Source organism: Haliotis rubra, unplaced genomic scaffold, assembly GCF_003918875.1.
Source record: "Haliotis rubra isolate DU_JTF1 unplaced genomic scaffold, ASM391887v1 Scf459, whole genome shotgun sequence".
NCBI classification, from domain to species: Eukaryota; Metazoa; Mollusca; class Gastropoda; order Lepetellida; family Haliotidae; genus Haliotis; species Haliotis rubra.
Genome location: NW_025767145.1, coordinates 270,617 through 410,944, shown reverse-complemented (window position 1 = coordinate 410,944; position 140,328 = coordinate 270,617). Strand labels below are relative to the sequence as shown.

Below are 140,328 nucleotides of genomic sequence, written 5' to 3'. Positions count from 1 at the left end.
CATTTAATTGTCATTTACAGATGATCTATATCCCAAACGCAAATCAGTGGACTTGTGTTCTCTGAATTGTGGGCAATGAGAGGTCTGTCTGTCTGTAACCAGTTCTCCCTAGCTATTGCATTAAAATTAGATCTTAATCTCTCTGCATTATGATCTGAACCAGTTAGTGAACCCTGATTAAACTCTGTCCAGTCAAAATGCAGATTCATGGGTTCTGGAGCCAAAGAAACGGTGCTTCCTTCTGGATGCAGGTACCAGGATGCCAGAAACGACAAGTGTAATATATGGTATCTACTACTTTATTATACAACAGCTTTTTTTTATCTCCATTTGGAACTTGTTGTTTTAGTTCATTTTTGAGATTCAGAAATGAGATATCCCGGTCTGGATGATTTGCTGACATACAATGCAAATTTAGGAACCACGACACTGATTGACAGATCAGAAAGTTCACTTGGTGTAGTGTCCTGTGGAAATGTTCTCCAATCTTCATGCAGGGAGGTGTTGTGTCTGATTTTAAATACATTGCAATCCGTTCGGTCCTGTCTATGGTATTCAGGAACTTTTACTAGATTCCTCTATTGCTAATTTCATATATCTAGATGTACAAGTTTATCCTTGTGTTAAAGTGCAGCTTAACTTTGTCATGTTTAAGTACTAGCTATTTGTCTCATGGTCATTATTTGATGAGACCTTGAATTATTGTGTATTTATGCATACAGTAATCGGTCTTTGGTAATATTTTATTTGTTAACCCACTTTTGGGTGTGCTGTTTGTTTTTGGATGGTTTTGGTGCAGCAAAATATATAGAGTCAGACTAATTTTATCTTGTTTTATAGATTCCCTCATCACCAAAATATCACTGGGTTGTATACCCTATGTTATTCCGTACCTGTGAATACCTACACGTTGACCTGTGTTCTGTGTTTGCCCAGTGAATGGATGAGCAAATAAAGTAATTGAATGCCTTAAAACTTCCACTGCATATCTATGTCCTGTTTACAGACGGTGCCAGGTGGGGTAGCCTAGTGGTGAAAGTGTTCACTAGTCTTGCTGAAGACCTGGGTTCAATTCTCCACATGTGTACAATGTGTGAAGCTGATTTCTGGTGTCCCCCACTGTGATGTTTCTGGAATATTGCTAATAGAGGAATAAAATATTATTCACTTATTCACTCAGAACAGTCATTGCATGTCACATGTAAATTGTTGATTGTAGAGTTTCTAAGTGGAAACATGTGATCAAAACATAGTTTCTCTTATACAGGCAAGACATAACATATGCTTACAGTTACTTGATTCTGCATTGTGTCAAGCTGAACTGTAGTTGATGGACACTGGAATATCTGCTGACCAAAATTTTCGGACCTGACAATCATCTTAAAAATAAGATCCTTCTAGAGAGCGACATTTGACTGGTGAATATGTTAGTTCAGTCAGGCCATGTTTTACTAATTTACTGTTTTAAAACGTGAATGAGACCTGGTCTGTGCTTGAATTTTGTGCAAACCTCACCATTGCTGAATCACGAATTGATGATGGAGGAAATTTTTGCAAGGCACATGTTACACAAGAAATAATGCCCTGTGTGTGATGTAACCTGAATGCTCATTGGTCAGAGCACTCGTTAGTTTCTGTGCTGCAGAAAACAGAGAGGAGATTCATTCATTGGTTAAAAATAGCAACTACCCTGAAAATGTCCTGTATGTATTCTCTGGTAATGGAAGTGTATATGAACCTTCGTTGTTGATGATGTATGACTTGTTTTCAAATAGATGAATTAAAATTTAATGATTTTTATGTTGTTTAGAATTTTGGTCTGTGAAAACAATTGGCGAAAGGAAGGAATATTGTTTTGCCTTGAAAGTATGTGAATCGTTTATTTAGTAAATTATTGAGTTTGTTGGTTCAAAACAAACCAGGAAACAAAAGGTGAATGAATACTCAGATATGCTTTGATAGGATTTTTACTAATGTAGCATTTTTCTATCTAATTTGGAAGACTTTAAAATAATTAGTTTGATAGATTTAGCGTATTGACAGTGTTTATTCTACAATTGCTCAGCGAGATTAAAAGAGTTATGTCTGCCCTGTGAAAATCTTAGTGGTCACTGTTGACAAATAGCCAGTATATCATGTTGACCATTGACAAATAAAATGAGGAATATTTGTAAATATGTGATTGTGAATTTTTATTTTTGCTCATATGTCTCAAGAACGATGTCCAGGGTTTGCGCAGGCTGGAAATGGCCTGACATTTGGACAATTTACCCTAAAAAGGCCTTAAATTCGTTTCAGCCTTGAAAGGACCCTGTAATCTCTATATATTGTTCGTGAATCGCCCTTTCCTGATTTATTTCAAAACCACACCCTCCAGTAAAAGAGCATTTTTAAAATAAAATATCTACATATATGTACAAATAGATGATGGTAGATCTTCATTAATTATGATGTACAGTGTTTTGTTGATAGAAATGAGAAGAGAGTGTTTTGTTGATAGAAATGAGAAGAATCCAATTAATGTAAAACGTAGTAGTAAATCACACAGGTATATATTTAAATACTTTTTGTTAAATTGTTGTTCATTGGAAATACATGAAACCTGTAAAAACATTTCAGTTGCTACTGACATTAGATCTCCTCAGACCGAACTGTCCAATTATATTGGACTTAAAGACGTCACTGATGTTACCCTCATGTTTAAGACAAATGGTGCCATGATTTACCATGTATCTGTTGCACTGACTGGCAATGGTATTCATGTTGACTAACATCTCGTCTCTGAAATGAACATATGTTACAGAAAAATTGGTTCCCAAACTAGATTTATAATATAATTAGAACGGCACCGAGAGACTTTTCTTCACTTCAGTCGGAAACTGTGGTAATAAAGGTTTTGTCATATATTCTAGACTTTCAAGAGCAGTATTGGGTGTTGGTTAAAGTAGTCATGTAAAGCTAGTGAAATGCCACCTACAATAAGAAGTCAGTCGCGGAAAGTCGCGGGTTTGATCCCCGGCCGCGTCATACCAAAACACGTTAAATATGGTACTTGTTGGTCCCTGCCTGGCGCTCGGCATTAATCTGTACAACAACGACTGGTCGGCTCGGAGTCCGTATAATGTGTCTGAGTGGGGTATTCATGCTTAACTGCGGCGTGGTATCTCAGTGAACTAGCACTATAAAACCAGCTTAAGTCTGGGCTAGTACAACCAGCCACACATACACACGCATGCACGTCATCATATGAGCGAAGTATTCTTAAGTACGACCTTAAACCCCATTTCACCTCGCCTATAAACGCTACGTCTCGTAGCTGACAAGTTACTGAAACGGTAATAAAATATCCTTACACAAACTGCCTCAAACCATTTGACCAACCGTATTTTATGTTTTTTCATCTCCCTGAAAAAAAACAACAAAAGAATAAAAACGAAATACACCCCTCTACCCCCATGAAATATGTGGACAAGGTGTTCTGGGATCAAGGTAGATGGACAACATAAAGAATTTTCTGGATTTTCTGGTACAGAAATATGCGGTCATGATAAAACGTGATAAAACGCCATGCGTTATTTCGTTCAGTTAGCCCACATCTGAGCTGGTCTGCTCGAGTTGACGTCATCTTGTCAATATTATGAATCTCTCCGATGACGGTGCGTATTTACATCCAGGAATGGCAAGGGTTAATATATAACAAACAGAACCCTTTTCACATCCAAATTCATATTCTATACTATATCGTATGAATAAATCTACAAAATCCCTAAAACCAAACAAAAACACGGCAATGACGGTGGTAGAGAATTGGCCCAGCTCTTTTTGGTTGAACGATAACCAAATATAATAAAAATTACCTTTGTTGCAATATTCGTAATTAACCTGCGTTTGGCAATATCATATTCCAGCAACATCACGGCGGGGACACCAGAAATGGGCTTCAATCAGTACATGGGGATTGTCTTCGGCGTGACGAGCCAATGCTTTAACCAAAGGCTACCCAAAGCATTCGACGTATTCAAAATGGTGAAAGAACGTCAAAACCGGATTGCCGGAACACTGCTCACTCAAGGGAATACTGATTGGAAAAGCCAAAAAGAAACTCTGAATCTTTATGCGGAGATCTAAATATGAAACAGATCATGTGGTCTCATTGATCTATATTTCTGTTCAATTGGGGAAAAGTGGTGAGAATTGGCCATTTGGTTGATAACTCCTTAGGCATGATAAGTAACGTCATGTTGTGAAAACCAAATTTTCGTATTGAAAATATTTAACAAATTTCACTCAGATTGAAGCAAAAGAAAACTGAAAATTGGTACATTTATGACAACGTGCATACGTGTGTATGTGGTATGTACTAGCCCAGACTGAAGCTGGTTTTATAGTGCTAGCCCACTGAGATACAATGCCACACTGAGACACATTATATTGACTCCGAGCCGACCAGTCCTTGTTGAACCCATTAATGCCGAGCGCCAGGCAGGGACCAACAAGTACCATATTCTAACGTCTTTTGGTATGACGCGGTCGGGGATCGAACCCGCGACCTTCCGCTCTCCGGGCGGACGCTCTAACCACTACACCACGGACCATCTCGCAATCTGTGAGGATAACGCAAAAACGTGAATACCAGCAGTGCCGGAAATATGAAATTTGGTAACACGGCACTTGCATTCTGTGGTGAATACAGAATAATTTGATCATCACCAGTTCCGGTAATTTTGGTCACCATGAGTACGCCATCAATCTGATTGTGGCACACTTCTCAGATACTGATTGTTGTGATTGTATGTAGCACCACTGGTGAGCACATCATCACCTGGTAGGCCTCCCCTCGCACGGACAACATCTACCAGTCTCATCCTCATACGGCCACTCAAGCGTCGAATTCTCAGCATCGGAATCCTCTGCCATTCCTCGTAGACTCCCTGCGTCAATTCCTGTAGATTAGAACTAGAGGATCACCATCTCGAACTGGATGTCGAAATTGCCCCAAAGATGGTCGATGAGGTTCATAAAGGGGCTTCGTGCAGGCCATGGTCATGTTTCAATGGTGTTGTTCTGGAAATGATCGATGGCGGCTCGAAACGGTGAGGTTGTCATCCATGAATATTTAACGACTGCCGAAGGGATGGTTACCAAGATGTGGCACAACGACGGTATCCAGTACTTCAGACGGTGTCGGCCGCTATGCGCATCTATGTAAATATACTGCACAAAAGAAGTTAAAGAACGCCCTAGTCTTTCCCATTAGTAAGTTCGATGCCCTAGTCTTCCCTTTAGTAAGTTCGATGCCCTAGTCTTTCCCATTACTAAGTTCGATGCCCTAGTCTTCCCATTACTAAGTTCGATGCCCTAGTCTTTCCCATTACTAAGTTCGATGCCCTAGTCTTTCCCATTACTACGTTCGATGCCCTAGTCTTTCCCATTACTAAGTTCGATGCCCTAGTCTTTCCCATTACTAAGTTCGATCAAGGTTACAACATTCAAGGCCTCAGTAAACTTTCAAAGGTTTTTATGGTAGACATGTGAAGGTAATTTCAAAATTTGACAAGTGACAAAAATCATGTCACACGCAATTTAGCTTGCACATTACGTACCTTATTTTTTTCGACGAACGATCGTCTAACTTTTTGCTGTGTTTATGCCATCGGTAGGGGAGGACACACTCACTCTTTTGCGAAGTGATTCATAAACACATACTCATGCTATAGTCACAATTGTACAATCGATTCTGTTTTTAGCAGAGATTTCTTATGGATGTGGAAATGGTTCTGTCGATTTTATTTATAAATAGACAATCTTTTGAGAAGCGTATATATCAATGTGTTTCCATGCATCTCAGTTGCAAGAGACCCGTGCAGATCCGGGGTAGAATAGGTCTTCAGCAACCCATACTTGCCACAAAAGGCGACTGACTGTGCTTGTCGTAAGATGCGACTGACGGGATCGGGTGGTCAGGCTCGCTGACTTGGTTGACACATGTCATCGGTTCCCAATTGCGCAGATCGATGCTCATGCTGTTGATCACTGGATTGTCTGGTCCAGACTCGATTATTTACAGACCGCCGCCATACAGCTGGAATATTGCTGAGTGCGGCGTAAGACTAAACTCACTCACTTACTCACTCACTCAGTTGCAAGATACATGCTTAAGGCGCATTCTCACGGTGCGACTTGTTGTAACTACTTGTAGCGTACGACGTGTACAACAAAAATCGTATTGACTCTGTTATTTATGTACTTATGAAGTCGTATACAACTCGTATCTCGAGAGATTCACACGTATGACTCGGCGTCATGGATTCGTCGAGTGAAGAAGACACCCTAACGTTAATGCCAGTCTACATATCTCAGTCAAAGGAAGAAGAGAATGCCTAAATCGGTGTGGGTCGGCAACTGGACACATATATAAGCGATTTGATTGGTGGAGAGCTTGCCACTTGTAGTAGGAATTAGTACAAATCCTATGTCTTACAACTCGGCTGCGACTAGTTGTATGCGATTTCAAATCGTTGCGATTTGGGTGTTCTCACGTTGCATCTGTGTTGCAAGCTATAAGTTGTTACTACTAGTCGCTAAATGAGAAGGCACCTATAGGTAACATTGTGTTGCGATTGTTTGTTTAGTACAGATTCTATACAAGGTAATAAGCAACATGGCAATGAAAGACCATGGATACTGAAAACAAATGAAGACACCGGGTGTTGGAGGGAAATGGTAATCCTGGCCTCCTGCTCCCGCCATTCACATAATTTTAATTCATATTTAATCACTGTTACGTCTGGAGAGTAACATATGCATGTGAAGGTCATTGTACATTTATAAATAAATTATACAAAGTCATTATCTAGAGGACATACGAAAATATTCCCACCTTTGATCTTGGTCGTGATATCTTCGTTAGGATTGTTCATAATGAAATCTGGCCTTCGAGGCCAAGGTATTTGCCAAAAATGTACTTTTAAAAAGATAGATATATCAAAGCCTGTTGATAGTATTTACAGGACTCATGTCATTCTCAGTGTGTTTTAATGCGTGAGATAAGACAGAGCTCGTAGGATAGGCACAGATGACATCTGGAACTAGCACACACGCCTTTCTTGCATACGTCTTATGTAACTCTACATACGAGTCGACCTTCAAACGGTGTTTATATCTGGCATAACACGAAACGGCATCACTACACGAAAGGACCGTATTTCCCAAATGTATGGACCCTAGGAAATAAGCCTCCACAAGGTCCATAAGTCAAACATTTGAAATGCACGTTTCGTTTGGCCGCCAAATTTGTATTTTTAAATCAGGTGTAAAACACAAGAGCTTTCTAATGGCTATAAACAAATATGACAGGGGTGAAAATATGGTCATTGGTTTTTTATATTTCCTCATTTGATAATATATTGTCAATGTTCTTCGATGGCCCCGATTGAAATATAGTCCAGTCATCCTGGTAAGATTCTGACCTAACCCACCACAAATTGCAACAGAAATGATATCAACTGTTTTAAGACCCTGGACCATTCCTTTATAACATATAAAAAGTCTAGGAAAATCTCAGTGGTGGAACAAGGTCAAATTCAACCCTAAAGGTCATAGGGGTCATCTTCGCTTTCGAAATCTTAGATGGAAATGCAAACTTTTTTGTAATCTACTCAATTGTGTCATGTTATATATCAAATAAAAGCTCTGTTTACAGGCTTTTCAAAGATATATGGTTTAATAGGTATTAGCCTTATCATATTTGTTTTATTTTAAAAAAAACGTTCAGATCGATTTCAGACATCTACATGTATGTGTATGCTACGATTATGTAAAAATAATATCTGCTAAAAACAATGTTTTATTAATTTTAAAACATTGTACTTTTATATCTTTAAAAATAAAAACAAACATTTAAAAATGCAGCTGAGGGTCTTTAAATGTTAATTGACTAACATTTGTCGTCCTGCCAATGATTGACATGAGCCCAAGTGACTTGTCACCACAGAAGCCATGGAAAACAATGTCACACCAATCGTCACTTTTGATCAGCCTCTCTGGCAGAAAGCTTGAATGAAAATTTCCAGTGAGCCTTCATCAAGGGATTTGAAGAACACTGCCTTTTGGGATGGATTCGAAATATCATGTCTGGATAGGGTCTATTTGAACTTCTAATAGTGATATATGCCAGTAACACAATTAGTTACATACTAACAGGGAAAGCTGTTGCCAGAACAATTCGAGCTCACTATCCTGTAGCCACAGCTCTCAGTGCACTGTTGGTATCAAGAGCTTTTAACGTGAACCTTCCTAGGTTTTGTAAGCCTTCTGATGAAGCTGACCTTGCCACTCCCCTTCAAAACAGTGATGATGAGGATCTCAACATGGCAGAAGTGCTGTACGATAGCTGATAAGGGAATCCTAGACTGTTGGTGAAGTATCTTCTTCAAACACATAAAGAACATTCACCATCAGTTAAACCCAGAAAAAGATGCACTAAGCAATATGAGGACAGCAAAACTTTGGATCCAGTATATGAACATGGTACATGTAGATATCTTGCGGAATTTCATTAAAGCTGAAACATTAGGAAATTGGAAGATGCACCTAAAGTCTATTGTCATAACTTGTATACCAAATCAGTTCAGTTGTACGTTCAGTTGATGACTTCCTGCAAGGGACACATCCCAAGACCTTAAAACTCTTCAACTCAGGTCATCATGTTATACGCCGTTCCGATCCCTATTGGGGAGGACTTTCAACAGATCTTGTGATTGAACAGGGGTTCATGCGGAGCATTAAGACAAATGGAGGACTTACAAGGGGGACAGTCATGTCTGAAACGCAGAGGCTTATGTCAATGCCATCATGCATGGAAGTCAGCAATGCCATGAGTGATCTTACAAGTAGTGGAAACAGAAACTCTGAACTACACAAGGACATGTCCAATGCAAGACAGGAGAGAGACAAGAATGTGGGCATGAAATTACTCCATTTCCTTCAAGACAGAGACCCATTCAAACAAGATCCTGGCCTCAGAAACATTGCAAACAGAGTGCAACTGTGAATGCAGATGATGCATGTTTTGTTGGTAGCTCAATTTTAGACTCTATGACAAACACTACCACTGGCGATTTCAAATTCAAAAAGGAGTGAGTGAGTTTAGTTTTAGTCCGCACTCAAACCTTCACGTGTCTCAAAAAGGAAGATCAAGTTGTCAAGAAAGAAGATCAAGTTGTACAAATGAATGAGAAATAATAATCAGAAATCTGCAACATTGGTCCAGTTTTAGTGTTTCAACGGTTTCTGATTGCCGCTAGGAAGCAAACAAACCTGCCCTGGCTTCATTCATATCAACATTGGATGGTGGTTTTTCCCCTGGTCCAGCTTCTGATGCTGTTTTTGTTCTCGGTGGAAGGGCTTTGCTTCATCCTCTACCTTGGCTACGTGGAGAATCTTATACTGAGTTGTGCATCATGTACTGCACATATGTGAAAATACACAATGACAGAGCTACTGTTGTGTTCGATGGATACTCAAGTTCTTGGACAAAGTATACAACACACCTGAGATGGACTTGTCAGACCAACAGTTAAATTTGTTGACAGTCTGATCTTTCAATCAAAGAAAGAGTCATGCTCGCCACTGTTCAGAACAAAGAACAGTTCGTCATGACGTGTTCCTATCACCAAGCTGAAGGATGTGACACGGTTCAGGCCACTGGTGATGCTGATGTTGTGATAAATCAAACAGCAGTTGGCATGCCATCAACAGTTGTCAAAGGGGAGGACACGGATCTGCCGGTCCTCCCTGTGCCATCACACAAATCTGGAATTGCATGGTATCTTCGTGCTGTCAACCCCTAAGAAAAGTTCTTTGAAAAGAATTCCAGTTTGGAATATCAGTGAAACCAAGAAGAAGCTTGGAGAAGACGCTTGTCAGAACTTGTTGATACATGCTGTCTTAGGCTGTGATACGACATAATGAATCCATGGAATTGGAAAAATCTGTTGCCATTAAAAAGTTTCAGGACGATCTATGTTTCAGAGATTGGCTTGTTAATGTGCAGCAATGCGCTAGTGACGTAATTTCGTGAGTAGTAACATATGACATAGGGATTCATCTTACCACAGACCGCTGAAGTTTCCGATGCACGGTCAGTATTTGTGAATCTTGACTTCATCAAAGCACTTAATTCAATTGTCGTCGTTTTTAAATTAAACAACTGAGTGAATGAGTGAGTGAGTTCACTCTCAGCCATATTCCAGCTATATGCCGGCGGTCTGTAAATAATCGAGTGTGGACCTGACAATTCAGTGATCAACACCATGGGTATCAATTTACGCAATTGGGTTGAGTGACTGAGTGCTTTTAGCAATATTCCAGCAATGTCACGGCGGGGGACACCAGATTATGCAACTGGAATACGATGACATATGTCAACCAAGTCAGCGAGCCTGACCACCCGATCCCGTTGGTCGCCTTTTACCATAAGCATGGGTTACTGAAGATCAATTCTAACTCGGATCTTAACAGGCCCATATCACAATTGGGATAACAGTGTAAAAGATTGTAAAACTATGTGCAAGACAGTTATACTTTGAACCATTTTATATAATCTAATGACTACACAAGTTCTTTGAGAGGCATTTTAGAAGTTGTATAGATGGAGGAAAAGCAATTTCTATGGATAGTCAACTTCTTTATTGCAATGAGTGCTTGTTTTTTTTAGATAATAACGTATTAACGAATTTGCAGTCAGGATTCATGCCTGGAGATGGAACTGTATACCAACTGACATACTTGTATGATTTTATACTACATGCATTAGACAATGGCAAAGAAGTCAGGGCAGTTTTCTGTGACATAAGCAAGGCTTTTGACAAGGTTTGGCATAAGGGAATCATAGCGAAATAAGAAGCTTATGGTATTAAGGGTAAGTTACTTGATTGGTTTTCCAGTTATCTTGACAATAGATTCCAGAGAGTAGTTATAGACAATTCCAATTCAGATCTAAAGAAAGTCACTGCTGGGGTGCCACAATGATCTGTCCTTGGGCCATTACTGTTTTTAGTTTACATAAATGATATCATTGAGGGTATCAGTAGTAACATTCGTCTTTTTGCCGATGATACTTCGGTATATGTTATTGTTGATAATCATGTTGTTACTGCCGCTTCCTTAAATAATGACCTAAACTGGATCTCTCACTGGGCTGAAATATGGCAGGTTAGCTTTAATCCTGGTAAGACTGAAGCTGTTCTACTTAAATGCACGGAGTAGACATTACTGAAGTCGGCTACCATAAACACCTAGGAGTAACCTTGCAATCAGACTGCAAATCGAACTCCCACATTGGGGAATTAGTTAAAAAAGGTTCGTCCATTGGTAAATTGTCTACGTAGTTTAAATATAGATTATCCAGAAATCATGAGAGCAAATGTACAAGTCATATATATTACCAACGTTCGATTACTGTTCGCACCTTTAGGATAACTGTACTAAAGAACAAGAAAAACTTGTCGAAAATCTACATTTAGACGCACTGCGGACGATTTGCGGGGCAGTTAGAGGAACAAGTCATGTTTTAATATATAAGGAAACTAACTCTATGCCCCTAGTTGACCGTAGACAAATTAGCAAGTTATCATTATTTTACAAAATGGTTCATCATATGACACCAGTTTATTTAATTGATCTACTGCCCGAAAAAGTATCACAGTTTAGTGACCATAGATTAAGAAACAGTAATAACATTCAAACTATAAGATGTCGTAGTGATTTGTATAGCAACTCGTTACCTGATACAATACGACAATGGAATGATTTGCCTGAGAATATGTACGATATTGAAACCATAGGCCAATTCAAAAATATCATCAAAACCACCCAATTTTAATATATTTGATAAAAACTTTGGTACACGTTTTTGCCAAATTATCCGCTCACGCCTCAGACTTGGGTGCAGCAATTTGAAAGCGCACGTGTTTGAACGGCACATTTCAGTTGATCCATTCTGTTCCTGTGGTCACCCCTATGAAGATACTTTATATTACTTCTTTCCTTGTCCTAATTATTCTAACATCAGACATCGCATGTATTTTTATGAACATGGATATAATTTAAATTCTGTCCTAAATGGTAATCCAAGCAAAAATGTACCTGTAAATTCTTTCATACTACAATCTGTTATCAATGAAATGGACAGGTATTCAAATAAGCCATTACGGCTTGGTTACCAATCCTAGTTCAATGTATTTTGAATAAAATATGTTTACACTAATGAGTGCTACGTTTCGGTGTAGGTATTAACACCGTTATCAAGCAAGTGGTACAAAGAGTTGTAACATGGAAAATATATACATAGCTGCATAGTGTGTATATACAATTGACTAGTTTGATATACACTCATACTGACCAATATCTCCACTTCACCTGCAGGTTAAGAAATGCATAATTTCCACCCTTAACCGAAGAGCCAAGAACATCTGCTCGACAACAGAAGCCCTAGAAATCGAACTAAACCACCTCCGCCATGTCTTCATCCATTATAACCAGTACCCCCAGAAGTTAGTCAACAACCTCATCACATCCACCCTCAACCCAAGAGATAAATCAACCCGTCGGCAATCAGCTCCCTTCGTAATAAGTATCCCGTCTGTCCCAGCAGTCAGCCACCAGATAAGACGACTACTTCAGCAGCAAGCAGGTATAGACGTTCTGTTCCAGAAAGGCAAGTCCATCCAAAACCTCCTCCAAGCCACAGGCAAACCCCCATCAACACCTAAAGAAGACCCCACAGGAGTAGTCTACCAGATCAATTGCTAATATGGAGACTCTTATATAGGTACAACGTCCCGCCCTCCCCCACTACGAATTAAAGAACACAAAACTTCAGTCAGGGAAAAAAGACTCCAAATCCGCCATAGCCGACCACACCCAAGCCAACTTTGACTATGCCATCCTTGGGAACAACATCCACATCCTGGAAACCAACCGATCAGACTACAGGATTAGGAAACTCCTTGAAGCCATAAAAATCCAACGTTTCAACCCCAGCATGAACCGGGATCAAGGTTATTTTATCTCCTCAGCCTATCACCACATAATTAAAGATCACCAGTAATCCACCCATACCTCGTCAAGTGGCTTCTATGCCCCCCTTTTGTGTATTGTAATCACAACCAATCAATGTGTACATCAACCTACTCTCTTTAACTCACCATTACCATCTCAGTGTACATCAACTCATCTATTGTATAAACTATATCTGCATTTGTCTGAATCACTATCACTCTGTACATCAACCTACTCTGCTCAAATCACTAATTAACAATCCAATGTATATCAACCTTGTCAATTGTATATACACACTATGCAGCTATGTATATATTCTCCATGTTACAACTCTTTGCATCACTTGCTTGATAACGGTGTTAGTGCCTACACCGAAACGTCGCACTCATTGCAATAAAGAAGTTGACTAATGACTACACAGTTGAACAAATAAGATTAACATATTTCCATCAACATACAAACAACCCTAGTGCTGACATCCTCCTCCCTCAGTGTATTTAATAGTTAACCAAGTGCATTCAGGCTTATCACTTTATGTATATATTAAATGTAATAAGTCCTACTTTGTATTGACATAGGAAATACATACTCATTCACAATCTGCGGACTTTAGTAAGTCGTGGATACAATATTATACATGATGTTTAAAGGTTAAGGGATATTTATAATTTCTTTATGTGTGAACATGAGTCCTCATATTCAACTGAATGCTAAAACAATCGCTTTCCTTCTTTTCCAGTTTCTACAGAATAACAACTTTCTGACATTTGCAAATCAGAAACCCTCACATAAATTGTGGCATCCTGGGGTATTCACTGTGAGAAAGAGTGTTTCAATCTATTCTTCTGGGTCAAAATATTACAAGAATGCATTTGTCTTTTCAGATTCATCGTCAGACTCAGCTGTGTACGATTCAGGATCTTATTCAAAAGTGTATGTGCCAAGAATTATTCCAGCTGATTATGGCACATAAGAAGACTTACAATTTACAAATGTTTTCTCGCATAAGAAAAATAATCATATTTCAAATCCTTGTAAACTTTGAAAGTATTTAGAAAGTTCATCACTTATTGCAATTAAAACGAATGTATCGGAAACATTCAATGAGGTCTGAAATATTAATTAATATGTCGCAGTCAACATGATGAAGGTGCTTGTGCACTCGGCAATATAGGTTGAGCGAATCTTTCAATGGTACAGGTTCATTTGAAATGAAAGCACATAGTAGGTGAATTTCGAGAAACGTGCCTAGATGCGGTAATGGGATGTATTTCCTATTGTATTTGGATAGTTTCAGTTGTGTAAAATCCAGCTTTTGGTTACGTGATTCACAAGGACTCTACGAGGCTTGTAATAATAATGAAATTCAAAACAGACCTGATTCTGTCCTTGAAGACAAATCCAATGAATTTATTTATGGTATCAAATTTTATTGTCCTTGTGACAGCAGTCTTTTCATTATTGTCAGAGCGAATTCAGGCATACTAAGTTCTTTAAATTAATACAAAGCAACATAAAGGCATCTACGAGGCTTGTAACATAATAGATCGAATGTTAACGAGGCGTACTAAGTAAAAGGTTAAGAGGCGTATTGTTTTAGGTATGAATTTGAAGTGTATTGCCTTTAAGTCAGTGCTAAAATACGTAAATAAATCATGAAGTCCAAAGGTGATGGGGAAATTCTCCACAGGTAAATTATTTTCGGGGGAGAAGGAGAGAGGGGGCTGAATTCAGCCACGCCTACCGTTGATGTCCCGAATACAGCGGCTTGACAGGGTATTATGGTTATCAAATAAAAGCGACAGAACCCTTTCCATCACAATAAATCTTTGCTGGAAAAAGAGACCGTTCTATACAATGATTCCGATTATAACATTATTATATGATTATGAATCATTATCAAATAGTGATGATGCCAGTCATTTATGAGACAATGAGCATATCTGCCGCAGCTGTGGCACCTGTCAGTAACACACGCACAGGCAAATCAACATTTCACCTAGAAATACCACCTAAACATATTGCACAAAAGAAGAGACATTTGGGCATTGGGCATCATTATTTATGCAGGGTTTGATTCCAGTTACTGCAAACTAATGATTCCAGTTATAACAATCTAATGATTCCAGTGATAGCAATCTAATGTCTCCAGTTATAGCAATCTAATGATTCCAGTTATTGCAATCTAATGATTCCAGTTATTGCAATCTAATGTCTCCAGTTATAGCAATCTAATGTCTCCAGTTATTGCAAACTAATGATTCCAGTTATTGCAATCTAATGACTCCAGTTATTGCAATCTAATGTCTCCAGTTATTGCAAACTAATGATTCCAGTTATTGCAATCTAATGTCTCCAGTTATTGCAATCTAATGTCTCCAGTTATTGCAATCTAATGATTCCCGTTATTGCAATCTAATGATTCCAGTTATAGCAATCTAATGTCTCCAGTTATTGCAATCTAATGATTCCAGTTATTGCAATCTAATGTCTCCAGTTATTGCAATCTAATGAGTCCCGTTATTGCAATCTAATGTCTCCAGTTATTGCAATCTAATGTCTCCAGTTATTGAAATCTTATGATTCCAGTTATTGCAATCTAATGATTCCAGTTATTGCAATCTAATGATTCCAGTTATAGCAATCTAATGATTCCAGTTATTGCAATCTAATGATTCCAGTTATTGCAATCTAATGTCTCCAGTTATTGCAATCTAATGAGTCCCGTTATTGCAATCTAATGTCTCCAGTTATTGCAATCTTATGTCTCCAGTTATTGAAATCTTATGATTCCAGTTATTGCAATCTAATGATTCCAGTTATAGCAATCTAATGATTCCCGTTATTGCAATCTAATGATTCCCGTTATTGCAATCTTATAGCAATCCCTAATGATTCCAGTTATTGCAATCTAATGTCTCCAGTTATTGCAATCTAATGATTCCAGTTATTGCCTAAGTTATTGCAATCTAATGATTCCAGTTATAGCAATCTAATGATTCCCGTTATTGCAATCTAATGATTCCCGTTATTGCAATCTTATGATTCCAGTTATAGCAATCTAATGATTCCAGTTATTGCAATCTAGGCAAGACAGCTGCCTTTATTAGTTTCTGTTGTCTCTCAGATATATGCAATAGGATCATCACGAGGCATTAGCTGTTCCAGGACCTGGTGTTTGAGACTATTCTCTCATAGGCCACTGTACTGAAACTCGAACTGATATCTCCACTTGAAACCTTCACTCTTAATGGAGCAAGCACAACAATGAATTAATTCTCATATCCCTCCCTTATCTGGCACAGACAGTGTCTACTGATAACGTCACGGACTCTACATAAAGCTGTGATTTCTGGACACTCGTCACAAATCGCAATGTTGTTCCTGTTGTGTAGTGTTGTGTTTCTTGGGACAGTCCTTGGTCAGTACCCGGACGGGGAAGTCTGTGTCTCGGGGGGAGGCATTGAAATCAGAGTCAAGGGTAGGTGGATGTTGATTTATTTCAATTACTAATATCTGGAAGTTGTTTGACTAACATCTAGTCTCTGAAATAAACATATTTATCAGAAAAAGGTTCATAAATGATAATAATAAAATGTAATTCCTGAAACTGGAAATCCCGACCTGCCACATATACTAGACGTGCATGGGCTTTCTTGGATATATTTGTTACAGGGTCTGCATGACAGACCAGGAGTATGTTTGAACAATGACTTTCTTAGCGCAGACGTGGGAAGCCTGTTAAAGGCGCCTGTTAAAGGCGATCCGACTTAGAATTGATCTTCAGCAACCCATGCTTGTAAGAGGAGACTTACGGGATTGGGTGGTCAGGCTCGCTGACTTAGTTGACACATGTCATCGTATCCCAATTGCGTAGATCGATGCTCATGCTGTTAATCACTGGATTATCTGGTCCAGACTTGATTAGTTACAGACTGCCGCCATATAGCTGGACTATTGCTGAGTGCGGCGTTAAACAACTAATAAACCACTCTACTATACTCATCTGTACTTTACTCGAACCTACTCTCCCCAGATTTCAGCGGTCTACAAGAGGTGGGGGTTCATTATGACGTCAACAAGCCCCTAGCCGGTGCAGGAGGAGCTGACAGTAATTATGAGGTTACCAGCAAGCAAGGTAAGGGGTGTACGTAAGCTTAGAGACAATTAGTTGATCTATACCCTATCACTTTAAGGCACAGGATGACGTTATGTAAGCACACAACAGGTTGTCATGTGTCCTGTGCTTGAGAGTAGTTCCAGTATGGATTCCTCTAACTGTAAACCGGGATGTGTTATAAAAGTGAAGAGATCCGAATGTTGAAAGGTAGAAAGCTGTATTTTTATGATTTAAAAAAATAATTAAAAAATACTTTCCACCATGTAGGTTCATACTGGGTGCACAAGAACCCGAACGTCCAAGTGAAGGTCGGGGACACCGTCAACTACTGGTTGTACTTCAAGGTCAACGGACAAGGTCATACCAAGACAGACTTGCACGCCACAGTTGGTATGTTGCAAAGTTCGTTGCTTGTGGATAGAATGGTAAAATATAATTAATACATTTCTAAGTACAGGGGTAATCTGTTATTAATGAGGTTCTCATGTTGTTGTTATATTGTGAATATAAGATATATTTATTCATCACGGTGTCGTAACTGTTGATTTCTGAATACTGTGGGATATGTTTGCAAAAAATCATAAAATGCTTAAATGAGATCCTTATATTTGTCAGGATTAAGTTGGCGAAATATGAAACGAATGAGCATGTTTTGTAGCTAGGCGACACGGTTGACAGGATCCGTTGTGGTTCTATTCCCAGATTCAAGGATTATGATCGTTGAGATGCTGACACTTTCACCAACATATCAAACTTTAAATATATTTCGATTTGCGCTTTCCATCAAAGAACGGTGGTTTAAATGAAATACTGAAGAAAGAGGCTCACTCTCTCACTCACTCCAACAGGAAGCTCCTGTAGCGGCGGAGGTAACTCGGGCACTCAAACGGGCACAGGCTCACACACAGGCACAGGCACAGGCTCCCACACAGGCACTCATTCAGGGACAGGATCTGGTAACCTCGGTAACATGAAACTCATCTTCAGTGACGACTTCAGTTCCGGCACCATCGACAACAGCAAGTGGAAGCACGAGGTGTCCGCGTTCGGTGGAGGGTAGGTCACGCAGTAGTAATCGGTATTTCATCTTCAGAGCCATGTCTAAAAACAGTAACAGTTGTCCGTTGAGTATACTATATTCTATTTATATATGAGTCCTTCTTAGAAAGCTGCATGAAAGTTACCTCTGATGTAACGTATAACCTATGTGATCCATGAACAGTCTGTGTCACTGAACGAACCTTTGTCACTGAACGAACCTGGGTCACTGAACGAACCTGGGTCACTGAACGAATCTGTGCCACTGAACGAACCTTTGTCACCGAACGAATCTGTGTCAGTGAACGAACTTTTGTTACTGAGCGAACCTTTATGACTGAACGAACCTTTGTCACTACACGAACCTTTGTTACTGAACGAATCTGTGTCACTGAACGAACCTTTGTCACTGAACGAACGTGGGTCACTGAACGAACCTTTGTTACTGTCTTAATGAACCTGTCATATTGTACGAATCGATGTGCCTGTATGAACCTGATATGCTGTACGAACCATTGCTACTGGACGAATCTGTTACAGTACGAACGTGTATCGCTGTCCGAGCCATTGCAACTGTATCAATCTGTGTTACTTTATGAGAGTGTTGTATTGTACGAACCTGTGTTACTGTACGTAACTGTGTAGTCTCTCGTACAGACCCTGAAGCAAATATATCCAAGAAAGCCCACACAAGTCTGAAAATGTTAGTCTAGATTTCCTCGAAGAAAGTCTCAGGGCTCCTTTTCATTATATATATTTTTTTTTTACTATGAACATTTTTCAGTAAAATATGTTCATTTCAGAGACTAGTTGTTAGTCTACTGTGTCACATATGAACTGTGTTACGAGTCATAACATTATGCAACAACTAGAAGTTTCAATTCCAGCCTTCAACATTACGACCTTAATTTGCCTAAAACCACTCACTGATAACTCACAAAGACTAGCCTACATGTCTAACTGTTGTCTTGTTTCGCCAGAACTGGGAGTTCAGATCTACACGCCAGATAAGGAGAACAGCTACATCAAGAACGGCGTCCTCTACTTGAAGCCTGTAAGTCATCGACAACTTGCGGACCTCAGCATCAAATATTTATAGAGGAAACCATCAAGCGATACTTAAAGGCTGGAAGACCTGAAGCAGCACATGACCTTATTCCCACTGAAATTATTTTTCTGTTCAGGGCTCAGATGTCAGAATTAACATTTAGGATTTAGATGTATAAAAGTCAGTGTGTATAGGAACAGCATGATAATGTTCCTTGTTCATTGAATAAGCAGCGCTTAGAATGAACGTTCGATGATTACCAATGTTGATTATATTAGTAATCTGAGCTACAAAGGTCTTTCTCTGTTTTCATTTTGTTTTGTTAAGATATCACAACAGAATAAAGATGAACAAAAAGAAACTATTTTCAGTGTAAGATGCCCACCACATTGGCATTTTAAAGTTAAACGTAGCTATGAAGTGATGTCGTCGGATTTTACCCTGTGTGTGTAATGCATTGTGTTATTTGTATATTTCTCATAATATGTTACAGAGATCACTGGTGACATTTCTGATGACACAATCTGTTATTGATCTATATATGTATTATCCGCGTTTTCATTAGAACTAATTCACAATTCCTTCCGAACCGCCTCCGTGGTGTAGTGGTTAGAGCGTCCGCCCGGAGAGCGGAAGGTCGCGGGCCGAGACGACCAGTCCTTGTTGTACCCATTAATGCTGAGCGCCAGGCAGGACCAACAAGTACCATATTTTAACGTCTTTTAGTATGACGCGGTCGGGGATCGAACCCGCGACCTTCTGCTCTCCCCGGGTCGCTCTAACCACTACACCATGGAGGCGGTCGCATGTAATTAAGTGATTTCAGGGTTATGTTGTTCTCGAAGGTTCCTATAAATGATTCTGTATATCTCACCTTTACACATAATTACATTTCGGTGACTATACGTCCACCCATGTTTCAGACGCTGACGGCAGATAAGTTTGGCAACGACTTCCTCTACCACGGTGTACTGGACGTCCAGAGTGAGTTTCAGAGTCACAGAGTCTTACATGATAACCATAGGGTAATGTGAACATAGCAAGTGAGTGAGTGAGTTGGTTTTTACGCCGCTTTTATAAATATTCCAGCAATATCACGGCGGGGGACACCGGAATTGGGCTTCACACATTGTGGCCATTAGGGGAGTCGAACCCGGGCCTTCGGCGTGACGAGCGAACGCTTTAACCACTAGGCTACCCCACCGACCGAACATAGCAAGAATTGGTGCCATTGCACAGAGCGATCTTAGCGTTAACGTGATCGTAATGGTGTTTACAAATTAACATAGACTGTCGTAGTTCTCAGGTTGATATTTACAGCTCCCTTCTGAGATGTATTACATATCAGTCTTTCGATCTTCATTGTCCAGGCTCCAAGACACCAAAGCTAGGACCTTTATCATGACCCGGCTTCAGTGTATTGTGGCTTATATAAGTTAAACCTATCATGACAAAAGAAGCTGTGTGTTATAAAAATGGAGAGTTATTCAACAAAACCCGTTGTTTGGCGCATATACGAAAGAAGCAGCGGTTGATAACTCACAGCAGCTTACTTGCAACGGCCAAATCAAGCTGTAAAACTGTATGGAATCAGGGTGCCGTGTTTCTAAAGAATCTTAACGCTACGGCATTCGTAAGTCATCTTAAGGTATGGGAGTTACGATATCCAAAGGTCTCTTTGTACAACGGCACCCAAGTATATCGAACTACGAAAACATGATAATATTTGACGGATACATTTCATGTTGTATTTCGTCTGATCTGTGTTACAGAACAATGGGGAACCTGTACTGACTCACGATGGTACGGCTGCAAACGGGACGCCAAGGATTCCCTCATCCCTCCTATCCTCTCAGCCAAGCTCATCTCGCTAGTGGACTTCAAGTACGGCCGTATCGAGATGGTAGCCAAGTTGCCAGAAGGAGACTGGATCTGGCCAGGTAGGCAGCGTGAAGGAGTTATTTTTATTTTTATGTATTTTACCACCTTATTGATGTGCTTGATGACATCCCTATTGATGTGCTTCAAGACGTGACGATGGATGTGCTTAAGACTTCATCATTAACACTTCATTATGGATTTGCTCGAATATGTCGCTATGGATGTGCTTGATGATGTCCCTATGGATGTGCTTAATTACGTCACTATGGATGTGCTTAAATGAGACCAATCTCTGCTACTATAATTACCTACGATGATGTTGATATTGAGATCATTGAGAGTACATTGACTCCATTCCATTAGATAATGATTGCTTTCAGCTTTCTAAATGACAACCTTAAAAAAGGAACTTTAAGTGGATTGGTTAAAAAACAATCATATGTTAGACATGGTGGGAACAATATGTGTTTTGAAAATGGCCCTACATGGTTTTTACAACTGAGCAAATACACATTGATATAGGGCGCACTCTCTGCTTACACAACTAAACTAATTACAATGCACTCCCTGCATTAGTAGGTCTAAATATAGATTAATTGACTTTGCCAATATTGCAAACTTGTGAAGACGCACGCGCTCTCCATGTAACATGGCAGTGTGGGTATACAAGCAAGGTGGACTTACTGCCAAGTCAATGTTACCATACCAATACCTTACGAACCTATTTTGCAGCTATCTGGTTGATGCCTAAGTCCTTTGTGTATGGCGGATGGCCAGCTTCCGGTGAAATAGACATGGTGGAAGCAAGATGTAAGTGATGCAATAATATTACATAATAAGTAAGTTTCTCAACGTCAAATGTCAATTGTTATGTGAAAACCTGTATAAATTCTAATCTGTATACAAATATAACAAATGATAAACTCTGAAAACGTGCACCTACTAAATATAGCCCAAATTGGTTAATATAATAGTTAAATACCAAGTGATTCCATGACTTTTTCGCCGTTGTTTTCCAAAACCCTTAAAAAGGTAGGCCACACACACTAGAGGACTGATCTCCTGATAGTAGAAGGGGTTGGGTCTGTCTTGTATTGTTTCGCAAATCGATATGTTAGCTCATTTCGTATTTTAGTCTGCATGTTTTTATTCTAATGATTAATTAAGCTGATCGTAAAGTTATTGGTGTTGACAAATATTGTTTATTATATGATATAATTTTATTTTGTGAAAAAATAAGAAACTGATGTGCAAACCTTTCGTAAGCTAACGCGAAAAGCCAGTGCAATGGACAAAATCGACAAAATAATTATCAATAATAAATTCGTATTTATACTGTATGTGGGATTAGCTGAATGGCCTTACTTGACAACATTATAAACATCTGTACCAAAATGCCGCCTTTTACAGTACAATACAGTACAATAAAAGTGAGTGAGTGAGGTTTTACGCCGCTTTTAGCAATTATCCAGCAATATTACGACGGGTGACTCCAGTAATGGGCTTCACACATTGTACCCATGTGGAAAATCGAACCCAGGTCTTTGGAGGATGAGGCGTGATGAGCGAACACTTAGTACAATAACCAGTCAAAACTTTTGAGACCAATTAATTTAACTGGATACATAAATATTAATCAGTATTATTTGATACATCTAAGCACTCGTATATTGCAACACTACGCCCCTTATAATCCTTGTAAACATGTCGTGCAGCAGTCGTACAGCGAGCACTGACAAACAGAAACCTGGTAATCGTGGAAATCTCTATCAAACTATTGAAAGGTTAACATTGTTGTTTAGCGATAAAACAAGGAATTTGAATTTAGTGTAACCATAGTTGTTTGTGATGTCTATTTTCACTTTCACAGAAGAAAATTAGGATCATTTTGAATAGAAGGTCTTTGTCTGAATAGGTTAATGATAAATATGGATGACGAAGCATGAATTATTTCACATAAATATAACAGGTAACCTTCATTACATTACGGAAACATCGGTATTCAAAGAATAATGTCAACACTACACTGGGGGCCCAATCCAGGAAGTGACAGCTGGCCAAAGACCACTCAGGGAAAGTAGGTGAATCGGGGCTCATACTTTCAACTACTTGTTCTGGTAACATGTTGATGATTTTTGTCTTGTTAACCCAACAATCGGAATTTCCTGTTTTGTCCCTTATCGGAAAATGTGACGAGAACTAACACACGTAAATAGTTTCTTCAATTCAAGGCTAAAGAATAATATATTCACAAATTATATTGAAATATTATTTTATTACTCATCCCCATCCCTGCAGACCCTGTGGTGTTCTTGTCCAAAATATCTTGTAAATATAGTGAGTGAGTGAGTATGGTTTTACGCCGCTTTTAGCAATATTCCAGCAATATCACGGCGGGACACCAAACATGTGCTTCACATATTGTACCCATGTTGGGAATCGAACTCTGGTTTTCGGCGTGACGAACGCTTCAACCACTAGGCTACCTACTCATGTATCGTGAACGTTGTTAGGTGTGACCATGAATCAAGGGAGATAACTGTTTTCAGATTCGCATCCGGAGGCACCTGGGCTGACGACTTCCACACCTACACCATGGACTGGGATGCAAGTGGCATTGTGTAGGTTTGCGGCCAGTTAACACGGTTATATTTTATAATAGCTTAACACCGTATCAGACAAACAAACTTCAAAACAATAAAAAACAGATGATGGACGGATGGACGCCACTGTACGTCTACGGTCTACGGTACTTCACGTGGTGTATGCCCTAACGCTGGTTCTTGTAAACACTGCAGCATCTCCGTTGACGGTGACGTCATCCTGAACCGGCCCACTCCCTCAAACGGATACTTTTCATTCGGAGGCTTCAGCGGCATCAACCCATGGGCTGGACACGGCAAGGACGCCCCCTTTGACCAGGAGGTGAGGACTGGGATATGTTCCGCATACTCCGTAGACTGGTTTGTTTGCCAAAGAGCTCTCCACGCCGCTTTTCACTTCTACATCCGTTAGGAGGTGAAGCACAGGGTACACAAAGAGTTGAGGTTAAAGTGTGGGATGTGGTATAGAACTTACATGGCCTATCCTCTATTCCCTCAGACAGATTAATTTTGTCTTGAATGGAAGTCCCAATGAAATACGTGTTCACTGTATTGTATCGAATCTCAGGAACCCCTGAATTCTGAGTTTTACGACTATGAATATCGTATTCTGTAGATTTTGAGTTCTCATGAACTGGACAGCCAGTCCAGTGGTCATGCTATCATCATACGAGGTCCAAAACTATGAATGATTACATAACGAATATGGGTCACCTATATGTCGCAGCTGTTTGAATACACATGCAAAAACATACTTCAGATAACGTTTGTCTACATTGAGGTCAGTCCCAAAGTACAGTGCTACAGAACTAGAAATGAATGAAACTGTATAAAAATGTATGTTCAACACTTTTCTGGATTATCAGCTATCACATGCCTGACTTAAAATATTCTAACTCACATTCTTTAAGTGAGTGAGTGAGTTCAAGTTTTAGCAATATTTCAGCAATATCGCGGCGGGGGACACCAGAATGTGGAGACAATGTGGGAATATCTCCATGTGGAGAATCGAATCTTCTGTCTTCGGCGTGACGAGCGAAAGTTTTAATCACTAGGCTACCCTACCGACCCACATTCTTTAAGCATTCGTCACACACGCCTAAATTGATTCTAATACCTAAATTATAGTTCTCAGGTTTGTAATCTTTACTTTATGTCTGAAAAACGAGACTTGTGATAAGTTTTCCTTGATTTTGTCAGATTTGTTAAACCAGTTATGAACAGTGCTCGGGAGAACTTTAAAGTTATCAGATTCCATTGCACCAGCCTTATGTACACAATGTTTGTGAATGTGATCTACAATCAAAACACTTTTGGAAATATTTACATTTTTAAAACATAATTCCAAAACTTCAAGGAGCATTATACAAAGCGATCTTAGCGTTCGCTGGTCACACCGAAGACCCGTGTTTGATTCCCCACATGGATGCAGTGTGTGAAACCCATGTCCACCGCTGTGATTCTGCTGGAATATAGCTAAAAGCGGCGTAAAACTATACTCACTTACTCACTCAAATACCATCGCATGACCACTGTTTGTTTAACTGCTCTGTTTCAGTTCCATTTCCAATTCAACGTCGCTGTCGGCGGCACCCTCGGCTACTTCCCCGACAACGTCCAGAACTTCCCCTACCCCAAACCCTGGTGTAACACGTGTCCAACAGCTGGCCAGTCGGACAAAACATTCTGGGAGGCCAAAGACAAGTGGTACCCGACCTGGAAGGGCGAGAAGGCAGCAATGGCGGTCAAGTCCGTCAAAATCTGGAGTTACTAAACAACACAAATATTTTAGGTTTGATAATCAAGACAACGCTCGTGTGAATAAAGAGAGACATAAACTCTTGAATTATGTTATTGTCAAGAACACTTTCTCATATATTCTACAATTCGATCCTGTTCCAAATACTTGTAATAGACAGGTATTCACATAAGGCAGGTTGACTCCTGAGAGTTTCTAGGACATTCAGGTCTGTCCTGCCCCGATTATTGCGAAACAACAAAGTACACACATGACTCATGTGGTTTCATCTTAATGAAGGGCCTGTTCGATTATTATAGAGAAAACTGGGTTTTGGTTTCTGAAACTGGTTTCTCCTGTTATAAACGAGTGTCCAGTTTCCCACAAACCGAAAGCAGAAACCCGTCTCGGAGATGGTTTCGAAGTTTCAGAACCAGTTTTAGGTTTCGACATAATCGAGTGCATGGTTTACTCACCGGTTTAGCATAATCGAATAGGCCCTTAGTGAGCAACGGGATCGGGTTGTCAGACTCGCTGACTTGGTTGACACATGTCATCGGTTCCCAATTGCGTGGATCGATGCTCATTTTCTTGATTACGGGATTGTCTGGTCCAGACTCGATTATTTACACTCCGCCGCTATAATATTGCTGAGTGTGGCGTTAAACAACAAACAAACAAACAAACAAACAAACTACTGTGCTCAACTGTACTCTACACTAAGCTACTCTCCCCAGATTTCAACGGTCCGGCTCGCAGACTTTGTTGTCGCATGTCATCACAGCCCAATTGATATATAGATCGATGCTCATGATGTTGATCACCGGATTATCTGGTCCAGACACAATTATTTACCTTTCGCTCACCAACCTTCATTTTTTAAGTAATTTTGATCATTTCTGTCGCTCATATCTGCAACGGGGCTTTGAGGTAGCCAAGAAGTTAAAGTGTTCAGCTGAAGAGTTTAACGCTGTTGTTTGCCAGCAATATCACGGCGGGGCACACCGGAAACGGGTTAACACACTGTACCCATTTGGGGAATCAATCCCGGTTTTTTCGAGCGAACGCTTTAACCAGTAGGCTAACCTACCGCCCCATGGTGACGTTGAAGTAATTATTATTCACATCAGCAGATACATTTCAAAGTATAATCAATAGAAGACGACCCTGAACATTTACTCTGAAGTGGCGTCTTACGAAGATTTATTGCTGATAACTTCTGTCAAAGTTTGCGAAAACAAGTTCGAAAAGTTCATAATTATGACATATGCAACTGATATTTTACCCGTTAAGGTCTGGGTTTGAGTTGTCTTCGGTAACCCATGCTTGTCGTAAGAGAATCTTGTGGTCAGACTCTCTGACCTGGTTGACACATGTCATTGTATCCCAATTGATCGATGCTCATGATGTTGATCACTGAATTGTCTGGTCCAGATTATTTACAGACCGCCGCCACATAGCTGGAATACTGCTGAGTGCGGCCTTGAGCAAGAAACAACGAACAACTGATATTTTCAAATATTTGCTTGAAGGAATTTTATACAAATGTTTGTCATACATCTGATCTTACACAGAGAACGTATAATCAAACTGCACCAGTCAAGACAGGTAGGCCAGCGTGGAGTTTGATCAGTGCACCACACTCCAGTTAATGCTTCACTTAAAGACCATGGGTTAAGCCAAGGAGTCTATATATAGAGCCACTATGTAATTTAATTCGTTGTGCATGCAAGGAATGCGACCTGCATGTTATCAACGCAGTGGATGCATGTAATTGTTCAGAAAACCGTGATGTGGCAGCCTTGATGCATACATAGATTCAGGGTGTGACTCAATAGAGTGTTTGTACAAGCGATCCACTTAAAGCTTAAAGCTTCTACAAGTTTGTGTTGGTGTTAAAAATACCCGATATGCGTTCAGACTCTTTTACATGTAAACCCACTCCACCCCACCCAACCACCACCACCCCCCAACCCCAATTTATGTGTGCAAACGTCACGTTGACAAAATCTGTAGAAAAGCAGTTATTTCTGATGTTGTGTATGTTATTAGGTTGTCGATAACTCATGTCAATCACTCGTGTTCCACAACATTTAGAGTGGTGTGTTTCTTTGTTTGTTTGTTTGTGTCTTTGTTTGTTGTTTAAAGCCGCACTTAGTAATATCCCATCGATATGTCGGCGCTCTGTAAAAAATCGAGATGGAGCAGACAATCCAGTGATCAACAGCATGAGCATCGATCTACACAATTGGGATACGGTGATGTGTTTCAACCATGTCAGCGGACCAGACCACCTCATCCCGTTAGTGGGGCGGTGGGGTAGCCTAGTGGTTAAAGCGTTGGTTCGTCACGCCGAAGACCCGGGTTCGAATCTCCACATGGGTACAATGTGTGAAGCCCATTTCTGGTGTCCCCCGCCGTGATGTTGCTGGAATGTTGCTAAAAGCGGCGTAAAACCAAACCAGTCAGTCAGTCATCCCGTTATTGGCCTTTTGCATGGGTTGCTGGCATAAAGAATGGTATTCAGGGGATCGTTCGTATTTTGTACATGTTTTGCACTGACACGTTTACACTGTTTACAAAATGTTCAAAACGGTATTGCAGGTGAGTGAGTGAATAATCGAGTCTAGACCAGACAATCCACTGATCAACAGCATAGATCATCGATCTACGCAACTGGGAAACGATGACATGATTGTGTCTGACCACCCGATCCCGTTTGTCGCCTCTTGCGACAAGCATTGGTTACGGAAGACCAGTTCTAACACGGATATTCACGGGTTGAGTCTAGGTAACATAAACCCAAGGCTGATATCATGAGCATCTGTCCACGACGCCGGGATACAATGGGCAGTCAACCAAGCCAGCGAACCACCAGGTTAAGTCGCCTCTTCTACGGTATAGGTTGCTCAGGATATATTTTAATCCGGAAGTGATACTGTTTTATCGTCGCAATAGGGAACTAGGTAAAGTTATGATTGTCGCTGTTGCAACATGTGCTGGCAACAGAAGTGAACATTTATTCATATCCACACGTCAAGGAAGTTTGAAATGGGTAAAAATATAACTTTGAGTAAACAGACCGTAACAACAACTATGTGCTTTCTTTCGAGGAACTAAACGAAATGACTTGTGTATATTTTTGAATGTAAACATAAAACACGTGACAAACCATACATACATGTATATATAACAGAGTTTGAATCTATAATGCCATGACATGAGGAGTTGTTGGTAGCTTTCTGAGCTGATGCGGATGGTATCAGGTAAGATGACCCATAATCTTGCACTCTGTTTATGAAGACATAGTTCTAGGGGCTGTGGGGTAGCCTAGTGGTTAAAGCGTTCGTTCGTAACGCCGAAGACCCGGGTTCGATTCCCTACATGGGTACAGTGTGTGAAGCCCATTTCTGGTGTCCCCCGCCTTGATATTACTGGAATATTGCTAAAAGCGGTGTAAAACCAAAATCATTCACTCACTCTTTTAGTTATACATTCATTATCACTGTATTGGTATTTAGACACATGTAATGTGAATGTTTGTTTTCATGTCAGTAAATTCAAGTACAGGATTCAAAGTACATTCAGTTCTGGAATAACGAATGCGCTCGAACAATTAGAAATCGAAAACTGTCAAACAACGTTGATGTATCGAACCCACGGTTGTCACGAATTTAAAACTTGGTCACTGTCAATCCCTATTTTTCGGTTGTCTCGAACCTTGAATAACTCAAAGTATATACGTAGATCCCTTCAACTTCGATATAACAGTGTTTCACTACACCTATAATTAGAGAGTATTACTTTGTCGTCTATCACTCTGGTTTCGCTTTGCAGAATTTATTTCAAGTCTTACTTGAAAAATGTTCATAGATTCTTATTATTTACCAATATATTAGTTTGTATTTTGATGGGTTAAATGTCCAGTGTATTCAATGATTTCAATTTTTGTTCGCAATTTTTCAGAAGAAAATTCACCATGGGTATATTATTCCGGAAACATAGTTCCACGTACACCACAACGCCGCATGGACACAGAGTAGCCATAATTGACAAAAGAGGAAGTGACGTATCAAAAGAAACAGGAGCGATAACTCTAGCGGGCGAGCTGTATAGTACGTTACGATCAGGCGACACCGTGGCTGTCAACTTTCCGCTATCAAGGCCTTGTACCTCCAAAAACCCATGGCAAAGTAACCTGAAAAGGTACGAGCAATTACGAATGGTAACTGAATATATGAGAACAGCGTACAAGAATGGTATGTTCCCCATATCAGTCAGTTCGCCTATGGTAGCACGGATGAAGAGAGCAACGTCATGGTTGATGAAGACAGTCGGCCGGGAAGTGAGAGAGGGAGAGATGGTTTTAATTGAGGAGGTGTTGGGTGAAGAAAGTATATTTGTGGACAGCGTGGGTAGGAACGTAAAAGACTGCAAGGCTTTGGATGAACTGATACACTTCTCATATCACGAGTCGCACGGGGAGCTTGTCATCTGTGGGCTGAAAGGGATGGTAGGACCTGATAGTATGTTCCATCTTGGAGAACCTACTGTTCATTCTGTTTCTCGGACGTACGGAGATAGCGACAAAGGTGTTGACGGGATCAAGGTGGTTTTGAAAGAACACAGGTGTACGGACAGGTGTAGAAACTTGCGTCCGATTCCCGTAGATGGTGTGACAGAGCGATGTGTACCATCAGCTCCACCTATTCACGAATCCTTCCCAACTTCAGAATCTTCATCTCCCTGTGACATCATTTCTACCCAGTCCCTATCTAGCATCAACCCTCACCCACCACCGTATGACGTCATCTGTGACGTCATCACTGACCCTCCTCCATCTTACTCTGAACTGTTTCCCAGCGCTTCTCATTCATCTTCTTACCTGCGCTTGAAGCATGGGTAGGGGTGTTACCAGAGGCTTTCATGATTCTTTTACATGTGACTTAAAGACAAGTACAAAGTTTGATGCCTTATATACTGAGGGAAAAAAATAAGGGAACACATTAAAGCACTAATGTTCCGTTATTCTTTTCCAGGTTTCTGATCAAGCTTTGTATCGCACTGTTGGTGAGAATCTGAGAATAAATAGAGGAAAAGTGCGATGAAGTGGTGTTCCCTTATTCCTTTCCCTCAGTATACTATTTTGCTATTGGTTCAGTTACATCATGACTTGTTCAACAAAAAAGACTTTAGTGAGGAAATCGTTATGTTTAGCGCTTTGGTGAAACCTATTAACACCGTTACGGTGTTGAAAAATGTGATGCCACAAGGGCAGATCCTGGCACAGTAAAGGGATGCGACTCTTCACAGCAAAATGTGCGTTAGACGGCTGGGCTCGAGTGCCCCTGCTAATTTAGAAACGCTTTACAATCGCGTGTTAGAATTGTACCTAATGATGATGTGTCCTGATCATGCTCCATTGCGATATTTGTAATTCATGCAATCATGGGTTTGCCTGGTCCAAAGTCTCTTACTGGATAGGCTGGCAAGGATTCTGTTTCATATTGATGCAAATACCCTCTGTAAGTACATGTTTCAAAATATACGACACGTGTAAATATAGTGCATATAAAGTAAATGACACTGAAAGATGCTGCTTTTGTTTTTGTGTGTTATGTTACGTATAACAACGCCAGAGTGAGTGAGTATGGTTTTGCGCCGCTTTTAGCAATATTCCAGCAATATCATGGCGAGGGACACCAGAACTGGGCTTCACACATTGTACCCATGTGTGGGAATCGAACCCGGGTCTTCGGCGTGACGAGCGGACGCTTTAACCACTTACGCCAAGATCAAGCCTCGCTTAGACCATTGAACTGCACCCACACTACTTGTGCCAAGTATATGACAATATATGAATATTAACGTAGTGATGGAATTGTTTCACCGTTGTCTGTATGTTTGTAAACCTGCTATGTGCATATGCACAGTTCGAAATTCACATGCATTCAAGTCACAATATATATTGTGACTTTTTTTGCGTCACCTCGTTGTTAATGTCGCAGACCAAATGAGAATGTTTGGTTATCTATAAATAGTGAGTGAGTGAGTGGATTTAGTTTTACGCCGCTTTTAGCTATATTCCCGCAATATCACGGCGGGGAACAACCAGAAATGGGCTTCACACATTGTACCCATGTGGGGAATCGAACCCGGGTGTTCGGCGTGACGAGACATCACTTTAACCACTAGGCTACCCCACCGCCCCTAATCTATAAATAGAGTACAGCCATGCAAAAACCCCTTTCTGTTTTCAGCTCATGCTCCGATCTGCATGCTACGGAAGCCTATTAGGGCCACGCTACGCTATTATTCAGCATCTTGTATCTTGAAAATTCAACTTGCTATCTTGAACATTCAACTTGTTATCTTGAAAATTCAACTTAGTATCTTGAAAATTCAACTTAGTATCTTGAAAATTCAACTTACTATCTTGAAAATTCAACTTAGTATCTTGAAAATTCAACTTACTATCTTGAAAATTCAACTTGCTATCTTGAAAATTCAACTTGTTATCTTGAAAATTCAACTTAGTATCTTGAAAATTCAACTTGCTATCTTGAAATTTCAACTTAGTATCTTGAAAATTCAACATCCTATCTTGAAAATTCAAGAAAATTAGTACTTAAATGAAATGTTCTTCGTTCATTATGCGCTTTTCCAAATTCTCTGTACACGAACTGTGTATGACATATGACAATGGAGCAAAGCAGAGACAATATAATCTCTATGTATTTTTCCTTAGGATTATCTAACGCCGAAATTCACAATATGCACAATATCATGGCATGATTATAAGTGTAAGGACACTGAAAAGGGTTTTGTCCAAATGCAAACTTCACAGGAGAAAAGGCCATTCTGATATGGAAGTGGCTTTGTTCATTTTGCAACAGTGTGACACATCGGGTAATTGTAATGGTTACAGGTGGATGCATCGTAAATGTCAGGAGAGCGGACTCATAGTTTCAAAAGAAACTATTTTGATACTTATGAATCTAATTGACCCAGAAGGAGTAAGGAATCGCAAGAAATGCCGCCTTGCATGCCGCAGTTATATTTCAACCGGCCCAAATGCACTTTGGCACATGGACGGATATGATAAATTGAAACCTTATGGCATATGTATTCACGGATGTGTGGACGGATTTTCTAGATGTGTTTTGTGGATGGATGCATGGACGACAAACAACGATCCCAAAGTAGTAGCTGGATATTATCTTGACACTGTAGAACGACTGCATGGATGCCCAGAAAGAATCAGATCAGATGCTGGTGGTGAAAATAGGCATGTAGAGCAGATGCAGCTGTTGCTTAGACATGACCACAACGACAGATTTGCTGGAAGTGAAAGCTTTCTTTATGGCTCAAGTGTCCACAACCAACGTATTGAGTTTTGGTGGGGTATATTGAGAAAGCAGTGTGTGCAATACTGGATGGACATGTTCAAGCACCTGAAAAATGAAGACTTATTTTGTGGAGACTACCTTGACAAGAGCCTGGTGCAGTTCTGTTTCCTTGATGTCATTCAGGTATGGTGTTATATTTTCATATGTTCATATAAAGCAAATAAGACATTTACATGAATTAAAATATGTTTTCAAAGTAAATGTATGCATGCATGGACACTTTACAATAAAATCTGTCAATGTGTTATGTCATCACACCTATGTTGTACTTGATGTCATATCAGTAACCCGTGAAGGTCCGGGTTAGAATTGGCCTTCAGTAACCTATGCTTGTCGTAAGAGGCGACTAACGGGATCGGGTGGTCAGGCTCGCTGGCTTGGTTGACACATGTCGTCGGTTCCCCATTGCGAAGATCGATGTTCATGCTGTTAATCACTGGATTGTCTTTTCCAGATACGAATATTTATCAGTAAATAGTAACATATACTCATCCCTTTCATTTCAGAAGGAAATCAAAGATGTTGCACAAACATGGAACTTTCATCAGATACGAGCAAACAAAAACTCCGACAATCCTAGTGGAAAACCATCTGTTCTATTCTCCCTTCCCCAACTTTATGGAGCTGAAGATCATTTGAAGCCTGTGTGTCCAGCCTCTCTGGAACTCTGTAGACAGGAGAGTACCCCGAGAGGTGAGGTGAACTGTGACCCAACAGTGCATGAACTGTGTACTTTGATCATGGAGGACATGCAATGGCAGTTTCCCGATGACAAGAAGAATTTGACTTTTGCATTCAAGAAGTGAGATCAGAAAAGAGCTTTGATGTACGAAACTGTCTGAAAATCAACCTTTGCTCCTCAGATGAACATAGCAGATACATACATGAGAAATGGAAGAAATGTTTCATGAATAAAGCCATTGTATAGTCATCTCAGTCTTTTTCGTTCAGAGAAAATAAGAGATTTTTCACATTTGCTTTCAATCCATTGACTGCAGTTCGTAGAACTGGTACTTGTTATATATTATAGTATTATTTGAGCAGCGAAATATGCAAAATATGTAAACAATTTCAAATATTGAAAATGATATAGCAGCATGTCTGTTTGTAGTTGGGTTGGTATGAAAAACAGTTTAAGCTGAAATCTTACAAGTGCAAGGGAACAGGATTGCTAATCCGGTTAAATCTGGTATAAGAAATTAAATGAAATTTAATATTGAGTTGGGGTTTTATGCCGCTTTCAAGAGTATTGCTCTTAATATGACAGTGGCTAGTATTTGTGTCGTAAGGAAGGATGGTCAACCAATGTACCGTTGTGTTAACTGCTATGACACCTGCCAGCAGCGACTGGAGCTAGCGATCCATGCATAGGCGTTACTGTTCTGCACTCAGTTAGGTTTAAGTTTCAGGGCCCAGATTTTCGAAGCTCTCTTAGCACCAAGATAGGTGTCGCCAAATCTTAGCAGTAAGTCAGCATCGAAAATCCATGTCCCGAAGCTCTGTGTATATTTGCTGAGTGTAGAACAGTTCCCGACTTTAGATAAGGGGAGACTCATGATAGCACATGTCACAGTGGTTAGCGCGAAACATAGAACCAAGAGGTTCGGTGAGTCTTTGCATTGGAGAACTGTATTCTGCAGACAGTGAAGTTTGAGTACTAGTAGTATTGAGATTCAGTGTAGTACCACCCTTGGTTCTTTGATTCCAACCAATCATTGCTCTCTTCCTGCAATAATACCAGCCGTCGTGATAAAAATGTTTAACACTGCATTCAAGAATATTTCACTTTATATCGGCTGTTGTATTGTTGCAGGAAGAATGCTCGCACCCCCAATTTGTTTTGTGTAACATTGCATCCAAACCTGACTGCGTGTAGAACAGTTCTCAATATTGCAGACTAAGTTGTTGTGCCCTTGGTGGAATTCGAACCTGGAACCTCTTGAACCAAAGCCAAACAGCTAACCGCTGTGCTTGTTAAAACCCACTTCAATCACTCCATTGCAACCTCCTATTTCAAAGCTAAGCTCTCAAATTAATAGTGGTCAAAGATAACCAAGACACAAAATGAGATGTTTTATTTTTTCACTCTTTCTTCATAGTGACAATCTCAACTGGAACAGTGAACAGTAATCATTAGCAACAATTGCCTGCATGAAGTAACACATAAATTTTTCAACATAATTTTACACTTTTTAAAATGATATAAAAATATCAATATAGAATGAGATCTTTCATTTTGTACAGTAACCCCTTTGAAGGAAACTTGAAATGAAACTATATTCTAAAATGAAAATACTGTATACGAACATCTTCTATGTTGGGAGGGATTATGATAAAAACACTTGTGTATCACACAACAAGAACAAAGGTGAACAATAAAGTCACTTCCAGAAAGTTCACATAAACTCAGATTAAAGAGGTGTTAAAAGTCAAAGTGGCAGGCTGGATTAAATCACACAAAGTCCATTATCCAAATGTCACTTCTGAGCAGTGAGTTGAATTCGGCCCTGAATTCAATGTAACTGTCATACTGTTCAGGTACGTCCAGTACCTGTCCACAAGTATGGCCGACAGGTCTTCTTGATAACCCTGACAGGGTGTTGAACCTGACAAATATTGGCTTGTTTTCTCCATTGCCAGTTGTGAGAAGCAAGTCAGAACCAGTACAAAAACGTAGAAACTTTGATAAGTCATCAGAATTTAGTTCCCGGATGTACTTTGTTAAGAAGCCAGATGTCGCACTCTGAACAGGACTCATTTCGTCTGGAAAAGATAAAATCTTGATCACTTTGCGGGGATTTGGCTTTGCAGACACATACAGTGTTTCCAAACTGGTGTTCAGATCGAAACCAAGAGCTGTTAACTGGTTGAACCCGCAGTCTTTTACATACATGGGCTGCTGGATCACTTCCTTGTGGGCGATTTCCCCCAGGATCTTCTCCAGATTTTCCTTGGTTGGAACCACACGACATTCGTGCGACCCGAGAATGTCCATGACTTCCTCCTGGTCAAAATCATCCTTTAGTGCTGCAGAAAGGATTCTTGATTCACCTTCCGGCAAAAACGAGAGAAAATCCGAAATCATGTTTTTTTTGTTCTCTGAAAAGATGTCCATTCCATAGATTGCACAGGACATGAAAGCTTTTGATAAACAAATAGGGAAGTACCGCTGTGTAGACCAGCCGAAGAAAATCACTGTTGCAATTGACTTCCAATCAGCATCTGAATAATCATGCCTCAGAAAAGGTACTTTGCAATCATTGCCAAGCGTACATTTATCACAGAAAGACTTCCAAAATTCTGTAAGTGCATCTCGTACAACACCCCCGTTATCCTCAGCAATTTCAGTCTCGCCATTTGGTAGCACCATTTCCAATGTAAAGAGATCTTTTGAAAAATTGAAAGATTCGTCTCGGAATTTTGCCATCAACTCCTCATAGACATGTCCTCTGTGAAGGCGAATGGTATGTTTTTTCACCATGTTGTGTGCATTTTCAAACTCACTGAATAGCATATCAATATCAATGCTAGATTCTGTAGGTTCCGTTATAGTGGGATCCTGAGGTACCTCAGCTGTGAAGGATTGTACTGGAGGAAAGGAGTCAATCAATAAGACATCAGCCATACTGGATTCTGTGACATGCTCCCCTGTCACGTTGCCAGCCAGCGGTGTTAGTTATTGACGTTAGAGAAGGAAGAGAATCATTAGATGATGTGTCAGTTCCATGCAATGGGATGTCGTTCTTGGAAGTTGTTTTGTAACATGTTGTTTTATCTTCATACTCAGACGAGGATGTGATAGTGGATGTTTTGGCTCCAGTTCCTGGTGATATTGGTTTACTAGGCCCTGGAGTTTCATCAGGTAACTCACTCAGATCTTTGTCTTTGATGATGAGGTAGAACCGAAGATTTTTCATCTTGGTTATTTCACTTATTTGCTGTATTGTGAACTGCTCCTCTAATTTAACAAACTGGTAATCCATGACATCAAAGTCAAACTGCGTTTCTTCTCCAAGTTTTACTGAGGTTCCGTTGGGAAAGAATATGGTCTTAGCTGAGGTCAGAATGTCCAGTTTTGTTGAGGTCTTTGGCAATGATGTGCTACGTGTACCACCACCAGAGTTTGTCCGAACTTGTCGAAAAACTTCTTCTTCCTGTCGAATTTCATCAACCCAATGCCCACCGTTTTGCTTTCCTTCATTGCATTTTTGGCTTGGGCATATTTCTGTTCGCATTGGTTGTCTTTGCTTGGAGATGAGCCTTTCTTCAGTTTCATGCGCAGTCTTTCAAATAAGCTTTGTTTTCTCTCATCATGTTTCCTCTTCACAGGTTTAACAAATCCTCTCAGCGCTAATCTGTCCCCAAATGCGGGAATATACTGCGAGAGCTGTTCATCAGTCATCAGGTCTATACATGGACCATCAATCTAAAACGTAAAGTTTTGATTATATCTTTGAAACGAACTGCTGGCAATGAAATAAACTTCAAAATGTAATGATTTCAGATTTGTTTTGGAACATTTCAGAATTTTCAGGACATTTTTTTTGAATGAAGCATACTGCATAGAAAATGCTAAATTGGCGACATCAAAATATGCTATATTTGACCATGCCTGCATTATATATGAGTGAGTTAGTTTAGATTTACACCACACTCAGCAATATTGCAGCTATATGGCGCTCTGTGAATAATCGTATCTGGACCAGACAATCCAGTGATCAACAGCATGAACATCGATCTACACAATCAATTGGGAACCGATGACATGTGTCAACCAAGTCAGCGAGCCTGACCATTTGATTCCGTTAGTCGCCTCTTTCGACATGCGTGGGTTACTGAAAATCAATTCTAACCCGGATATTCACGAGTCACATTATATATGACAATATATGTTAATGTAAACGACTATATCTCAGATTCAAAGAAGCATTAATCTCAATAAAACACATTAAACATACCTTATCAGTGTGCATCTTGTCAATATTCTCTTGCTCTATCCCCCGAGATTTGAGGAAATTGTCCAAAGACATCATGTCTGAATCCTCAATCAAACCTGTACTCTAAATGAAATAATACAATGCAATGTCACGTGAAATATCTTGAATTTTCAAGATACCAAGTTGAACATTCAAGAAAGGATGTTGAATTTTCAAGATAGCAAGTTGAATTTTCAAGATAATAAGTTGAACTTTCAAGATACTAAGTTGAATTTTCAAGATACTAATTTGAATTTTCAAGATAACAAGTTGAATATTCAAGATACTCACTTGAATATTCAACAAAGTTCAGTTGAATTTTCAAGATAGGATGTTGAATTTTCAAGGTACTAAGTTGAATTTTCAAGATAGCAAGTTGAATTTTCAAGACACTATGTTGAATTTTCAAGATAGGATGTTGAATTTTCAAGACACTAAGTTGAATTTTCAAGATAGGATGTTGAATTTTCAAGATAGCAAGTTGAATTTTCAAGATACTAAGTTGAATTTTCAAGATACTAAGTTGATACTAAGTTGAATTTTCAAGATACTAAGTTGAATTTTCAAGATACTAAGTTGAATTTTCAAGACACTAAGTTGAATTTTCAAGATAACAAGTTGAATTTTCAAGAAAGGATGTTGAATTTTCAAGATAGCAAGTTGAATTTTCAAGATACAAGATGCTGAATAATAGCGTAGCGTGGCCCTAATAGGCTTCCGTAGCATGCACGTTACTGATTTAAGACGATAGAATTACGACTTAGTGCTGCTGTTGTCTCTATATTTGTAAACTAGCTTTGCACGTACGCACGGCTCGAAGATCATGTGCACACAACACACGCTATTACTCATTGATATAAATAGTGCTTCAGTTACATTTCCTTAACTACACAGTGCTGTATGAAGGTTTGACTACGTATGGCTCACTCCAGTCAAATATCTTTCAGAAGGATATGTCGAATATCCCTCTGTCTCGAATTCACATTCCGGTTTCTGCAGATTCTTGCTATATTGAAATGCAGTTCTCGCTCCAGCTGAAATGCAGTTTTCAAATGCCTCGAACCACTTGTGAGTCCAAAGTATCCAGATTTAGAAAATATCCAACTACAAGTTCCATGTAATTACACTGACTAACTGAGTTTGGTTTTACGCCGCTTTTAGCAATATTCCAGCAACATCACGGCAGGGGACACCAGAAATGGGCTTCACTCATTGTACCCATGTGAGGATTCGAACCCGGGTCTTCGACGTGACGAGCCAATGCTTTAACCACTAGACTACCCCACCGCCCCTCCATGTAATTACAAATATAATTCAAAATAACACATAAAAGAAGAAAAACAAACAAACGGATATTTACTACCACCCGAAGAATCCCTTTATAGTCAACAATTCCGTAATGCAAATGGACGTAACAAAAGAACATACAGAAACAACAGTTTACCAAGCTGAGTGCACCAAATGGAACAACGTTGATATCAATACCCGGGCTATCTAAACACGTTCAACAACAAATATACGTTAGTGCGTAGAAACAGTCAAAACATATACTTTCATTTTCGAAATGTAAATAAAGTCCGGGTTGACCTGGGATTTCTCAAATACGTTTTGGTTTATTCTTGAACCCAGCAGGTATAAGTTTCTGCATGGTTACACGCCTTGTTAGCTGATCTAGTTTGTGCCTTTTCCAGGTATTGAATTAGATGCAATCTGGGACAGATATATTTACACACAATACAGTCGTGGTTTTGACACGTCCACGCTATTCCGAGTGCGCTGGTTCAGGGAAATATACTCTCCCAAATAAGAAACGCATCATGAAAATAGCAATTTCATGTAGCAATGAATTAAAACGTGATTCATTTTACAAAAGGTTTTACTCTGTTTAGGAGTCCTATTGAGTTTATGTTTTGAAACATCACAACAAAACGCACCCTCCGTAAAATACCCGTATTTAACAGCATGATTTTCAATTTCGGGGTGTAGTGTCACAGAATACACAATTCACATGCAATGCACGTGAAAGTTGGGGATCAGATAGTCTCAATGATGGGTATAAAAGGTTGATTGCTGTCTGTCGATTATTCACTGTATTTGGAATATTGTTGACGAACGCAAAATGCCACGTCTAAGTGAAGCCAACCGTCATATCGCCATTGGTTTGCTTAAAGCTGGCCAGTCTCAACGCGCAGCTGCCCGACGCATGAATGTTCACCAAAGCACCACTTCACGGCTCTGTGAGAGATATCGCCGGCAGAATGCGGTAGCAGATGCCCCTCGTAGTGGGCGACCTCGAGCGACCACTGCGGCGCAGGATCGCTACATCAGGGTACATCACCTGCGTCATCGAACAGCTACGGCGACCAGTACCGCTCGACAAATACCCGGATTGAGAAGACTTTCTGCACAGACCGTCATGAACAGGTTGAGAGAGGCTGGTTTACGTGCCAGAAGACCTAATTTTGGCCCTGTGCTTTTGACAACAACATCGTCGACATCGAGTTCGATGGTGCACCAACGTTCAGGCCTGGAACCTACCGAATTGGCGTAGAATCTGGTTCAGTGATGAATCACGATTTCTATTGGAACGACGCGATAGAAGAATGCGGGTGAACAGACGTCGACGTAAACTTTTCGCCGACGCTTGCGTTCCCCAGGTGGACAGATTCGGCCGGGAAAGTGTTATGATGTGGGGGAGCGATCACCTGCCGTAGGAGAAGTGATTTGGTGATGATCCTGGGCAACCTGACAGCTCAACGGTACTGTGACGAAATCCTACGCCCACACCTCCTTCCAATCATTGATCGCCATAGGGAGTTGTTTCAACAGGACAATGCCAGGCCCCACACAGCACGTCACACTAGAGACTTCCTCCAGAACCACAACATCAATGTGCTCCCCTGGCCCTCAAGATCACCGGACTTAAACCCGATCGAACATCTGTGGGATGCCCTGGACAGACGGGTGCGACGCCGTAACCCTTAGCCCCAGACACTTCAGCAACTCGCACAGGCACTACAGGCAGAGTGGGCTGCGATTGGGCAACACGAGATTCTGAGACTTATTCGTTCGATGCCGAGGCGATGCCGTGCAGTTCTGGATGCCCACGGTGGTCACACGAGGTATTGACTTCAGCGCCACCACACGTCTCCATGTGACACTCAAACTGGCTTTCCTCGAGTTGGTGCCAAAGACGGATAAGTCTGCATTCCCAGTGTGCAATTTCGCTATATTTCATTGACTCATAAAGCCTACAAGATGTTTCAAAATAAACATAAAAATACAGTTAAAATTCCTTTATGCGTTTCTTTTTTGGGAGAGTATATTTAGAAACGTAAACGTGGTAAAATCTGTCTGTCTCACAACCATATAATGTTCTCTTCCGCCCAGCCATTTCTGCAAGACAAAAGCCTTAGATGAAGCAATCTAGAGTAGAATCCCTCGACGTCCTGCTTTGATAGTACCCTGCATTTACCTGAGCAGATTAGTACAACTTAGACCATTGATGGTGTCACCTTTTGAGATATTGTCCATTAATAGGATGTCTTTGTAGTCAAGTCAAAATGATGCCAGATGACGCACGCTGCTTTTACTTTGCGATTGATTGCCATTGATCGTAGATCCAACCATTCCTCCCAAATCTGGATCCAATTCCACAATCTGAAAAACTCTCGTATGTGTACCAACTAAATCGTTATGATAGAGTGGTGTCTTGTTCTCGTCAGGTTTTGCCCAACTCCAAGTTCTTATAAACCGTTAACAGGGAGACAACGGTAAATCCATGCAGGCCTTTCTACTTACATTACCTCATAACGTCTCTAATTACTACATCAGTTCTTACTTGTGGCACGAGTGAGTGAGTTTAGTTTTACGCCGCTTTTAGCAATATTCCATCAATATCACGGCGGGGGACACCAGAAATGGGCTTCACACATTGTACCCATGTGGGGAATCGAGCCTGGGTCTTCAGCAGGACGAGCGAACGCTTTAACCACTCGGCTACCCCACTTCCCCACTTGTGACACGAGCACCTGAATACATTTGATGATACCTCCACGTAACATCACAAAAAAAATAAAATTCTACATTAGTGCCGAACACCCGCCCCATAATAAACACACTGATAGACAGATTAATATTTTTGTCAAACATTGCTGATAACGACAGTCACAAATCGTTACCGATAATTGGTAACCATGACAAACTGCAAGTAATCACCTCCATACGATAAGTTTGCCTTGATCTTTATGAAATCAGAATCGATCTGCAAATACAACTGGGTCTGCCTGTTCAGTTTCCACTAACAGGTAATTTGCCGAGTCGTTCTGAAACACAGTCTACATGTTATAACTCTTTTGATGAATCATCGTACACGTGTGTAATGTGAGCTGTGCAGACAGAGGAGTGGCATTTGCTGGTAAACTATATGCTGGAAAGTCACAGGGTGAAAGCGCTGCCCACACGAAATGTGGAGTTGCCCCCAAAAGCAACTCCATTTCCTCGCTGGACAGTGAAAGAAGAACACGTGGCGCAAGAGTTATGGTAAGTTTTCCCCTCGCATTTGCATAACTGTGCATGTATATCAGGTTTTGCCTTGGTATGGTCATTGGCATTAATTGTTATGGTAATGACACAATAACGGCAGTGACAATTTTAATAGTAGCCAGTTTTATATGTTTACTTTAAAAGATGATTTAATGAAATCTGTCAGTCAAATATTTCAGAATGTTTAAAGAATATGTAATAGGCAAAAGACTGCATGTTGCGGCAGTGACACTGTGGCGGTATATAATGTCATCACCGTAACGGCCCTATCACAGTCGTGTTGATCTACACCATACTCTACAGAAGGCAGTACAGAGTGACAGAGTTATGACTGTCAAATGTGAAATCTTGGACACTATAGGACGCAAGTTCTATAAATGTTCTACATAGACTGTTATATGTAACTAGAAAAGATATGTATTTTGTTAATAACCCTGCCTTAATAAAATATATAATTTATTACTAAGTAATTGTTGTATTCATCACTGATTAATGGATTAAACGATTACAGACTGGGGAAGTCAATATGCTAAAGTGTGTGCAGTCAACCAGAAATGTTGTTGTTACAAGCTGTGGAAGTTTTGGGATGTGGAAGTTTTGGGAGGATACCGCAGCGCCCACGGTTATCTCCCAATTGACAGACACCCATTTGACAGACACCCAATTGGCAGACACTGAACTAGAAGGTTAATTAGGGTGACACCTACGGGTAAAATGGAACAGTCCACTGTCTAGTCATAGATCGTAGTTAAGTGCACTTGTCCTATATCTTAATATTGTGTGCAAAACATATAACTTCTTTATTCCATATGAAAAACATTTGGGTTCATATTTGTCTTTATTTGATTTATACGATACAACAGTGTCGCAATTTCTAATAGCTAAGTTAATGTTTTCAATATGATGATGCCGACTCCCGTTAGACAAGAAGGTTAAACCGAAATGTTTATGAAAATAAACTGTGTTTATATTGCAGCATTAAAAATTCAAATTACTGTCTTTTCGTCCATCTTTCAAAATAAATAATAAAGCTTCAGATAGTTTCTGTGTTTTTATTTGGACTATTCCATAATAATGTGTAGGTAACAGGTAGTAGATAATCTGTTCACTGAACCGTAAATGTTGTTGTTTTAAGGTGTCTGCGAATTGGCTGTCTGCGTAATGGGAGGATACCGCGACGCCCACTGTTTATCGAGCTGACATGGACCTCAGCTGCCAGGTTAGCTCACGACAGACACTCGTCTAAATCTGAGGCCTCAGATAGCATAGTGTAAATTGCGAAACTTTCGTTACATATCATGCGTAATTCACACGTCGACACGTGAGGGTATCAGTGAGTAACTGTAAAAGCAAACATAACATTGTAAAGCATGGACAATATAAACAACCTTGACCTTGCTTTGAGTCAGCGCGACTGCGCTGAGCTGTAAGTGGGAGCGTCTCGGATGTTTTCAGGCGTTGTTCGTGAAGCTACTTATAGTCAAGGTTGCGCAAGACTACATCCAGATACGATACTGACCTATATAACGTAAGTTACACTGTCTCTGTACATAGCCACTGTATACTTACCATCAAAGGATTTAACACTTCACATATTCAGTAAGTCTTTCATTACGTTCATTTTGATTTGATAAATGTGAGCATCCCTTGCGATATGCGGTACTAACAGCGAAACGATATATGTGTCTGTTTATGTGTTTCTAAAGTGTGTCTAATAGTGACAGGAGAGAAATTATGATGCTACTGTGATAACGTTGTAGGAAAAAAACATTATTTTTTGTATAATAATTACATTTTAAATGTTCACTAATAATGTAACTGATATGAGATACGTAATTAACCCGGAAATATTGCTGCATGTAATTACTATGTGGTGAAAAGGTCACTATACGCAAGATACAAAGATTTCAGTACTTCATGTTAAATTGTATGTGACATGTTCATTGTTAATGACATTATTCATGATGGTTTTACAAATTATCAGCCCAAGCTGAAAATAGGATATGGAGGAGGAGAGCCCCCCGTCGTACACCGACACAATGGCCGCCATTGCTGAGGGGATGCGACACCAAGGGATACAGACGCCGTCCAGCCTCAACCCCGAGGATTTATCCGGAGATTCCTTTGTTGTTATATTTCCTCCATCATCGACCAGCAGGTAAGCAGGGAACAGGTGTGATGATGAGGCGAGCAAAGTTGGGGAAGGGAGGTAACTCCGTGAACTTTCACTATGGGGAATTAGTTTGATGGTAGAGTGACCTGCACGTTTGTTCGTTGTTTGTTTGTTGTTTAATGCCGTTCTCAGCAATATTACACTTAAATTGCGACGGTCTGTAAATCGGTCATGAGCAACGATCTATGCAGTTGGGAGCCTGACTACCCGATCTCGTTTGTCGCCTCTTACGACAAGTATTGGTTACTGAAGACTAATTCTAACCCGGATCGTCACGGGTACCCTCCACGGTGAATAGTTTATTATATTATATATTTTCATGGCTTCAGTACATATCTGGACAAAGCTTCATTAATGATACAAAGACTGTTCCTTAGTAATATTGTTTACATAACTTCTCGTCGGATGAATAAAACAAAACAATTCACTCATAAAACCTAAATGGATAAAGTAACAAAAGTCCACTATGGAAGCCGTCAGTAAAGTCACACTACTACTACTACTACTACTACTACTACTACTACTACTACTACTACTACTACTATAATATTGATCGAAGTGTCCTTGATTTCAATGGTCGGTTTCTAGATGAGTGGATGTTACTCGATTTAGTAACCTTATATGGTTGTCATACGTTGTTGGCGAGCATTAGAACGATGTTTTTCCGTTGTGTTATTATGTTAGGTGTGTGATACTAGTTTCGACCCGTGAAAAATAGAATTGGTCTTCGGAAAGTCATGTTTGTCGTTAGAGGCGACTAACGGGATCTGGTGGTCAGGCTCGCTGACTTGGTTGATTGCGTGGATCGATGTTCATGATGTGAATCACTGGATTGTCTGGTCCAGACTCAATCATTTACAGACCGCCGTCATATAGCTGGAATATTGCTGATAGCGTCGTTAAACAATCGACCAACAATAATGCTTGTTTCATACATTTTGAGACCCGTAAAGGTCCAGGTTAGAATATTGATCTTCAGTAACCCATGCTTGTCGTAAGAGGCGACTAACGGGATCAGGTGGTAAGGCTCGATGACTTGGTTGACACATGTCATCGGTTCCCAATTCCGCAGATCCATGGTCATGTTGTTGATCACTGGATTGTCTGGTCCAGACTCGATTACTTACAGACCGCCGCCATATAGCTGGAATATTGCTGAGTGCGGCGTAAAACTAAACTCACTCACTCATACATTGCGATTTTTATTATACGTACGTTCACTTAACTATCAACTTCTCTTTAAGCTACAGAAGCTTCAGAAGTGGATCATCCATTCAGTCAGTTGATACAAACATACAAGGGCCTCCACCTGCTTACCCAGAGCATACATCTCGAGGAACTCGCAGAACATCAGCAGAACCAGTTTCACATAATACAGAGCCCAGTTTCAGTTTCATTGGTGACCAGCGAACTTCATCACTTGATGCTGATGTTGAGAAAGTGTCTGTTCCAGTATCTCTTCAAGATGCCACCCAGTCACACAGAATGGTTCCACTGCCACAGACCGGAGCCCAGTCAGACCGGAAGTACTTTCCAGGTTTTCCACGCCCATCACCAGCGGCCTCAAACATTCGTGACGACGCCATTTTGTCAGATGGGGCGTCATGGAAACCATTGAAGCACAACCCGTCGTTACCGGGAAGAATCGTTATAGAACAATATGAGCACGTCATCTCAAGTTCCTCCCCCGCTGCCATGGAGATCAGATGGCGTGTTCCTGAAAACGCGACCCACTTCACTGGTTTGATTTACGTGGTTGAGACAAACTGGTCGTCCCACCCACTCCTTTCAGTCACACCGATAACCAAACCGATCGATCGGGAAACAGATGACGACCATTGGGTAGAAATAATAGACACTGCCAAGCCGTTTATTCGCTTGTTTCGAACTCAGTCGATGCTTACGATTGGACATGCCAAATGGGCTCTCAACCAATCAAGTGCAACACACGGTCTGAAAATGTGGTTCCGCGTTCGAGCTGTCGATGGGTACAACAGGCTGCCATCTTGCAAGAAGGGTCCTTGGAGTGAGGAGTTTAAGGTCCACTTCATTGAAACGTAAGTTTGATTATTGCAATATTTCAGCTGTATTAAAGATATTTAATTAGTCGAATCTGGACAAGATGATTGATTGATATTAGCGTTGTAAATGAAGTGTTTGGTCCTTTTTATAGTGAGTGACTGACTGACTGACTGAGTTTGGTTTTACGCCGCTTTTAGCAATATTCCAGCAATATCACGGCGGGGGACACCAGAAATGGGCTTCACTCATTGTACCCATGTGGGGATTCGAACCCGGGTCTTCGGCGTGACGAGCCAACGCTTTAACCACTAGACTACCCCACCGCCCCCCTTTTTATAGTGTGTGAATGTGTGGGTTTGTGCGTGAGTATACCATTTGGGTTTACGCAATATTCCAGCAATATCACCTTAACACCAGAAATGGGCTTCACATATTGTACCATGTGGGGATTCGAACACGCGTGACGAGTGAACGCTTCAGCCAGCTGCAGAAGGCTACCATCTGCTTCACGTTGGTTGGTTGGTTGGTTGGTTTGTTGCTTAACGCCGCACTCAGCAAAATTCCAGCTATATGGCGGCGGTCTGTAAATAATCGAGTCTGAACCAGACAATCCAGTGATCAACAGCATAAGCATCGATAAAGGCAATTGGGATACGATGACATGTGTCAACTAAGTCAGCGAGCCTGACCACCCGATCCCGTTAGCCGCCTCCGGATCTTAACGGGTCTGCCCCACGTCCTGTATGCATACATGAATATTTTATTCCAGTGATTATGAAAGTGTTGTTCCGAACAGGATGCATATTTGTCTTTGGTGTACTAAATGCAGGTTTGTAACCTAACGTTACAACACATTCCCTACGTGTCCCGTATTTTCGTGACTATGACCCATTTTCCGTGTCGTACGTAAGTGGAATCAACTTCCCGTATAATACGTGTCTGATCAACGTAACGCAATACAAGTGACCGTTATCAACTTTAAGGAGTGTTCGTGACTCTGAATAACGTCTGATACGTGTTTGATCATTTGATCGAAGATATATTTACTGTTATCCCAGTAACATAGGGGTTAATTTCATACATTGTGTGTAGCTGATAAAGTTATCGCAGTTAAAATTACTGTTATCCCTTTTACGTACTGTACGTGACTTGGGATTTTATACCTGGTATGTACCTGATAACCTTATTGCCGTTAAAGTTACTGTTATGACAGTTACGTAGTGTACCTAAGTGGGATAAACATTACGCAAGTTACGTAGTTTAAGGCAATTAAACTTTATGTTGCAGGGGCGGCATCACGAAGTCTCAAGAAAACGCATGGAAAAAATCCCAAGAAGCTGCGATGGGAACAAGTGACATATCTAAACAAGACAAAGATGCTGAACCCCTGACATTCGCACTATCCGCATTTTACGCAAAAAACGCACCATCCGCAACAACCGCATCTTCCGCAAAAACCGCACCATCCGCAACAGCCGCATCTTCCAGCTTGTCCACAGATGCGGTTAATATTCACAAGTTAGAGTATTACATACACTCCGATTCACCAACCGAGACGCGAATAACATGGGAAAGACCTTCAAATTCGGGGAAGTTCAGGCGAATGTTTTACGAAATACAATCCATGCAAGAACCACCGCAAAACAAGGGACCTAACGCCACTCGATTTAAACAGTGTGTCTTATCGGAATCATGGAAAACAATAGCAGATACACAGTCGTCTCCCCTTAGACTGTACAAATTCCCGAAGCACGTCTCCATCGGCCGGACAAGATGGGACTTTTCTCCGCACATGGCGCCATATACGTTGTTACTGAGGATCCGTCTTGTCGGGATGATGCGAGATTTTGATGGGGTGAGTGAGGGGCCGTGGTCGGATACCGTGCGTATTCATGTTCAAGCGGAGAAGCCAGTCTCGACTCAATAATGGGGCGTGTTAAAGAACAATGCTATCCCAGCTAACAATTTCATGTTGTCACAACGTTATTCTGTGGACTCCCATTTACGTTGGTCACAACGTTGTGGCCTGACGTTGTGGTACGTCATTTTTACGTCGCCACAAGGTTAAAGTTAGTTCATGCTAACGTATTTAACGTTGTCTTAACGATCTATTTAACGTTAACAGTTTAATAGTTTTCCCAGTAGTGAACAGAACATACGAAACAAAGCAGAGATTCACTTCACTGTTTATTCGTCAATTTGCATGTTGTTTTGGTTCTGTTCTGAAGCTGTAGTTGAACAGTGAAGAAAGAATCTCAAAGTGAAAAAAGTTTTACAGACTATCGTGGCCCAAAGTTATAAGAAACGTTGTTATAACGTTGTGAGGAGCCCAAAGCATCACTTTTCCTGGACGTAAATTTGCAACGTTGTTACTACGTTGTGACATAACGTTATAAAATGACGTAACACTAACGTTGTGTCGTGACGGTACATATCTAAACCTCCCCACAGCGTAGCGAAAACCTGTAGCTGGAATATCAACTGTATAACAAATGCTGATCTCCGCTCATGGGAAGAAAATGTTGCATGTTGGTATGTGTTTGGATCTCCGATGAAAGAGATTACGTACTTGGGCTACAGGGTACATCGTCCACACGGAGAGTAGGTTGTGAACCAAAAGACGTTGAAAGATGATTGGAACCTGATCACGAGCATACTCGCCTTAACATGGCTGAAGTAACTGAAACGCACATAAAATATTCCAGAACGTTCTCCATGACAACATAATTCGCGATTCTACTCATTAGAGTGAGTGTGTGAGTAAGTTAAAATTTGACGTCATATCGGCAATATTTCAGCCAGATTGTGATGTAATCATTAGGAGAGTGGTGATGTCACTGAGAATCACACGGGTCGGAGTTCGAATCTCAAAAGGAATTATTTACGTATTCTCTTGATTTAGATGAGTTAGATGGAAACAGATGCGTTTGTTTTGAGTCTTAACGTATTTACATGGCCAGGACTAAAACCCTCCAAGTATCAAATATAGAATATATTCATTGTATCTCTGAGTTGAATTAAACTATGTTTCTGTTTTACTTGTAATTACCTCAAAATAACTGTCCGTTTTAACTGAAACGATACAGGTATTTGATTATTTTATGTTTTTGTATGTAATTTGTTTTCCTTGATCTTTCATTCTACACACTATATATCTGTTATAAAGCCAAATATTTGTTTTATTTATGTCATTGTTTTGATATTCCAACGAGGGGAGGATCTCATAAGTGAGTGTGTATGGTTTTACACCGCTTTTAGCAATATCCCAGCAATATCACGCCGGGGGACACCCGAAATGGGCTTCAGACATTGTACCCATGTTGGAATCGAACCCGGGTCTTCGGCGTTACGAACGAACGCTTAAAACCCCGCCGTGATGTTGCTGGAATTGTTGCTTAACACGGCGTAAAACCTCACTCACACACTCACTCTATCCAATTCAGGGGCAGGGGTGGTCCTGTCGTCACCTCAGTTTTCTCAGTTGCGTCCCTTTGATGCACCAGAAACCTATGATGGTGGGTTCCCGGTTTCCCCCCATTATGATTTAGTTTCTTCAACACCATACCCGTGTTTGTTGGTTTCACCGAAGTGGTGAACGACTGAGACCTGAATCACATCGGACGTTCATCTCCCATTTAACCGATACGCCGTGACACCTAAAGCCTGTAGTCAAATGAAAGATCGTTATTTGATCAGTTGTAAAAATATTCCAAAACCACATCATGCAAATCGGAAGATATCTGTTTGGTAGTATATTATACAGGCATATGCAACCTCTATATAATCTTAACAACAAAGAAATATTTATGAGGGTATACATGCAGTGGTGTTAAGGTGTGGTGTGGTGAGGTGAAATTGGGTTTAACGTCGTGCTTGGAAATATTTCGCTCATATGACGACGTGCATGCGTGTGTATGTGTATGTGCGGCTGCTTGTACTAGACCAGACTGAACTGGTTTTATAGTGCTAGCCAACTGAGATACCATGCCGCAGTGAAGAGGGTGGAGTGAATACCCCACTCAGACACATTATACTGACTCCGAGCCGACCAGTCCTTGTTGCGCCAGGCAGGGACCAACAAGTACCATATTTTAACGTCTTTAGGTATGACGCGGTCGGGGATTGAACCCGCGACCTTCCGCTCTCCGGGCCGACGTTCTAACCACTACACCACGGAGGCAGTCGCAATGGTGTTGAGAGACACCGCGGTGTCATGGTGAATGCCCTGAGATAGGCTGTTTACCAGACAGACTTCCAATAAGTAGCGTCCTGGCTCAGTCATGGCCATCTCTTCAAAAAATGACCTGAAAATATTAGGGGAGATGTCTCGTGCTCGAGGGTACTAGTTTCAGACTGGTGGGTACCATTCCAGACGTCTCTATGTAAATATTTTGAAAAGTTTAAAAACTGACCAAAAGGATCATCTTGATGTCTCATAGATGAAATTGTTTAACTATCTATAGGGTATAGATAAAATCTTCCGTTCAAATGTTTTTCCCATTGAAGCTAGGGACGGGTAGGCCAGTGGCTAGAGTGTTCGCAGTCTATCTGTCGCTGTAAAAGCCCCGTGTTAACCTTTTCGAGGCTGCACGATTACCTGTTCTGGTAAGCGACCCTCTGATTGGTCGGGTGAAAGGTCTTTCTGATGTGTCCTGTTATAGATTGCCCTCAGATCTTTATTTAGCCGGCATCGAGAACTATATATGATCTGATTTTAATGAGATTGCCAGTACTACTGCCACTACGATTACCACTTCCACCACCTGCTCCTGCTACTACTACTACTAGTTTTACAACTACTCCTTCTCCTCCTCCTGCTACTGCTACTGCTACTGCTACTGCTACTGCTACTACTACTACTACTGCTACTACTACTACTGCTACTGCTACTGCTACTGCTACTGCTACTGCTACTGCTAGTGCTACTGCTACTGCTACTGCTACTGCTACTGCTACTGCCACTACTACTACTGCTACTAGTACTACTACTACTACTACTACTACTACTACTGCTGCTGCTACTGCTGCTGCTGCTGCTGCTGCTGCTACTACTACTACTACTGCCACTGCTGCTACTGCTGCTGCTACTACTGCTGCTGCTACTGCTACTACTGCTGCTGCTGCTACTGCTACTGCTACTGCTGCTACTGCTACTGCTGCTACTGCTACTGCTGCTGCCTGCCACTGCTACTACTGCTGCTGCTGCTGCTGCTGCTGCTACTACTGCTGCTGCTGCTACTGCTGCTGCTGCTGCTACTACTGCTGCTACTGCTGCTGCTACTGCCACTGCACACTACCACTGCTGCCACTGCTACTACTACTACACTGCTACTGCTACTGCTGCTACTGCTGCTACTGCTGCTGCTGCTGCTACTGCTACTGCTACTGCTACTGCCACTGCCTACTACTGCTAATAGTACTACTACTGCTGCTACCACTGCTACTGCTGCTACTGCCTACTGCTACTGCTACTGCCACTACTACTACTACTACGGGACCGTTCATAATTTATGGCTAGGGGTGGGTCTGGTGGCGATGATTTTAAGGGATGGATGTGTTACCCATTTTGTTCTAGGTGGGGTGTAGGGGTGTGTGTGTGATAAATTTTGTACATGACATGCGGGGATGGATGTGGTATTGCTGTTTTTGTTGCTGGTGCTACTACTACTACTGTAACATTGTTACTACTACCACCGCGACCGCTGCTACTGCTGCTACTGCTACTGCTACTACTACTACTACTACTGCTACTACTACTACTACTACTACCAACACTGTCGCCGCTGCCACTACCAGTACTGCAATAATGCTGTAACTGCTACCACCGCGACCGCTGCTACCGCTGCTGCTGCTACTACTACTTCTACTGCTACTACTACTACTGCTACTGCTACTGCTACTGCTACTACTACTACTACTACTACTGCTACTACTACTACTACTACTACTGCTACTACTACTACTATCACTGCTACTACTACTACTACTACTACTGCTGCTACTACTACTACTACTGCTACTACTACTACTACTACTACTACTGCTACCACCGCCTGTAGTTACTAAGAAGAAAGACCAGTGTAGACCCTTTCTAAAACAAATATGTTCAAATCAGTTTAAGATGATAGGATTATCTTTGATTCACATAATGTTCGGATTCATTTTGCTAACTTCTTCAAAAGGATTTTTCTAGTTACATAGTTATATATGCATAAGATGTAACGGCAGGTGAAGCGCATTTCAGAACGCTGAGATAATAAACTAAACAATTACTAAGAATTCGATTAACTTTACACACATATGTATTGTGCTCTTCAAACATTCTAAATGTTCAACAAACGAAAACCAAACATGCTTCCCCCAAACAAATTAAAACCTGCAACCTCACTGTAAACTTCTGTACCGACCTCTGTTGATAATCATGATAAACCTACGCGAATTGTACACGTTTTAGACACTTTAAGATTTAGAATAGCCAGCCTGCTATTACTGCTGACACACAGACCATCTTTAAATTAACTTCATTGAATTCTCTGGAATGCGCCGAGTCTCACAATAGCGACTAACACGCCCGGCGTCAAGAATTCATTCCGTCAACAAAACTGGATACTTTAACTGCTTCAATTGCTTTACAAGGGATCGTAAATTAGGAAAAAGGTCTTAAGGGTTGATAAGAGTTCCGTAATTTATAGCTCCGTAGTTCATATCGATAAAGAGCCATTCACAAGGCCACGCCCACGTAGTATAAACATGGCCCCGTTAATGTGTCCGAGCAAAGAGCAGATTGTTACTGAATCTATAAGTGTGTTTATACACTAGATAAATACATGCAGCTGTATGATTGGTTAACATGGACATGGATTACTTACAAGGATGAGTATGTATATACAAAGGGGATTAATGGATAAGGTGGACGGCGATATATCATTCGTTTAGTCAAGTGGTGTTTTTTCCTCTAGATTGGTGTGGTCGATAATCGCGACGGTCGGGTGTGTGAGTATGGTTTTACGTCGCAATACTTTAGCAATATCACGACGGGGGACATCAGATATAGGCTTAACACATTGTACCCATGCGGGGAATCGAACCCGGGTCTAAAGCGAACACTTTAACCACTAGGCTACCGTACCGCCCCCGCGGCGTTCGAACTACGGTGAGTCCTATGTCTCGCGTTACAAGGATTCATAAAGTTTCTTTACTCATGTGACTATTTGTTAGGGGTAGAAATGAGACTTGAATGCAAATCGAGTGCACACTGATCCATTAACAGCGATAATGATGTAGCGCTTTGACCATGAGTTTCATCATCATCATCACCATCATCATCATTACCATCACCAACATGATGATGATCATTATCATCATTACCACCACCACCACCGTCGGCGTCGTCGTCATCATCATCATCATTATCATCATCATCATCATCATCATTACCACCAGCACCACCGTCGTCGTCGTCAACATCATACTTGTTTGTGAATTATTTTGTAATTATTGTCAATCTGGGGCTTTTGGTTATCTTTGAAACTTTTAAAGAATATTGTGTTGTTGCTTTTACTCCACTGTAATATTCAGGGCATTGATCGAATTCCACATTCATTATTAAACCACAGGGACATTACTGAACGTATTGTATTGAATTAATTGAATGAATTGAATTTATTAAATGTAAAACCGTCTATAGTATATATCAAAATTACCGGGAATGTATTAAGAACATTGCTTAATTGTGATATTTATCTCAAAGCAATATTTGTAAGTGTTTGATTGTATACCATACGGGATATAAGTTAATATTTCATTACAATGTAAGTAATTTCCGATTGTATACGTTCTTAAGGATGTTTGAGTCAACACAACATCTTCTATGGTTTTGTCAAACGGAAAATGATTTGTTTCTTTGAAATATTTGCTGTCATGTACGAGTTTTAGATATTGCTAAAATTACCAAAACAATACAATGGAAATATGTCAAGTATATCGGGGGTTATCGTCACCAAATTAGGTTCTATACGAGAATAGATCCTCTTCTTTGCGTTCCTGTAGTTACTCTTCCTGGATACTGTACATGTGCATTTTAAATACACCTACACACTATGTTTAAAGTTCAAATCCATTAAAGACACATTATTAATGCAATGTGCGTATATCGCTATACATTTAACGAAAAGTCTGATATTTCAACTCCGTGCGTACGGGATTACATTAACGAAAGTATGGAAAGGTGTACATGACAAAACTGGTGAAACGTAAGTTCCTTTGTAAGTTCAATGAAAGCGAAGGCGTATTAGTAGAATAGGTCCCAATTAACCAACGCTGGGTCCGGTTTAACAAAGCGATCGTAGCGCTAAAATGATCGTTACTGCGTATACGTAAAAACAAGTTTACGACAGTCGTAGCGTTACGGTAGCTTTGTGAAACCGGCCCCTGGTCGTATCCATTGACTAAATGGATCGGGTGGCGAGTGAGTGAGTGAGTGAGTTTAGTTTTACGCCGCACTCAGCAATATTCCAGCTATATGGCGGCGGTCTGTAAATAATCGAGCCTGGACCAGACAATCCAGTGATCAACAGCATGAGCATCGATCTGCGCAATTGGGAACCGATGACATGTGTCAACCAAGTCATCGAGCCTGACCACCCGATCCCGATAGTCGCCTTTTACGACAAGCATAGTCGCCTTTTATGACAAGAATGGGTTGCGGAAGACCAGTTCTACCCCGGATCTTCACGGGTCGATCGGGTGGCGAAGCTCGGGGACTTGGTTCAATGCGTGTTGTGGTACCACCGTTCGTGTACTCTTGATATCAATTACTGGTAGTCTGGTCGGAGAGTCGTTGCATTCCGAGCAGCCATTATATAATTTGATGAATGCGGGGCTAAACTAAACAAAAGCCCAAGGTGAGGTGAGGTGAAATTGGGTTTAACGTCGTGCTTGAGAATATTTCGCTCATATGACGACGTGCATGCGTGTGTATGTGTATGTGCGGCTGCTTGTACTAGCCCAGACGTAAGCTGGGTTTATAGTGCTAGCTCACTGAGATACCATGCCGCAGTGAAGCATGAATACCCCACTCAGACACATTATACTGACTCCGAGCCGACCAGCCCTTGTTGTACCCATTAATGCCGAGCGCCAGGCAGGGACCAACAAGTACCATAGTTTAACGTCTGTAGGTATGACGCGGTCGGGGATCGAACCCGCGACCTTCCGCTCTCTGGGCGGACGCTCTAACCACTACACCACGGAGGCGGTCAAACAAAAGCCCAAACACACAGTTATAATATCGAAGGGATTTTATGATTTTGTGAAAAATGAATGTTTACATGTGGTTTTGAGCCTCTTTTAGCAAAATGGGCTTGAGACATGTAACCATTATCAGAATCGAACTCGGTTGTCCGACTACCAGGGTTAAGTAGATGAAACAGGAATTGATCTTCAGAAGTGAAATTTTGATTAGATAAAGATTCATGTTCATAGATAAATGTTCATGGAACATATTCAGTGAGTGAATGAGTGAGTGACTTTACGCAGCTTTTAGCAACATTCCAGCAACATCAAGGCAGGGGACACCAGAAATGGGCTTCACACATTGCACCAATCTGGGGAAACGAACCCGTATCTTCGGCGTGACGAGTGAACGCTTTAACCATGCACTACGCAACTGCCCCGGATCATATTTGAAAAATGAGATCGTAATTGTATGACATGATAAAAAAAACTGTTACATGAAAAGAAAAGAAAAAAAGAAACGATTTGTTTATATGTACACAACAGGTATGCAAAGACCTCAACCACGTTCCAACGACGTTTAGACACGACGTTAATAAACGCTGTACCAGCATGTCGCGGTTGACGTTTTTTGATGACGTTGCAGCACGTCTGTCACCATAGAGAGATCGAACAGACTCTTTCCAAACATGTTTAACCTGAAGTAAGACGTAGCTGATTGTCAAATCGTGGTGGTCGTTTAAAGTTCACCAAGTCCATCCCGCAGACCGACTATTTAACGAGTTAACGAAGCAGCTGCCTGGCTGTGTATATGAACTAGGCTCATGTTTTCTTGCTGTCCGTGAAACCAAACTATTTACTCCAGTAAGCCTTTTCTAAATAGTAATAAGCTGACCCTTGGTCACGTACAGATACAATTGGTACGGTCATTGTGTGGAGCTAATGCTATGGGGATGGATCAAAGTGGGTATTGGTGTATTGAAGTGCCGGTGTATGTCAAACAAATATACGGAAACGACGGCCGATTTAGTTTTTCAATTGTGTTGCAAATATGCAGAATGTTCCAAACCGACAAGAAGGCGACTACGACAGGATTCCGTATTAGAAAGGTGCACATTAACCAGTGCTACTCGTTAAAGTATATAATATGATCAATATGTAATGACGACATAGCTCCATCAGTAAAGACAACAAAGCCCTTACCCCCAAAAATGCCTTTTTTAAAGCTTCGGGTTCTTAGACTAATAAGGTGTTTTATTTGTTTGTTTGTTGTTTTACGCCGCACTCAGCAATATTCCAGCAATATGGCGACGGTCTGTAAATAATCGAGTCTGAACCAGACAATCCAGTGATCAACAGCATAAGCATCGATCTAGGCAATTTGGATACGATGACATGTGTCAAACAAGTCAGCGAGTCAATATTGCGCCTACATGGCAGCGGTCTGTAAATAATCGAGTCTGGACCTTACAATCCAGTGACTGACATCGTGAACATCGATCTGCGCAGTTGGGATGTCATGTGTCAAATACGCCAGCGAGCCTGACCACCCGATCCCGTTAGTCACCTCTTACGACAAGCATGGGTGGCTGGAGATAAGTTCTAACCCGGGTCTTAACGGGTCGAATAAATTAAAGGAGACAAACGACTTTATCACTTACATACTGCGGATTGTCTTCGACGTGTGAGGGCAACTGCAAATATATGAGTATTTCTTGTACCAGGATGACTTATTGTCCCAGAAATATTTGTTCAATTGACAACGATCCTCAAATCCAGTACCTATAGCATCGCACCTTTTCCGTACCGTGACAATCCTCATCTCTCAAACACTGCGGTTTTCCTAAACCTTCAGATCTTTAGAAATAGGTGCGTAACTTCTCTCATCCTGCTAGATTAAAGAAGAAAGGGATGACGAATGCACTGTGAAGATGCTGACCCAGGAAATATTAGCCTCATCTCGATTGGTCCCGTTGTGAACTGGGATGTATGCTTAACAAAACAAATTCACCACAGCTTAGTGTAGGTTCAAATATTGTCAACATAATGAACTACATATTGGGGTATATGGACCGCGGGGTGTTCAAATGGCTGACAACTGTCCTTTAGGCATTATCACGTACTTACATATAAGTAGAGCTTAATATAAAAAGTGTTTAAATTTAAAAAAATCTCTTACTATGAGAGGTGACTTGAGTGAACGTTTTACCATATATTAATCCCTGTGTTAAATAATTATGAATACATATAAGCCAAAGAGTGAGTGAGTTAACACTTACGACGCTTTTAGCAATACTCCAGCAACATCACGACGGGGGACACCAGAAATGGGCTTCACACATTGTACCCATGTGGGGAACGAACCCGGTTCTTCAGCGACTCCTAGGCTACCCCACCGCCCCAAAACCCAAAGAACTGTCTCCACGGTTATAAGACATATTTTGCGGGTACAATACGACTTACATAACCATGTGATAATGAATCAGTATGGAAACATGATGACACCATGTATTCGTCAAACGGTGAGCGTATCCTTCCCTACCGGTGATACTCGCCACAAACGCATGCAAGGGCAAGTCAGTTGTTTATCTGTAAAACTTAAAACAAATGGCACAAAAAAAAAAATAGGGAACTACATCAGATGTTTGTGTACTGATGCGTCACGTGTTTTTTGAATGCCCTTAGGTGAATGAGTGAGCGTGATTTTATGCCGCTTTTAGCAATGTTCCCTCAATATCACGGCGGGGGACACCACAAACGATCTTCACACATTGTACCCATGTTGGGAATTCGGCGTGACGAGCAAACGCTTTAACCTCTAGGCTGCTCCATCCTTATGTCCTCTTTAAATATTAGAACAATGAAACCTCTAAAATGTTTCTGTTACAAATTAGAATCTTACTTATTCATTTGTGTTAGTTTTATACACAAAACACATTCAGATGTTGAAGAGAGCAAAGTCGTATAACAGCTATGTGATCACTTCTGACAATTTCTAAAACCTGTTATCATTTCTTAAACTATATCGGATGCTGCATATTAAAAATGGTCCTTGTGCTCATTCTATCTTTACTCTTGAGAGGGGTGGTATTGTGCTCAACTTTCACACCTTCAAAAGCAGCCAAATATTACTAGGTAATGTTATTTTTCAATAAAGGCAATTGGTTAGCTCAGTGGTTATGGCGTTGACTGCTGTCACAAATGGCCAGAGGTCGATTCCCCAGTGGATGTTTGACTCGGCCAACGCCGAAAACCAGAGTTCGATTCCCTATTGGGTGCACTCCATTATTGATGTGGATGGGCAGTGGTATAGCCCAGTGGTTGAACCGTTCGCTCGTCACACTGGATCCGGACATGGATACAAAGTGTGAAGCTGATGTCTCCCGCGAGATATTGCTGGAATATTACTAAATGGGGCGTAAAATCATATTTACTCACTTACTCATTCTGATGGGTGAGGTGAGGTGAAATTGGGTTTTACGTCGTACATGAGAATATTTCGCTCATATGACGACGTGCATGCGTGTGTATGTGTATGTGCGGCTGCTTGTACTAGCCCAGACTGAAGCTGGTTTTATAGTGCTAGCCCACTGAGATATCATGCCGCAGTGAAACATGAATACCCCACTCAGACACATTATACTGACTCCGAGCCGACCAGTCCTTGTTGTACCCATTAATGCCGAGCGCCAGGCAGGGACCAACAAGTACCATATTTTGTTGTCTTTTGGTATGACGCGGTCGGGGATCGAACCCACGACCTTCCGCTCTCCGGGCGGACGCTCTAACCACTACACCAAAGAGGCGGTCCATTCTGATGGGGCATATTACTGGAGTGTTGCTTACTGATTCATCCTATTTCACTTTTGAAGGACAAATATATAATAAACTACACACAAATTGTGAACTGAGCGAGACAAAATGTCTCTAAAATAAGCGAAATAACCACCAATACAGGAACTATTACTTGCCACATTCTTCAAGCTGTGTAAAACTGACCAACAGTTTACTGACCGCAAAATTGGTACCTAGAAATTCGTGGTTTAAAAAACGCAACAGATTTTTTTTTTGCCCGAACATCAACTCTCGCCTGTTGAACAACAAGAAACCATGGCATTGACTCACATCTGAGTCAATAAAGTCTGGTCTCCTTGATCCGAGCAAATACGATCAAATCTCTCGCAAGCAGTCCACATCATCACAAATATTGACTGCGGATTGTGACTTGGGTTTATAACGTGATTTGGACGGGGCTCACGCTTCTCGCTTGTTTCCGCATACACTACAGCGATCAGTGTATTGTATTTTGTGGACGGCACGGGATTTAGATGAAACGGGAAGTGAGACTACTGAGGCGAGAATGTTGGTTAATTAATTAGCCTTACCTTTAATTCTTTCAATTTGTCGTGAAGGATTGTTAAGTCTGGGTATTTTGACAGTCTTTGTCGTTTGTTGTCTGGACATCTCGCATTGGTTCAGATTAGATTTCTGTCATCAGTTATGTGTAATTAATAGTTACATATATGGTGGTGTGTGGCCCTGTGCATAGAGCCCAGTCACAGGTCAGTTGAAGTTAAGCAACGTTGATCGCGGATAATCCTTGGAGGGGTGACCGTCTTTGGCAGCTTGACTCCTGTGAGATTCTAGGACTTCTGTCCTGCCCTACAACGAAGGTACACACCACACAAAGTCGACGAAGGCACACACCATGCCGTGATACTAAGGCACCACATAATTCGGGCACACACACCACACCGTGACACCAGGACAACACATACTCGGGACACACCACACCGTGACACTAATACACCACATACTCGGGACACACCACACCGTGACACTAATACACCACATACTCGGGCACACACCACACCGTGACACTAATACACCACATACTCGGGCACACACCACACCGTGACACCAGGACACCACATACTCGAGCACACACCACACCGTGACACCAGGACAACACATACTCGGTGACACAGCACACCGTGACACTAATACACCACAAACACGGGCACCCATCACGTCGTCACAACAGGGCAACACATACTCGGGCACACACCACACCGTGACACCAGGACACCACATACTCGAGGACACACCACACCGTGACACTAATACACCACAAACACGGGCACCCATCACGTCGTCACAACAGGGCAACACATACTCGGGCACACACCACACCGTGACACCAGGACACCACGTACTCGAGGACACATCACACCATGACACCAGGACGCCACATACTCGGCCACACAGCACACCGTGACACCAGGACACCACATACTCGAGGACACACCACACCGTGACACTAGGACACTACATACTCGGCCGAACACCACACCGTGACACCAGGACACCACATACTCGGTAACATATCGTGTAACTAGAACACCACATACAAGGGCACACACCACACCGTGTCACTAAGACTGCATATACTCGGGGACACACCACACCGTGACACCAGGACACTACATACTCGGGCACACACACCACACCGTGACACTAGGACGCCACATACTCGGGCACACACCACACCGTGTCACTAAGACAGGATATACTTCGGACACACACCACACCGTGACACCAGACACTTACATACTCCGGATACTCACACCACACCGTGACACTAGGACGCCACATACTCGCACACCCACACCACACCGTGTCACTAAGACACTGGGATACATCACTCGAACCACCGTGACACCAGGACACCACATACTCGAGCACACACCACACCGCGACACCAGGACAACACATACTCGGTGACACACCACACCGTGACACAAGGACACCACATACTTGGGGACACACCACACCATGACACCACATACTCGGGCACACACCACACCGTGACACCATGACACCATAATACTCGGGCACACACCACACCGTGACACTAGGACACCACATGCTCGGGACACACGACACCGTGACACCAGGGACACCATAATACTCGAACACACCACACCGTGACACTAGGGACACCACATGCTCGAGCACACACCACACCGTGACACCAGGACACCACATACTCGGGCACACACCACACCGTGACACCAGGACACCATAATATCGGGCACACACCACACCGTGACACTGGGACACCACATACTCGAGCACACACCACACCGTGACACCAGGACACCACATGCTCGAACACACCACACCGTGACACCAGGACACCACATACGAGGACCACCACACCATGACACCACATACTCGGGCACACACCACACCGTGACACCAGGACACCACATACTCGGGCACACACCACACCGTGACACCAGGACACCATAATACTCGGGCACACACCACACCGTGACACTAGGACACCACATACACGGGCACACACCACACCCTGTCACCACGACACTACATACTCGGGCACACACCACACCGTGACACCACGACACCACATACACGTGCACACACGACACCCTGTCACCACGCCATTACATACTCGGGCACACACGACTCCGTGTCACTAGGACACCATATACTCAGGCACGCACCACACCGTGTCACTAGGACACCACATGCTCGGGCATTACCACACCGTGTCACTTAGGGACACCCATACTCAGGCATTCACACCACACCGTGTCACTAGGACACTACATATACTCGGGGACTCACCGCACCGTGACACCAGGACACCACATACTGGGGAAACACTACACCGTGACACCAGGACACCACATACTCAGGCACACACCACACCATGACACCAGGACACCACATACTCTCGAGTTATCGCACGACACCCTGCCACCACGGCACTAGATACTCGGGCACACACGACACCGTGACACCAGGACACCACATACTCAGGCACACACCACACCGTCACACTAAGACACCACATATTCGGGGAAACACCACACCGTGACACCAGGACACCACATACTCAGGCACACACCACACCGTGAAAACCAGGACACCACATACTCGGGACACACCACACCGTGACACTAATACACCACATACTCGGGACACACCACACCGTGACACTAATACACCACATACTCGGGCACACACCACACCGTGACACTAATACACCACATACTCGGGCACACACCACACCGTGACACCAGGACACCACATACTCGAGCACACACCACACCGTGACACCAGGACAACACATACTCGGTGACACAGCACACCGTGACACCAGGACACCACATACTCGGGAACACGACATATCGTGTAACTAGAACACCACATACTCGGGCACACACCACACCGTGACACCAGGACACCACATACTCGAGGACACACCACACGCTGACACTAATACACCACAAACACGGCACCCATCACGTCGTCACAACAGGGCAACACATACTCGGGCACACACCACACCGCGGACACCAGGACACCACGATACTCGAGGGACACATCACACCATGACACCAGGACGCCACATGCTGGCCCACAGCACACCGTGACACCAGGACACCACATACTCGAGGACACACCACACCGTGACGCTAGGGACACTCGCATACTGGCCGAACACCACACCGTGACACCAGGACACCACATACTCGGTAACATATCGTGTAACTAGAACACCACATACAAGGGCACACACCACACCGTGTCACTAAGACTGCATATACTCGGGGACACACCACACCGTGACACCAGGACACTACATACTCGGGCACACACACCACACCGTGACACTAGGACGCCACATACTCGGGCACACACCACACCGTGTCACTAAGACAGGATATACTCGGACACACACCACACCGTGACACCAGGACACTACATACTCGGGACACACCACACCGTGACACTAGGACGCCACATACTCGGGCACACACCCACACCACACCGTGTCACTAAGACAGGATATACTCGGGCACACACCACACCGTGACACCAGGACACCACATACTCGAGCACACACCACACCGTGACACCAGGACAACACATACTCGGTGACACACCACACCGTGACACCAGGACACCACATACTTGAGGACACACCACACCATGACACCACATACTCGGGCACACACCACACCGTGACACCATGACACCATAATACTCGGGCACACACCACACCGTGACACTAGGACACCACATACTCGGGCACACACGACACCGTGACACCAGGACACCATAATACTCGGGCACACACCACACCGTGACACTAGGACACCACATACTCGAGCACACACCACACCGTGACACCAGGACACCACATACTCGGGCACACACCACACCGTGACACCAGGACACCATAATACTCGGCACACCACCACACCGTGACACTCAGGGACACCACATACCTCGAGCACACACCACACCGTGACACCAGGACACCACATACTCGAGCACACACCACACCGTGACACCAGGACACCACATGCTTGAGGACACACCACACCATGACACCACATACTCGGGCACACACCACACCGTGACACCAGGACACCACATGCTCGGCACACACCACCACCGTGACACCGCAGGACACCATCAATGCTCGGGCACACACCACACCGTGACGCTAGGGACACCACATACACGGGCACACACCACACCCTGTCACCACGACACTACATACTCGGGCACACACCACACCGTGACACCACGACACCACATACACGTGCACACACGACACCCTGTCACCACGACATTACATACTCGGGCACACACGACTCCGTGTCACTAGGACACCATATACTCAGGCACGCACCACACCGTGTCACTAGGACACCACATGCTCGGGCACACACCACACCGTGTCACTAGGACACCACATACTCAGGCACACACCACACCGTGTCACTAGGACACTACATACTCGGGGACTCACCGCACCGTGACACCAGGACACCACATACTCGGGGAAACACCACACCGTGACACCAGGACACCACATACTCAGGCACACACCACACCATGACACCAGGACACCACATACTCGGGCACACACGACACCCTGCCACCACGGCACTAGATACTCGGGCACACACGACACCGTGACACCAGGACACCACATACTCAGGCACACACCACACCGTCACACTAAGACACCACATATTCGGGGAAACACCACACCGTGACACCAGGACACCACATACTCAGGCACACACCACACCGTGAAAACCAGGACACCACATACTCGGGCACACACCACACCGTGACACTAGGACACCACATACTCGGGCACACACCACACCGTGACACTAGGACACCACATACTCCTGGAAACACCACACCATGACACTAGGACACCACATACTCCTGGAAACACCACACCGTGACACTAGGACACCACATACTCCTGGAAACACCACACCGTGACACCAGGACACCACATACTCGGGGACTCACCGCACCGTGACACCAGGACACCACATACTCAGGCACACACCACACCGTGACACCAGGACACCACATACTTGAGGACACACCACACCGTGACACTAGGACGCCACATACTCAGGCACACACCACACCGTGACACCAGGACACCACATACTCGGGCACACACCACACCGTGACACTAGGACACCACATACTCCTGGAAACACCACACCGTGACACTAGGACACCACATACTCCTGGAAAAACCACACCGTGACACTAGGACACCACATACTCGGGGACACACACCACACCGTGACACCAGGACACCGCATTGTCGGGGAAACAACACACCGTGACACCAGGACACCACATACTCGAGGACACACCACACCGTGACACTACATATTGACATTAACACTGGACATACTGGACACACGCTATATCATTTTCAACTCACACCTGTAACCGACACCCTGGTTGTAGGCTTTAGATATGGATCCGCACCAAACTCGGAGAAAATGCAGCGTAATGAGTTCATAATTTCAAGCCCTCAATCAAGGGAAGTGAAAATACATTAATTTATTTATTCAGTGTATATCTACAAAACCCGTATCCCATGTTGTATCCAACCACCAACGTAATATAAAAGGTCCAGACCTGCAACAAACACCCCTACATCTCCACACTCTCGGCAGTTTTTAAAATATTTTTATTTTGACCAACACCGGACACAAATAACCCCAAATCGATCCCCTCCACGATACTAACACACACTAACGTCTGAACCAATATTTACACAGCTTACGTATGAATCAACATAAATTAACGCACCCTTTAACCCGTCTGTGTTTAAACGTCTAACAACACTCTGCTTTAATAAACCTGCAAGTGATGATTTGTGAAGTAAAAAACTATGACTTGTATTTAAAAAGATGCAACGTTTTCCGATTCCCGCACCCAGACATCTTAAGTTCAGACATCATATATTGACACGGCGCTATCAAATTATACAACACGTACCCAACATGTCTATACACCACCTCCATCACTTTCGTCATGTTCAATATTTAATCCCATTTTCCCAAACTTCAAGTAGACATACTGAATGCTTGTAACGGCGCACAACAAAGGCCAATAAATCTTGACAAGGTCTTTCCTGCTTTGGAGTGGAAAGTAAATCTCTTCCATTGCTAAGTGCCTGTGACCCCTGTACGAGGTGTATTTAACTTCTAATTTACCTAATTTATGGCTTCGACTGAGCCAACTGGTGTAAATCCGCCATGCTTCCATTCAAATACAATGGTGTCAAGGGCCTATCAACGGAGCTGCGAGCGATCCGTTTCGCTGTCATAGTCAAGTTGTGACTAAAGAATTCTCGACAAATTAATTGCTCGTACCAGACTAACACTTGTGTTTTATTCTTTATTGGGGGCTTTTGCTATCTAGAAAGAATTAATTTTGTTTAGGATGGGAATCGTGACATTATGCATTATTTACGTGGGGTGGCTGTGTAACCTCCACTGGGAGATATCAGTGACCTTGGCTTGTATTCACAAATGTTGTTTATAAGGGTACAAGCTGTTAGATCCTGTCCGTAGTTCTCGGACATTGTCCACTGGACAAAGGGGGTTGAAATTGGATTTGAGGGCTGATAGAAACAAATGCGTAGGTGTGAGAGAGGGCGTGGTCAAGATCGCTGACTTGTTAGACACATGTCATTGTATCCCAGTTACGCTTAGGATGTTGATCACTGGGTTGCCTGGACTCGAACCCCCCAACCCCTCTTTTACTTTCATAACTTTTCATCTCGCTCCTACCAGACTGCTGGTAGATATATACCATAGATCATAGACCGTTCCTCCACAATCAGGATCGAGTTGCTCGACCTGGACATCTCTCGGATGTGTACCAAGCATTTCCAACTTAGTGCTTTAGTGATATCGTGTGTCTCCCGTACAAACACAGTGTGTACCTAACACTTGCATGTTTGTGATTATTTCCCCGTCAACTGTCAACACACACGATAACGATTAAAAGATTCATTGCATTTCCCGCCAGAGAGCACTGACTATGTACCCCCAGAACGTACATGCAAGATTAGCACAGGCTGATTTTGCAGCCCAGGATTATATTCTTTGCATTGAATAAATGTTTGTAAAAATAAAATTTACTGCAGTAAATTCATAAACTGATCAAACCCTCAGGGTGGTAGTGAGATGGATGGGGTGGTGTCGAGTGGGTAGGAGAGGGGTACTTCCAGGAACTATCTTTTAAGCAAGTCATATTATTTCGCGTATCGATTAACAGAATACGACGCCAATTGAAGCCATCATCTTAGATCATTCGCTTTATTTGAAATTCTTTGATGTGATTTTAATGTCAGTTAAAGATTTAGGGGCGTAACATTTTACGGTATATCAATACCGTCATTACCCGAAATTGGGTACGTGTTGTCAAAGGCAAGGGAGGAAGTAGAAGTTAGGACAATTTGGGTGAAATAAATACAAAACTGTTTTGTTTATATATCCCGACACATGCAGATAATCACATATTGGCGCCACTTTAGTTTAATGAAATTAGAGAGAGCTGTAGAGAGTAGATTTAAATAGGAGTAGATCACTGGTATCTAAATGAGATGACGTTATGATAATTCGTCGTGCGCAATAACTATGGAATAAATGTATTTTATGACCCCAAAACCAATCAATAAAATGTCGATCTGGCTCTATTGGCAGCTTTCCCGTTCCCCTGACAGATTAAATACTTCCAATCATCATGCTTCTTCAGAAGGTTTTGTCTGCGCCGTATATGCACTACAGTTTGTACATGGCTGAGACCTACAGCTCTTCAGGCTTTTTCAACGTTGTCGGTGGCGTTAAAACAAACACTACTACTACTACTACTACTACTACTACTACACTACTCACTACTACTGCTACTACTACTACTACTACTCACTTATACTGCCACTACTACTACTCTTATAATTGCGCACCTACTACTCACTACTACCACTGCTACTACCACTACCACCACTACTACTGCACTGCTACTACTACTACTACTACACTACCACTACTCACTGCTACCACTACTACTCACTCACTACCACTACTAATTTATAACTGCTACTACTACTACTACCACTACTACTACTTACTGTCTCTACCACTACTCTTCACTACTACCACTGCACTGCCACTCACTACTACTCACTACTATACTGCTACTACTACTTACCATCACAGCTACTCACTACTCACTACCACTTATAATTGCCACTACTACTCACTACTACCACTACCACTGCCACCTCACACTACCACTTACTACTCTTACACTGCCACTAATACTACCACTACCACTTCATGAACTGCTACCACTTCTCTCACTACCATTTATAATTGCCACCACTACTACCACTACCACTACTACACTTATAATTGCCATTTCACTACCAATACTCACTACTCACTGCTACTCACTACTACTACTACTACTTGTACTGCTAGCACCAATACTACCACTACTACTCACTACTTATACTCAGCTGCTACTACCACTACTCACTTTATACTCAAGCTACCACTACTACTACTGCTGCCACAACCACTACTGCCACTATTACTACTACTACTACTCACTGCAACTACCACTACTCACTACCACTGCAACCACCACGACTAACTCCCACTGCTACCACATCACTGCCACTTATAATTGCCACTACTACTACCACATTACTACCACTGCCACTGCTACCACCACTACCACTTATACTGCCACCACTACCACTAACTACCACTTATAACTGCAACAACCACTCTACTCACCACTTATAACTGCTACCACTACTACCACTACTACTACCACTACCATACTGCCACTACTACTTCACTACCACTCACTGCCACTACTACCACCACCTCACCACCATTACTACTACCACTGCCACTACTAACTACTACCACCACTCTATACTGCCACTACCACTACTACTACTTATAATTGCTGCCACTACTCACTACCACTTATACTGCCACCACTCACTACCACTCACCTGCCACAACTACTACTGCCACCATTACTACTACTACTACTCACTGCAACCACCACTACCACCACTGCAACCACTACTCACCAATCCCAAGCTACTACTACTCACTACTCACTACTGCCACTTATACCACTGCTACCACTCACTACTACTACATACTGCTACTACCACTGCTACCACTACTACCACTACCACTGCCACTACTACTGCTGCAACTACTACTGCCACTATTACTACTACCACTACCACTACTACCACTGCAACCACTACTAATACTACTGCTACTGCTACTACTACTACTACTACTTTATACTGCTACCACTACTACTATTACTACTGCTACTACTACTACCACTTATACTGCTACTACTACTACTACTACTGCTACAACCACTACTGCCCACCATTACTACTACTACTACTCACCACTACCGCAACTACTACTACCACTACTACTCGCAACTACTACGCACCACTCTCAAGCTACTACTGCTACCACTACTGCAACTACTACTACTACTACTGCCACTACTACTACTACTACTAACCACTACTCACTACTACTGCAACTACTACTACTACTACTGCAACTACTACTACTACTACTGCTACTACTGCTACCACTACTGCTACTACTACTACTACTACTGCCACTATTATTACTACCGCTACTACTGCTACTATTACTACTACTGCCACTACTACTACTACTACTACTACTACTACTACTGCTACTACTACTGCCACTACTACTACTACTACTGCAACTACTACTACAACTACTACTACTGCAACTACTACTGCAACTACTACTACTACTACTGCAACTACTACTACTACTACTACTACTGCTACTACTACTGCTACTACTACTACTGCCACTACTACTACTACCGCTACTACTGCTACTATTACTACTACTGCCACTACTACTACTACTAGTACTGCTACTACTACTACTACTGCCACTACTACTACTACTACTACTACTGCTACTACTACTGCCACTACTACTACTACTGCAACTACTACTACTACTACTACTACTACTGCAACTACTACTACTACTACTACTGCTACTACTGCTACTACTACTGCAACTACTACTACTACTACTGCCACTACTACTACTACTACTAACTACTACTACTACTACTGCAACTACTACTACTACTACTACTACTACTACTGCTGCCACTACTACTACAACAACTACAACCACCACAACCGGGGCGGTGGAGTAGCCTAGTGGTTAAAGCACTCGCTCGTCACGCTGAAGACCCGGGGTTCGATTCCCCACATGGGTAGAGTGTTTGAAGCCCATTTCTGATGTCCCCCGCCATGATATTGCTGGAATATTGCTAAAAGTGGCGTAAAACCAAACTCACACACACACCACCACCGCTATACTGCTGCTACTACTACTACTACTACTACTACTACTACTACTACTACTACATTCCATTGTACTTTATTCAAGCATGTGTTTCGGAATAATGATTCAATAGTCATGACACCAGCAGTTCGGGAAACGGTGAGCGTATCTTCCCGCAACGTTGGCACCCATCACAAACACATTCAAAGGCAAGACAATTGTTCATCCGAGTGAGTGAGTAGTGAGTTCAGTTTTACGCCGCACTCAGCAATATTCCACCTATATGGCGGCGGTCTGTAAATAATGGAGTCTGGACCAGACAATCTAGTGATCAACAGTATGAGCATCGATCTGCGCAATTGGGAACCGATGACATGTGTCAACCAACTCAGCGAGCCTGACCACCCGATCCCGTTAATCGCCTCTGACGACAAGCATGGGTTACTGAAGATCAATATTCTAACCCAGACCTTCACGGGTCTGTTTATCTGAACTCCACCCCCTGATGTATATATGTTGCTTGTCTAACTTGGCTGTTGCATCTTTTTGAACGTTTAATACAACTCACACACCCATTCTATCCGATCTGAATCATATCAAAGCGCACTTGACTCCGATAGGGTGAGCGATGCGTCGCTAAATATCACGTTTGTCGTACAGAATGACACCAGTGATGTATCTGATGGATATTTGAATATCTACCTCACAACTTACCTTGATCAGATAAGACTGCACCATATTACCTGGAATATTCTGCAGAAAACCCGTGCACTTTGACACCCAACGTATCTCATCGACGCACATTGCAAGTGTGTGTCATGACAGACCTTCCCCGGAACACATTTCACTGACAAACGTGTCTATTTCAGCGTACTGTAATAAACACCGATGCTTGTAGATTTCATCGTACACGCCATGTGTTCGGCTTCCCTGCACAGTCGTTGAAAAGAAACATTCACCAGTTTGAATTAATTTACACTGTGGATTATTTCAACCGTACATTCTCTTGTTTATTGAATGTTGGTTGAAGAAATCGACAGGCGAGATTTTATTAGACGCAGAACAAACAAAGGAAACGTTTGTGTTTAATTCTGGAAACAGTACCGATAAATTCGTTATTCCATTAAGGGAATATTCCCATGAAACAGAAATATTTATCTTCTTGAGATGGGTAAAGGAGTGCATTAAACGACTGGCAATACAGTCTGATGTGTTTGGGATAAGAAAACAGAATGCCTCTATTTGTTTGGAAATGGTACCGTATGCACAAAGCTGAGTTTTGATAAGGCAGAAGAAGGCTTACCAGCTGGCTCGAATTATTTAGCTATTCAATCACTGAAGATGTTATTTCAAAAACAGGATAAACAAAGCCACTCAAATTAAAGACATCCACACACACACACACACACGCACGCACGCACGCACGCACGGACGGACGAAAAGTGATCACAAACGTAAGATGTAAAATTGCTGTAATATTTTTGCCCGCTCGTAAATTATTTTGAAATGAAAAATGAATGGACACAGAAATGCTGATTATGTTGCTAGGATGTTGATAAAAGCTTTTTCACCAATATCTGGAAGAATGAATGGTAGTTGTATTATGTCCTTGTCTATAACAGTTTCATGTGAACAGGTTAGAAAACCAGTTTGCCATCTCACATCTCTATCTTATGTTCGGAAATAATACTTTAAGTTTGGAATTTGGACTTGTTAAGATCAATATTATTTCAGGGGTTTTAGAGTATGACTATTGCCAAGAATATTTTTGGCACAATCAAGAGTGTGATCATGAAGGCCGGCCTTGTGTTGAACAATGACTTCCGGCCCTTCGAGGGGTCATGTCTTCCATCCTTGTGAGGGTTCAGTGACTCGATTCAGTATGAATCACGATTTCATTCTTGCGCCGAGATGATTCGACAGGTCGACAGATTCAGTGGAAGACTGACTGACTGAGTTTGGTTTTACGCCGCATTTAGCAATATTCCAGCAATATCACGGGCGGGACACCAGAAATGGGCTTCACACATTGTACCCATGTGGGGAATCGAACCCGGGTCTTCAGCGTGACGAGCCAACGCTTTAATCACTAGGCTACCCCACCGCCCCTTCAATGGAGGAAGAGTGACGGTTTAGGGAGCCTGCCTTGATGTTCACGGTTCTTCGAATCCGAGTGAGTGAGTGTGTTTAGTTTACGCCGAACTCAGCAATATTCCAGCAATATGGCGGCGCTCTGTAAATAATCGAGTCTGTACCAGACAACCCAGTGATCAACAGCATGAGCATCGATCTGCGTAATTGGGAACCGATGACATGTGTCAACCAAGTCAGCGAGCCTGATATTCAACAGCATGCGCATCGATCAGTTAAGACCCATGTGAACTCTCTGCAGTCAGACCAGTCACCGGATAAAAAACGTTTCTAACTCTCCGCAGTCAGAACAACTTCTGGATATGAGTCAGGTAAGTCCCCTCTCCGCTGTAAGTTCAACTGCCCAGTAAGACCCGAGTGAACTATTGCAGTCAGACAAGCCATCGGATCGTCTGGATATGAATCTTGTCAACTGTCCGGAGTCAGATCACCACCGGAACACGGAGCTTCGTCTTAACTGAAAACACTTATAACTCGATCTCGGTCAATTCTCCGGCCCTGGAAGACCAAGAACATTATTGGCACCAAATGTAAAGGCCCGTGAAGATCCAGGTTAGAATCGGTCCTCAGTAGCCCATGCTTGTCGTAAGAGGGACTAATGAGGTCGGGTGGTCAGGCTCACTGACTTGGTTGACACATGTCATCGTATCCTAATTGCGTAGATCGATGCTCATTGAATTGATCAATGGATTGCCTAGACTCGATTATTAACAGACCGCCGTGATATAGCTGGAATATTGCTGAGTGCGGCGTTAAATAACACACCAACCAGCCAACCCAAACGGCAATGAACGGAAAGACATGCAAAGATTGTTTCTAAAATATCCTACCCATGAAGATCCGGGTTAGAATTAGGAGATAAACATCATTTGTTGGCCAATTACCGGGTGTTATTGAGTATTTGACGGGAATTCATTTGGAACCGACGGCGTCAGCCGGAGGTTTCAAATGAAATATACCCGTGCTTCGAATACTCAATAACACCCGGAAATTGGCCAACACATGATGTTTATCGACATTGTAAACACAAAAGTAAACTAAAAGGTCCACACACGGGTTTTTTTGTGACTGCACTCATTGACATCAAGTACGGGTACAGCAATGAAATGTCATCAGACGGCCGTTTCGGCTGTCTCCCATGATAGCATCTGAACTGCTCATTTGTGACGTCATTTGGACTTTACGTCACAATATGATTTTAATGACGTCAACATAGCTGACGACGTAACAATACAATGGTGTGAGCGATGTTTGTATGTATTAATACGCAGCGCATTTCCGGGAATCGTATACCATTTGATCACGTTTTTCAACCAATCAGATTAAAGAACACAGTGACTTTTGGTTTACAATTGATCTTCAGTGACTCATGCTTGTCGTTAGAGGCGATTAACGGAATTGTGTGGTCAGGCTCGCTGACGTTGTTGACACATGTCAACAGATCGGTCCTCATGCCAACATCTTTCAAAAGCGTGACGACTATGACAAGCTGGTACAGTTGGTAACCATTCTTTATTCATTTCAGTGTCATACTTTTTACATGCATGTGTCACTAATATTTACATCTGGCATTCAATACTACATACACTGTAAAACACAATGTTACACTGTACAAGATTCCGTGAGACGTCACATTCTATAACGTTGCCATGGCGACCTGAGATGTGTTTAGCGGATGTTCTACAAAATGTACACAATAAATAACGCATGGGAATGAACGAGAATGAATGGTGGCAAATTTCAAAGATGACAATTATGAAGTTGAAAACAATACAATCTTTACTAATGGCACACTACACTACACTCTTAGACAAAAACAGTCATCCGACTCTTAAAGCTAAACTGCAAAATATCCACATTCGGTGCAGTTTTGAACATCTGCTAAGAAACAATATTGTTTGCCTAAATTAGTTTCAATATCTCGAATTTCTATCATACCTATGAAGAAAGAGCAGGATTAGTGCATACGGGGATAATCTTAGATCCTCTGATTGTGAGTTCAAATCCTGGATTCAACTGTCATGCTTCTTGATCTGTTGGTACCAAAGGAGTGCTCGTGTGTTTCACCAGCGTGACATATGTCCACAAATCGACAATGTGCACTTTTCTCCCACATACAAAATCTAGTACAACTGAAATGTTGAAAGCAGCGTTCCGCCACTGACACAAGGGTAAAGGTGAAGGTGCTCCCCTGGAGTGAGTGAGTTTTACGCCGCTTTTAGCAATATTCCTGCAATATCACCGCGGGGACACCAGAAAAGGGCTTCACACATTGTACCCATGTGGGGAATCGAACCCGGGTCTTCGGCGAGACGAAAGGACGTTTTAACCATTGGGCTACCCCACCGCCCCTCCTCCCTTGGAAAATACCCCTACACAGTCTACGTTATAAACTAAATAGAGATATTCATAATTTTGTTTGCATCATGTAACGATATCGAACCAAAACGAAAACGACAAAAAATTCTCATCCACGTAAATATACGCTATTTCATCGATAGATGGTGTCGATAACTATGTTCTACAACTAACCAACAAAATGCAACAACGCGGTGTGGCATGATCCTTAAATTGTTTTGAGTAGTACACACAAAGAATTGTTATATTTTCGGATTTACGAGAACACAATGAACGTAGGTTTTTCACACGTTTTAACATAAAGCGATCCTGTACACCTTAAGGAACACTGAATGAATGTGTGTCTTCCGTAAAAGTTGAAAATTGAAACCAATAAAACCTACCTTGTCAGAAATTTCGTGTTCTGGATGATCATAATTAAAAAAACATTTACTTATATACCTATTATTGCGTTCACTGATTACCTATAGTTCCTCTGCAATCCATGCTTGTCGTAAGAGGCGACTAACGGGATCGGGTGGTCAGGCTCGCTGACTTGGTTGACATCGTATCCCAGTTGCCTAGATCATGCTGTTGATCACTGGATTGTCTGGTCCAGAGTCGATTATTTGCAGAACGCCACCATATAGCTGGAATATTGCTGAGTGCGGCGTTAAACAACAAACCAACCAACCAACCAATCTTAATATGCGCCGCCCCCTCGATTATCCATTGCTTTACTTTCTGGTATGTTCAAAACCGAGGGTGCGAGTGCCCGGATTTAACCAGAAACGTTACAGTTCGACTAAACGGTGTTCTACAGAACACCAATGTTTAAGACTTTCAAGAAGTATACATACGTCGTTACAACCACAATAATCTAATGCTCCACAAGAGCCATAACTGATGACATCAACAACGGTAAATCAACACAGACAAAGTGATATGCATTATATACACGTGTGATATAGACACTGACATTGATTGACAGCAATATGTACCAGCACTAAGGTCTAGGGACTGAACACAACGACTGGTGAAATCGACAACAGTTCATCATGACCAATATAAACTATGTACATTGTTTCAAAGTAAATCTGTATATCTAATCTACGTATGTAAGGTACCCTGAGTGCTTGGCGGACCAGACCGTCATTAAATCATCATTTTGAAATATAATTAATAATGAAATGTCATAAATCGCAAGTTTTGTATCCAATTTCACTTTCATCTCGATGCTGATGTACCAAGCAGATGGTACTCATGAACTAGAAAATATGTGAGTGAGTATGATTTTACGCCGCTTTTAACAATATTCCAGTAATATCACGGCGGGGAAAACCAGAAGTGGGCTTACACATTGTAACCATGTGAGGAATCGAACCCGGGTCTTCGGCGTGACGAGCGAACCCTATCGCCCCTCCAAAACAAAACAAAACCGCTGACAAATTAGACTTCAAACAGTATTACTATCATTCGACCCAATCAGTAGTCGTAATGGCTAGGTTACCATATGACTAGTAGAAATTACTTTGTTCTTTTCGTATATCCTCATAAGGACTAGTAACTTAATACCAATTTATGGCGGGATTATCTCCCTTGAGTTACTTCAATTTAACAGCTTTTCAATGAACTGAGATTTCGGCAATGATTTCCATTATCTTCACTACCATATGTGACAAAAGATTGATTGGATTCTAATACTTAAGTGTTCAATATCAACATGTTATGTTAGATATGATAAGATAAAAGGCTTGACATTACGTCCCTTTGGGTTGAACATGGGGCTGCGATCATCGATCACCGATCATGTGGGGAAGTTATAGGGGTGTCAGATCTGTACCATTGTTACTAGCAGAATAAGGAGAAGGACGTTTGGGCATGTTGTCCAGCATGAGGACTGGAGAGAGACGAGCGGCGCACTGAGGGGTAGCGCCCGACCCTCGTAGATAGAGTTGATGTGAATGTCGCTGTGAAAGCGATCACACTTCACAAGAGGCTCCTGGAATGACGTCGGTCTCTTGTCTCTGAACCTCGTTGTGGGGGCGTCCGTGAACCTTGACCCTACAAGAAGATGGAGCTGACGGTGGACGACCTCCATTTTGAGAATCTCTTGTTCGATGTTCGGGAGCTGTATTCCCAAGGTCACGCATCCGTTCGTGAAGGTCACATCCTGCTCAACGCCCACCACCCATGACCTATCGGTACCGCACCTCCCACCCTCATAGTGATTGAGATGACCCACAATCTGGGCACTCTTCGGTGTGACCTTGAGACGAGTGACCTTGAAACTGTAGTCCTTTGAATGAGGAATTATTGAGGAAACGTCTCCTCCTACGTAATTTCCTTTAGCGGTCAAGGTGAAGGTCGGCTCAGAGCAGGACGAGTCCTTGAAGAACTCGTATACCCCTTGCCACGACCGTCCGTCTGGCAGGAAGGTCAGCCATCTTGTCAGGAACATCCCTTGTTGCCTAGACTCACATCTCGTACTGACCCAATCTCCTTCAAGGCTGAGGATGGTCCCAGGGTGCGTCCGGAGCTCTGGGGGGTAGTAATCGTTAGAGTTGGCTATCCGGGCACAGACGCTACATCCTTCTGTCTGGAAAACATAAACATGTACAGTTAATTAAGCTACAAGACATTAGTAATATTATAAAATAGAAGCAATCAAAATAATCCCTTTCCAAATTCATAATATTCAGATTTACTCATTTATAACGCAACAATAAATAAGTGATGTCTTTCAGTGGCATTTAGAAGTTGTACATTGATAGTTTTATGGATTAAACTTCTTTATAATTTCCTTGTGTACTGTGATGTCACTTGCATTGTGACGTCATAACTCAGTTATGACGTCATAGTGACGTCATAGTCACAACTGTCAGTTCACCTGATGAAGGGACCTGGAATGGTCTCGAAACGTCGTGAGGGAAATTATAAAGAAGTTTAATCCATAAAAATATCTTGGAAATAAATAAGTGCTTACTCCAGAAGGCGGGGCGGTGGGGTAACCTAGTGGTTAAGGCGTTTGGTCGTCACGCCGAAGGCCTGGATTCGATTCCAAACATGCGTACAATATGTGAAGCACACTTCTGATGTCCCCCGCCGTGATATTGATGGAATGTTGCTAAAAGCGGCGTAAAACCCAACTCACTCACTCACAACTCCATATGGCGAGATCATCCAAACATAAGACGACTGTTTGTAACTAATTGAATCTGATACAGGTATGACAGCATCAACGTTGATCGAGTTCCGATGAATGCAATCGACCAGGCTACGCATTACACCCAATGCTATTTGAAGTTGACATTGACAAAGACATGTTAGTAGGGACATCTTGACAGCCGATTTCGCCATGGGATGCATCTTACACACATCATAGACCCAGGGTTTGACGATGGAATAACATAACATGAGGGTCGGGAAATGAGAGGTAAATAAGCTGTTATCAATTCACCGAAAGGAACTATAGACAACACTACCTGTTTAATGATATGTGCGAATACACCATCTGCTTAAATAAACATAATCAGTGAAAAGTTGGTCTTATGCAACCAATTACAGTCGTAAGTGGCGATCGGGAGGTCAAGTTCCCCGACCTGTTTGATCAATGCCATGGTACCCGAATTGTGCAAGCCATATGCCGATGTTAGGTATGGTTTGTAAGGTCCAAACCCGACTATTTACAGACCACTGTAATCTAACTGCGTTAGACAAACAAACAAACAAACAAAAACGTCAATTTAGTTAAGGAATACAATGTTCCCCAGATTTAACAATGGTTGACGGGAATGCAGCCACGCTAATGAGCCTAAAACTCTGAGAATGTGTACGAAAATAGAAGCTTTTCAAAATTCAACGTGGTTTATATTCCCTTAATAATGTATCCACATTACTTCACTTGACCTGAAAGACTACCATTTACTATCACCCAACATTTGGCCCCCAGGTGGCACGTCGATCAGTCTGTCCGCCATTGCTGGCAAACCGGAAGAACATTTGCTAGAAACCGCGGTAATTGTACATAGACCAACATCGCACGTGGGGCAGTAAGGGGAAATAACAACAATCTGCTCCCGAGGTGGCGCTGTTTTCCATCACACGTGGGGAGGCGATTATTGCCAAGTTGTCCTATTTATGTAACACGTGTACGGGGGCTGTATCACAACAAATCATCACATTTTACCCCCTGATCAATCGGACCAGGAACGTGATACAGCTATGAAACCGGTAGTTAGGTATAAGACTTGCCCGGATGTAGGTGCTATTTTAAATAAGCCCCAAGGGTTCCTAGTACCAATGATGCTATTTCAATGAAGCGGCTTTCTTGTGAATCTTACCTCAGGCCACAACAAATTAAATGCTTGATGTTCACACAAATGTTTGACAAAATGAGGTTGTTTGATTGGCATTTTAGTTGATGAATGATAAGAAAAGTACAATACTATATGGACCACACCTTTATAACGAACTCCAAGGGACCACTGAAATTAGTTCGTTATATCCGTAGTTCGCTATTCACTTTTTTATATGATAATATAAGGTTTATTCGGGACTTTCAAAACAGTTCGCTATAGCCGTCAGTTCGTTATATCCGTGTTCGTTATAAAAGTATTCGACTGTATTTTATTATAATGCGACGTTTCGGTATAGTTCCTTATGCCGTTGTCAAGCAAGAGCCGCATGTGATTCCCTAGACTAAGGCTTAGTCTCTGAATATATATAATTTTGATAGTAACAAACAAGCCCATTTATATTGAAAAGGAGCCCTAGGGAGACCAGCTGAGGAAATCTAGACTTGCTCTATTTATGGCTTTAGCACTGCAGAGAGGGCTTGGCAGTAGGGAAATTAATGTGGTTCAGGGACTGTGAGACAGACCAGTGATTCCCTTGAAGCTTGGCTCGTTTAAGTCGCCCAAATTCGCTGTTCAGAATCGTGTCCTTTGAGCGTCCCACATAGCTGGGGGTCGAATTCATGATTCTCCATGATAATGTGTCTGGGTTTGTCAGCATGGAACCTAGTTAGTGGGTGGCAAATCGAAAGATCTACATCAGTACATCACACTGTTATGCTTCAATAAAATGTAAGACGCCGTGTGTTCTTATGAAGCAGGCGAGGGTATAGTCTTCAAAGATGTATAACTGTGAATGGAGGGAAATATGACGGTATATTTACAACTATGGAACAATCCAACGAGAAAGCTAAGAAATGACTTCACACAGTGTAGTTTTATAGGGAAAGGACTATTCTGCATTTAAACGATGACTAAGCCACCAAGCCAAACCACCCGATCTACAGTGAGTGAGTGAGTTTGGTTTTACTCCGCACTCAGCAATATTACAGCTATATGGCGGCGGGCTGAAAATAATCGAGTCTGGGCCAGACAATCCAGTGATCAACAGCATGAGCACCGATCTACTCAATTGGGAACCGATGACATATGTCAACCAAGTCAGCAAGCCTGACCGCCCGATCCCGTTAGTCGCCTCTTACGACAAGCATGGGTTACTGAAGATCAATTCTAACCTGGACCTTCACGGGTACCCGATCTACAGAGAAGCCTTTATCGTAACATAAGATGGTTGACAATTTGGTAACCCAAGTCCTAGCGGATTCCCATTTTAGTTACCTCTCACGATCACAAAGGGTTAAGAGGACACATTTGACCCCAAGTCCCAGCGATGTTCGCCTATAGGAATTAACGGTTTAGTCACTGGGCTAAATCCATCCGGACGTGAGAGAGACAAGATAGTAAGTTATTATCCCAGGGGAAATTTGTTTCCATCGTTAAAGTTTCTTATGCGCCAAGGCAGACGCAGAGAGCTGATTCAATAATTTCGTGACCGGATCAATGATTTTGATACAGGAAATAACATGGTTTATAGCGCTGAGAAAATAGATACAGTCCAACATCAAAGTTTATATCCAGGAGTCGAAGCCCAGTGACCTATATCTTTAGGAGAACTCATAATTCGAATCATGTTTGTAAGAGGCAAGGAATAATCTTGGTCTTAGCCCTGATATATCACGATCAGCCGACAGAGTTCTTCCTGGCAATTAAGTTTTTGTTCCAAGATGTATACCTTGTGCGAGAATGTTTGTGCTGGCTGCAAATACATAGTGTGTATGATCAGAGATGTTCAAGTAATAACTGGGCGCTGGGTTAGCCTTAGGTGAGTGAGTGAATGAGTGAATTTTTTATGCCGTTTTTAGCAAGATTCCAGCGGGTATCACAGCGGGGAACACCAGAAATGGACTTCACACATTGTACCCATGTGGGGAATCGAGCCCGGGTTTTCGACGTGGCGAACTAGTGAGTGAGTGAGTGAGTTTGGTTTTACGCCGCTTTTAACAATATTCAAGCAATATCACGGCGGGGGACACCACAAATGGACTTCACACATTGTAACCATGTGGGGAATCGAACCCGGGTTTTCGACGTGACGAACTAAGGCTTTAACCACTAGGCTACCCTACCGCCCCTTGGGTAAGGCATTTGATCGTAATTCTGAAGGACCGGGTTCGAATCCCCACACATTGTATGAATCTCATTTCTGGTGTGCCCTCTGAGACACTTGATAAATACTGTCCTCATACCCATTATCAAGATTTGTAAGTAGTCAAATGAAGCCAGTCAAACCAGTGGCCGATGGCATGAACACCGATCCAAGTAGTCGGATGGAGATTACACCAACCAAACAAGTTATAATGTTATACTCCACAGATCAGAGGCGGTGGGGTAGCCTAGTGGCTAAAGCGATCGCTCGTCACGCCGAAGACCCGGGTTTAAATCCCCACATGGGTACAATGTGTGAAGCCCATTTCTGGTGTCCCCCGCCGTGATATTGCTGGAATATTGCTAAAAGTGGCGTAAAACTACACTAACTCACTCACTCCACAGATCATTTTAGGGAGCTCATCTAAACAAAAGCTTTCTCTGACAAACGAAGCGAAACATTCGTTTTCTCCATTCGGTGAACAAGTATATATGTTTGTGTGTAGAGGTTATTTTTTGGCAGAATTTTCTAGTACAAATTATTTTCAAATATAACTCGCTAAAATAATCTAAAAAGGATTGACTAGGGACCTGATAAAGTGTTTGTCTTACTCTACATCCCGCACACAGAAGATAACCAAATACTTTTTTCGAGCGATGTACTGACATCTCAGATAGTAACGCTTCACTCCGAGTCTTGCGATGTAGATATGAACATCTCCGTGAACAGCAGTGAACATTCTTGTACCATGTTGCTGTGTGTTCCAACGTTTATCACCAGGATTATCAAAGTCAACGGAAACAAGCTTAGCAGCTTTTCTGATAACGATGTCATGTTACTGTCTACTTCCTAAGCATATGTTCAGCATCACATCAAACAACCTCCCCTATATACCTATAACATGAGCGCTTATACCACATTCCCGCATCGATAAGTTCTAATTCCGTTACCGTGTTTTGGATTACATGACATACATTCATTATAATTCAGGTTTTGACTTTACCATTTATCTAACATGACTCATTATGAAATCATATGGCAATCTAAAGAAGTTAAACCGGTCTACAAAAAACAACTCTCAGCGCCAAGGCATCATTCATAATAAACCTCTGTCACAAGAGATTATGTTTTTCAGTCTGTAATTTCTTCTTTATTGATTATCATATAAACATAGGTCTGTTGTGCTGCAGTTCTCAGTGTGTGGGCCTATCAGATCATATTATTATATTCCTGTCTACATCTTACTGCTTCCTACGCTTCCATGTGTTATTAAAGGAGAAGCAATCTAACGGTAAGCGGAACAGTAAGCTTTGAAGTTCATATTAATATTATTTTCATAATAAACTTTTTCGAGATCTCCAGACTTTGACCTCCAATTAAACCTTCCATTGATCCGTTGTCAGTGTCTCTCGTTGTATTAATGTGTACTGGGTGGTTTCAAACAGTAGTTCGATGTTTTCAGTGGAAACGCGTGGAGAATGCAAGGGCGCCCCTGCTTTCTGTTATTCGCACCGAGAGGTTTCCAGCCTCTCTCAAAAGCTGTGCAAGCTAATGGGAGCCTTGTTAGAGTGCTGTCGTGGACAATGTTAGCTTTAAGAAAAGGCCTCCTCTTCACGATTATTTACTGTTGCAACAAACGAGTTCAATTTGTCAATAGGCTTTACTATTTGAGCACAATGTCCGTAGATATCAAATAGCGGTTGTCTATATGCTCAGAAAGCGGAGCCGACAATTGCACGGTGAATACAACGAGGTTGAAATGGGCGCCAGTAGCCCTGCTATTTAGAAAAGGGTAGACAAGGGGTAGATTTAGAAAACGTGTGAATACATGTAAAAAATTGGGGATGTTTGAGCTCTTTTGGGATCCGTGGGGACGGTAGTGAGTAGAAGGAATATATCAGTTCTCGTGTATGCCTTTATAATCACAAAACAGCTCTATCTTCTATATTCATACCTGTCTGGTCTATACTCGATCATTTACAGACCACTATTGCTGAGTGCGGCGTAAAACTAAACTGAGTCCTCCACTCACTCACTATATTCATACTTACATTTGACAATATAGGATTATTTGTGCCTTCATTTAATCACATTATAATTAATGTTAGCTGTTTTGAATAAACAGAAACGCATTCATATGAGTAATTGTAACAAATCCATCTTACAAGTGTGAATGAGTTTTACGCCGCCTTTAGCAATATGACGGCGGGGGACGCCAGAAATGGGCTTCATACATCGTTCGAATCCCGGTTTTGGTCGATTACGTTTCTAGATTTCTCCAAACAAGAGCAATGCACGTACTTTCACTATAGGCGTCAATGTCTATAGGTTTGTATCACTTTGAACTTTCCTCTCACATCAACATGCTGTGAAATAACAGGCTCATTGTACAGAGGTGCCTTAAACCCACTCATGAAGTCATGTAATCAGATACTAAGTTTTTACCTTCACTTGTATCATATTAACCTTTATGAGTCAAATGTTTTCATATTCAAAATACAGTCAAATCCCGATGAGTCGAATCTCTGGGGACCAAGTAATAGATTCGACTTATCGATGTATTCGAGACATAGGTATGTCTGTGAGGTAGAAAAAAAAAAGATGATCCAGTCCTAATTCCTCCGCCTAAGCATTTGTTTACCTAATGATTTCCCTATCACTAATAGGGGCACCTTATCAGTTCCAGTCTGATTAGCACAGACAGTGATTTCCGTAAAATCACTAATCTGCCTTTTGAACCGCCCCGTCAAAGGCGGAAAGGTGTGAGCTGCGCTGGTTTGTTAATTGGATCAGTTTGCTACACCAATCAACTTCTCATTGACTGACTTCGGCTTATGTATACAAGATTGCTGTTGTTTGAATATCATGGGACCAAATTTTCTTCTCGAGTCATCGTGTGTATTTATGAGTCGAATTCGTGTAACCGGTATTCAAATGATGACAACTATAACAGGGAATGGTCGGGACCGACAGGTACTTCGAGTTAGAAATAGAATATGTAAGGTTTACGCTTAAACTTGTATGTTATAGAAAGACAGGTTTGGGGAATGAAATGCACTATACTTTACATGTCTAGCAATAATTTCAGGACTTAATATATACCACAATATTATTTAATAAACCATCAGATAATGCAATCCTTTTCTGTTACGGCCTACAAATGATACCGATATTTTACACTTTCACTTTATTAAATGCATCCAACAATCTTAAAGCAGAACGTCTTCAAATATAAAGAACACTATAGATGGATGTTTACATGCATGGACATATTGGTGTATGTGCACTGGGCTGAAAGAACGTTGATACCAAACCCACCGATCTCTTTAGTGGCACTTACAAACATCGGACGCCAGGGATCGCTTCCAACCCGAAATACCCATAGGGGCGTTGATTTGTAACCCCAGGCAAAACACACACCACATGCTTCTGGTTATATAATTACGATCACACGAAAAAATAATTACACCATCCCACGCAAAAAGATAATTATTTCATCCCACGCATACTATCTTGAACTACATCACTCCCACAACAGCAACAAGTCGCATCTTGTTTAATATCGGTGAAGCCGACTACAATTTACCGTTATTAACACACCACGAGCTTCACCCCGGAGATGAACCATACAAAGAGTTAATGGCTATATCTTACCTATGAAGTTATGGCTGATAATCACAAACAAGTTTAAGAGTCTACCGCAAATGAACAGAGGGTTTTAATTGAAGCGCCGGCCGTTTTATCACAATAAACTAGGAAGTTTATGCAGACTGATATCTCACTATATATTTCCTCTAACATGGGTCCTTAGTGCGGTTTTTATTGATGAAAAAGTTAGTGTCGAAAGTTTCTTTTTGATATTCCGTAAAGTTCGGGATCTAGCGTTACATCAAAGGCAAATGCGCTAGCATATATCTTTAGGTATGAGCGTTTATAGCATCGTATTTAATTAGTTCATTGGATGATAAATCGCGTAGGTTCAAAGTTAATGCACATGGAGATATTAATAATAGACTATGTAAAAAAAGCGTCCCTTATCACATCCAGATTGCATCCAAGTATATCTTGGCGAGTTAGCGAGATCAAATGTTCGTGTTGTAATTCTGTATTCTGTACCTAAGGGGTAGAAAGAGGGACAGTTGGTTTTGTTCTAAATGAAGCTCAATCATGGATCACTGGGGCAGATAAAGTGTATAATGGCTCCACGCGGCTGTGGTGGTTAGGCTGGGTGTGAGGGCAAATAACATTTGCGAGAATACTCCGTCCGTTATGATAGTGGAGTATTATGATGGTGTAATATTAAGGTCAATTTTCGCTGTGGGGGTTTGCATCCAACGATTATGAGATGTCAGCTGTATCCCCGTTGGTTTTAGAAAATAGTGAGTGAGTATAGTTTTACGCCGCTTTTAGCAATATTCCATCAATATCATGAAATGGGCTTCACACATTGTACCCATCTGGGGAATTAAACCCGGGTCTTTCGCGAGACAAACGAAAGTTTTAACCACTAGGCTACCCCACCACCCCGTTTTACGATATAAGTAAACGCCAATGAACGACACGACGCCATGCTTGCTGTAGATTTACCGGTTACAAATGACTCACGAATATCAGGTGGGCACGACATTGGGGTAAAATAACACTTTTGTCAAGTATAACTGGATAGGATTCAGAGGCATTTGTTGCGACAGAAGAACTTGGTTAAGTAGCAGTGAGGAATTGCAGCACAATTATAGTGATGAGCACTATAATGTATAAATTCTAGTAACATTATGGTGAGGAATTCTAGGAAAGTTATAGTGATGAAATCTAGTACAGTTATAGTGATGAACCCTAGAAAAATCATAGTGATGAACCGTAGAAAAAATAATAGTGATGAATTGTAGTGCAGTTAAAGTGATGAGCCCTAGTAGAATTATAGTGATGCTCAATTATACCTTGCTCAAATAGAAATTCATCAAGGCACCCCCCGCTCAACAAAAACGAAACAACAAAATCAAAACACACCTCCCCAAAAAAAAAAAAAAAGAAAGAAAGAAAAACCCCAACAAAACAACAAAACAAAAACCCAAACAAAAACAAACCCCAAAACAAAAAAAACAAACAAAACCAAATAAAAACCCCCAAAAGAAAACCCCAAAACAACAAACAAAAATAAACAAACAAAAACAACAACAAAAACATGCCCAGTACCCACACACCTAAACAAACATACCCCCCCCCAAAAAAAAACAACACTAAAAAACCTACAACATAAAACAAAAGTCAACACTTAAATACCCTCCGGTACGTATAGGTCCCTGCTAATCCAAGCATTGGTTACTGGGGAATCATTCTGAGCTCCGTTTATGATTATATACTACCGTGAGCTCCCGTAATGATTCCTAGCTCCTGATCACTACCACCCTATTCCGCTACAAATCTCTCCCAATAAAGGGCCAGCGCAAAACGAAAACGACCAAAGCGTAACAAATGACGTCGATTGGGAAAGCGAAAATTTGATACAGTTTCAAAGCTAAAACATATGTAATGCCACAAAATCACGTCGATTAAAACGTAATGAAGCGCCGTGGATTTCAATCGGTGTTCACCCTCAAATTGTGCCTTTTCAAGTGTGATAAACACGGCAAGATCTATTTAACTTTCATTTGGGGCTAGGGTTTCCTGCCATCAGAAGAGTCTTTCAGAAAACCCTCAACTCCACAACGTAGTTATCTGGAGATCTATTACATTACCTCGTTGACACCTAAAACTGTTCTATAAAAAACTGGCTCGTCGTAACAGGGGGACAGCGTTTAATGTAAGGATACGGTTTCGTCTAAATTATTCCGCTCAACCTTCAAAGGAAGCGGTAAAATTGACGACAGCCTAATTACGCTAGGAAATGCAGTGCTGGAGGCGAGTGGGGGTTGGGAGCACGTTTACGGGCTAGAGGAACTGTGGCGCGGCATGTTTCAGCGATAGATCTACTGTATTGGAGAAGCGGGTATTGACTTCTTCCTTGAATCGTGACTAGTGGCACGGGGTTGTATTGTTTTAGGTTTGTTAATCGATCTAGATGGGGAAGATCAGGACATGTGTCTACACTTGTGATTTTGTAGAGAAATGAAGAAAGCTGAGCAGAAAAAAACCTAACACGTTGTTTCCTTGGTGTTAAACCGAAATGCATTAAGAAATTCGATTTGAAGACATTTTAAAATTACAAACGGTATCCCAACGATCGCCACAACACTACAAACTTAGGCTGATACAGCTTTGACACCCGCATTCAACAAATCACCATGATCAGGAGTGGAAATAACCCATTGCCCGACGCCCGAGTCCAGCGGTTTTTTCTGTCGGGCAAGCAAATTTGTATATCACACTGTACCGGTGTCCAGTTGACTTTCCAATATTAATTATGTTGTTTATTTAAAAAATCAACAAGAAAACGGCCGGTATAGTGGAAAAATTATCAGGGCAAGTGATTTACATGTGCCACTGTACCAGAGTACACTAGGAATTTTAAAGTTATTTCCACCCCTGCCATGATGTACCACATAGGTACAATGTGAAAAGCCCAATTATGGTGTTCCCAGCCGTGATATTGCTGGAATATTGCTAAAAGCGGCGTAAATTTAACTCACTCACTCACTGTTCACAGTGAGTTAAACCTAATACACTCAATAAAAGGTAGGCTACACACTCACTCACTCACCATGAAGTAACCATTTCTTAATTAGCCCATGTTCGGCATCCATCAAACATCGGTGTATCCTTTTTCTTGCCGGTAGATTTGGTAACATGTGATTAGCGACTGAGGGAGTATTTATTTTACGCCGCAGTCAGCATAACTTGCATTATACGAGTACAACCAGAAATTATTGAGAATTTAAAGATTGTAATAATATTATTTTTCTCACTCATTACTCACGTATTAAATGTGAATATTAGCAGAACATAACTCCAGATTCAAAGACAGGTGAACAGTTAGTATTTTGTCAAGTTACCATGGGCAGCAATGCAGGCTTCAATGCGGCGGGGCATACTACTGATCAAAGAAGTTAGAAAGTCGTGGTCCATGCTGTCCCAATATTGGACCCGCTCTTCTTTCATTTCAGCAATATTTGTCAGATTTTTCTTATTGACACTTTCCTTCATAAGTCCCCAAACATTTTCTATTGGATTTAGGTCAGGGCTATAGCTTGGCCAATCTAATAATGTCATATTTAGGGTCCGAAACCAGGCTTGCGCCTCCCTGGTGCTCAATGCCATATCTATTTGCAATATTTTTCAAAACATGATAAACAGTGAACAAAGGGATGCCTGTTCTACTTGAAATCACTTTAGCTGATCTGATGTCCCTGTTATAATACTCTAAAATCAACTTCCTCTTCTCTAAATCATCCATACTGAGGATCACTGAAAATGTCGTCTGCTAGCAAGTAAACAAAGGGGGATAACTCTTCACAAACTAATGAAAAAGGATTAACAGAGTTGTCTCTCTTGAATGAAACCAAGCACTTGATAGCTGGTCAAGGTTGTTTATACTAGAAATCCAATTAAACATATTCCTAAAATTCTCAATATTTTCTGGTCATACTTTAGCTGTATCACATTGCTGGATATGGTAAACCACTGTGTGGAGGCGACCAACTAACCAGGCGGTCGGGTATCCACCCTATCTTCATCACCAACACTGACAGATACTACATTTATTGACTGTTTGTTGTTTTACGCCGCACTCAGCAATATTCCAGCAATATAACAGCGGTCTGTAAATAATCGAGTCTGGGCCACACAATTCAGTGAACAACAGCATGAGCATCGATCTACGCAGTTGGGATACGATGACATGTGTCAGCCAAGTCAGCGACCCTGACCACCCGATCCCGTTAGTGCCGTTTACGACAATCATGGGTTACTGAAGATCAATTCTAACCCGGACCTTCACGGCGGGGGACACCAGAAATGGGCTTCACATCATTGTTCCCAAGTGTGGAACCGTTACCGGGTCTTCGGCGTGGCGAGCAAGCGATTTATTCACAAGGCCAATAGTGAATTTTCGCTTGGAGACAATTGCAAGGATAAGCACAGTTAGTTGTTCCTTGCCAAACAGACTTATAGAAAGACAGAAAAAACGTTAGGAAAAGAAAAACCATTTGCAGGCATATTTCGATGGGTGAGTGAGTGAGTTGACTCCAACACCGCCTTTCATAATAATCCAGCCGTATGAAGACACAAAACCGGACACAAAAATGCGCTTCACACACTGTTACCAAGTTGGGAATCGAATCCAAGACAAGACAACGCTAAATTAATAGGCCTTCCCGGTACTCCTACCTTTCTGAGAGGAGGATAGAACCTCCTGAAACGAGTAATGTGACGCCAAAAATGCGAACTTTTGTGGCTTTTGCATTCAGGCAGTAAAACTAATTTATCTCTTATACGGTTTGAGACAATGGGATAAAGTCGGGACATGCACGATGCAGAAAATACTAACCTCTGAATTCCTCAACGCAATCTGGAAGCTCGACGGACGATGACGATGACGTAACTTCCGGTTAGTATGGACACTTCCAAGCAGCAGGTCGTTTGTCTTCCTCACGTGATGCTTGACGTCACTGGTCTCCGTCCCCTGATACAAGCCATTGTCATGAAAGCCATGGCTATGAGAAGTCTTGTGTTTCTTAATCTCCACCCGCATCAGCTGTAACTCCGATAAGGTAAAGTTTAATAAATTGGAACAATCGATATCTTTCGGAAGCGTCTTGTCTGGTCCTTTTCCAGGATTCTCCAGAGGGGTGCTCATAAAAAGTTGTTTTTCGAACGTTTCCAGTTTCACCGTCCCTAAGATCTTGCACGATCTGTTAAAATCCACCTGCAGACTCTTGGCAACGTCATTTGAATATGGAATCACGTGAGCTTTGATAACTTGGTACTCAGATTCGGTCCCGCCCGGTACAAGCCACGATTGTCGGAGCTGTCGATACGTCCCGTGGGCGACGATGGCGTATCTGGGATCGTTGCAGTCGGGGTCGTTGTAATAGTATTGATGCACTTCAAAGGTATTTTCACTAAATTTGTATTTCCTGAGAAGGTATTCTGGTCCTGAACGAATTTCACATCTGGAACAGAAAGAAACGATATTGCCAATGATTGAACACAGTTGAGTGAGTGTGTGAGTGAGTGAGTGAGGTCTACACTCTTGTGACAAGATGTCGAAGTGAGTGAGTGAGTAAGTAGAGTGACAAGATGTCGAAGTGAGTGAGTGAGTATGGTTTTACGCCGCTTTTAGCAATATTCCAGCAATATCACGGCGGGGACACCAGAAATGGGCTTCACACATTGTACCCATGTGGGGAATCGAACCCGGGTCTTCGGCTTAACGAGCCAACGCTTTAACCACTAGTCTATCCCACCGCCCCAGATGACAAAGTTACCTGTCGATGACTCACCTGCTACCATTCCATATTTATTTCAGAATTTTATTGTGTACGTATGAGTGACTTCTCACAAGTATTAAAAATTCTCCTATCAGACACAGAATGCGTTACTGATTAAAAAATGGCAGTCAAGATAACACACGGAGTATTAACGTTGGTTATTAAAACCTCAATGATAAAGCAACTTCATCGAGCGGGATGCAGAAGCGAAACTGTAAAAATATACCCGACGTCATCCGTTTGTAAATATGTCAGTGTCAAATCAGGTAGACTAAAAAATCATTATTTTCATTTCCTTATCTCTTGCCGGTTTTCCAATTTATTTTGCAGTTAAAACCACCACATGTAGAAGACGGAGGGCCATTATAATGTCATCACACAATTATCTTTGACTCAGCATGTCCATTAAATCCTGCCTGACATGAATTAAGAGATGCTAGTTTGAGAATTGCACTACCTGTCTACCCTCGTTAAACCTCCGCCCTTTGAGCTTGATCCACCCTTCGCGCACCTGCGCGAGTCATTTACAAAGGGAAGTAACTCTGTGGCATAATAGCACTTCCGCCCTATCACTGACAGATAGGGAATGTACTCATGAAAGCTGGAGACGTGTGAACAAAGGGTTGCTTAATAGAGCAAGAGTCAGCTTTCTCGATATGCTGGTGATAGGAACGTTTGTAAGGTGGAGGTCCAGTTTCTAACAAAGCCTGGCATGATTGCGATACTTTGCAAATGTCATTGAAACGAAGTAAACTCAAGCAGAACAGCATGTAGATTGAAACAACATGTCCAGCTCTGTAAGACGTTATTCAAATATATACATGGATTCGTCAAGAAATTTGCTCACTTCATCACCTTACACCAAATAAAAAGAAGTCACGAGGAATACATCTGTGCATGGTGTAATGAAGTCACTGAGTGAGTGAGTGAGTTTAGTTTTACGCCGCTTTTAGCAATATTCCAGCAATATCACGGCGGGGGACACCAGAAATGGGCTTCACACATTGTACCCACGTGGGGAATCGAACCAGGGTCTTCGGCATGACGAGCGAACGCTTTAACCACTAGGCTACCCCACCGTCCCCGAAGTCAGTGAGAGGGAGTCAAAACTACTATAGACATACCCAGACACATTTGTACTTTGTTAAACCCATGTATGGGTATCATTGTAACATGTAGCATTGGATATAGTCTGTTATATCCTCTAGGCCTCAAGACTTTGTCTTAATTACCTGATAAAATTATGCATCATTGTTCGTGGAATGCTTAATCTTTCTGGATACACCCATACAAGTAATGTGCAAAATCGATTGTATCGTCACATAGCCTTGCTGTACCTGCATAAATTCCCTTACAATGTATGGACCATGTTGTACATAGGGCTGATCCCCCACACCACTGTACCGAATAAAGAGATTTCAGAGATTTCAGAGAGGGAGTGAAGGGCTGTCTCGAACAGATTATTTCGAAGGCCGCCGAGTGAGTGATTGAGTGAGTGAGACACAGAAAGACATAGAGGGCACTAGAAAGATACTTCGTACAAAAATACCCACGTGGATACATCGGCGTTAGACAATACAGAACTAATGGACACGAGTTGTACGTATACCAACGTAGGAAATATAATCCGCTTCTTCAGCGTGAAGTGGCAAATCTAGGCTACCCGACCACACACGAGTTGAAGAGGGAATAACGTGTTAAAATAAGTAATTGCACCACATTATCAGGGTGATGAGTGAGTGAGTTTAGTTTTACGCCGCTTTTAGTAATATTCCCGCAATATCAAGGCGGTCGACACCAGGGCTTCACACATTGGGGAATCGAACCCGGATCTTGGGCGTGACAAGCGAACGCTTTAACCATTAGGATACCCCACCGCCCTTTTAGCGTTATGAGCGAATATCTAAATCCAACCACTGCCCCCTTACAAATGAGGGAACACTGAAGGCAAGAGGATATTCAAAGACCAGATGCACAAGCTGAAATATCTCTGTAAAAGTAACGATAGCTATGTCTAACACATATAAGTAGAGTCTATTAGTTTTGGAGTTATTTGACAAGGCTTGGGTCACACGATGGTCAAAGATAAAGATGGAAATGCTTGCGACGGCGACTTTGTCACGGAGAGGGGTCGGACTAGATGCAGTGACAAAGTGCGAAACAGGAGGTCGCCAGGGCGAACAATGACGAGCTTCTCTGTCTATAGAAAAGAAGCACATAGTGTAGCCCTATCTAACATGATACCATCGTGACATTTAGACACGGTTTGTTATTATACATATTATTAAAATTCTTTCAAAGTAACGAAAACCAATAGGAAGGTTAACTGAGGTCGGGAAGATGTGTACCAGGCTTGCCAAGATTTGATCAAACTGTCATCGAGAGATGACAAGACTTTATGGATGAAGAGTAGGGCTGCGCAATATAACCGGTTTACCGGTATTTACCGGTTCAGACATGAAAACGATACGTATTGCGATACGCTGATCGAAAACCGGTATTTTGACTTGCATTCGGAAAACTTCGTAACACTCCGAAATGTTCGGATATGTCCTTGTTTCATTTGTGCCAAATATTATTCACATTTTTATTTTATCATGATTAAAAGTTGTTATTAAAGCTTAATCAAGCCTAGTGATTTTGTTGTGTTTTTGCTCTATAAATCAAGAAGTAACTCGATTATAAGTAGTTTTTGTTTAAAAATACTTCATGTAATATATAGAGAATACTACGAGGTTTTACATGAATTTACGAAAAGTGTTCCTTCAATACTTCCTATGATATCTGACCTCGCTTTCGCTCGGTCAGATACCATAGGAAGGTCACGAGTTTCGTATAATTCGTATGTAATGAGACCGAGTGTGGTATTTTATTTATTACCCACGTCTTACATGCATTAAATTGACAAAATAGCGTATTTTTGTTAATATTTTTGTTTCAAACCAGAACCGGTTTCATAAAGAGGTTGCGGAAGAGTTTTGCACTGTAGTACAATATTTGCATGACGTCACTGTAATGACGTCACTGCCTTATTAACCGACGTCACGATGCATGTCAGTTGTCATCGCCTCGTACAGCCTCCTACAGTTATACTGTAAACTACTCCGTAGCACCCCGTTTCTTGGTTTGCAGTTGCTTCATTCGGCTAACATCACTGGTGGAAACATTGCGTTTACGTTTTTCGACGGGTATAATGTCTCAGTTCGGCTCACAATTAAACAGCGACATGGCAACGTTCGCGATGTTTACATTCCCACAATGCATTTAAGTTGTAGAATGAATGGATTCACGTGTTTGTTATGAATGAAAAAATAGTTACGTCAGAATGTGACCTAACTGAGAGGTCATCGGTTATCCAATCAAATCGTTAGAATCTCAGGTCAAGTTGTTACGACTCAGGTCAACGCGATACGACACTCGTGTGACGTACGAGATTAGTATGCAACTACCTATACGTTGACCGCGTGGGTAATAAATTGCAATACATATCGCAATACATGCTTTCGCATCGAAATATATCGCAATATGAAAACTCTGCAATACCTACCCCTAGTGAAGAGAGACATGGAAGGTAGCTGTTGGAGAATATTTTTACATCTCTTAACATGCATTAAAGATATTAAAAGTCGGCAATATGTGAGCAGAAAGATGTTAAGCAGGTGCTTTGGGGATGACCCTTCCCGAAAGTGTCTAATTTTGAATTCGTAAATAGGTTAATGAATGTGTGTGAGATTATTACGTGCTTAATATGGAATTACACGAGTGAGTTGGTCACTGGGAAAGGTACACGCCCTGTGATATGTCATCAAACACAGATTTTCACATGACTGATCTAACGGCTTATCGCCAAATGTGATATGGTTAATGGATTCACATGTGTTTGGGCTTGAAATGTATCGTAATTGTCAGTGTTACCCAAGCCATTAGACACGTTAGGACTCATGACGTGATTAATCTAAAACGTTGAAAATTGTCTTGAAAAAGCAGCTGTTAATTATCATTACTGATCCCCCTAACACCCGCGGCTATTAATCATGGTAGTTTTCTCGACAAAGGCTGTCGTTAATTCCCATCCTATTGTTAACGTTCTCTTCACCCGTCACTATCTAAAGATTATATACGTGACCTTGAACCAAGGGCAAGGGGAGATAATTGTATCCGACAGATCCAGAACGTAACACAATCGGCCTGTCTTGTATTTGGTAAACTGATTTAAGTCCAGGACAAATTTTATCGTTTCCTTGACGCACATTAAGCAAAGATAAAAGGAGAGTATCCCCCTGTTGGCGTAATAAAACGCCCAATTTCATTAACGTGGCGGAGTGAGGTAACTTTGATACGGGCAACTTAACGACGGGCTGTGATCACGGTCGTAAACAAATCAGTAAGATGCGCAATCTTCGGCATATATTAAACGATCACGCAAGTGAATAAAAGGTTTTAAAGCATTTGTAGAATCTCAACAAATGAAATTAGCATCTCGGTGTCAACAAGTACTTGATATCGACAATATTCATTGTGGCTGGTGGGGCAATTACCAGTGCTTATCGGTTGCGGAAACGTTTGAAACAGGTTCCCTACACAACCTTTGCGACAAGCGCTCGACGTGCTAAGACTATATTGACATAAAATTAGGTATCTGTTTGCTGCAGACCTTGCGTTTACATGCGGGATTGCGAAAGAGGGGACACGTGCATAAATTCTTCAAACCGAGTTTAACGAGTCGTAACCAAGGAGTCTTTTTAAACCTGTGAATGTGATGGAGATGTGGTGCTGTGAATCATGGGGCAAGTTGTTAATTGAAGTTGACTTAGTTCATCGATTCATGTTTGTACACACACAAACACTTACGCACGCAGCCACCGACCTACGTACGTACGCACATCCATCATACCACACACACGCACGCACGCACACACATCCATGCATGCATGCATGCATAGACACACCGCTGGATCAAGGTTTAAGGTAAATGCATAAATACTTCGCGATACCAGAAGTTCGACACAGCCGTATATTGATAACTTTTTTAGGAAAGCAGGGTGAAAATTTTCCATTGACAACTTGCCCTGTTTTATGATTCTCCTGATCACAAATTACGCGTATAGCACCAAGAGCGTTGCTGTGGTGAATGAACGCTCGCGCATCATATATGGACGTCTTCTTCGTGATCTTCTCCTTCTCCATACTAACCGCCTCCGTGGTGTAGTGGTTAGAGCGTCCGCCCAGAGAGCGGAAAGTCGCGGGTTCGATCCCCGACCGCGTCATACCAAAAGACGTTAAAATATGGTACTTGTTGGTCCCTGCCTGGCGCTCGGCATTAATGGGTACAACAAGGACTGGTCGGCTCGGAGTCAGTATAATGTGTCTGAGTGGGGTACTCATGCTTCACTGCGGCATGGTATCTCAGTGGGCTAGCACTATATAAAACCAGCTTCAGTCTGGGCTAGTACAAGCAGCTGCACATACACATACGCATGCACGTCGTCAGATGAGCGAAATATTCTCAAGCACGACGTTAAACCCAATTTCACCTCACCTCACCTTCTCCATACGATTTATTAAAAGACAAAACGCTATAAAATAATTCCATCATTAAAACCAAGGAAAGTGTGGTACGCACGGAAGCACACAAACTACATTGTCGTATACACGACCACGTATATCGTTCCAGTGAGCGAGAAAGTAATGACAGAGCATTCTCACCAAGGTCGAAAGAAACTATGACAATGAGTTGAATACGTCACGCTACATAACTTCAGCATGTGTTATTATTACTGTTATGAACAATATACTGTCATACTTATATCGTCGATGTCGATTTCCTTGGAATATGGACCACGTGCCCTTTGAAATATTATACGTGTTTTGTCTTTCGAAATAAATGTCGCCGTATATTTCCTGAAGCCTTGTTTATTGTTTCTTTTTACCGTATGTGTAACGTAAAGGATGTGAAATTGTTGACGAAAAAACTTCCCTTTTTTCTGAAGAGAAACAAAGTTACTAGGAGAATGGTAAAAACAGCTATGTACATTTCCTGCAGTGTTGTGAATATCACCCAGCTGGGACAGCGTCGGCCTCGGTTCTGTGATGTATTTCAATGTAGGTAGCATCTTGAAGACATTTACAACCTCATACATTTCCGTCAGGGAAGCTATCCAAACATGGTCGCGACCGAGCCCAACCTTAATGGCACTGGACGTATTCCATGTTACGAACATTCAACTGACAGAAATGCCAGACCTATACGAAGTTCTCAGCCTCCGCAATAGTCTCATAGTGGAGTATGTATTTCGTTTAAAAGGAGTTTTACTGAGGACAAGGTAACATACTTACGTTATCAGGGTTTTACATCGACTCACAAACAAGGGGGTCCCAGGGTGCGAACATTCAACTGACAGAAATGCCACGGTGCCATTGTACAAAGCTATCTTTGGGCTAAGGTGATCGTAACTCCCTTACCTTAACATAGACTTGTGATTGTTGTAACGCTATGGTGATCGTAACTCCCACACCTTAACATAGACTTTCGACTGTTGTAGCGCTATGGTGATCGTAACTCCCACACCTTAACATAGATAAACTTACGACTGATGTAGCGCTAAGGTGATCGTAACTCCCATACCTTAACACAGACTTATGATTGTTGTAGCGCTATGGTGATCGTAGCTCCCATACCTTAACATAGACTTATGATTGTTTTAGCGGTATTAGCGGTAAGGTGATCGTAACTCCCACACCTTAACAAATAGTTATGATTGTTGTAGCGATATGGTGATCGTAACTCCCATACCTTAACATAGACTTATGATTGTTTTAGCGGTAAGGTGATCGTAACTCCCACACCTTAACAAAGAGTTATGATTGTTGTAACGCTATGGTGATCGTAACTCCCATACCTTAACATAGACTTATGATTGTTTTAGCGGTAAGGTGATCGTAACTCCCACACCTTAACAAAGAGTTATGATTGTTGTAGCGCTATGGTGATCGTAACTCCCATACCTCAACACAGACTTACGACTGTTGTAGCGGTAAGGTGATCGTAACTCCCATACCTCAACACAGACGTACGACTGTTGTAGCGGTAAGGTGATCGTAACTCCCATACCTCAACACAGACTTACGACTGTTATAGCGGTAAGGTGATCGTAACTGTCATACCTTATCATAAACTTACGTTTACTTTATGACATCCTACTCTCAAAGTACATTTTCTGAGATTTCGAAAACTAAAAACTTGATACTTTTCGAAAAAACAACATCTGGACCGATACTGGAGTAGGGACCGACACAAGGCTCACAGTGTGTGACGAGTATGTATCATTTTGGCGGGACGAGGATAACTTCTCATGCAATGATGCTTCTGTCAGTCTCGCCACTTATCAACCTCACTTTATCAACCTAGTTCCGATGACCCGGGAACCATTACTTCAAGTTATTACCTTCGGGGACAAAATATTAACTCCCTTATGCTCTACCGCCTCCGTGGTGTAGTGGTTAGAGCGACCGCCCGGAGAGCGGAAGGTCGCGGGTTCAATCCCCGACCGCGTCATACCAAAAGACGTTAAAATATGGTACTTGTTGGTCCCTGCCTGGCGCTCGGCATTAATGGGTACAACAGGGACTGGTCGGCTCGGAGTCAGTATAATGTGTCTGAGTGGGGTATTCATGCTTCACTGCAGCATGGTATCTCAGTGGGCTAGCACTATAAAACCAGCTTCAGTCTGGGCTAGTACAAGCAGCCGCACATGCACATACACACGAATGCACGTCGTCATATGAGCGAAATATTCTCAAGCACGACGATAAACCCAATTTCACCTCACCTCACCTCCCTTATGCTCTACACTACACTTTAAAGACATTAATATACAAAAGTTTGAAGGGTTGCATCAATTTATTATAACCCTTCACTGTAAGTTTAAATAATGAAGAGACACACGTTTTCCCAAGTCATATGTTATTCCAGATGGCTGACTGGCTATTGATTATAACAGTCTCCCAGCAACCATTAAACAGGGGCGCCATTTAACTAACGTGTTATGTTCTACGATAGATTCAAGCTTAACAAGATAGGGAAAATCTAGGCTGTTATGTTATTGACTGGCTTAAATGAACCAGGAACTTATGACATTCATTTTAAAACATAAGACGCCACTCGGCTCGTGGCTCATATGTCGTAACTGCAGACATGCTTGATGTTTACACTCAGACGCAGAAAGAACGGAATCGATTGATACACGTTCACAATTCAGGCTGCTCAAACTGAGGCCTACACGAATACATTTTTGAGTTTCGAAGAAGTCATTATAAGAGATGCTTGTTTACTTAAGCCTTACAATTTTATTTAAATCATGCAATCAAGTTTCCGTCGTGAGAAATTGGTTTTATACAATTTCCAACCGGAGATCTTATACTGATGTTTTTTTTCAAAATTAATGAAAACGAAAATATACTGAGGGAAAGAAAATAAGGGTTCACATGAAAGCACAAGTGTTCCTTTACTTTTCCCAGGTTTCTTCACAAGTTTTGTATCGCACAACTTGAGAAGAAACCTGGAAAAAATAAAGTTAACACGTGTGCTTTCATGTGATCCCTTATTTCCCCCCTCAGTATATATGTAAGGTTGTAGTGTGAGTGAGTTTAGTTGTACGCCGCACTCAGCAATATGCCAGCTCTATGGCGGCGGTCTGTAAATAATCGAGTCTGGACCGGACAATCCAGTGATCAACAACATGAGCATCGATCTGCGCAATTGGGAACCGATGACATGTGTCAACCAAGTCAGCCAGTCTGACCACCCGATCCCGTTAGTCGCCTCTTACGACAAGCATGGATTACTGAAGGTTCATTCTAACCCGGATCTGCACGGGTTGTAAGGTTGTATGTAAGGTTGTATATCTTGATAACAAGGACACACGAATATAACCTAGTCTATAAAACAACCATGGAAAACATTATATTGTTCGTGAAATAGCTGAAGCTGAGGGATGAACGATTACATTTTAAAACATGAGAGCAAATTTTAACCAGCGAAGAACACTACAAACATATCCATATAAAACTATTTAATTATATAGTATCTTTAGTTCTTTATACTCAGAGCCAGGGTGATACAAAACAACAAATTAACTATATAATATGCATATACTATGCAAATTAATTGACAAACAAACTTTTCAAGACGACCAAAAATATACCTGTTGATTAAGTGATATTTATAAAGTTTTGTTTGAGGGCGACCTTTATTCTTTAATTTCCGACACACACAAAATGATGAAAAGGTATAAAATGTTATATTTACTACAAATATTTATTCGAAATTTGGAGATCCGTGGTTTGTGTTTTGGCATGCTTAACTGAAATTTACAATGAAACATTACTTACTTATCACTGCTTTTGATAGACACAATCACATTTTATGTCGAATTCCAAATACGTAAATATACAACGTCAAGGCCAACGAATCTAGTAAAACATTGCTATTGGGTATAAAATGTTAAAGCAAAATGGCGGGGAAATTTGTATGAATGGATACGGGGGAATTTGTATGAATGGATACGGGGAAATTTATATGAATGGATATGGGGAAATTTATATGAATGGATACAGGGAAATTTATAAGAATGGATATGGAGAAATTCATATGAATGGATACGGTGAAATTTATATGAATGGATACGGGGAATTTATATGAATGGATACGGGGAAATTTATATGAATGGATACGGGGAAATTTATATGAATGGATATGGGGAAATTTATATGAATGGATACGGGGAATTTATATGAATGGATACGGGGAAATTTATATGAATGGATACGGGGAAATTTATATGAATGGATACGGGGAAATTTATATGAATGGATACGGGGAAATTTATATACGGGGAAATTTGTAATGGATACGGGGAAATTCATATGAATGGATAAATTGAACATGAATGGATGACACCAGGTGTTAAAATTTGAAAACTGTAAGAAGGCTGTAAGAAGGCCCTTCCCTAAACCGTGCATTGTATACTTATCCCCGACAACACGAGCAGGTGTCAAAGGACAATGTGCGGTGATTTATTTCTTTGTTAATCTATTATTTAATATCCTGCTTGAAATGACCTGTACAATGTACCACTCTAAAGTCTATTACTAACAAACCCCGAGAGTCCCGACAACGCCGTGTTTCTTCAGGTGGTAGTTTGTATTCAAGAGGGGATACTGGAACGAGAATGGTCACAGAGGGCCACAGAAAAACAATCATTTGGCCACTTACTGTTTCTCTAGATGTTATAAGGGCAAATAGTCCCCGTGGGAGTTGTTGTCCTTGCATTGGACCACCAGCAAATAATAGGAATAAATTCGTGACGTATTGAAATAGAAGGGTGTGGGATGTTTATTTAGCGGACTTCAGTATTTTGGTAATGTTTGTAAGTTGCGTAATTTTTGTATTCAGTGGGCTAAACGACTGTGGGAGCAGATAGATCGGATTTTACCAGTAATCCGTTTGCTCAAATCTTAGAAATGCTGCCGACACATGACACGAACATTCAAGTAAAAAGCAGGCAGATCTTCGGTATGTTAACAATTACAACTCAACGGACATTGACAATAAAGAATTTCAGAAATGCAACTACAAAATTACTGGATTGACCATGGACTTGAAGAATAAACAACAAAGGCTAGAGTCTTGCAACATCTAATCGAGATTTATACACTTGTTTGTTTGTTGTTTAACGCCGCACCCAGTAATATTCCAGCAATAGTAATATTCCAGCAACAGGGTTTTATTACAGGATAATAGTATGTGTTTAGATAATCTGATTTTAAAAAGAATTGTAGCTTCTCAATGACAATCTATTATTATCATTTTTTGTTTTTGTTCTATTTGATTATTCATGCCAGTTTTTCTGCAGCCGTTTTTCTTATGAGTTTAAAAGCCACCTTCCTAAAATGCATTTAAATTTTCCAGGTGGGGACAGCCAAAACCGTAGATAAAAGTTTCTACTGAACTTACCGCAGTCTATAAAAAGTCTCCCAAAGGCTTGTACCAATTGCTATGTTTGCATCTAGATTACAAGATCTGAAAAGAAAATCTTTACTCAAGACTGCCCGTCAATGAAAGCGGGCAAATATTTGTCTCTAAGGACATATATCACAGGGCTTAGGGTGGCAAATCATTCTAACCGTTGGTTAGCATTATCAAGCGGGCTTGAAAACGCCGAGGCCACCAACACCACAGAACCGCTAAAACACCTTGAATGTAAACCCAAGCCATTTCCCCTTTACGCCGGTTTAACGGTACATCACAACGTCTTGGAACATCTGGAAGGTTCGTGAATGATTAATGCATATTTCGGCTCAGTTAAAAGGCTATCTTTGATATCTGTCTAACCCCGACAAGATTAAACGGTCATTTAAAGCAGCTGATTGTTTCAAAACAGCACCCAACCAGCCCCAGTCAGCCCGACGGTTTGTTACATGTTTGTTTTCCGTTCTAAGAACGTGTGCGGCAGCCCTTCTGATAACGGTTCGTCAAAGACAGGAGCATAGTTACGCCAGGGTGTGAATCCCGAGCGGCAGGAAGCTTGGTTTCAAACAGTGACGTGGGGTGGAGGTTGTTTATCAGCATTTAGATTGAAGGGTATGGGTGCGAGTGTGTTACGATTACTTCAAAGTAGAGTTAATTTGAGTGTATGGTTTTATTCAGTTATTTTTTTGCAGAATGGACTTCACCTCTTGTACCCATGTCGGGAATCGAACCCTTACCGTTGGCTTGACAAGCGAACGATTTATCTACAGGGCTAATCTTCAGCACCACAACTTTGATGGTTTCTACGAGTGAGTGAGTGAATGAGTTAGTGAGTGGGTGGGTTTGTGGATGAGTGAGTGAGTGAGTGAGTGAGTGAGAGAGTGTGCGGGCGGTTGAATGAGTGAGTTAGTTGTGAATGAATGAGTGAGTGCGTCAGCGGGCGGGTTTAGTGAGTGAGTGACTGGTTTAACGCTTCACTCATTGTACCCAAAGTAAGCATGTCCAGATTATCCGTCGGAACAGATTTCTTGGGCAGCGATCAAAAGACAAGGGAAATCGATTGGACGGATGTTCAAAGGACTCTGACTAGAGGGGCGGTGGGGTAGCCGAGTGGTTAAGCGTTCGCTAGTCACGAATAAGACCCGGGTTCAATTCCCCACATGGGTACAATGTGTGAAGCTTATTTCTGGTGTTTCTGCCCTGATGCTGCTGGATATTTGCTAAAAGCGGCGTAAAACCATACTCACTCACTCACTCTGACTAGACGGTAGTTGGTGGTAACGAAGACAAAACTAGTACAAAGCAAGTCTACAATATATAAATCACAGACCCCAGCGATCAAACTCAATGAAAATGCAGTGATTTCAGTTGTCCGAAAGCTGTATACACTTAGATGACTCATAGACACAAAGACCACACCGACATTGCATTGAAACTAGTCATGGTCTAAACATTCGTTCAGCGATTGGGGCCCAAACAGCATTAGATACACCTTTCAACACCATCCTGTCAAACGAAACATGTACCCAGCGGTCATTATCGAAAGGGGGGACAATGGGCAGAGGTAGTTTGACCTGCGGTTAACGTCGCGTTAACTTTATCACAAGTGACCATCAGCACGTCATTGGTGTCCACGTTAGCTTTTTAGCAGTTGACCATAAGCACGTCATTGTTTTGTCGCTGGCATGTGACAACAGCGTGATATACATAGCTGCAAACTGTCAACAGTGATTGACACTTCCCTGTTACATAGCTCGAGGAAATGGACAAGGCAATGCTGTAGCACAATATTGCTTGTGATAAAAGGGGTTTCATAATTATGTAAATATGTAACGTAAATGGTAAGGGCTACGTGATTATGTTGTACACATCTGTATTGGTGACCGTTAGAACGAAAAACCAGACTGAGTATTGTCGATACAAACATACATATTTATGATAAGTAACTTTGTAAAATATCTGATATTGTTAAAGTTCACCAGAACGTAAAATCCATGAAGGTATAGTGACAATCCAGTGACCAACATCATAAGCATCGATCAACGCAATTGGGATACGATCAACTCTAATCTACATTTGTATAAAATACACTTGTAATCTCGCTTCGGTCCTGAAACAACTCGCAGCTTTGAATTGTCACCAACCTCCTTACCTGTATGAACTACTCGACACACGTGAAGACCCGTGAAAATCCGGGTTAGAATTGATCTTCAGTAACCCATGCTTGTCGTAAGAGGCGACTAACGGGATTGGGTGGTCAGGCTCGCTGACTTGGTTGACACATGTCATCATATCCCAATTACGTAGATAAATGCTCATGCTGTTGATCTCTGGATTGTCTGGTCCAGACTCGATTATTTACAAACCGCCGCCATATAGCTGGAATATTGCTGATTACGGCGTAAAACTAAACTCACTCACTCACTCAGGTAGCTGAAAGCAGCCGTTGAGACCTACCTGTATGATGTCCACTCTCCGACCAGATTAGGAGGAAAGTTCTCCTCGATATGGTCGTGCTGTACCCGTCTGAGAACTCTCCCACACTCCCTCTCCCGCCAGTCCTCGCTGTACACGTGGTAGGACCGAGCCCCACACCCGGGCAGCACCACCCCTGAGGAACAAACATAGGCAATGAACAACATTGTAGAAATAGTATCCTGGCAATAGGTGAGGTGAGGTGAAATTGGGTTTAACGTCGTGCTTGAGAGTATTTTGCTCATATGACGACGTGCACGCGTGTGTATGTGTATGTGCGGCTGCTTGTACTAGCCCAGACTGAAGCTGGTTTTATAGTGCTAGCCCACTGAGATACCATGCCACAGTGAAGCATGAATACCCCACTCAGACACATTATACTGACTCCGAGCCGACCAGTCCTTGTTGTACCCATTAATGCCGAGCGCCAGACAGGGACCAACAAGTACCATATTTTAACGTCTTTTGGTATGACGCGACCGGGGATCGAACCCGCGACCTTCCGCTCTCCGGGCGGACGCTCTAACCACTAAACCACGGAGGCGGTCGTATCCTGGCAATAAAATTTGGTCTTCATTCAGAAACTAATAAGATACTATTTTGTTTATTGTTTTATTGCACTCAGCAATATTCCATCTATATGGCGGCGGCCTGTAAATAATCGACCCTGGATCAGACAATCTAGTGACTGACACCATCAGCCTGGATCTACACAAATGGTAAACGAAGACATGTGTCAACCAAGTCAGTGAGCATGAGTCGAAAGAAGCCACTAACGGGATCGTGTCTATTGAAGATAACTTCTAACCCGAATCTTTATATGTTTTCTGTGTTATGATGATAGTGAAACTTGTACCAAAATAACAATAATGAAACGGGTGACAGAGATAAAGAGAATATGAGATCTAGCGTAAACCTGCCACACACGGAAAATACACCCTACACAGCTGACAGGCTGTCGTATAGAAGTGTCTAAAAGGTTGTAAATCAAATGAGGAGAGACACAGAGAATTCCGATCTACAAATCTTTCTACGAAGGTCTTTAGTCGACGTCATTACTATACCGTTAAACGTTGTTACTTTGCTACGAACGGTTATTGGCGTGTTTCTATAGTTTCTACGGAGACAATACCAATTACTCGATGCAAATGTTCGTAGTATTACCACCATCTTACGTTTGTCTTAAGCTGTAGAGTTAGTGGTGCGGTGGTTAGCCAAGCGGTCAAAGCGTTCGCTCGTCACGACGAAGTCCCGAGTTCAATTCCCACACATGGGTACAATATGTGAAGCCCATTTCCGGTGCTGGATATTGCTAAAAGCGGTGTAAAACCTCATTTACTCACTCACCATAGAGTTACCCTTGCTCCAAGGCTGTACTGAATGATAAGCCTATGAACCGCCTCCGTGGTGTAGTGGTTAGAGCGTCCGCCCGGAGAGCGGAAGGTCGCGGGTTCGATCCCCGACCGCGTCATACCAAAAGACGTTAAAATATGGTACTTGTTGGTCCCTGCCTGGCGCTCGGCATTAATGGGTACAACAAGGACTGGTCGGCCCGGAGTCAGTATAATGTGTCTGAGTGGGGTATTCATGCTTCACTGCGGCAAGGTATCTCAGTGGGCTAGCACTATGAAACCAGCTTCAGTCTGGGCTAGTACAAGCAGCCGCACATACACATACACACGCATGCACGTCGTCATATGAGCGAAATATTCTCAAGCACAACGTTAAACCCAATTTCACCTCACCTCACCTAAGCCTATGGATGTATACTAATTCTGTCCTTTAAAGAGGCAAGTCTAGATAAACGGACAGTACATATCTTTCAGAAATAATAATTTAGAGACTTGCGCAAGTCTATCTCATTGAGCGATGGGTGAGATTTACTACCACGTTCCCCTCAATAACCTCCGTATGAACGTTAAGATGTTCTGTAAGACATGAGTCACGCCTAGAGACATAATTCACTCGGATCAGGTCCCAGATCAATGTACCCATGGTGGGAGAATCACGAGGTCTCGAATGAACAAGTTTGAATTCCACAGGAATGCCATGAATTTGGAAGATGGGAGAGATACGGACGTGTTAACAAGAGGTTTCAGATTCTGCTGAACTTTATGATAAGACAATGTTCTGTCCTTTCATCGACGTTGTCATATTATACACCCAATAAAGCAAAAACCTCCCAGTCTCCGCCTGTGTCAGCAAAAAGAAATGTACACCCCCGCACGCACCTTGTACCTCTGATACAAGACAATGCTCTCTGTGCTTTATCAGTTTCCAGTCAATGTCTTGAAGTTGTAATTAACTCCCAATGTGAAATTGAGACAGTGTTTCTACAGTCAGGCTACTCGCCAACTGTTGATTGTTTTGCGTTAAATCATGAATATTTCAATTATCAGATTGCGTTTTGAATGACTTGAATGAAAAGGCCTGCGAATGTGACAAAACAGGTTTAAAGGGGTGGGATATCGTGCAAACTGATCAAAGACAGATACAACTTTGATTCAGGCTGTTCAATACTTCAGTGTCTGTGAATTATAATTTTGTGAGGACAATATTTTATAATCCAAATTGAATTCAGTCGAGGATATCGCTAGGATGAGGTGAGTGAGTGAGTATGGTTTACGCCGCTTTTAGCAATATTCCAGTAATATCACGGCAGGAGACACCAGAAATCGGCTTCACACATTGTGCCCATGTTGGGAATCAAACCCGGAGCCTATGGGTGAGGAGCGAACATTTTAACCGCTGGGCCACCCCGTCGCCCCTTGGATGAAATGAGGGAGATTGAGCTACAATGTATTTGAATCTAACTGCTTTGCAGATCATTTGGATGTCATCAAATATGTTTACGTCATCAGATATTATTACGTCAAATTCAAACGACATTGCTAATGTTTTGCAGCTGAAGCTTACTAGCTGTCAATGCAAAACTCAGGATATAACAGTTTACTGATTGAGAAAGTTGAAAGAATGATTTGAGATAATAAAAATAGAGTCAAAGCCGCGTCCCCTTTGATAAGATATAATGAAATGTGTCGAAACTCGTCGATAAAAGTTTAAAACTCCCTGGCAACACCTATCGATAAAAGTTGAAATCGCCTAGGCAAGGCTCAGAGATCTAAAGTTTTATCGACAAGGCAGTCCTCGGAGATTCAAACTTTTATCGACTTCAATGTTGATAAATTGTTTATCAAAAGACACGAGGGTGTGAGTCTCTGTATAACAGTTAATGAGTACACATTTTACGTTAAAGCAAGGTCTCCGTTCAACACACGACAAAACTGCAACGTATACTGAAAAAAATTATCATGCTTTGGAGCATAGTCCCACTTCAAGGCCAAACGGGAGCGTACTAACTAATTCACTTTAGCACAATTAACCAATCTCCATGCACGGAACATTTATTTAAAGTATTTGTTTTGAAAACCATTATCAGAGAAGAATTATTGTGGTTTAGATACACCGTGTATGTGAGCACGACTAGAAAACGCTGTCTGTTTCAGAAGATAGAGATTCGGATAGGGCAATCCCAACTATTTTTATCGTTTTTTTTATTTCCCGGTTGTTCCGTGTAATAATGGCGGGGTCGTAAAGTAGCCTGGATAGCAGAGAATTCGTGTGAAGAAAGTACTGACGGGTTTAATAAACAAGGGTTTAGTTTGACGTATTGCTGACAACATTTATCTTCCTTACATTCCTATTTTCATAGATCGCTTATACCACAAGCTTAAAATCCACCACGAGCATGAAGATGATCTTCTACAACAATAGAATGAAAAGGCTTCTCCACCCCTACCGACTTGCCGTTCAAACACATACGCACGCACGCACGCATACACCTGCGCACACACACAAAAAATCTGCTGGCGGAGTGGAGTGAGTGAGTTTAGTTTTACGCCGCACTCAGCAATATTCCAGCTATATGGCGGCGCTCTGGACCAGACAATCCAGTGATCAACAGCATGAGCATCGATCTGCGCAACTGGGAACCGATGACATGTGCCAACCAAAGAGGCGACTAACGGGATCGGGTGGTCAGGCTCGCTGACTTGGTTGACACATGTCATCGGTTCCCAATTGCGTAGATCGATGCTCATGCTGTTGATCACTGGGTTGTCTGGTCCAGACCCGATTATTTACGGACCGCCGCCATATAGCTGGAATATTGTTGAGTGTGGCTTAAACTAAACTTACTCATTTTCCCTCAAGGCGCGCACTGGTGTTCGTGTTATCAACCTATACTTGACTATACACAGGCATGAAACTGCTAAATCTTCTGAAAACGGAGAAAAAAATACCAACACTCTCTCTACCCACACCACGTTTCAAACGTTCGTTTTAGCCCACAACGCTTACTTCTTTTTATGTAAATTGATCTGATTTTCACTGAAACAGCTTCAAGGGTGTAGAGTGGTATATAATGAATACTTTATTGTCACTAAATGGCCAGATACACGAGACACGACCCCACCCCCTCCCCACCAGCACACCACGAGGACAAAGCTGTTACTGTTGACGAGTCGAAATGAGGTGGGGTGAGGTGAATATGCTGCATTCAGCAAATAATTGCATTTTGTTGTAGAAGCTTTTGAAAACACCAAAGAGATAAGTTCATAGTCGGTGATTGTCTGCAAACGATGGCGACTAGATGTTTGAGATAAGAAAGTGATATTTCTTTGTTGATTGAGGCCCCACCCATCACATTCCAGCTGTAATACGGGGTCTGTAAATTATCAAGTCTGGACAGACAATCCAGTGATTGACATCATGAGCATCGATCTACGGAAGCGGAATACGATGACATGCATCAACCTCACCACCCGATCCCGTTATTCGCTTCTTACGACAAGCAATACTTGCTGAAGACCTTTAGGTTCAATACTGGCCACGACTCCAGGGCCTAGATTTTCGAAGCTCTCTTAGAGCTAGATAGTTATAGTCAGAAGTTAATGTTAATGTATGGCACTTACAACCATCTTAACACTAGGAGAGCTTCGAAAATCTAGGTCGTTCGTTATTGAGTGCCGCAGTATGCCCGTATTGTGGACGAATGTCATTTTATGCCGCGGCCAGTTTCACATACAAAAATTGTTAAACATTTTATACAGCTGTTCACAAAATAGCATCGGAGTTATCAAAGCGTGAATCTCAGCTATGCATTAGCAACTAGAAGATTAGCATCGGAAGTTATGAAAGCGTGCATTAGCAGCTGAAGGGTATTAGCTACGCATTATCGACCAGAGGATTAGCTATGCATTATAGACTAGAGGGTTTCTTAACAATGCATTAGCGACTGGAAGGGTATGCCTTAAGTGACTACGCTTTAGCGAGTAGAAGGTGTCTTAGCAAGAGGATATCTTAGCTATGCATTAACGGCGAGAGGGTATCGTAGCAATGAATTAGCGACTGGAAGTTATCAGAACGGTGCCTTAGGTGAATTGGGTTTAACGTCGTGCTTGAGAGTATTTCACCATATGACGACGTGCAATGCATTAGCGTGCGGCTGCTTGTATCTAGCCCAGACAGCTGGCATTAAGTGCGGCCCACTGAGATACCATGCCACAGTGACGCATGAATACCCCACTCAGACACATTATACTGACTCCGAGCGAGTCCTTGAAGTTATGCCGAGCGCCAGGCAGGAACCAACAAGTACCATATTTTAACGCGTATGACGAGTCGGGGATCGAACCTCCGCGACCTTCCGCTTCCGGGCGGACGCTCTAACCACTACACCACGGAGGTGGCTATCGATCGGAAAGCGTTAATACGATCGCAGTACGAACGTAATACATGTACATACTAATTCTCTAGTTTAACAAGGTTGAGTCATGTGAACAATTGCTCCCTATCTACATGCTGTCAGAGTGGCACAATGTGTGATTGATGCTCCTAGTGTCTTCAATTACTGTCTTCCGTGCTTCAACCCAAACCAGTTACAGAGCTGGAAATTAATTCTGTTAACGGCTTAATTACTATCCACAAATCTGCTCATTGCATGATATGAAGTGATGGTTCCACCAGACGATTGATGGCGCATGTCCACGGAATGTAATCACACTCGCTTGACCTAGGAAGAATGTACATTTTAGATATTCTTTACTCAAATACAAAACTGAAACGACATTGATGACTTGGGTTTTAGGACAACAAAAATTGTCAACAATGTCATTGACATGCAGTGAACCCCATTCGTCCTGCATCCAGGACGGTGAGTCTAAGAAAAGCCGTTGTTGGATTTGAACTCGCCTGTCTCACAGTCCCTGCAAAACATTATTTTCCCTACTGCCTAGCATACCCTGCAATGCTAAAGCTAAATGAAGCAAGTCTAGATTTTCCCACGTCCTGAATCTCCCAACTCAATTACTATCAAAAGTATATAGATTCGGGGACTAAGCGTTAGTCTAGATTTGAGTCAGTGAGTGAGTGGGTTTAGTTTTACGCCGCTTTTAGCAATATTCTAGCAATATCACGGCGGGGGACACCACAAATGGGCTTCACACATTGTGCTCATGTGGGGAATCGAACCCGGGTCTTCGGCGTGACGAGTGAAGGCTTAACAATTAGGCTACCCCACCGCCCCTAGTCTAGATTTGACCCAACAGTCAGTGAATTACTATAGTATGGCTGAACGCTACAGAACAGGGGCTCCTTTCACGAAACAACCTTTACTAAGGTTAACCTTAACTCCCATTCTTTAAAATTGCACTAAGGTTACCTTAGTGACTTATGATCACCTAAGTGTTTTGTGAAATGAGGCCCTGGTCCAATAATCCATGCTCGTCGTATGAGGCGACTAATGGGATCGGTATTCAGATTCGCTTGATTGATTTATGTAATCGTATGTTAATTACGTAGATGTGTGTTCATGATGTCAATCACTGGATTTGTCTGGCCAAGACACCAATGTTTACAGACCGCCGTTATATATATAGCGTGTTGCTAAGTGCGACGTTAAGCAACAAAAAGCGCCTTTTCATGTATAAACAAATTTCTTAATGTTGTGTCACAGGAAGGATCTAGCAGGACCGGAAATGTTTGGTTTAGTGGGGCTTCATTAATAAAATAGTGTGCAAAATAAATCTCGAATTAAGGTGCGAATGAGTACGTCGTTTATGGCGTTGCTGTGCAAATTCACTCAACTCACTATACGAAATGAACGTATTACAAGAAACACCTGTTGTAAACGATAACCGGTTTGAGGCGGATTAAACCGACCGCCACGACACGTGGTGTCGTACACATTCGCACGTTCTTTGAAAGCCGGAGACAGCACGTGAATCCCGTGCTTTACACACAAACATGCACCTATCGCAGAGTTGACGTAGACGCGCAAACGCTTTCTAATAAATTCAATTAAGGGACACGACATGTGAAGCACGTGCTGCGAATGCAAAACACGTTCTGGTAGATAATTGACGACACGTGAAGCTCGTAAACACGCACAGATACACACGGCACGTGAATCCCATGCAGTTGGGCGGAACGTTTATTTATTCACTTCAAACGACTTTTAACCTTTCCTTCTCACGTTCAGGTTTACCTATCATAAACAGCTATTTATAAAAAGTAAAAAACATGAATGAATACATGGAAATATTGTTTACAGAATCGTCACTTTGCTTTTCGTAATGCTCGGAGTTGTATAAACACGTTTGAACGTTTTCTGGTCTCGGGTGCATTATATCAAGATTTCATATCGACTCACTGCTTTGAAGTTCTTCTGAAAACAGCAGGGTACAATAAAACTGATCTTGTTCCAAACAAACCTAAGTTATGACATAAATATAGAGGCACCGAGGTTACTATCAGGCCCGAAGACGTGTTTACTGTTTCGCTTACTTTCCATATCTGATTTAACAAAAGAAACGGTTTCTGTAGCTCGTTAAATCAGATCGGATGCTTCCTTCAGTTTTGATATACCGGAGATAAAGCAGTATTTATCTATATACAAAACCGATGTAAAAATACGCATTCGTGATCTTTACTACAAACCCATCTAAATTTCCAGTGCATCGACGAGAAAACGGTGTTGAAGTTCCAAAATAAACTCCCTTAACTTGTTGTCGGTTGCATCCATGAAATTTCTTTCAACATCTATGTGGGAGGTCGTTTACACGGGAAGTTGATTGGCAGATGGTACAAAGACCCTTTTGAATTCTCCCAGCTTAAAAGTGGAAATGTAAACGACAATAAATTTCTTGAGTATAATTCTATATAATAGACAAATACGATAAGCTTAACGTTTTCGTTTCGTACTTTGTCGAATTGCCCAGCGTTGTTACAAATTCCAGCCAGTGTGTCTCATACAAGTCGTAAAATGGAGAAATTCGGGCCAGTGATATCTCGGCTTATTACAAAAACTTCTGTATATACAAAGGCGAGGGGGTACATTTACTTCTGGATGGGGGCAAGCATCTTGTGAACAGGAAATACCATAAACACTTGCCCGAGAAGGATTTCTTTAATACGACCCGTGAATGTTTTTTCTTTTAGTGTGTACCATTTTTATGTATTGAGTGTCAACGCGGCCATGTGGCGCGCTCATGCGTGATGGTGGAAGGGCAAATCTTTCAACAGACGAAACGGCTAAGTGTAGGGTTGTTTTACAGTAAGTACTTACATGTGGTTTGTAAATACACTGTTTTTTGACGAAATATTCACACAATCTGGACAAAACCAACAAATGTTCCTTTCCGCTTTTTTTTTTTTAAAGTACTCATAGCAGTGATTTAAGGCATTGGAGCTATTACACATTTTTATCTACACTGAATGACTGACTGAGTTTAGTTTTACGCCGCTTTTAGCAATATTCCAGCAATATCACGGCGGGGACACCAGAAATGGGCTTAACACATTGTGCCCATCTGGGGAATCGAACCCGGATCCTCGGCGTGACGAGCTAACGCTTTAACCACTAGGCTGCCCCACCGCCCCTTTCATCTACACAGTGGTCGGAAAAGCAACGCTGTGAACGTATAAAAAATCTTTTCTGGTAGATAGTTACATTTCCTGATCTTGCTAGTACATCCCCAATTGCAACGGATATGGCTTAAATACGATAAAAATATATAAAATTAAGCCCCAACATCCTTATACCGTCGTAAGGCGAGATCGACCCAGAAAAAAAGTTAGGCATATGTAATGCATCACTTAAAATCAGTAAGATGAATCACTGGTTTGTCAACTCCAGTCCTGATAATGTTCAAATCGAGGCCATGGGTCTTTAGTGTGACCAGCGAATGTTTTTAACCACTCTATTCAGGAAGGGCTCCGATCCTTATATAAATCAACCGATGAACATGGAACCCTCAGTGTCTACCTTCCGCGGAAGCAATAAGGTCCTTTAGCAGAGACCTGAATGGTCTCAGTGAGTGAGTGAGTATGGCTTTAGGCTGCAGTTAGTAATATCCCATCAATAATACGACAAGGGATACCAGAAATGGATTTCTCACATTGTACTATACCCATATAGCACCATGTGAATCGAAACCGGGTCTTTGGCGTTACGAGCGAACACTTTACAGGGGTGGAAATAACCCATTGCCCGACGTCCGAGTCAAGTGTTTTTTTCTGTCGGGCAAGCAAATTTGTATATCACACAATACCGGTGTCCAGTTGACTTTCTAATATTAATTATGTTGTTTATTTAAGAAATCAACAAGAAGACGGCCGGTATAGTGGAAAACTTATCGGGGCAAGTGAGTTTACATGTGATACTGTACCGGAGTACGTACACTAGCAATTTTAAAGTTATTTCCACCCCTGCTTTACCTACTAGGCTACCAGTTAGTTGGAAATGTCATCGTACCCTGTGTGTGTGGATCCGACCTTCCATGTAGCTGCCAGTCTACCTCCTAAGCTGCTCGTTTACCTGCCCAAGGTCACCAGATTACTTACACAGGCGCTCTGGGGGTCGCTGTTAGAAGGCTCGGTACCTCATTCATTCACAGGCTTCATAAAAGGCTGATTCTTAGTAGATATATATTTCCGAGCATGTGAGAGTGCCTAAATAGAAATCCGGCTTGCATAGTTATGAAGCCACGTGTCTTCTTGATGGAGGGTTTCTTCATCATAAATGTCATCCATCAGCTAGACTGTGTACGATAGTCGGGAGTGTACGTGGGACTCAGCTAAACTTTAGAACAAGAAATCGCATTCTTGACGTTCCGAGAACCGACTCGGATTGTGATGAAACATTTGCTTCCATTACATTTGACACCTTCATGACGATTTTATTACGAACAGGAATACAAAACAACCGATAAGGATGGCGCAGGACTGTTGTTTCAGATGCTTGATGGGCATTTAGAAGTTGGAAGGTAACATAACAACGTATGCTGTGATAATTCAGGGAAAGAAACCTTTCAAAATTTCCCACCAGGACTCAGGACCAGTGAGTGAATAATAATTAGTGGTCCTGTCTGTACTTCACTGATTCAAAATAACCATTCGTAGATTTCCTTAACTATCGAAACAAAATGCACTGACCACCAGGACCACTGCAAACTTATCATTTAGTGGTCCTAATAATTTTTTAGTAGCCACGGACCACAGGACCAGCGTAAATTTCGCAGACTGCGGTATGGATTTACAACTTCTTTATTATTCACATTTGACACCTTGATAATCTATTGCATAAACATATCACTTAATCTCTTTGAACTCTTTACATCTCAATCAAAGCATATCACTTAATCTTCTTAATCTCCGTACATCTTAATCTTTAATCTCATCTCACTGGCCTCCTTTACTCACTATATATTTTGCTTGCAAATAATATTCTATCATTCACCTGATGAAGTGGCAAGAAGGAGCCCAGGAACGTCGTGTTGTAAATAATCAGGAAGTTGTAAATCCATACCATACCTTGTTATAACTGTTGTTTTCGTTTTAGAGTTACAGAAGTATCCTGGGATTCCGGTCAGAATGGGTCAAAAGTACCTAAACTCGCCACGAAGACCGAAATGGGAATACATGTATTTGGCGATTTCAGTATACGATGCTTGGATTACTGGATGGCATTTTTAAAGTGTTCATACTCTCATGATCAACCACTGGTTGTCTGGTACAGAAATGATTATCTGCGCCAGATCCTCCAACCAGTGTGCGAAATAGCCACTGGCTCGCAAGCCCGTTGCTGGTAAAAATCCAGTCGGGCCAGTAAATCTCCACAGTCACTGGCCCGACTGGCTAGTGAATTTTCATGGGGTCATTTTGTAACGATATCACTCTCTCCGACTTGTAAAGTTATAATACACTTTTAAATCATGCAAGATTATGGCCTGATAGAAATGGTCATCATTCTAGCAGCTTAATGATGAAACCCGTGTCATGCCGACAATATCTATTCTCATCTATTTTTGCAATCCTTTGCTTAGTTTCTACATTCAAATTTCGGGCTAGTGAATTATTTTGTGGGCAAGTAACTTTCAGGCATAGATGGCCCGACTGGCTAGCAAAATTTGGAAACTATTTCGCACACTCCCTTCAACTATCAACTATGTATGTGCTGGCAATATACCATCATGGAGTATATCTTCATAATTATATCACGTTCAGTGTTCTTTAATACCGGGAGCCTACTGCCTGCGGAGGGTTCATCTTCGTTATTTAGTCTCTCTACATAACCTATATCAAACTATCTATTAAAATCTACTTTAATGAGTTAAGTTATATTTATTTCCATTAAGTCGTTCTTCAATAGGCAATGGCAACAGCCGGTACCAGAACACGTGAGGTCTGTCCGTCAGTGCTGTACATATGACGAACTCGCTACTGGTTGGGTTTGGTTCTTCAAAAGTATTTAATAAACTAAAAAGCTTTTAGATGGTATATCAAGTATATACAAGAAAATAACATCAAGGTGTATTGGGAGGTCTCGTTATCATAATCAAATGGTTTATTAGACGGGCTTAATTAGGTTGTTTAAAACACAACCTTTTTAATATCCAACCAGCTGCCGTCCTATTTGAGAGTTTGGAAATGCGAAAAGTGACACCACTGCTGTGTTAAGGTAGTGCTCGATGCCAGGAGTATGCCTGAGTCAATCTGTGGTTTACAGTCTCAACGTAGGCGGGACACAGGTGGTCTGTGTAGCCTGCGATTATCTGGTTGTTAACGCTGCTCTAAGGTTCTCCAGTCGACACTCATGATCGGCGCTGAAACATCACAGGCTTCCGGGAAGACATGTTTGGCGATGGGTTAGTGGTTATTTACTCTTTGCTTCAAGTTTATCAGGTATCCACAAAGTTATAATTCAAAGACAAAATGGATTGTGGTGCGATTTAGTCACCGATGTCTTATCCCGCAGTCAACAATTTCTTGTGACGAAATGCGTTTTGGAAGAAAATGTTTTCGGTCTTTTTATCTCGAAAGTGTGATCGACGTAAAATACCTAGAATCTAACAAATATTGTCCCCCTCCCTATACTCCCCTACCTCTGCACACACAAGTCCAGAATGATATATTATCTTACCTCACACATAAATGTTTTCAATCAATCAATGTACCCCGCTTACAAGCGAGTAATATTTTCTATGTTACCCGCTGAAAGTGCCGAACTGTGGGAATTCGTTTGGTACTTCGTGTTCGTAGTGTTTGGGATGTTGCCTAACTGCGGTACTCCTTGTTGTGATCCAATACCCGTGCTTCAAACAGTTAACATACGCTAAATACGTTGTTCACTGGTCCCTCGGGGCCCATGGGTTGATGTACCCTCTATGTTCCCCTCGCCCTTCGGTGGTGCTGTTGTAAGTGCGATCACTCACAAATCTAAAGACCAGGTTCGAATCCCACCTGACTACAAAATGTAAATCGGCAATAAAATCGGCTCAAATGAAAACCATTTGAAGCATATATGAGTAATACTATATATAAGTTTAACATATAGAAACTACGAAGTTGATGCACTAGGGGCGGTTGGGTAGCCTGGTGGTTAAAGCGTTTGCTCGTCACGCCGAAGACCCGGGTTTTATTCCAAACATGAGTACAATGTGTGAAGCTCATTTCTGATGTCCATCCCGTGATATTGCTGAAATATTGGTAAAAGTGGCGTAAAACCTTACTCACTCACTCACTCACTCACTCATATGATGCACTATCAACCCATCGATTCAATTTGCTTATACTCTTACATAGTTACTCATATATCACAAATTGTTACAGGTTTATTCAATTTACATTTAACAACTCGAACACCTGCATACTCAAACCCTAAACCCATGCCAACATAACCATAAAAATACCAGTATTAACTAAACACCCCTAACTCCTTAAAGCTAAACCCTCCTAATCGCCGGTAATGATGGCGCTCTCCTAAAGGAACACCCTATACGGGGAGCGTAAGTAGCACCCTATTAGGTCAGTGATTCCAGAGATAAGAACCCCCTTTGATCCCTATAATAGGTGAAGAAATATGGCAGGGAACAGCCGCCGAGACTGATGTTGACAGTCTGACAATAGCAAGATCTTAACGCGTTGAAGTTAGAAAACACCTCATGATAATCATGTTGATAAACCAAATCTCTTTTGAAAACTACCTAGCACTTGGACTGGATTTAAGTCCACTGTCGCTCACACGTTGAGTGACTACACCGCCACCCATCAAGGTGCCGACCCGAAGGCTCTCTCTCTATTTCAGTGCCCTGCTAAGTACTTTCTATGCGTTCATTGCCTTTGTAGATTGTAGTTTAAAGCGAGTAGATTTCAAATTCATTGTGCGCCGTATTTCATGTCGTGGTATCGTATTTGGGAGTCGCTGTCTTGAGCATATTCACTTATTTAGTTACAGAGTTCGAGCGTCGAGATGTGTGAGTGAACAGCCCTTGAACCTTTAGAAACTTTCGGCTAGCAATACTTCATCAGTCCTCCATGACGTCTGTTTATATATACTGTCAGCGTGTGTACGATTTTTGCTCACGTAGGATCGTTATAAGGTGGTGATAAATGCGTTATTTATCTAAGTGATAAACGTGGACATGATTATGGATGTATTTGACAGTCAGCGGTGAGATGAAGACCATCGATCAAGAGCAACAACTGGCATCCAAGGGTGAAGGTCACCTGGAATGACTCATCAGAGACGTCCAGCTAATTCTTCGAATTTTTCTAGATATCGGATACCTTTACAAAACTCGGAAACAAAATCCGAACCCTTATGTACATCGTCTTGAGTTTTTTTCCGGTTGGGCTAGATTTCTGAAGATGATCGTAGGGGTCTTGGGTTGATGCGAGTTGACTTATAGCCTGGCTGATGTACAACGTGTACCACGGCGTGTTTGCCCCAACATCGTAAACAACACGATAGGACTGACTGACTGACTGAGTTTGGTTTTACGCCGCTTTTAGCAATATTCCAGACACATCACGGCGGGGGACACCAGAAATGGGCTTCACACATTGTACCCAACACGATAGGAAGTATAACCAGGTGTACTCCAATCTACGAGGAGTGATGGAAAGGTTACGCGATGAAGTTGCATGTTTTGTTTACTGAAGATGGTTACGGATGTTACGTAACTAAGTAAGTACCTCTCGCTAATAAACCAGTATATCACAGATAAAAGGACGCACGTGGCCCACCGTCCCGATACACAAAACGTTCGTAGCGTTACGACATTCGTAAACCTACGATAAACTATAGAGTTACGACAGGTCGTAACTTTACGAACGCTTTTTGGATCGGGACCCTGTATTCTAAGGCGTAGAAAGCGAGCCAGAAATACATTATCGAGGGACCGAATCCCGATTTGTTTCTAGGTTTACCACACCATATACATCCTCATGTGTTAGGCATCATAAACATGCATAACATACTGGCTTTGAATGATAAACAGACAAATACTGTTGTGTCGAACTAACTATCGTCTCGAAGTAAATGCTTGATTCCTACCTATATCATACCAAGTAACCATTTTGTGGTTGACTTCGACACAGCGGCGAACCGTGAAGGTCCGGGTTAGAATATTGATCTTCAGTAACCCATGCCTGTCGTAAGAGGCGACTAACGGGATCGGGTGGTCAGGCTCGATGACTTGGTTGACACATGTCATCGGTTCCCAATTGCGCAGATCGATGCTCATGCTGTTGATCACTGGATTGTCTGGTCCAGAGTCGATTATTTACAGACCGCCGCCATATAGCTGGAATATTGCTGAGTGCGGCGTAAAACAAAACTCACTCACTCGACACCGCAGCAGTTGACTGAAATGCCACGGAGGCGGTGGGGTAGCCTAGTAGACCCGGGTTCGATTTTCAACATAGGTACAATATGTGAAGCCCATTTCTGGTGTCCCCCGCCGTGATATTGCTAGAATATTGCTAAAAGCGGCGTAAAACTAAACTCACTCACTCTGTTCAAACGAAGTTAAAACTAACACACTCAATGAAAGATACATGGAGAGATCATGGTTCTCACTGCGATCTTATCTATGATAAAGAAGTTATAGCAACGCTAACTAGCAACAGGATGATGAATATGCCAAATCAGGAAAATAAAACATGTCAACGTCAGGATGTATTTAAAAAGGACTAACTGAATTTAAAAGATCCATTTGAGCGAAAAATAACTTAGAGAGCCACATCTATCATACATTGGTGAATCACTTCTTTTTGCTGCTGTGGCCGAGAGTTGCACTCTCCGGTCAGGCTGGGCCCCGTTTCACAAAGCTATCGTAGCGCTACGACTGTCGTAAGTCTGTGTGACAGTATAGGAGATACGACAGTCGTAGCGCTACGATAGCTTTGTGAAATGGGGCCCAGGGCCCCGTTCCACAAAGCGATCGTAGCGCTAAGGTGATCGTAACTCCCATACTTTAACATAGACTTACGACTGTCGTAGCGCTAAGATGATCGTAACTCCCATACTTTAACATAGACTTACGACAGTCGTAGCGCTACGATCGCTTTGAGGAAAGGGGCCCAGGGCCCTTATTTTCGAAAAGTTCGTAACCCTAAGAATTCTTAACTTTGATCGTAGCCAATGTGTTAAGAATGGGCTTAAGAGGTTCGTAGGGCTAAGATCGTTTCGAAAATCTAGGCCCTGCTCGATACCTCAACTCGTATTTCATCTGTCCAAATACATCATTCAGCTGAGTGCCTCACCCGAGTGTAAAAGCACATGTAGTTTAAATGAATAAATGTTTGCTCATTCACGACAGCGTTTCTTCTATGCATATAAACAGCAATGATAATACGCTGGGAGAACCTGGCTAGCTATTCTCGAAACGTTCGTAGTCTTACGAACTTCTTAAGCCCATTCTCAAAGTTAAGAATTCTTAGGGCTACGAACGTTTCGAGAATAAGGGCCCTGTCTCTTATGCCAGGTTAAAGAGAAAACAGGGGTATTAGGCGAACAATCGCGACTATAAAACAGATGGCTTGCAAACAAAGCAAAGGAAACGATGTTTCAGTGGTGTTACAAGATGAACAAATACGAGAAAACCAGTATACATTATAGCGGGGAGAGTTATGATCGACCAACATTGGGACAAGAGGATCATAAACTACAGTGCTGTCCGACTTGTGTGTGGACATATGGCCAGGGCTTGGATGTGTGACTACTTCGCGTTCCTGATATGTAAATGTCATCCTGCTGACAGGGCTGTTTGATGTATAGCACAACAGAAGCCTGTGTGTTGGCAGGGATTATCTTAATCTCTTCTTAATGATCGCAAGCGTTATGTCGTTGGGTTGGGTTGTGCTCACCGTTAGAAAGTTGTAGCCAATCGAGACAGTCGTTACAAAGACGTGAAGGAGAGGATCAGAATGGAGACTAGAACAGCAGTTGAATACATAAACACTTCCTACTGTTTATCTTACTGTTGTCAGCGTTTGTGGTTTTAAGTTTTATCTACCGGTGTAAGGGCAGGGCTGGTCCAGGGTTGGGGGTCACAATATGCAGTGCAAGGTTGCGCCCCTGCTTGCCAAAAACTTGTAATAGTGGGTGGAATTGTTCATTCGTTCTGAGGGGCGGTTGGGCAGCATAGTGGTTAAACCGTTCGCTCGTGTCGCCGAAGACCCGGGTTCGATTTCCCACACGGGTACAATGTGTGAAGCCCATTTCTGGTGTCCCCGCCGTGATATTGCAGGAATAATACCCATAAAGAAGGGTTTTATCAAAGCGGTCAAAGACATGCATCAGTCTTGGCTCTCCTCACATGCCAGGCTTAACCGCCGTATTATGGTGATGATTATAATCTTAGAAGAGGCGTTTGTGTCTGAGGATAGTCAATACAGATGTTCTATATTATACAAAGTTACCTCTCTCATTCTAACGTTGTATCGAACATGCAACCAAACCGAGTAACTGACATCCGAGTAACTGACTTGGGTTTAAGGACATTTGAACTTCTATTCAGTTGTTGTTTCCATTGTAAATGTAAATTTTCCAATACAGCAACAGATTTTTGTCACGATTCTGAATATATTCTGGTCCTGCTTTCGTACAAAACAGACTGAAAATGGAAGAGGGCGATAAGACTCTGTGGCTTTCCATATCATCTGTCACCGTATATTCGGGCCGGAACATTGACACCAAAATCAATGATATACGGTAAATTACTTTTATTACGAACACGTTTATAACGAACTGACGGATATAACGAACTGATGGATATAACGAACTGATGGATATTACGAACTGTGGGGCCGCGGTCACTTGCGGTAACTTTAGCCGTACTGCTTAAAACGAACTACGGTTTTAACGAACTAACATAAGTGGATCCTTCGAGTTCGTTTTAACCGTAGTTTACTGTTGTTGGATTTTACTAGCTGTGGCGGGAAACAATATTGATTGTCTACGTTTGCCATTTGATGAGCCTGAGTATACTGCACATTCAGTGTGAGTGTGGTTTTACGCCGCTTTTAGCAATATTCCTGCAATATCACGTCGGGTTGATACCAGATATGGGCTTGTGCCTTCACACCCATATGGGGAATCGAACCTGGATCTTCAGCGTGAGGAGCAAACGCTTTATCCACTGGGTTACCCCACCGCCCGGAGTATGCTACTAAGGAACCAAAGGTAATAAATAGGATTCGAGTGAGTGAGTGAGTTGAGTTTTACGTCGCACTCAGCAATATTCCAGCTATATGGCGGCGGTCTGTAAATAATCGAATCTGGACCAGACAATCCAGTGATCAACAGCATGAGCATCGATCTGCGCAATTGGGAACCGATGACATGTGTCAACCAAGCCAGCGAGCCTGACCACCCGATCCCGTTAGTCGCCTCTTACGACAAGCATGGGTTACTGAAGATCAATTCTAACCCAGGTCTTCACCGGTCAAATAGGATTCGAACTCAGTCTGGTCGCAACTATACACGCTAAGGCCAGTCCAACAACACCGAACGGAACATACCAGAAATTTAAGAACCCTTTAACATAACGTATATAAAATCTTGCGACACCGATTTGTTAGCGTAGAGCTGGCGGTCATCCATGTATAAGACACCTATTGTGAATTGTCTGTGAACACATTCACATCAGTTGTGTTGAAGAATATCTGAAAATAACAGTCAGTTTTCTTCTGAACATAGCAGTCCTTGTATCTGATACACAATCATGCAATGTCTACACGCACGCGTTTTTTCGTCTTTCAAAATATTCAACAGCTAACATAATATCCAAGAAAATCTATTTCAATATTATGACAATTTGATATTATGTCTTCTGGTGGCCCTAAAACACGCATTTTATTATTCAGTGTCTTCCATAAGGTTGTGTAAATACCGGCGGGATACGGAAACAAAACAAATGGTCGTTTCTCAATTATGTGTTAGCCTGAGTTGTGAACATGAGTATACGTGGTTAATTCAAGTTCCACGCTGATAATCACTTCAACCCCATCCAAATACCTTTGCTGCCCTGTATTTCATTTTCAACCACCTCAGAAAAAAGTTGGGTTTTTTTCCACAGCCGAACAACCGTTTTAACAAATTTCTGTATATTTGCGCATCCTCGTTTGTCCAGGGTATATATTTCAATTATATAACGATTACGACGAAATAACTACCCGTGAAGATCCGGGTAGGAATTGATCTTCAGTAACCTATGCTTGTCGTGAGAGGCGACTAACGGGACCGGGTGGTCAGGCTCGCTGACTTGGTTGACACATGTTATCGTATACCCATTTGCGTATATCAATGTTCATGTTGTTGATCACTGGATTGTCTGGTCCAGACTCGATTATTTACAGACCGCCGCCATATTGGTGGAATATTGCTGAGTGCGGCGTTAAACAATAAACAAGCAAAACAAACTATGGGCAACTCCTCGTTGGACTCTTTAACAACAAGCCCAAAGAGCCTCGTCATCGCTCGTAAACCATCCACAACTTGTTCACTATGAACCCATCGCGAGCAAGGCTGTATATATCATATGTACTATACACGTCATCCTAAACCCCTAAACGACGTTTTACACAGCATAAAGGCACATACGCTTATGGCTTGTAACCACAGCTAGTCACAAACGCCTTTGTTCATCCTTTTGAGGCAGGTTCAATACGTCAGTGACATTCATCGAACTGAGTATATCTTTTAACAAGCACGATGTGAGGTAGTCATAAATAAACCCAACTACACACTCGCTGGTGACCCTTAAAATTCGTCAATGCGAAACGTTTCTGGTCTGGTGGACAGAAGGTACAGGTGAATATCCACCCAAACCGACTTCTGACACAACGCTAGAACCAGGGGGAGGTTTACAAGGTGTTAGTCTATCGTATGTCAAGCTTTTACGTGATAGAAGTAATCAGTAGAGGAACATAGGTTTTATTTAACTTTGAGGCTGTCGTACAAAAGGCTATATCTTCATGCTCTGGAAGTCAGTTTGACAAAAACGAGAAGGGTTTTGACACCTGAGCGTTATCTGTGCGCAGTTCAAGTGCTACCCGGGTCCTCTCGGGTTAAACATTGATTATGAATGGGGGTTTATGCCGATATAAATCACGGTTTAGCGTCTGGCGTTGTAAAGACAGCTGGGGGGATCTATGTGTGCGAATATGCAGACAGGGGAAATGAGATAGAATGCACTCGTATTATGACCTTGAACTTCAATTGTTTAGGTGTCTGGGATACCATTCGGGAGGAATCCTTTAAAGATTTTGTGAGGTGTATGTATGAGAAAAGCTATTATAATGTAAAATGAGTCATGGATATGACTGTGGAGAAAATTAGCGACACAATTTCCGTGTATCAACAAAACCGATAACAATACGTCAAATGTTACGATTCTCCTGTTAAAGATGTACGTTGATATAAGCACTGTGGTTTTAGCATATCTTGGGCACATGTTACTGGTTTCATATTATGACTGCGAGAACTAACGACCCACTAGCGTCTGTTGTCGAGATTTCATAGAAGAATATGAAACGTGTCTGAAATTATGGACATTGAAATTTGATATTGTCATGAATACGTTATGAATACAGTAATTCGTAATCTAAATGCATGCTCCAACCTTAAAAAGTGTACTTATGTTTTTTATAGATTGAATCGCGTGGGGTGCGAAGAATATGGCGTCGGCACGTCTCGTCAAAACCTGGGTTTGATTCACATGTTTTATATGTGGGAAGCCAAATACCTGTCTTCCTTGTAGTCATACTTCTTGGACTTTGTTTTTGTTTGTTGTTTAACGCCGCACCCAGAAATATTTTGGGGAACATGATGAGGTTGTGTTAATATTCGAGTCTGGACCAGATAGAGCAATGATTGACATCAAGAGAATCACTCAACGCAATATTGGAATACAATGGCATGTATCAACCAGGTTAGCGAGCCTGACCACCCGATGAGGTTAGTCGCCTCTTACAACCAGTATGGGTTGTTTGAGACTCAACACGGATGAGGGCGGTGGGGTAGCCTAGTGGTTAAAGCGTTCGCTCGTCAAACCGAAGACCCGGGTTCGATTCCCCATATGGGTACGATGTGTGAAGCCCATGTCTGGTGTCCCCCGCCATGATATTGCTTGAATATTGCTAAGAGCGGCGTAAAACTAAACTCACTCTTTCACTCACCACGGATGTACTGTCACGTTTAAAGAATATTTTCACTTGGCTCATAAAAAGACATTTCGTAAAACCCAACTCACTTATAAAAAAGATCAAAATGAATAAAAGGCGTGTATTGAATATTGCAGATATTAATTTCCAAAAACCTCTTCTGTTACCACTAAACCAGGGGAGATAATATCTGCGAAACCCTTTTGGAGTGTTATGATGAACAAAAAACATTTTCGTTGAAGTCATAGGGCTCTTCAATTATAACCTCCCTGCACGACAATTATATTTACAAGTGAGTATTTACATCTATACCAAGTTCACCCGACATGCCTATTATACATCCTTTTATACGTATACCTCTTTCAACAGAATATAGAGGAGCGCAATTTCCATGAGGCATTTACAGTAATAACACATCGTTTAAGCACTGAGCGTGAAAACCCCACCTACAAAAGGTAACCATATTAACATCAAAGCCCAAATTGCACCCCTGTTTAGTCACATTACGCCCTTCTCCGACTCTGCACCTGATTCGAACCCCTGGCGACAAGGGTAAGTTATCATATGGTGGACACTTCTGAGGGACGAACGAAGCTCCCTGTCTCTTCATCCTCCTGTTCAGTGAAGCGTAGTCTTGCCTCTTGTTAGACAGGGGTGAAGTTGTACCCTATGACACGGGTAACACACTAGCCGATGACATCACTTTGATCCTGTGTGTTGTACTGCAGGGCGCTATACTAGGTCTATATGGGTTGTGTGTACAAGTGGATTATTATTTGTATGACAGTTTTCGCCAATATAGATCATATGCGCCGTGGCTTTAGATTTTCTATGCAATTTTCCCGGGGGAGAAAACTTTTGAGGTAAGGGTCTTTAAGATGGATAATTATTGTGTACACTTCGTAACCACTGAAATGTGATTTATGTGGAAAGGTTATGTCGAAAATGGGTATACGTTAAAACTTTAGTTCACGGAGGCATGTATTTTTTGTGTGTTATTTTTAACTGCGTGCTAAAGTTTATATACCATTGAGCAAAAAATACCAGACAAAAGAAAGTATACACTAATATTTGCAAAAACTGAAACGAAAAAAAGGCTATTTAATGGTTATGTGTTTAATTCGGGTACTCCAGACTTGTTTTGGACCTTAAGTATTCTACTGAATGACAGGCTAGTAATATTTTGATAACGTTTGTAACATTTTGGTTAAATCCAGTTACAGCTGCATACTTTTGCTTTATCCGGTAGATTAGACACATAGTGTTATTCAAAACGGTTATTGCTTGGACAGCGAGCAAACGTTGTTTAAGTTGTCACAGGCAGGAAAGGCAGAAATATTAGAACTGCAAGGCAGGCTGAACATGAGTGAGTGAGTGAGTGTGGTTTGTACGTGGCTTTTAGCAATATTCCAGCAATATCACGGCGGGGGACACCAGAAATGGGCTTCACACATTATACCCATGTGGGGAATCGAACCCGGGTCTTCGGCGTGATGAGCGGACGCTTTAGCCACTTGGCTACCCCACCGGCCAGGCTGACAATGAAGGAACGTGGGTCGTTGGATCATTAGTTGTTGGCACGAACAATTAACTACGTCAACGGTATAACGATATACCAAACTAACTAGGTCATCCATAGTGACCACCTAATCCCCAATATTCCAGTCTGGACTTGACAGACCAGTAGTTAATTGATCAGCGAAATCCAATGACATTAATTCAGCCAGGTAAAAAACCTCAGGCAAGTTAAATATATTGGTCATCCGATCCTCATTTTATACGGATCTTACAAGTGCCTGTTGAACTCTGGAATCACCAGAGGTTGGTGGAGTAATGATGTGTGTATTTCAAGGCTGTGTTTTCTAGCCGTCATTGCTTAGCGGCGTGTCATTGTCTCAGTGAATGAAATGTGTTATACATACAAGTAACGTAATACCTAAACGGCAAGGGTGACATTACAATGCGAAATACGATATTTGGGCACAGTTAAAAAGGCACTTATCAGCGCAATTTAGGAGTGCACTAAAGGACGGGTGCTACATATATATAGGAATTAAATGGGGTGCTGAAATCAACGACAAACTGAGCATCTGGTGTCGTTAGTTTTCGTTTTTGCAAGAAACTAGGCGAATTGAGAGAGAGTTTATTGACAGTATGGGGGGCCACTGGCCCATTATACATACAGAAGATACAGTGTATTACACCACCAAGCGCCTGCGACATATACATATACACACATACACACACATACATATATGTATATACATACATATACATACATACATACACATATATATATATCATTCATGCAATGACAGGAAACGTGCTCGTAGTTTGAACGCTAAGAATACATACTTTGCAAGCAATGATAACACATGGACATTTTTACTTGCTATCAACTGTTTAAATTTGTTTTCCGAAGGGAATGTATGATAATAGGCAGGAATAATAGCTCGTCTCAGTCCATCATAAAATGGGCATACTAAACAAAAGTGATATTCTGATTCAATATTTCTAACCACACACAAAACTAGGCGAATATTCAGAGCCGGGTTTATCCCTGGGACCTAACGATTATTTACTGTCCGTCACGATATTATGAGAACGTAAATGTAACGTGAAAAGTTCTCTAGTTCAATTAATCTATGCATGTCACCGGGAACACTCATTGATAGGAAGGGTGCAATATGTCCGATGGTACCCGTACCAAATCCACCACAATCGAATTACAATTTCGTACTTCATTTTTGCAACCTTGAAAACTCGGCGTTATTAATTTTGACATCCACAATTTCATCACTGAAACGGGAGATGGGGTAGCCTAGTAAGCGTGATATTGCTGGAATATTGCTAAATGCGTGTAAACTGAACTCACTCACTCACTCATCGCTGACACGTTAACAACTTAACAACACTGAAATCACCTTTTCATAGCACATAAAACTCACGTGACTATATAGCAGTGTTCATACAGACAAAAAAATCAAACTTTAAACAAAAGGGCACAAAACATTACTCCTTGTCTGACACAATCTCGGGACACGAGATACAATCTTTGTACTGAGTGCATGCCGACGTGGAGTGTCCTCCCCTCACAGGGCTTCAACACGCTACGTCACCGGCATTTAGCGGTGGGGTAGCCGAGTGGTTAAAGCATTCGCTCGTCACGCCGAAGACCCGGGTTCGATTCCCAACATGGGAACAAATGTGAAGCTCATTTCCGATGTCCCCTGCCGTGATATTGCTGGAATATTTTGCTAAAAACCATACTCACTCACTCACCCATGCACGTATCGGTTTAATACGCCACACGTGATTACCCTACCTGTCCTCGATAAATGTACAATCATCTGCTACTCCATGTTACCCCCGTGAAACAACATGGTTAATAAGAATGCGGGGACATGCCGGGTTTGGCTGGGATATCCTTAAAATACAAATATACACGCGCGAAAATCTGCGTACGTGCGGAAGTACATACGCCGCTCGGGCGTGCGAATGGATGTGAAAACGGTCACTAATCTGGTATTTGAAGGAGGAGAAATCTCTTCTAGTTTACAATCACGCACACACACGCACGCACGCACATATACAAATAACCTGCATGTGGTCGCGCGTGGTCCTGCGCTCAAAGCTCAGGTCACAAATCGGTGAAGTTAAGCAGCGTCGAGTTCGGAGAGTCCTTGGATGGGTGACCGTGTTTGGCAGCTTGACTCCTGAGAGTTTCTAGGACTTAAGTTCTGCCCCACAACGAAGCACATGTGACACATGTGGTCTCACCTTAGGCAAGTGAGTTTGTTAAAAACTTGTCTCTGTTCACCCAGCAGGAAAATGGGTACCCGGTGTAAAAATCCATATGACTATAACCTTCTAGCGCCTAACAGGCAGCTTGGGTTATCCGGGGTAATAATGTGATTTGCCTTGATTGTTAGCGCTATGAGCATACCTAGTGTGGAGTTTGGCGCTATATAAATGGACACATTAATATTATTATTATTATTATTATTTTTATTATGTACAAATACAGGTATACTTGCAAACTTGGACAAAATACAAAATATCCGTCGTGTATATATATTCATATCGAATACACAATCACGACAATGACATTTAGAAAGTGGCCAAGTGTAACATATGCTTTCTGAGAAAGTGTAATGCAAATGTATAACAAATATAACATATGTTCTGTTTATATTGTATTTGCACTGTATGTATCTTACGGCGATATTGTCGCTTCGTCCGTCTCGCGATCGTCACGCGAGCATCTGAAAGCCACACAATACGTCACGCAGGTACAAACATCCTGTGATGTTTTCACGGATGGTGTTGTACAAGCCGAGGTATGACAAATGATAAAATGTTTTATAGCTCGGCCATATACGTTGGGACCAAGAGGTCTCTCACAACCGGTTGAACAGTGTTGTTTTTTTCCGGGTTAAACGCCTTATAGGCTGCGTTGTTTATTGTCAAAAGGTTATTACGCAGAAAGTTCAAGTTTTTAAGACAAACAACAACAACACCAAACAAAGCAGTACATTGTACATATGTTTACGTTCAACAATCTCTGGCGGTACGTTTTTACTTTGTGATTCCGCTTGTTATCTTATTTTATTTATTATTTATTTTATTATTATTAATACTTTTTATTATAGATAATATTAATGATGTATATATGATCGAATGATTTTTTAATATGGTGTAAGAAAATAAACTCACGGGCGAAAGAAACGTCACCAAAATGATTTTTTTATCTTTTATCGTACACTCAGTGATTATTCATATCTGTAGTTCGCACTTTCATCATTCAGAATGTTGTAAATCCATTAATTTACCACATATGATTGTTAAATTCCCAAATCTTAGTTTGTTGTTTTGTGATATGTTAAAAAAGCGAGGTGACGTTTCTTTCGCCCGTGAGTTTACATTTTAATGAATCGCTTCATTTTTGTAAAAATCTAACAAATATATATATATGTATTTGGGCGTTATATTTTTGACTTGCGATGTTACGACGCATGGAAATATTCGCAATGTTGTATGCAAATGGATCATATGAGATTAAATGGTTAAATGAGCCAATATATGTATCTAAAAATAAACCTGTCTGAACAAACCTACTGAAAAGAATTGCTGCAACAGGTATTTCATTTCAAGAACGAGTGTAAATTTCAAATGGAATCGCGCTTCGTCACTACGCACCTGTACAGGGTGCATCTTAGACGTACATTGGCGATAAGTCGTCAGTTCGTAAAACCGTCTTTATCAAAGTGCAGTCTCCGTCTCAAGACTTGATCACATCTGGATTTTAGGATTTATTTCAAAACGTCAGAGTTAAACCTTCAGCTTAACTAACTCTGATATAAGCACTATCGTTGTAACACGCCCTTGCCTCAGCTGGCATCGCTACATTCATTCTTGTTACGGGTTAAAATACATAACAGGCTTCTGTATCACAACCCACGTGGTTTAGATATGTTTAACACCCAACAGATTCGTTTTGTTATATTTGACAAACACGGTATGTTTATGTGAAAACAGTATCAATAATCTAAAAGGAATGAATGTGAAATTATCTGAAATATAGCAATTCATATAAATATTCCCAAATGGTATCACTTTGGAGTGGAAAACGGCTATGCCAAATATTCTAAATACAAAACACCTGAAATGAATAAACCATCTGTGTACCGGCGCACACATCGAGACATTTAATGACATACTTGAAAAAAGACGATCGAGTTTCGTTCCCGTTGACTTACCTGTTAAGAGAAGGGTTAGGTAAATTAACCTATGCTTGCGATACCCCATCTCGTCAATTCTCTTGGACATCTAGCTTGACCGTCCTGTGTTTGAAGTGAGCATTGATATTTGGAGGTAGATAATGAACTTGACACAGTTTCGATGGAGTACAGTACTCTGTCAGTCGGCTGGGTAACCGTTGTCACATCCGTTTATCCATGAAAGTCGGTTCATATAAGAGTCATGTAATGTTAGGTGTTTATCTTCATCAATTCAATTTCCATCAGATATGGAGCCAGCGAACTTGTCCGAGTGTGACCGAGCAATTGTCTGAATGTCGTCTGCTCGAGTTTTGTTGATGTTGATTGTGAAGAACACCCCGGGCCTTTTTCTGTCAATTCCTAATCAAATTCTGTCTCCTGTGATCGTTCTTTTCTTCATTTGTGCGTAGCAGACGATACACCTTCCTGTGCAATCCTGGAGCAGACGATATATGTGCGCATGTATACACGGTAAAGAGATATCCTCTGGTTGTCAAAATCCACACGTGAAACACTGAATAATCAACCACACACTCAGAGTTGTCCAAAACCGCAACACATTTCTTCAATAACTCGACTCCCCTGCTAAACCTAGCAGGTGATTGAAACGAAGCGTAATTCACTTCATAACATAGCAAGTGTATCTCAGCCCTCGAGGCAGAGGCGGGGCTTATATGCCGAGCGACCAATCAGAACCGAGTACACAAGCTACCTAGGTTTGAGTGACAGTCGATTAAGTACATTCACAAGACTCGCGCTCGTCTCTCCGGGTCACTCAGAGCAGATTGCGTTGAAAGCAACAAACGAGTTGATCTGAACTGATGTTTTCAACGGCAACCGTAGTCAAACATGCATTGCTCAAAGACTCCAAGCGAAACTGGTAAACTAAGCGCTTATATTGTCCCGTGAGTAATGTTGGTGAAATGCTTCAAACGATGTGTGCGGAGAGACAGACTTCCTAGGGCGTCGCGTTTTGTGTGAAGTGAACTTTTTTCGTGGATGGAAAAGTAATCAAATATTCTACTTTTGTACGTGGGCTTGTTTGATTTCCAGTCTCCGTTTTAAAAAGGGCAGGTGTCAAACTGTTCAAACGCTCTATCTGCCGATAAAACTAAGTTCCACTTTCTACGTCTTAATCTCATTGACAAAACACGAATGACCGAGTACCGTCTCTTGAATGAAAGAACGAGACATATTTATTCATGTATTGCTCAGAGTTAGCATCACTCAATCCAGAAAACAGTTTAAGGTTACGTCTAAAAGCATTACCAAGCCAAAAATCATTGATCTGTCCTTGAATCAGATTGCTTGGAATGGTATTTTATTTGCAGATTAATTATTTTATTGCTTTATATCCTGATGATAATGCCATACAGCCAATATCCCATTAATATATTCTATTGACGTTAACGTTTTGTATGTTTGTTTATTTGTTGTTTAATACTGCATTCAACAACAACAGCTTCATGGCGGCAGTCTGTAATCGATTCCATCAGAGTGAGTGAGTTTAGTTTTACGCCGCACTCAGCAATATTCCAGCTTTATGGCGGCGGTCTGTAATCGATTCCATCAGATTGAGTGAGTTTAGTTTTACGCCGCACTCAGCAATATTCCAGCTTTATGGCGGCGGTCTGTAAATAATCGAGTCTGAACCAGACAATCCAGTGATCAACATCATGCGCATCGATCTGCGCATTTAGGGAACCGATGACATATGTCAACCAAGTCAGCGAGCCTGACCACCCGATCCCGTTAGTCGCCTCTTACGACAAGCATGGGTTACTGAAGATCGATATTCTAACCCGGGCCTTCATGGGTATCAGAAATTCCAGTGACTGATATCATGATCATTTATCTGCGTATTTTCGATGATATTTAAACCATACTTTCATCGAGCACACCGATTTTGATACAACCGTTTTCTCCGATCACCAACAAGGAAAGTTAATATTTTCCCTTACGCTCATCAACACTTTCAAAACCGTCTCCGCCCCCAGAGCAACACACACTTTTTCCCACTCAGTTGCTGTTCAGCTCATATTCAACTTCACTCCATCCCAACCCTATGAGCAGCGGGTTGGCCTAGTGGTTAAAGCGTCCCCTCGTCACGCCTAAGGTCCGGTTTCGATTCCCCATCTGTGTACTATGCGTGAAGACCATGTTTGGTGTCCCCTCGCCTAGACTTGTTCGAGTGGCATGAGCTGCAGTAGCCACTCACTCACTAACTCACTCACCCCTCAATTACTCACTCACTCACTCATCAACCCCTATTCAGTACTCTCTCTCATTATTCCCACGTAAATCCACCTCACTTAATCTCTGATAACTCAACATGCAACAAACTAGCCTTTCCAATCATCGCCATACGTCATCCACCCCTATTAAATCTTTTTCCTCATGTTCTCACTTTATCAATGTCCAGTCCTCTTCTCCTTCCTACTCGGGTGTAGTGTGAAGCCCATTTCTGGTGTCCCCCACCGTGATATTGCTGAAATATTGCTAAAAGCGGCGTAAAACCCAACTCACTCACGCACTCACTCCTTGGGTGTATACCCCAAATCAACATCTTTTCTCTCAAACCACGAACGCCTGCCTCTATTCAACCCACGAACGTCTTTTCTTTTCTGTTCAACCGTCTTCTCTCCCAAACCACAAATGCCTACTTTTATTCAACCCGTTTCTCTCATCACACTCGATGAGAGTACCTTTATTCAACCCTCTTCTCTCAAACCACGAACACCTTCCTCTATTCATCTTCTTCACTTTTCATTTAAGAATGCCTGTCTCTATTCAACCCTCTACTCTCTCTTAACCCTAAACACAAACCCAGATTCAACCCTCTATTCTCTTCACCCGTTAACACAAACCCAGATTCAACCCTCTATTCTCAACACCCGTTAACACATACCCAGATTCAACCCTCTATTCTCTTCACCCGTTAACACATACCCAGATTCAACCCTCTATTCTCTTCACCCGTTAACACATACCCAGATTTAACCCTCTGTTCTCTTCACCAGTTAACACAAACCCAGATTCAACCCTCTATTCTCTTCACCCGTTAACACATACCCAGATTCAACCCTCTATTCTCTTCACCCGTTAACACATACCCAGATTCAACCCTCTATTCTCTTCACCCGTTAACACATACCCAGATTCAACCCTCTATTCTCTTCACCCGTTAACAAATACCCAGATTCAACCCTCTGTTCACCTCTTCACCCGTTAACACATACCCAGATTCAACCCTCTATTCAACCCTCTATTTCACCCGTTAACACATACCCAGATTCAACCCTCTATTCTCTTCACCCGTTAACACATACCCAGATTCAACCCTCTGTTCTCTTCACCCGTTAACACATACCCAGATTCAACCCTCTATTCTCTTCACCCGTTAACACATACCCAGATTCAACCCTCTATTCTCTTCACCCGTTAACACATACCCAGATTCAACCCTCTATTCTCTTCACCCGTTAACACATACCCAGATTCAACCCTCTATTCTCTCTTAACCCTAAACACATACCCAGATTCAACCCTCTATTCTCAGATTTCACCCGTTAAACACATACCCAGATTCAACCCTCTGTTCTCTTCACCCGTTAACACATACCCAGATTCAACCCTCTATTCTCTTCACCCGTTAACACATACCCAGATTCAACCCTCTGTTCTCTTCACCCGTTAACACATACCCAGATTCAACCCTCTATTTCTCTTCACCCGTTAACACATACCCAGATTCAACCCTCTATTCTCTCTTAACCCTAAACACATACCCAGATTCAACCCTCTATTCTCTCTTAACCCTAAACACATACCCAGATTCAACCCTCTATTCTCTCTTACCCCTAAACACATACCCAGATTCAACCCTCTATTCTCTTCACCCGTTAACACATACCCAGATTCAACCTCTATTCACCCGTTAACCACATACCCAGATTCAACCCTCTATTCTCTCTTCACCCGTTAACACATACCCAGATTCAACCCTCTATTCTCTTCACCCGTTAACACATACCCAGATTCAACCCTCTATTCTCTTCACCCGTTAACACATACCCAGATTCAACCCTCTATTCTCTTCACCCGTTAACACATACCCAGATTCAACCCTCTATTCTCTTTACCCTAAACACATACCCAGATTCAACCCTCTATTCTCAACATCCTCCTCTATTCTTCCCCTGTCTCTCTTCATCCAAGAACGCTGCCTTTAATCATTTCTCTTCTTCCGGTCACCGATGCTCATCAACTCCTTCCTCCACCTCTTCTCAAAACTCTTAACCCCTTTCTTCTCCTCAATCACCCAAAATACAACCCACTTCCCAATCTCCACACAACCCTCTATCCCTGCTCCCGACCTCCGCCACCAGCACAGCCCTATACCGGAGTCACGAACAGCCTGCCTGAGATATTTAACTACACCTGCATCATTATCTGTCTCCGATTCTGGAGGCTTCCCATTCCTCTACACTATCATATCTACGCGATTACACACCGTCCCCTCGCCCAACATCCATCCATCCCAACACCGCTTCCGATAAAACCGGACTCAAATCCTTTTCTTACACAGTCCGCACACCTACCACCCATCCATCGTAACACCGCATCCGATAAAACCTGACGCAAATCGTTTTCGTATGTTCCAACACCTGTATTCACACGTACATAGCTCAACAGTTAGTTTGTCACTGCCCCCTCCCCCAGGTCTTATGTCATACCCCCTCACAGACACGCACCTGCTCTCCACTGTCTAGCCCAACCGAACTGCCCTCTTCACTTAAACCCAGGCCTCTTTTCAGGGTGATGGACAATGTAAGCTATCCGTGACCGTCTCCATAACACACTATCAGCCTCCTTGACGAACCACCCGTGTACCCTTATGTCATACCCTCATCCCACTTGGTTACACATCCCCACCCCTTCACGGTCATTACATCACTTGTTTTCATCCACACCATTCATCCGAGCGTAACTATGGACACACTTCAACCTATATAGATTGCTATTTGTACTGCATGGGTCATCCTAGACTTGCTACAGGTTGTGAATAGAGGCGACAAAACCTTTCCATAATAGGCAGAGTCCTTTGTTCGATTCCGTCTAAATTATAAACATGTGTTTATGAATCACTCTCAAATAGTGATGATACCAAGAGTTATCGAAATTTCGAGCATTTCCTGCCCAGCTCTAGTCGCAAACCCATGCAAAGGCATGGCAATTATTTGCATCTCAGAACATGGGAACATAGCTGCATGTGGTCAAAATAAGCATATGCACCATGCAGAATGTTTTCACTGATGCATCACATATTTCAAAGGAATTAATTGATCGCATTAGATGCTTGATTGGCATTTTAGAAGATGATATTTGATGAACATAGAGATTTTTTCTGGGAAACCCAGAAAAAATCTCTATGTTAATTGATCGCAGTTAAAAAAGGTTGAATTTATATTCACTTATTATATTCCCCCAAAAAGATACTCTCAGCTTATCCAAATGTGCTAATATGCCAGGTAAAATGGTCTCTACACAATTTCATACATATAAACAGGACAGGTTATGACTATTTGAATCCCCTCTCTAAAAAAATACATTTGTTTATTTACAAAGGATATATTAAATTAACAATTTATAATTAAATGAAAGAAAAGAAAGAAAAAAAATGAGAAACGTATTCTGATTTTACTGAAACATTTATCTTCACGTAATGACGCTACATTATAATATAACTTTTATGTTTAGGATGTGTTAGTGATATTTATAATAAAAGTCAATTTCCAGTTAGCAACAAGTAGTTGAGTTGAGTTTTACGTCACATCGGCATTATTTCAGCCATATTGCGACGAGACCAAGTCTGCCCATAAACATTTTAAGTAAAAGCTTAGATGAGTTGCGTTTACAAAAATATAAAGGGATAAACAAAAAACGTAATAGCACCAAATTTAGAAAAAAGCAATCCGTCATTCACATTACATAGTTACAATTTATGGTACAGATCAACTTCCCTCAAGTAGTTAACAATGAGATGTTCGCTCACGCGGTAGCAATAAGTAAATATGAACAAGTGTATCTTTCATAATAAACAATTGTGTTTGCATTAATCCTTTTTCAATTAATGAAAAAATCAACTGACTGATTCTTGTTTCACCTTTTCTGACGAAAAAATGATGTCACAATCATATGTTTTAGTTTTGTATGCAAAATGACTGTGAGATGTTTGTGTTCTAAGGCTTTGATAAATCGTGACATGATATAATAGTAATAAGTACAGACTTGTATCAAGGCTAGAGTCACCCTCTCCCTCCATCCTCCCAACAACGAACACCTGTTTTCACAGTATCCCCCGATCGGTACATATTCTCTCCGAGGAACATCGCTGAACAAAAGGGACACTCACGGGCCGTGTTATCCGCGGGTTTGATCAGCGCCGTTCCAGCCAGGCAATTATCGCCCTGTTCTGCGGGCTTACTGATAAATATCCCTCGCATGAAACGGTACAAATTTATACGGCATTTATACGGTATTTACCTCGGAACTCCGAGAATGTATCATAGCAACGATTTATCAACATAGCTAAGGTACCTCTATAAAGTCCTTAGATTAACAGCACTGGCATTTAGCATCTAACATTGGAAACTGGGTCAAACGCTGTTTCAGTTGTAGCGGTTATTTAAACTTTTATGATTAACTTAAAATTAATAACTGTTTTATATACGGATTACGGATTCGCGGTTGTTACCGGTAGGGCAGAACATCTTACCCTTTATGTGAACATCACTGACTTTTAGGGACTTTGCCATATACTTTTCACCCCAACTGTGTTTTTACCCCTAACGGAATGGTTTTGTCAGATAAGCGAGAGTGATTATTCTGTGGTGCTGACCGTGTATTTCTTAAAAACATCTGGCTATACAACTGGCCGGTGGTCTCTCATACAGACCCTGAAGCAAATATATCCAAGAAATCAGATGCAAGTCTAGACTATGTGGCAAGTCTATATTTCCGAAGTTTCTGAAAATAAAGAAAGTCTCTTGGCTCCTTTTCATTATTTTATGATTATTTTTTACAATCATTTTTTTTCTGTAAAATATGTTCATTTTAGAACTACATGTTAGTCTAAATTAACTATAGAGGTAAGGTTAGGTGAAATTGGGTTTAACGTCGTGCTTGAGAATATTTCGCTCATATGACGACGTGCATGCGTGTGTATGTGTATGTGCAGCTGCTTGTACTAGCCCAGACTGAAACTGGTTTTATAGTGCTAGCCCACTGAGACACCATTCCGCAGTGAAGCATGAATACCCAACTCAGACACATTATACTGACTCCGAGCCGACCAGTCCTTGTTGTACCCATTAATGCCGAGCGCCAGGCAGGGACCAACAAGTACCATATTTTAACGTATTTTGGTATGACGCGGTTGGGGATCGAACCCGCGACCTTCCGCTCTCCGGGCGGACGCTCTAACCACTACACCACTATTAACTATAGAAACATATTCAGAGAATAATGACTTACTAGTATTGTCATATAGAAGCAGCGTATCTAATATTTCCAACGATCTTGACTTGACGGTACTCGCCAAAATTGAAACGTGGCTCTTCGGAATATCAATGTAAGGTATGTGAAAAAAACCCAGCCAGTTCGGTAACTATCAAGCTCCACAAAATCTAACAGTTACAACCGATGGGTGCGTAATTATGATGGACCTAGTGAGTGAGTTTGGTATTACGCCGCTTTTAGCAGTATTCGGCGGGGGACACCAGAAATGGGCTTCACACATTGTACCCACCCGAGTCTTCGCACTGACTGACTCAGTTTTGGTTTTACGCCGCTTTTAGCAATATTCCAGCAAGATCACGGCGGGGGGACACCAGAAATGGGCTTCACACATTGTATCCACCCGAGTCTTCGCACTGACTGACTGACTGAGTTTTGGTTTACGCCGCTTTTAGCAATATTCCAGCAACATCACGGCGCGGGACACCAGAAATGAGTTTCACACATTGTACCCATGTGGGGATTCGAACCCGGGTCTTCGGCGTGACGAGCCAACGATTTAACCACTAGGCTACCCCACCGCCCCTATGATGGACCTAAACATTGTATGGCTACTTCCAGTGATTCCCATTTCGCACTCGGGAAAACAGATCTTAGCCCTTTAACAGCAACGTTTTCCGTGTAACACAATATTTAGGTTTTAGGTTTACCTTAATGAAAACGGATCTCGTTAATATCTTAACGTTATAGTTTTAGTGCAAGCTTACATCACATTTAAATCTGTTACGTACACACTGAGCGCCGTACAACCATCGTGTGGACAGGAAATACGCGATTAAGTCACTATAGTAAATATGTCATTTTAATCACTGTTATAACATGATCAAGTGTATTATGCAATATCAAATATCCCCCTGTTGATTGTGGAGCGATGCTGTTAAGTGTTTCCACTCAAGGAATACCATTCCATGGTTGCCATGGAGATCTTTAATACCTGCGTGCATATCTAACTCGGACATAATATAGATTTACGCTGTGAATATTATTTGACAGTAATTTCCATCTTCATCGTCACATGGAACAGCTAAATCAAGGATGAATATTTTCTGAATCTAATCTGAAGTTTGGAATTGAATTGAAACCATTTTGAAGTTTGGAATTCCAGTTTCAAGCATTTAATCGGCCATAATTTATTCATGAGGAAGAATAAACATATCTATTTCAAAATAAATTGTATGTCATTTTTCACACCGTTGGGATTTGTCCGCAGTGTGCAGACATGTTGTCCTATGGGATTTTGTCTGGGTGGGGTTTTGTCCTACCCTCGACATTTCTCATAATACTATAAGAAAACTCCACGTATGTTTAACATGTAACCGCATTTGGCACAAATAAAATATCTCGTAGGTGTTCCGGGTTAGAATCGGTTCCCAGCAGCCTTTGTTCAAACTGGCCGTAAATGGTGACCAGG

General features: G+C 41.8%; 6 protein-coding genes across 9 annotated transcripts; 4 read left to right on the top strand and 2 right to left on the bottom strand.

Moving 5' to 3' along the window:
• Positions 1-16,384: 16,384 nt before the first annotated feature.
• LOC124290149 (beta-1,3-glucan-binding protein-like) lies at positions 16,385-25,588 on the top strand. Its single transcript, XM_046726841.1, is given in 12 exon segments — positions 16,385-16,543; positions 17,099-17,200; positions 17,450-17,572; positions 18,031-18,238; positions 19,163-19,274; positions 20,192-20,252; positions 21,041-21,208; positions 21,882-21,963; positions 23,119-23,226; positions 23,699-23,770; positions 23,948-24,074; positions 25,311-25,588. Coding segments are annotated over 12 exon segments (1,485 nt in total). The 5' UTR covers positions 16,385-16,437; the 3' UTR covers positions 25,527-25,588.
• A 3,080-nt stretch (positions 25,589-28,668) lies between these two features.
• On the top strand, positions 28,669-31,122 carry LOC124290157. Its single transcript, XM_046726852.1, has 2 exons — positions 28,669-28,756; positions 29,457-31,122. Exon 2 carries the CDS (start codon positions 29,470-29,472, stop codon positions 30,394-30,396), a length of 927 nt encoding a protein of 308 aa, XP_046582808.1. The 5' UTR covers positions 28,669-28,756; positions 29,457-29,469; the 3' UTR covers positions 30,397-31,122.
• A 953-nt stretch (positions 31,123-32,075) lies between these two features.
• Positions 32,076-33,823, top strand: LOC124290155. Its single transcript, XM_046726851.1, has 2 exons — positions 32,076-33,022; positions 33,406-33,823. The coding sequence occupies exons 1-2, from the start codon at positions 32,282-32,284 to the stop codon at positions 33,703-33,705; spliced, it is 1,041 nt and encodes a 346-aa protein (XP_046582807.1). The 5' UTR covers positions 32,076-32,281; the 3' UTR covers positions 33,706-33,823.
• Positions 33,824-35,057: 1,234 nt separating this feature from the next.
• Positions 35,058-36,524, bottom strand: LOC124290148. The gene has a single exon (XM_046726840.1). The coding sequence runs from the start codon at positions 36,522-36,524 to the stop codon at positions 35,352-35,354; it is 1,173 nt and encodes a 390-aa protein (XP_046582796.1). The 3' UTR covers positions 35,058-35,351.
• Positions 36,525-43,601: 7,077 nt separating this feature from the next.
• On the top strand, positions 43,602-49,510 carry LOC124290154. Of its 4 annotated transcripts, none has more exons than XM_046726849.1 (4): positions 43,602-43,639; positions 44,405-44,578; positions 45,838-46,650; positions 47,903-49,510. In XM_046726849.1, exons 2-4 carry the CDS (start codon positions 44,424-44,426, stop codon positions 48,540-48,542), a joined length of 1,608 nt encoding a protein of 535 aa, XP_046582805.1. In that variant the 5' UTR covers positions 43,602-43,639; positions 44,405-44,423; the 3' UTR covers positions 48,543-49,510. The 4 variants fall into 4 exon arrangements, with proteins under 4 accessions (XP_046582805.1, XP_046582804.1, XP_046582806.1 ...); XM_046726848.1 differs by lacking the exon at positions 43,602-43,639 and adding an exon at positions 43,843-43,948; XM_046726850.1 differs by lacking the exon at positions 43,602-43,639 and adding an exon at positions 43,903-44,019 and having other exon boundaries at positions 45,844-46,650.
• Positions 49,511-76,495: 26,985 nt separating this feature from the next.
• On the bottom strand, positions 76,496-132,024 carry LOC124290169 (protein APCDD1-like). Its single transcript, XM_046726864.1, has 4 exons — positions 131,319-132,024; positions 104,533-104,686; positions 90,104-90,728; positions 76,496-77,719 (listed from the first exon to the last, which is right to left on the bottom strand). Exons 1-4 carry the CDS (start codon positions 131,386-131,388, stop codon positions 76,952-76,954), a joined length of 1,617 nt encoding a protein of 538 aa, XP_046582820.1. The 5' UTR covers positions 131,389-132,024; the 3' UTR covers positions 76,496-76,951.
• Positions 132,025-140,328: the final 8,304 nt, after the last annotated feature.

Excerpts from the sequence above, each read along its gene's own strand:
- LOC124290157 (XM_046726852.1), top strand. The coding sequence starts at position 29,470 with ATGGGTATATTATTCCGGAAACATAGTTCCACGTACACCACAACGCCG.
- LOC124290169 (XM_046726864.1), bottom strand. The coding sequence starts at position 131,388 with ATGTCCAAGAGAATTGACGAGATGGGGTATCGCAAGCATAGGTTAATT. Across the intron at positions 104,687-131,318 it reads CCTAACCCTTCTCTTAACAG|GGGTGGTGCTGCCCGGGTGT; the intron begins GTAAGTCAACGG and ends TTTGTTCCTCAG. Across the intron at positions 77,720-90,103 it reads TTGCGTTGAGGAATTCAGAG|ACAGAAGGATGTAGCGTCTG; the intron begins GTTAGTATTTTC and ends TATGTTTTCCAG.
- LOC124290148 (XM_046726840.1), bottom strand. The coding sequence starts at position 36,524 with ATGGCTGATGTCTTATTGATTGACTCCTTTCCTCCAGTACAATCCTTC.
- LOC124290154 (XM_046726849.1), top strand. The coding sequence starts at position 44,424 with ATGGAGGAGGAGAGCCCCCCGTCGTACACCGACACAATGGCCGCCATT. Across the intron at positions 44,579-45,837 it reads CCTCCATCATCGACCAGCAG|CTACAGAAGCTTCAGAAGTG; the intron begins GTAAGCAGGGAA and ends CTTCTCTTTAAG. Across the intron at positions 46,651-47,902 it reads AAGGTCCACTTCATTGAAAC|GGGCGGCATCACGAAGTCTC; the intron begins GTAAGTTTGATT and ends TTTATGTTGCAG.
- LOC124290155 (XM_046726851.1), top strand. The coding sequence starts at position 32,282 with ATGATTATAAGTGTAAGGACACTGAAAAGGGTTTTGTCCAAATGCAAA. Across the intron at positions 33,023-33,405 it reads GTTTCCTTGATGTCATTCAG|AAGGAAATCAAAGATGTTGC; the intron begins GTATGGTGTTAT and ends CTTTCATTTCAG.